The sequence below is a fragment of the Macaca nemestrina genome, chromosome 16 (assembly GCF_043159975.1).
Source record: "Macaca nemestrina isolate mMacNem1 chromosome 16, mMacNem.hap1, whole genome shotgun sequence".
Classification (NCBI taxonomy): Eukaryota; Metazoa; Chordata; class Mammalia; order Primates; family Cercopithecidae; genus Macaca; species Macaca nemestrina.
The window spans coordinates 3,036,489-3,160,472 of NC_092140.1; the positions used below are offsets into that span (position 1 = coordinate 3,036,489).

General features: G+C 43.8%; 1 protein-coding gene and 2 long non-coding RNA genes across 7 annotated transcripts; 1 reads left to right on the top strand and 2 right to left on the bottom strand.

Annotated features, from left to right (window-relative positions):
• Positions 1 to 4,473: 4,473 nt before the first annotated feature.
• LOC139359195 (uncharacterized) lies at positions 4,474 to 28,053 on the bottom strand. Its single transcript, XR_011615096.1, has 2 exons — positions 27,962 to 28,053; positions 4,474 to 5,094 (listed from the first exon to the last, which is right to left on the bottom strand). It is a non-coding gene; the product is annotated as an uncharacterized lncRNA (long non-coding RNA).
• A 22,462-nt stretch (positions 28,054 to 50,515) lies between these two features.
• On the bottom strand, positions 50,516 to 60,338 carry LOC139359044 (uncharacterized). The gene is made up of 3 exons (XR_011614580.1): positions 60,305 to 60,338; positions 52,193 to 52,334; positions 50,516 to 50,748 (listed from the first exon to the last, which is right to left on the bottom strand). It is a non-coding gene; the product is annotated as an uncharacterized lncRNA (long non-coding RNA).
• Positions 60,339 to 60,468: 130 nt separating this feature from the next.
• LOC105485291 (ankyrin repeat domain 10) lies at positions 60,469 to 96,981 on the top strand. Of its 5 annotated transcripts, none has more exons than XR_989466.2 (6): positions 60,471 to 60,829; positions 65,463 to 65,615; positions 69,663 to 69,754; positions 81,584 to 81,677; positions 82,526 to 82,761; positions 91,704 to 91,799. XR_989466.2 is itself a non-coding variant. In XM_011747578.3 (6 exons), exons 1-6 carry the CDS (start codon positions 60,620 to 60,622, stop codon positions 95,882 to 95,884), a joined length of 1,263 nt encoding a protein of 420 aa, XP_011745880.2. In that variant the 5' UTR covers positions 60,481 to 60,619; the 3' UTR covers positions 95,885 to 96,981. The 5 variants fall into 5 exon arrangements, 4 of the variants coding, with proteins under 4 accessions (XP_011745881.1, XP_011745880.2, XP_011745879.2 ...); XM_011747578.3 differs by lacking the exon at positions 81,584 to 81,677 and adding an exon at positions 95,409 to 96,981 and having other exon boundaries at positions 60,481 to 60,829; XM_011747577.3 differs by lacking the exon at positions 81,584 to 81,677 and adding an exon at positions 95,391 to 96,981 and having other exon boundaries at positions 60,485 to 60,829.
• The last annotated feature ends 27,003 nt before the right edge of the window (positions 96,982 to 123,984 follow it).

Consider the following 123,984-nt stretch of genomic DNA (forward strand, 5'->3'; position numbering starts at 1 on the left):
TGTCAAACTCTTGAGATGGTGGCCGATGCCCTCGCTACAGCAAGCCCCTAATGATATGCTCTGCTTTTCTCATCTGGGTCATCTCCATTTACTTCCACAATACTTAAATACATTTTGATGCACATTATCCCACCTGATTCTACACACCCCTGCAAGAAGGGTACAGCAGGCATTCCTTGTGCTTTTGAAGGCTTGAAACTTCCAATTACTCAGCTAAAGCTACGGTGAAAGAGAAAAATGATGCAATGACACTTGCTGAAGGAGGAAAGCAGAATTTACTCAAGGGGCAGTGGCCGCAGGTTCCGGGACTGCTGCCGTGGGTCTCACAGTGGAGGGAGATGAGCTCAGCCCTGATGACAGCACAAGCACTGGGAATTTGTAGCCAAGGAGTAGGGTGGGGTCAGTGGATGGAAAATGAGTAAGCAGAAATCTCAGGGCCACGGGGGATTGTGGCCAAACCCACCTAGCAGGATTCCTGGGGAAGGCAGGAGGGGTGCTTCGATGTCACCTGGGGAGAGTAAAGGCTGAGGAGCCCACTCAGACATCGAGGGTGATTGAGAAGGGAAGATGACCCTACATATTGTAGGGAAAGGTCAGAAACAGTCACCACAGGACAAGCCCATCAAAATTCAGTGGCCCTCACTGAGATTTTACACATTTCAAGGCTTTTATTTTCAGATTCAGATATCATAAAATCAGGCAAATAAAAATCTTTCCAATTTTTGTCCTTCATGCTGATCCTAAATATTCTGAAACAGATCTCAGAGAGTCTACGCGGTCAAAATTGATTTTGCAATAATATTGAGATTTCATTTACGTTAACATGCAATGTGTTTATTATTGCTGTCTTCCAATGAAACAATAAATATTTTTTAAAAGTTCTCAACCTCTGTGTTGAATGTAATAAATATGGCTATGACCTACATAAACAGAAGCTGAGGTCTTTGTTAAGTTCTAAGAGTGTTACAAGTGCCCAGAGATCAAAAAGGTAAAACCACCAGTTGAGGACAAAACTCCCTTTCTCCTTGCCGAAACCACAGGCATGCCTGGATGCGTCTCCCTGCTGTTACCGCTATGAGTGTGTTCACCTGTATTTCAGAATAGACACCTGAGGGCGAGGGTGGTGCTGCATTCTGTGTGCTATCTTGACTGGGCCGCAGGCTACCCCGTATTTAGTCAAACATGACTCTGGGTGTGTCCATGAAGGTGTTTCCGGAAGAGACTAACATTTGAATCTGTGGACTGGGCAAAGCACATGGCCCTCCACAATGCGGGTGGCCTCACCCAACCAGTTCAGGCCTGAATGAGACAAAAAGGCTGCCCCCCGCCCATGCCAGGTCAGAGGGAACGCCTCTCACTGCCTCCGGCTGAACATCGGTCTTGTCCTGCCATTGGACTCAAACTGAAACATCGGCCCTTTCGGGGTCTCAAGCCTGACAGCTTGGCCTGGAATTTACACCGCGAGGGGCTCTCCTGTGTCTCCCGGTTGTCGACTGCAGACCTTGGGCTCGTCAGCCTCCATGATCACGGGAGCTCAGACAGCTTAGATAGCAGGCAACCACAGCAGTATTGATGGCCGTCCCTCCCCCTACATTTTTATTTATTGTATAAATAAAAATAGATACAATTTTTATTTATGATTTAAAATACATTTTAAAAACTAAAAAATGAAAAAAATAATGTTTTTGTCATAAGACATTCTTACTAATATAGTAAGTTTTCTTTTTACAACAGAGAAGAAAGGTAACCTGTCTTGGGCCATTTTGTGTTCTTATAAGAGAATGCCACAGAGTAGATAATTTATAAAGAAAAGAAAATTATTTCTTAAGGTTGTGGAGGCTGGGATGTCCAAGATCAAGGTGCTGGCATCTTGTGAGAACCTTCTTGTTGTGTCCTCCCATAGTGGAAGTTGCAAGGGCAAGAGAGTGTTTGAGAGAGCATAAGAGGAGCCAAACTCACTTCCATAACAAATCCAACCTCTCAATAAGTAACCTCACTCCATAAGACATTACAGCCCTCAGATCTAATCACCTGTTATTAGGCCCCACCTCTCAACACTGTTGCATTGGGGATTAAGTTTCCAACACATGAGCTTTGGGGGATACATACAAACCACAGCAGAACTTATTTTAAAAGAAAATGTAACTGATTCTAAAAGTCAAATACATGGCCTTCTGGTAATTAAAGTGGGATGAAATTTTAGATACTAAGATGGAGGCTTACTAAAATGTATATAAGAATTTTATATGCAATTTTCCAATAAAATTTGGCATTTGTAATATATTTAGACTTGAATACTGTAATGATTTTACTCTCCGACTGCTTATATATTTATTGTTATTCTATTTTCAAAATAAGCTCTGCTAATAAAAGAGCTACATCTTCATAGAATAAGGCAGGAAGGTAGCCTGTCATATTAGGGACAAAGGATATATTTTATGTTAAAAAGCAAACTTCTCTGCCCCACGACTGACCAGAGTGCCCCTCACTAGGAAGGGGCCAGGGTCTGTCCCCGAGATTGGCTAGCACCTCCCAGACTCAGGTGGCCCAGGGGGCTCCCAGGCTTCAGTTTCTGAGATGGAGACAGGGAGCGGAGGGTGGTAGCTGCAGGGCCCTGCTCCTGGGCCCACGGGAAACCGGACCGAGGACCCTGAGTGGCTCTGGCTGGCACCTCAGAGCAGAGCAGGGATGGGGGAGCGGGGGTGGCCTCAGAGCCAGAAGAGCCCAGGACCGGAGCAAGCTCCTGCAGGAGGACATTTGCAGGCCCGGGTGTGTGGCCTGTACCGTTGGGGGTGGGGCCAGAGGCCACCATGGAGAAAGACGAGGTGCTTTAAAAGCAGGCCAGGGCCTGCACCGGGCAAGAGACGGGGCGGCACTGGCCGGGCAGCCCTGCAAGCCTCCGGGCCCGGCTTGGTCCTCCTCGCCGGGAGCCTGCGCTGCGGGTGCAGGGGGCTGGACTGCGGGCGGCCCCTATCTCCAGCAGGCGGGCTCTGCTGCTTCCCACGGTGGAAGCCAGAAAGAAGGACACCTGCACTCCTGCCCCTGGGTCTACTGGAGACCGGCCTGGGGTCCTGCCAACCAGCCGCACCTGCATCCCTGCAGCAGGGCCCCTGCAGTCTCGGCCTCGTTTTCTGGATGAAGACGCGGCACCCCCTGGCCTGGCGCGCCCACCACTGAGAGGAGCTCTCCTTTATGCACAACCCCAGTGTGCAGTCCCCCAAGTCATCCAAGCTTGGCTGATGCTGGCTGTTGGGGCCCTGTCTCCCTAAGGGGCCTGACTGTGCATCCACAATGACGGGGAGTGGGTCCCACGCAGCTCCTCAGAGGCCTCACCCCTTCCCAGCTCCCACCCTCCAGACCCGCAGGCACCCCCCAGGGCCGCACCTCCCGGAAGCCTTCCATAGTCCACAAATCTGACCTAGGTCTTGGTGACTCCTACACTCCAATGGAGTCGTAATCCCTAAAATCGGGGGGAGGCCTTTGGTAGGTTGGTTTCTACCGAGGATTAATCCCTGGAACAACTCTCTGAGTAGAATAAAATAAAAACTGGCTGCATGGTCAATAACCTTGGAACTTTTCTCTTGGACACACACAATAAGCCATAATTTCTAGGAAAACTTGCAGTGGAGAAACCTGTTTCAAATTTCTGATTTTATGAATTTTAAAACTAACGTTAAATTGTTTTTATCCTAAGAATTTCTGGCCTTTGCCGTGGAATCATTTCTGCATGGCCAGGATTCCTGATGGCCCCTTAGTTTTAAAGGGAATCCACACCTAAAGGAGTCAGAGGCGGATTCAGATAACTGAAGCACCGCTCCTGAGGCCTGAGTGGTGGCATTGCCTTTGTTTCTACACCGAAAGTCGCACAAAATCTAATTTATTGGTTTCTAATTATGATTAAATAATTCATATGCTGTACTACATAAAATCAAATCCTGTCAATCCCCACCCCCCTGGCAAATGAACTGTCACTTAATAGACTATTCAAAAAAACAGCCAATGCTCTGAAAGATAATTGCTTTCAATTTTCTAAGTTTTCACTTCTACAGCATAATAAAGACAAACTGATACGACCTGACTTTTTACAGACACAGTTCTCCCCAACATCTGGTCAATAGTATATAAATATTTACAAGGAGACATTAGTTGAAGAAAAAAGAAACCTTCATTATCCAAATCGATTTCTTTCTAATGCTCATCAAAATTTTAAAAATAAAATAATTTGTTAACTTTCCAGTCATTCCTGTTGCCACACTGCTTCAGCTGGTGGTGTCAAGAAATTTAAGTTTAAGGATGTTTTTGTTCCACAACACTCCTACTCCTGTTCTGTACTATTTTAGAAGTTATCTAGAATAGTAAATTAAATATGTAAGTGTAAACCTTGAAAGGAGAGAGAAAAGAATAGATATATGTAAGATACAAAAATTTTCACACTTTACAACCTTGAATACCAAGATAATAAAATGCTCCCTATATTTTCTATGTATTTCAGTTTAATTTAATAATATTGCAAAAAAAGGTTTCTGAAGAGGATACTAAATAATAGCAATGACATTATCACTTTATAAATATACCCTTGCCCTAATTTTTGCTGAACAAACTGTTATTTTAAAGTGACAAATATAAGTTATAACAAGGAGCACTTAAGATTCAGAAGCCTCAGCAAATTGTGGTATCTTTTAGCGATGAAGACTTTTAGAGACAAATGTGAACAGGGCAGCCAGCCTACTTGGCTTAGTGATTTACAAATGCATTCGACTCCGACGTGAGAAACACGCGTGGCTTCTCCCGCAGGCCGCTCCGCTGAAACATGGCGCACTCGTGGGCGGAAGGGCAGGACACCCGCAGGGTGCAGGTCCTGGAGGACGTCGATGGGAATTTCGTGTCTAGCGGTGCAACGAACATCATCGGCAGCTCCCTGCGAGGACCGCGAGCTTCACGTGTGGGAGCTGCGCCGCCCCCTGGTACCCAGAGACACGCGGAGCCTGGGCTCCCTGGCCTTCTAATGCTCGTTAGAGTCTAGCCTGAAGCTAAGAAACCGAAGACTGAGTCAGAGCTGCTCTTCAGTAACACCAAAAACTGCTGCACGATACCCTGAAAAGAAGCAAAAGGAGTGAAATATTGTTGCAGAAAAGAACGACCCACAAAGGTATTCCCTCCACCCTTTATCACCTTTGAGTTGGGTTTGTCTTTCCAGATCAACAGGTCCTTAGTAAACACCCACTACGGAGGGTGTCCAGGGTGCGAGAGCTGCTGGGACCCTGGAGTGCACACGGCCAGTGCACCTGCATTAGGAACAGGTGCCCTTTTACAAGGATAAATTAGCGATGAATACATTTTATTTGAAACTAACAAATAGCTTTTTCACGTTGTTCTTAAGTTCCACAAGAATAAGCAAAGTAACAGATGTTAGAACATTCTATTCTTTTTATTTTGATTGCAGAACTCAGTGCCACACATTTCATCTTTCACATGACTCATGAAAGAGGATTTAGTCCTAGATCCCTCACTGGAAGACAAATCGAGAACATTGGACAGGTCTACATTCCCAGCCATGACCTTAAGGTTCAACACTGTTGGGCGTGAGGCTGCAGCTGCCTTCCTGACATTCAGGAGTCTGTCTACTCAGGTCTCTCCTTAACAATTTTGTTAGCTGCAACTTAATGAAATATTTGAGAATCGCTTTCCTAGAATCACTAATATTCACTAGCCTCACTCTTTGCATGACCTTTAACAGCAAATCCATCTTCCCAAGTTGAGATCATTAACTCAGTGATTTTAGGAGTAACAGGGCCTTGTGCTCTGAATGAATCTATAAGTCTACCTGCCTTCACATTTAACTCTAAAGTTGTATTAAAGCATCACTCAAAAGTAGGCTTTCATTTTCTTGGCCTCATAATCAATTCTCTGTAATTATTTAACATTGCCTTTGTGGTATGAGTGGAAAAAGCACACAACATAAAATGAATGACTGGCACCATTATGTTACTCTACACTTAAATTACCACCTGGAAATCTAGGACCATAACATGGGATCACAACAACCACCACCTTTAGCTACACGGTGCATCATCCTACAGGACTTAAAATTACAAAAATGTCCGTCTTCCCCATGTGCATCCTAGAAAACAGCACAAGACATAAAATTCTATCAAATTTATCAAAATGTATTTTGTCATATAACCAGTTAACACCCTCCATGTCTTTACAGCAGGCCAGCAGCTTATGGGGTGAGCTACAGGGTTCCACAGACTTTGTCTTCCCCATTGTTTCCCCAAAGACAATTCAGAGCATTGCTGTCTTCTCTTGGCTCATGTAAATCTGAAAATTTTTATTCCAGTGCTGTCCCAAAAAAGACAATGTGGAAAAGTCTATCTCCAGGATTAAGATCTATGTATTAGTCTGTTCTCACACAGCTATAAGAACTACTGAGCCTGGGTAATGCATGAAGAAAAGAGGTTTAATTGACCCACAGTTCCACAGGCCTAACAGGAAGCATGCCTGGGAGACCTCAGGAAACTTACGATCATCGCAAAAGGCGAAGGGGAAGTAGTTAGTAAATATTATTTCATTCCACTTAATTGAAACCATCGCTTTACACTGTGGCAGGAGAGAGGGACAGACAGTGAATGGGGATGTGCCACACAATTTTAACCATCAGCTCTGGTGTGAACTCACTCACTATCATGAGAACAGCATGGGGGAAATTCGCCCCCATGATCGAATCACCTCCCACTATGTCCTTCCCCCAGCATTGGGAAATATAATTCAACCTGAGATTTGAGTGGGGACACAGAGCCAAACCATATCAATCCGTTAAGATAGAAACCACCAAAAGAGAGAGGCAGTGAATGAGAGGGAGAATGTTTGTCTTCATTATCATTTTCCTTTAGCCTAAAATGATTTAAGCACCTGGGACACAGAGAACCTGACTCTGAGAAGTGCGAAGTGAGGATGTGGCAAAGGAAACCCTTTCATGCTTGTGCAACAAGACCAGCATTTAGGAAATTGTGGCAGCAAAGAGTTTTCTCCAACTGTAACAAGGACAGACACTGATCGTGTCCAGACTTGGTTTTATGAGAACATGTGCTATAAGAACAAATCTTCAATGAAAATACTGGCTCCTAGCTATAATCAAGCAAATATCTATACATGTCCGTAGATGTACATTTGTACAGAATCGACTTTACTGAAATGTTCTTAGGAAACAGGACTTGAATAGCATTCCTTCAATAATATGTTTAAGCACCTTTCAGTGTCAAGTTTCTGAGTTGAGTGCCAGAGGGAACACAAATTTACCTACCACAGAACCTGTTCTCAGGGAGCTCACCGGAAGACATGGTAAATGAATGAATGAATGCAGTAAGATGAAGGAGGTGATGAATTATGTGTGTCAGCCTGAAATAATAGAAATGATCAGAATCCAGTTTAAAAAGCTTATTCAGGTGAAAAGCTGGGAATGACCATCTGGAAGACAAAGACACCAGAGAAATGGGGTCAGCACTTAGAACTTGAAAGTTGTTTTGCTTTTATATATAGTGTTATTTGAAGAATCGTGAGGTTCATAAATTTGGAAAGGAGAGCTTTATTTCTCATAAAGGGTTGCAGCCTGTAGGCTGGGCATCCTGTAGGCTGGGAAGCATAGCCTCTTTCAGAAGCAGGAAGCAGACACTTCAAGGGAGGGAAGGATAATACAGGATCTTATGTTGAACAGATTGACTAGGTATACATATTCTACAGGTTATAAGAGGAGCTCTGAATATTTACAAAGGGGAGGCATAGGCATGTGTAGTAGAGTAACATATAAGTAACATGTGTCCCACGTTCACTTTGGGGTAGAGACTTATCACTTAAATGTATTATTATAATTAGATCCTATACATCAAAAGGTAAAGCAGACGACCTGAAGGCCCTCATTGTGCAACCTCTTTAAACTGATCAGAACCACTCCATGGTTGGTGGTCTCTTATCAGGAAGGAGTGTTGATCAGTTCTGTCCACCAGACCGGGGTAGTGTCAGGTGGTTGGTTGAAATCAGCAGTCAAGTGAGTCTTTCAAGAGGGCTGGTTTTTGTTTAAACCTTAGGAAAAGAAAGTCTAATGGCAGTTAGCAAAGGAGGGTCCATCATGAGGCCCATCTGACCTCCTGTACTGTCATGGCTGAGAGCTGTTTTTTTTTTTAAAGATTTCTCCAGGGTCCTCTTGGCTAAGAGGGGGTCCGTTTAGTCACGTGGGAGGCTTAGGACTTTAGTTTTTATTTCTCATTAGGCAGAAAACAAAGAAGTTTAGTAGGATTATAACATTTTCTGTGCAAGGCTGGTTTATTAGTTGCAAAAATTTAATCAGTACAGTTTGCTTTTTTCTCCATGTGACACATTTTCTTTTCTTTACGGTTAGTTTTTGTTTCCAATTTAAAAATGTATATTTAACATTTTATTTTAAGCAATGTGATAGCCAAAGTCTTTGTATGAGAAAGGTAAGAAGGATGTTAATCTATAACAAAGATCTGTAGTGAAGAGGGACGGGGTCTTTCTTGTCACTCTTTAGTCATTTGCAGCATTTTACAAAACACTGTAGGTAAGGAAGAAGGCTAATCTATAATCAGAGAAATAAAGATTACAGCTGCCTACATTACAGCTGCCTGTTTGCATGACTCAGATCCCATAATCACATTTCCTTAGGGCTCAAAATATTTCAAAGTTTCAGTAGCTTAGATTTTGAATTACTTATTTTCACATGTGAAGCTAAAGTCTTACAGAAATTCGGAGAAGGAAGCTATGATATTATGAAATACATATAGTTGGTCTTTGCCAGTTTTCCTGGCCTACAACTCCTAAAATCCTTGGAAACTTCAGAGTGCTGTCTTTTTGTTTGCTGATGTTTACTGATAGCTTCAGGGTATGGTTGGCCACCAGAAAGACAAAGGCATAATTACAGGGCTAGGACTTTCAGTCCCACCTCGTAATCTCCAGGGAGGGGAAGAAGCTGGAGGTTATGTTGATCATCAATGGCCAATAGTTTAATCAATCATGCCTACATAATGAAGCTGCCATAAAAACCCACGAGGACAGGGTTCAGAGAGCTTCTAGATGGCTGAGCCTGGGGAGAGTCCTGGAGTGTGATGCCCATGGAGGGCGTGGAAGCTCTGTGTCCTCCCCGATTCCTCACTCTGCATCTCATTATCTGTATCCTTGATGGATGTATCCTTGTAATATCCTGTACAATAAACTGGTAAACACAAGTTGGTGTTTTCCTGAGTTCTGTGTGCCGCTCCAACAAACTGAACCCGAAGAGGGTTCTGGGATCCCCAATTTATAGCCAGTCAGTCAGAAGTTTCAGAGCCTGGACTTGCCACTGGTGTCTGAGGTGGGCCGTCTTGGGGACTGAGCCTCAACCTGTGAGACCTAAGGTTACCTCCAAGCAGATAGTGTTAGAACCGAATTAGAGGGCGCCCAGCTGGCGTCCACTGCTTACCATGTGAGGAAACCAACCCTGCCACATTAGGTCACAGAAGGCTTCTGCGGTGATGGCTGCTGAGATGTGAGAGGAGAGGAAGAACAGGGTTTGAGAGATTTTCCTAAACAGCTGAACACGTGGAGGTGCCTAGAGGGTGGCACGCCCCTCTCCCACGCCCTGTCCTGTGCACCTCTTCAACTGTAGTCTTTGTAACATCCTTTGTAATAAACTAGCAAACATAAGAGTTTTCCTGAGTTCCATGAGCAGCACTAGCAAATTAACCCAAAGAGGAGGCCGTGGGATCCCTGATTTATAGCCGGTCAGTCAGAAGACAGGTGAAACAACCTGGGGCTTGCAATTGGCACCGGAAGTGGGGGCAGTGTTGCGGGACTGAGCCTTCACTCCGTGGGGTCTGACGCTATCTCCGGTAGACTCAGCACTGACTGGGCTGGAGGACTCCCAGCTGGCATCTGCTGTGGAACAGATTGATTGCTTGGTATATGGGGGGAAAAACGCACACATTTGGCCATAGAAGTCTTCTGTGTTGATTGTGGGGTAAGAGCAGAGGAAAAGCAGTCTGTTCTTTCCCCTGCACAAGCCTAAGTCCAAATGGGAACAGTCACTTATTCACTGAACAAATTCTTAGCACCTATCATGAGCCATGCATTGATCTAGGTACTGAGGATACAGCAGTGAACAATTCAGAAACAGCCACTATCCCCCTGGGCACTGTTCCAGTGGGGAGATAGACAAGCCCATAAACAAATGAAGATGAAATTGGATGCATTTGGCACTCCTGGGCAATGAAAAACAGCAAAGGCAAGCTAGAGATAATACAAACGAAGAGGGTGTATGGAGGGAGGCCATTTGAGATTGGGGGATTCACCTAGAAAGGTTGTGAAGAGTATACGTGTGTTTATGTGTCTGTGTGTATATGTATGTGCGTGTATGTGTGTTATATGTGTGGGTGTGTATATATGAGTGTATGTATATGTGAGTATGTGCACACACGCACACAGGGCATGTTAATGATGTCAAGGTCTTATGTTTGATTGCTGTAAATAAAGGCTAGATGGTATCAATTATGTACTGTCAAGCTCCTTTATAAGTAGGCATATGAATACATGTCAAAATTTTGATGACCATAGGGAAGAGATTTCTACATTTATTTTCAATTGCCATGTCTAATCTTTAGAGAACAATTCAAATTATTAAATCATTAATTGATCTTTTAAAAAATGTTTACTTCCTAGGTTTATAGTCACTTTTAAATTTTAAAGAAGTAAACTAATAAATGCTTTGAGGAATAAACAAACTACTGTAATGAGGCTATCACCATTTTAGCATATAATTAAAAGATTTCTGTTAGAAGCCAAAACATTTTTAAACTCAGAATGAATAATCTGAAAGATTATCCTACCACAATCATTGCTCTGTAATTTGCCACTGAACAGGTTAGACTAATTGCATATATGCTTTTTATCTGCTCTTTAAACAGAAGAGCTAGTTTTACAGGCGACATACAAATGTATCTTGACAGTTGGAATGCAGCCATATTTTTATCCATATGAACAATAAGAAAATGTAAACCATTAGAACCTCAGACCATTCAGGTATCTTCAGAGGTTATGAAAGCATTGCTTCATCTAAGGGCAAGGCAACATACAGTCACTCCAGCAGCATACATGAGGAGCTCGGTATGCTTTAGACCATAATTAACCTGTGAGAAATATATAGTTATAGAAGGAAAAGCCAAGGTCAGAATATAATTGCAATATGCTTTTATTTTATTGATGCGTTTTCCATTCAAGTTTCTTTTTCATCATTATATCAAACACAGAAAGAACTGAGAAAAAAGTTAAATATAATTATGTAATAATTTCTCATTAACTGTTGAACAAATGCCAACGACCCCTCGCAAAAAGCAGAAATGAAGAGGGTACTTTTCTTAGGAAGGGAATTAATCTCTAAGAATCAGATCCATTAATACAGACCATAAAAAATTCCAACTTCAATTTGCCAATCATACAGGCAGCTACCAAGAGATTTCTTCAAAGAGAAATCTCCTAGAGAAAATAAAATGGCAACTGGACCAGGGGAATGGGTGAGTTGGTCAGATTCTCTGTATAACAAAGGATAATTTACAAGATAAACTTAAAAATTATAATATTCTAAGATGTATCGTATAAAAATGTCAAGGAAGTAAGATATTTTATATGGTAAACATTTAAATTTTTAAAATTCTTAGCAAAACAATAGAAGAAATAAAATAGCAAGAGTAGCCGGGCTCAGTGGCTCATACCTGTAATCCAAGCACTTTAGGAGGCCGAGGTGGGTGGATCACGAGGTCAGGAGTTCCAGACCAGCCTGGCCAATATGGTGAAATGCCGCCTCTACCAAAAATACAAAAATTAGCTGGGCATGGTGGCACATGCCCATAGTCTCAGCTACTCGGGAGGCTGAGGCAAGAGAATCGCTTGAACACGGGAGGTGGAGATTGCAATGAGCCGAGATCGTGCCACTGCACTCTAGCCTGGGCGACAGAGTGAGACTCCATAGCTAAATAAATACATAAATAGATGAATGAATAAATAGTGAGAGTGCTGAATGAATCCACAGAGATATTCCAAAAAGCAGTAAATGCGTTATTTATAGTTCACTGATCTTCAAATTCAAGGATGTCAATTTTTTAGGGTATGAGAGCAGTTAAGTAAACACTAGAGACAAATGTAAACATTTTCTAACTTGAAAGCAAGAGTGCTTAATTCTACCTTTCCCCTACTTTTTTTACCCCTGTTTGAAGCACTGATCCTTTCTTGCTCTGGTAACTTTGTCTTAAAATCTCACCACCCTCCTATTTACTTAACACTGAATTAGCTTGATCTGTTTGCTTCCATCAGTTCGTAGGGTTCAGAAACAATGTTAGCTACAAAAAGGCATAAGGATATGACTTCTGTAGTTAGTTTAGTAATACATGAGAGAAAATGTGGTTTTCTTACATAATACTGCCTTTTCTTCCAAAAGTAATTAGAATTTTTCCCCCAGATTTTGAAAGTACTTTCCAAATTAATAATTTAGAATAATGCTGAATTTGTATAGCCCTCTATTTTTGCCTGGCTTTGCATTTCAACGTAAATACAAATGTAGGGAATAAAAATATATATATTTTCTCACTCTTTGCTAGGTTTATGCCTGAGGCTCTTATAAGACAGAATAACAAGAAGAAAGCGTGCAAGCATATTTAATATAATTTGTAAGTGACGTGGGAGTCTTCAGAAATAAAGACCCAAAGAAACAGGGAAACGTGTTTTTTATGGTAGGTTTGATGAAGAGTGGACAGTCTTGGGGAATTATGGCTTTCTTGGGAGCGTGATCTAATGGTAGTAACCTGGGAGGCATGGGATGGCTTAGCAAGGCCAGTGTGTTCAGATTATTCTCTGTGTCTCTGTGTCTTCAGAGATAAGAATGTTTCTTTTCTTTGGTTATAGGGTATGTACTTCTTGAATGAGGGTCTCATGACCCGCTTCAGGGTAGAAGGGCAGAGGAAGAGGAGAGAGACCTTTCTGCTTCTGCTGTTTTCTCAAATGTCAAAGTGCCATGCTTTGGGTTATCGTGTCCTGAACCCCATTATGAGACACAAATAAAATATATACATAAAATAAAAGTTGGATATCATTCTCTGCACTATTGCACTAACAGTTCATATCTTTTTTTATATTGAAAAGTAAAATTGCAGATGCTAGACCGAGGCAGCTTTTACTGACACCACACCAGAAATAGCAAAGCCCGGATGCCGTCTGAAAGTTTCTCTTTCATATTGAGGTTGAAAATCAGCCACGCCCAAAGGGAACTGGGCAGGGAGGCAGTGCAGTGCTCAGCCATGGTCGGTATTCAAAGAGCTTCTGGAAGGACGACAGGAGAAAGCCTTCACAAGTGGAGTGAGCTCTGCTGGGCCGTCAACAGAGATACCGAGAAGTCCCTGAGACTGGCAGGAGCCCAATGCAAGGAAGTCCCTAAGGAACAGCTCTAGACAGAGACAACCAAGAGGAGATGCATCCCTTCCAGTGGATCCAACGGGCATTCGCCAACTTCCAGGCAGGAGGAACTGGAGGTCGAGGTGAATTCAGGTTTCAGGTCACTACAAAAAGTGCAGCTCTCACACCAGCACTATGCCCAATTCATGCATCCCTTGTGTTTGCAAAAGCCCAGGTCAAAAAAAAGCCCTGGGTACTGTTCCCACTTGGGCTTCCCTTAACCAGGGCCCATGGACAGAGAGTGTGGCAGGGAGCAGGAAGGTGGGATTGGCAGGAATTTGGGATAAAAAGTAAACTCATGTTTATTTTTGGTAATTTTTATTTGAAATTTAGCTCTTCCTTTAATTATAAATGCAACTGACAAACTACGGTACCCATATCTGTCACCAACAGAAACCACATATTTCACATGTTAAGCTGTTGCAGGTGTTTTGAAATAGCCACTAATCCTTATTTAATGTGTTAATAAAATAAGCCCACATATTACCACAGCACTGATTTGATATTAAGTTTGGAAACACTAGATAGAGCAAAGTTAAGCAGAGTTCTTTCCAAGTGAATTTCTTGGAGCCTGCACTACTGCACAGAGGAGTGTGAGTGTGGAGGGGAGATGAGTGTGTGGAGGTGGAGTGGAAGGAGATAGCACTCTGAACTCAGCCCCCTCTCGTCACCTCAATTTTAGAACAAACTTTGCAGGTCCCCACCTGACCCTGGGGGTGCTGCAGAGAATCAGAGGTTGGGTAGGCTGTGGTCCTCAAGTTTCACTGCACGGCAAACATACCATGGGGCTCTGAGAATCCTCATGCCTACATCAGTCCACATTAAAACTCCTGCAAGGCCCCTAAGGGGCCTTCAGATCTGATGGTTTATAAAGGGCAGTTCCCCTCCACATGCTCACTTGCCTGCCACCATGTAAGATGTGCCTTTGCTCCTCCTTCACATTCCACAATGATTGTGAGGCCTCCCCAGCTATGTGGAACTGTGAGTCCATTAAACTTCATTTTCTTTATAAATTACCCAGTCTTGGGTATTTCCTTATAGCAGTATGAAAATGAGTTAATACACTACCCCACTGGAAATTAAGTTCCAACACATGAATTTTGGAGAGACAGATTCAGACCTAACGTTTCTATCAAGTGAATGGTTACCAACCACACAAATTGCTATTTAAAATGGATTGTACACTTGAGGAAATAAGATATTTCAATCCAAGATACCACCCACATTAGCCATATTGAGGAACAACTAACCTACATAGGAACTGAAAAGATAAAATTCTCAAGTTTTAATTATGTAAAGATCAAACATACAATTATCTTTAACTACTAACTTCCTACGGTAAATACATTATTTTGAGTAAATTGAAGAAAAAATTCACTAAAATTAATCAAGACTAAATAAAAGCTTAGAAATGTAGAGCCTATCAGAAACTCAAAGAGCAGAAAATTGCAAATAAATAAGAGAAAGGCTATAGACATTTTAGAAACAGAAGGTACTCAAATTTTATCCAATGTTCTTTTTAGATTAATGTTACAATGGACAACATACTGAACACTTCCTATTTGTCTGACTCAATCTTCACACATACACAAAATCCTATGAGATAAGCATTACCATAGGCACATCTGGAAGATGCGGAAGGGAAGGCCCAGGGAGGTGAAGGTATTTGTCCAGGATTCAGGAACTAAAGCCAGGAGTCAGACTCAAATCATCTGACTTCAGAACCTAAGCTCTAAACAGCTACTTCACAGAGATAAAGCAGTCAGATGAGTTATAACAAGATAAACTGGTAGGTGGTATAAACCCACTGGCATTGCAATACTAAACATAGCAGGCCCATGGCAAAGAACACAATATGCTTTATGTCAAGAAAGATTAATTTTAACTCTATCAATCATGATGCATTTTTGAAAAATCCCACAAGTGAAACTAGTGAGGCAAACATAGCTGTTGAAGTCAAAGGTGTCACCTGAGCAAAAGCCATTTCCAGATAAAATGATGAGGGATCTTGAACTTTCCAAAGCTCTACCTAAACTCAGATCCTAAGTGTCAGGTTCAGTAATTGTACTGAGAGAGAGAGGACGGAGAAGAGAGGAGAGGAGAGAGAGAGGGAATGCTAATGTAGGAATATTTCGGGAATGTAAGTGAAGAGTATTTAGAAAATCTTTGTACAATTTTTGATACCTTTGTGAAATTCTGAAATTATCCAAATAAGCATTTTAACTAATAAAGTTATGACTTTACAGATGAAGCAAGATTAAGATATTTAATTGAGAATTTGAAGTGCTTATCTTAATATTATATTGAATAGATATGAACATTTATATAGTGGTTTATCGTTAAATAACTGAAACCTGAAAGTTTGTCTTACGTTTTCACATGTGTTAAACAATGTGTTATAAGAGTTCAAATAGTCAAAATGAGAGTGTGCACAATACCAACACACGACCCAGACATCACTGAAGAAGAAGGCTACCTGGGTGTGCTGTGTTCAGGACAAGTGGAAGAGTGCACACAGCTGGGTTAAGGTGATCAATAAAGCAGAGCACACTGCCCAGCATGCAGAAAATGGGCGTGATGGGGGGGAAGGGGATGGGAACAGACCTATGGAGATCACACCTCGCGAGTCTAGGATGAGACTAGAAGCATTTGGACATCAATCAAGATTTTGACATCAATGCTCAGCCAATAATAGTAGTCTCTGAGCTCTCACGGCGTACTCCTCAGAGGGGCATGCAAGGTTGTTTCATTCCCCAGTTGCTCCACAAAAGTGAGTAAAGTTCTATTTCCCGATTCACAGTTGCAGCTCATGTGTCCTGTGGCAAACAACAAGGGAAATTGTCATACAGAGGTGTATGCTACACAAACACAGATACAGTGTGCACTGTAGGGTCGGAAAACATTTTCTCCACCCTCTTTTGTTCAGTGGCTGGAACCTGTGAACACAACTGACAAAAGTCAGATTAACAGGAGAAAAGGCATAGAAATAGTATTAATCTTTTGAATTTTGTGTGCACAAGGGCTTCACAAAAAAAGAAGTAAAAAATAAAAAAAAAGAAGCAGTTAGACTTAAGAGATTACATACCATTTTAACAAAAGGCAATGCATTTCAAATAAGAGACTAGACAAAGGAGAGGGGTTTTAGGCTTCAAGGGGTGATGACTTGTGGGGAAGTGATTAGCAAATATATCAGGGAACTAATGAAAGTAAGGGTTATTTTAGTAAGGTCTTTTTATACTGACACATCTTGGTGCTGGCTCTCCATCTGTGGTGACAAGGGTAGCTCTCTTCATCCTGGTTCAGGAGAGGGAAAAATTCATGTCGTTTTCACAAAGATAAGTTTATGCATTGCTTTTAGGCACAAAAGAAAGGGTAGAGAATTTTTCCTGCATCTGTTGATTCTCAGTTGCCCTCAGCTCAAAACAATCCTTATGCCAAAGAGGGTTTTTTGTGGAGCAGCATGTTCTGGACCCTTCAATACCTTTCCCCTCATGCCTGAAACTCCAGGTTCTTTATCCCTAAATGACTGCATTGGCCTGTTTTTGGCATGAGTTTGATTTTGGAATAAAATTAGTTCTTTGCTCCTCAGTAAAGTGAAGTTGTATGGGTCTTCCTCCCCATTTGCTTAATAGTTTCTTCACCGCAAAGCTTCAGTTCAATGACCATGTCAGCCATCTCCAAGAGCTGAAATTAGATGTACCTGGTAAAAATCAATAGAAAGAAAATCAAAAGTAAAAGGCCAGTGTCTTAGTCTGTTTTTGCTGCTATAATAGAACACTATGGACTAGGTAATTTATACAGAAGAGAGATTTGTTTCTGTCAAGGTCCTGCAGGCTGGAAGGTCCAAGACTGGGGCCACAGGTGGTCAGGGCCTTCTTGCTACATCCTAACACGGCAGAAGGCATCACATGGCGAGGCAGGGTGCAAGACAGAGAGAGAAAGGGGCTGAATTCTCGCGATAACAAACTTACTCCTTTGATAATGGCATTAACTTATTCATGAAGGCAGAGCCTAATTAACTCTTAGAGGTCCCATCTCTTAATACCATCACAATGACAATTAAACTGTAACATGAGTTTTGGAGAGGACATTGAAACCATAGCAACCAGATTATTTTTACAGACTTCTTTGTGTAAGACAAGTTTGCATTGAACTCCTGGACTACCTGGAGACTCCGGAACAGCCTGCATTTCAGTCTCAGGTACACAAAGGCAAAGAAGCAAATTTTATAAGCAGAGATTAATGATGAGACCTATTAAAATGGAGTCACTTGGTCTATTCACTCCAAGAGCTACCGGATTTTCAAAAATAGAAAATTCCAAATCGGTTGTTAAATGTTCAATTTCAAATTGAAAAAAATTCTGCATTTGCAATTATGTCTCAGTTACCTCTCGTTGCCTCCAGTTACCATATTAATTCATTTCAATGTGATTTTAATGCATTGCTTTCTCAATTAGCCAGTAAGATGTATAAGGAAGAATTGGGTAACATAAGTAATGTTTCTCGAAAGATATTAGATGTTTTGTATCTAGTTCTGATGATTGTTCTCTTAGCACTTAATTAGTACTTAAATCTCTTTTTTCTTTTTAAATTTTAAGCTGCATCACAATATGTTTTGTGTATTATATTCGGTTTTGTCAAAACTATTTGTTAACATTTTTATTGAATTTCTTATTTGTATTTAACAAGAAGAGGCCAATACAAAACAAAGCCCAGAAAAATCAAACTGAGTTCAGTTAACACACCAGTACTGATTTGTCTGGGTAAGTCACGGCTTTCTTAGAGTTCTGCAACTGCACGTAACTTGTTTTAATACTGAGTGTATGAGTTCATTTTCACACTGCCGATAAAGACATACCAGAGACTTGGTAATTTATACAGAAAAAGAGGTTTAATGAACTCACAGTTCCACGTGGCTGGAGAGGCCTCACAATCATGGTGGAAGGCAAGGAGGAGCAAGTCCTGTCTTACATGGCTGGTGACAGGCAAAAGGAGAGAGAGCTCATGCAGGGAAACTCCCCCTCATAAAACCATCAGACCTCAAGAGACTTATTCACTACCACAAGAACAGCATGGGAAAGACCTGCCCCCATAATTAAATTACCTCCCACTGAGTCCCTCCCACAACGCGTGGGAATTCAATATGAGATTTTGGTGGGGACACAGCCAAACCGTATCACTGAGCTTCTAAACTTACTGTTGAGAATAAAAGGGAGATGTCAAAGGCTTTTCTTTTATTGCATATAGAAATTTAAAATTAATCTGATTTCCTGTAACAGCAACATGGTAACCTGATCTCAGAAAACATATTCTATGAGAAAACAAGGAAAATAAATGAATGAACAAAGGAAGGAAGTATGTATGAATGTAGGAATGTTTCATGTATGAATGTATGAATGTTTGGATGGACACAGAAAGCTTTTAGGAGATTTTCTTACTCAGGCAAATCTTCCACTGTTGCTTTCCCAGAATGGAGAGCATTCCCAATTTTGCCCTCTTCACTTTTGTCGCTAACACTTAGAATTACTAGTAGAGAGATCTCTGACCACTGAGGTCAAGGTTGATGAGTCCAAGAAGATGTCATGCACTGAAGTGGCCTTGGTCTGGTCAATAGCAGGTCTTCCTAGATAGCATTTGTGGATTCTCCTGGGCAGGAAGGACCATTGGCCACAACCCTACTGTGGCTCTCCATGATGGATCTAGGTCCTTCTGTCTTTTAAAACAGCAGCATAATATCTCTACGATTAATCTGAAAAGCACTAGAACTTTGAGATTCTGACACAGTTAATCACTCCCGGTATCTGTATTCAATATTTTCTAAAGACAAAACTTAAAAAAGACAATTAGGCCGGGCGTGGTGGCTCAAGCCTGTAATCCCAGCGCTTTGGGAGGCCGAGATGGGCGGATCACGAGGTCAGGAGATCGAGACCATCCTGGCTAACACGGTGAAACCCCGTCTCTACTAAAAAAATACAAAAAAATAGCCCGGCATGGTGGCGGGTGCCCGTAGTCCCAGCTACTCAGGAGGCTGAGGCAGGAGAATGGCGTAAACCCGGGAGGCGGAGCTTGCAGTGAGCTGAGATCCGGCCACTGCACTCCAGCCCGGGCGACAGAGCGAGACTCCGTCTCAAAAAAAAAAAAAAAAAAAAAGACAATTATACAGATTACAGAGACCAGAGTAAGAGAAACTTGGAGAAAAAAGAGAAACTTAGAGTGCCAACAACAATATAACATAAACAGACGAGCAAATAATAATGCAATTTCCCAGCTAATAGGATTGCTTAACAGCTGAATACATTCACACGCCTGATTAAACAGTAACAACATACACTTATAAAGAAAGATTGTAAGTTGTAATATGTCTTTTCAAGAAGCAGCATATTAACCACTGTTTATGCTTCTCTAATTACATTCCTTTAAGTTCTTCATTTAGAAAACAGTTTACATTATAATAGCCAGCATCACTTCTGTTTTTAAAACAATTGGTCACATTTACAGTGCCAAATTAAGGATCTACAGGATGTTTTTGTAAGCAAAAACAAGTGCAAATGTGCTTTGAAAATGATGTTTAACTGAGGAGTCTGGTTACATAAAGATGAAGAGTCTAATGATCTCATCTCTTCCCAGTGGTTTGAAACCCTCTATTTTTTCTTATCACATTTTTCGGGAGCAGAGATTTGTTCTACGAACTTAGAAATTCAAAAATATGTGACATTATTACAGAACCTTCTTTGTTCCACCCTCTTTCCTCAACTCCATTTCTTTAGGCCATAGAAAATGAGGCAGCCTACACAACCCAGTCCTCAAACTCTTGCTTAGAACAGGGTATGGGAATGTGAGGAGAAAACAAATATGACTTAAAGAAGATTGGAAGGGGATCAAATAGTCATTCACTGTTTATCATAATAACATCTGAGAGACCTGCCCAAATACAAGCAAGGTGAAAAGAAATACACGGAATAGCACAAACTTATTAAAACAATAGCAATCAAAGAAAAATAATACCAGGCAAAAGGCCAACCAAAACAACAACACAGAGGAAACACAATACAAAAGACAGAGGAAAGTCCTCTCAACTCTTCATGGGATGGAAAAATTGACATATTACAAAAAGCCCAAAGATGAACAAAACACAATATATTGATCAATTTTTCTGTTAACCTAAAACCACTCCAAAAAATAAAATAGTATGTTTAAGAAATTCTGAGGAAAACACAGCCTGAGTCAAGTGTATCATTCCCAATCATTTAGTTGTTAGAATAAAAACTCAATAGACCTGAACTCTCAAGCATCAATGAAGTCACAGATTATAATATCCATGAGCTCATTTTAAGGGAAATGAAAACGTAATAATAAAACATAAAACCTAGCTAATTGAAATTGAATCAAACAAGAATTTCGAGGTGAGAAATAATGTTTAAAGTGGGAAAGTCTTTTCATACCCCCATATCAGCAATTAAAAAATAGAGTCAAAGATCCCTGATGGTCAAGCCATCCTTAGCGTCCTGACCTGGTCTCAGGAGGCACTGTTGTAAGTTCAGGACCACTTCTTTGTCTCTCTCTACCACGGAGCTAAGATTTGAGGGCTGTTCACCCGGGACCCCACTGCTGGCCCAGTTCAAACCAGGTGCCCCACTGTGAGCCCTGGACATAGGAGTCCGTCCAGGGGTGTGATAGGATCCAGGGGAGCCAACCAAAGTGACTCCTTTGGGGTTTTGTCATTTGCTGATGGAGAAAGCTCTAGAAAGTCTAGGAGATCGAGCTGGGAGGATGATAACATGGAAATGCAGCCATGTTCTCCTCTTGTGATGAAAGTCTCACTGCCAGAGAGAGATTGGGGCTGATGCTGGGAAAGAAGGTTTGGGGGAAAGGATGCTGAAACCTGGGTCATCTGTCTCCTGTTCTTTACCACCATGGAACTCTGAGGGTGGGAGAGAGTGGGAGGGGACATGGGGCCATAGGCCTCTGTTCTTCAAGGCTCTGTTCCTCAAGGGGCCTTTAAGAGGTGATTAGACCCTCTGGATCTGTTGGTTCTGGCACTTGCTCTGTAACTCAATGACCTCTCCAGCATCCTTCCACTATGCCTCTTTCCATGGGAGCAGATTTTGTTGGCTTTTAGCCACCGGCACTTAGAGTTCTAATTAGTATCTACCCCTTCAGTCCTCAGGGTCCTCAGGATGGAGGAAGTCACCATAAAAAGCAATGGGAGAGAGGGCATCTGTTACCTTAAGACCACTACCAACCTCCTCCCTCCTTCCCAGTCACAGACTGGATGGAAACTCTGCTCACCCCAGGCAAGATGCCAGCAGCTACCTTCCTGGTCATAATGTCACAGGCCCTGACATTCCACACTGTCCTGGAGACCAAGGCTGGGAAGCTGAAGACTTCTATAAGGTCCTTCTCCCTCAGCTGGAGGGAGCATGGCAGTAAGCCAAGAAGACAGGACCCTCTGCTTTGTCCTCCTGCTGTGCTGCTGGCAGGAAGTGAAGACCTGACCAATAAGAATGAATTCAGATAGAGTCCCAAGTAGATGGTTGGGCAAACAGAAAACCATGGGTCTGAATCAGGTAGATGATAGTCTTTTCTCCCTTGAGTCCTTCTCTGCTGTGGTTTGAATGTGTCCCCTCAAAAATTCAGGTATTGAAACTGATAGTGATAGTATTAAGAGGTGAGAGTTTTAAGAGGTGATTGGTCAAAAGGGTGCTTCCTCATGAATGGGATTAAGGCCCTTATGAAAGAGGCTTTGTGCAGCATTTGGCTCTCTTGCCTTTCACCATGTGAGGACACAGGGTTCCTCTCCTCCAGAGGACTCATCAACAAGGCGCCATCGTGGAAGCTTAGAGCAGCCTTTGCAAGACACCAAACAAGCCAGTGGCTTGATCTTGGACTTCCCAACCTCCAGAACTATGTGACATAAATTTATGTCATTTTTAAATTACCCAGTCTCAGGTATTTTGTTATAGCAGAACAAACAGACTAAGACACCATCCTTCCCTATCTCCCTGAATTTGTTACCCTTGGACATTTATTCCTTGGGCAATGGAGGAATTTAAGAAGTTTTTCTGTTTTTGAAGCCCTTTATAATTTCAGAACTCCATGCATACATTATATATTTTAACCTTTTGTTAATTTATGGAAATGTTCTAACTTGCAGGAAGTCAAGGAAGAATACCATGAACAACCACGTAGTCATCCTTCAGTTTCAATAATTGTGCACGTTTTTCCGTCTTGCTTTTTCTACACACACACACACTTTTGTTGTTATCAGGAATATTTTAGCACTGTCCCAGGTGTCTTATCACTTCATGTAAAATGTTTTCTTGCTAACAGATTAAAGCACTGTTTTTATGTATCCACAATGACATAATCACACTAACAAAATCAACAAAAATCCTTATAGCAGCTAACACTCAGTCCACATTTTAATTTCTCCCCCATCTCTGTCCCTTAGACATACAAAGTCCCTATACAACCATAAACTCTGAGAACTGCATCACACATGGCCTGGGGCCCCCAATGGATCCTCTGATGTAGTTGGGGTAAGAATTCCCTCATAAGGGGTTTATTCAACATTTCTCTCTGGTCTGGCAGTACCCATTTTCCTTCTGAATTCTTTTTAGCACCTATTTTTATTAGTTTTTCTTTTTCAGTGGAAGAGAAAATGGGGATTATGGTAAGAGGAGGGAGGCAGGGAGTTAAGTGAAAAATACGCATTTCGGAAGACACAGCAGCCTGCTTGGCTATCTGATCTGCTAGGTTATTTCCTCGACTTTCAAAAGAAAGGCTTTTCTGGTGTCCGGGAACATGGACAATAGCTATTTTTTCTGGCAACTGAAGATTATTCAATACTTGAGTGATCAGCTCCTTGTGAATGAGGTCTTGACCTTTACTATTAATAAGACCTCGTTCAGTCCAAATTTTCCCAAATGTATAGGCCACTCCAAAGGCATACCTGGAATCTGTATAGATGGTTCCTTCCTGGTTCTGCAAGTACTTTAAGGGTTGACTGAGTGCAAACAGCTCACACATTTGAGCAGACCAACTGTTGGGCAATTTTCCTGATTCTATTTCTTTTTTATTTTTTATTTTTTGAGATCGAGTTTAGCTCTGTCACCCAAGCTAGAGTGCAGTGGCACAATCTCGGATCACTGCAACCTCCACCTCCCGGGTTCAAGTGATTCTCCTGCCTCAGCCTCCTGAATAACTGGGATTACAGGCGCCCACCACCACACCCAGCTAATTTTTGTATTTTTTTAGTAGAGATGGGGTTTCACTGTGTTGGCCAGGCTGGTCTAGAACTCCTGACCTCATGATCCACCCATCTCAGCCTCCCAAAGTGCTGGGATTACAAGCGTGAGCCACCGCGCCCGGCCTTCCAATTCTATTTCCACAAGAGTTTCTCCATCAATCACTGAATACCCATTGTGTCTTTCTCCCTCAATCACGCGGGAGGAACCATCTATGAATAAATGCCATCAGGAAGGGGGTTTCTCCTAGATCTGGTCTAACCTTTGTATGGTAATCAATTAAATCTAAACATGTGTGTTCCCTCCCTAGATTTGGATTCCCTGTTAGGAAACCTGGTGGGTTGAGTGAATTATCAGTGGTCAATGTTAAATCATCCTTTTCTAACGGAATGGCCTCATACTTTAAGATTCTTGAGTCAGTAAGCCATCTCCCTGCTCTCTGGTTTAAGATAGTTCTAGCTTGGTGAGGTATGCTTACTGTCAATTTGCCTCCAAACATTAACTTTCTGCTTTCCTGGACTAGTATTGCTGTAGCCACGATGGACTGGATGCATTGAGGCCATCCACAAGTGACTGGGTCTAAGACCTTTGATAGGAAGGCTACAGGCTGCCAGTGGCCTCCATGTTCTTGAGTCAGCACTCCTAAAGCTACCCTACTGTCCACATTAACACAAAGGTGGAATGGCTTTTCTAGGGAGGGTAAGGCTAAAACAGGGGCAGTTATGAGCCTTTCCTTCAGCTCCTTGACTTGATCAACTTCCTCAGAAGTCCACAGGAGACGGTTAGGCTTCTCCTGGGCAAGTTTTTGATATAACAGTTTACTGTGTAGTGCATATGAGTCAATTCACAAGTGGCAGTATCAGACTAATCCTAAAAATTTCCTGAGTTCTTGTTAGTTTGAGGCAAGGGTAGGGACACGATTCCCTCAATTCATTTAGGCCCTATTCTTTGCTTGCCTACACTTATCAAGTGGCCTAAATATTTAACTTTGAGCTCTACATACTGAAGCTTTCTTTTTGAGACTCATAGCCCCTCAAACTGCAGATGGTTAAGAATATGTGTAGAGAAGTCAGTTACCTTCTCTGTACCTTCACCAGGTATAAGAATGTTATCCACGTACTGAAGAAGGCATATTTGTTCTGGGATGACAACTTTTTTCTAGTCCGTCTCCTGTGGACTTCTGAGGAAGTTGATCAAGTCAAGGAGCTGAAGGAAAGGCTCATAACTGCCCCTGTTTTAGCCTTACCCTCCCTAGAAAAGCCATTCCACCTTTGTGTTAATGTGGACAGTAGGGTAGCTTTAGGAGTGCTGACTCAAGTACTTGGTCTAAAATTTGACCAAAAAGATCAGGGCAGTCTGTGAACCCTTGGGGCAAGACTGTCCATCAATATTGTTGTTTCCGCCCTGAGTGGAGATCCTCCTATTCAAAAGTAAATATATCTCGGCTATTTTCAGCCAGGGGACACACCCAAAAAGCATCCTTCAAATCTATTACAGTAAACCATTGATGATTATATGGAATCTTGCTAAGAATGGTATAAGGACTGGGGACAATGGGGTGGGTAGTCTGGACTATTTGGTTGATAGCTCTAAGGTCCTGTACTAGTAGGTATGACCTATCTGTTTTCTTGACTGGCAGTATTGGAGTGTTATATGGGGACATACAGGGCTTGAGAAGCCTGTCCTTAATAAAGTCTTTGATTATAGGTTTCAACCCCATCCTACCTTCTAGGGGAATAGGATATTGCTTCCTTCTTGTTACTTCTCCTGGGGTTTTTAGCATGATGTGGATCAGAGGGACTTGGAGTTTCCCTCAGTTTCCTTCTTTGGACCAGACATTAGGATTAATACATTTTTCATCTGCAGTGGTGAGTAGGTTTCATGAAGTGAGGAATCCTCTTGGGCTGACTTGTAGACCCATGCCCAATATTAACATTAAACCCTTGCCCAGTAAATTAGTTCCTGCTTCAGGGATTAACAATAACTAAATATGAGCTGAATGATCCTGGTATCTAACTTCTGGGCTTTCTATAATTTTTGCTCTAAATCCTTCCCCTTTTACCCTGGAAACTAAAAGTTCCTCTGAGGAAGAGACAACATTAGACGGGGGGAAACAAACAGAGGAGTCAGCAGCCCCTGAATCGACTAAAAAGGTGATAAGCTCATATTTAGGTCCCACCTCCAAATTTATCAAGGGCTCCTGGTGGGACTCAAGATAAAAGAGACAGCCCCTGACCTCACTATCTTCCTCAGAAGACATGAGTGGAAGGGCTTCTTTCTCCTTTCTTAGCTCAGGACATCCTCCCTTGAAGTGGCCAGTTCTTCCACAGCTATAGCACCTATCTTGTCCTTCCTTCCTCTTAGTTCTGGGATTCTTTAATCCTGCTCCCCCATACTCTTTAGGGGGCCTGGCAGATGAGGACCTCGATCCTCCAGATGGAGGCTGGGGTCATTTAAAAGAGGATTCGGACCCTTTATAGTTTCTGGCTCCCTGGAAACTCTGTCTAGAAGTACCTGGGTTTGGAGCCATCTGTTGGAAGGTGGAAAACATAAGTTTTGTCTTTTGTTTCTGTTTTTCTTCATCCCTTTTCACATATACTTTCTGAGCTTCCCTGAGGAGCTCATTTAGCAGACGGTCTTTCCAATTGTCTATCCTTTGTAACTTTTTTGAAATGTCTGGCCAACTTTTAGTGACAAATTGGAGCTTCAACATTCCTTGCCCAAACGGATCACCCAAATTGAGGCCTGCATATTGCCTCATTTGCTCCCTCAGTCTGTCTAGGAATCTCATAGGCCCTTCATTCTTTTTCTGTTGTATATCAAATGCTTTAGAAAGATTTTGGGTTCGGGGTACTGATTCCCAAATTCCTTTTATTATCATCTCCCTTAGATGCTGCATATTTTCCCGGTGACCTGCATTGTTATTGTCCCACCAGGGGTCTCGGGCAGGGAATTTCTGGTCCGCGGTAGGAAAGTTTTTTCACCAGGAGGGTGCTCACATTCCTAAACTACCATAGCAACCCTACAAATCATAGTCCTTTCTTCCCCTGAAAAGAGGATGCCCAAGATGGACATTAACTCGACCTAAGTGTATAACTGAGGTCCTAAGTATTGGTTGGTTTGGTCTGCCACTCCATAAGGGTCATCTAGTAGTGGTTTAAGCTCCTTTTAAAAATTCTGGACTTCTGAACTGGTTAAGGGAGTATTTACAAAGCTAATGGCCCTCCCCCCGCTTATGGTATCTCTTTCAAAGGGAAGAGGGTCAGGGTTGACCTCTTAGGTACAGAGGGAAATGGGAAATTCTGAATATCTTTTTTACATTGTTCTACCTCACACTGGAGTCCTTTTAGACAGGGGAATTTAGATTTGGAAGGGAACAGGCTGGTGGGACAGTAATTCCCAAGATTCAGGGTTATAAGGAGGAGGGATAGCATGAGTAGAGGGGAAATTTGGAAAGGGATCTGAGGTGGCAATGGCTGTCTGAGGGAAAAGACTGAGGACACTGAATGGAGGAAGATAGTCTAGGGGATCCCATGCACTGGAGTCTTTAGGCATGAGAGCTGGCTCCTCTGACTTTTCATTTTGGTGTGCTAGATTGGGTTCTTCCCTATTTGTTTTTAAGGGAAAAAGGAGGGCAGGTCCTTGCCTCCAACAAAGGGCATAGCCTAGTTTTTCTTGAGACACTGAACTTTTATCATTAACATATCAGATTAGAAGCTGACACATTACATCTTCATTCAAACCAAACTTTGGCCAGAAGATTGAGGGTTTGAGGATGAGTCCCTGAGTCCAAATAAAACAGCATTTTATCATTTGTTGCTTTTTCCTATGTTTAGTCCTTTCATTATCCTTCCAGTATTTTAGCATGAGACCTAGGGGGCTATCTGGGGGGATATCTTTGTTACCATCTTTATCCCTCTTGCTCCCTGTCTTGCTTGGGGTATTTCCCCCAAGCAGCCTGATGGTTTTGGGGTAAAGTTCAAGGTTCAATTTCCCTTACTGGAAATTTCTCGCCTTTTGGGGGGAGGCTCAACTTTCCCCACTGGAAATCTCTTGCCTTTTGGGGTGAGGTTCAATTTCCCCCACCAGAAATGACTTGCCTTTTCTACTACTGGAGGTTTCTGTGAGGTTCAATCCCCTCCCACAATGGGGATGTCTCTTCTCTTTTTAACCTCTAAGCCACCCCAACCAAGGAGTACTTCACCACCCCCTCATGGCTTTCTTACCTTGGTCCCGACCACCAAGGAAATACTTTACCGGCTCCCTTGGTATCTTTTCCTTGGTCCATGCACAGACTTGCATGGCTGTTATGGAGGATCCTTTAAGCTAGGTTGCTGGCCAGTTTCTGTCCATGTTGCTGAGAGCTCGGGTTATTGTTCTCACTGGGTGGGTCTTGATTTCTCACCCCTGAGGCCACCACAGTGGGGCGGGGTACACGTCCTCACAAGAGAGAACCAGAGACCACCCTCGGAGGGGAATGTAATCCCGGACAAGCCCCCAAATTGTTATAAGTAAAGTTTTGGTGCCGCAAAAGAAATAGCACTTGAATACAAAATTTTCTTTTTAATTCTCAGCAAGGCAAGGGTGCACCCTTACAGATGGAGTAATGGTGAGTACACATCTGGACAAGGGAGGGAAAGGGGTTCTTATTCCTCATGCACGTGGTCCCTACTGCTTTGTCACTCCCCCATTGGCTAGGGTTAGACCGCATAGGTTAACTAATTCCGATTGAGTAATTTAAAGAGAGTGACAGAGTGAGTGATTTGGTGGTAAAAATGGTTATGAAATGAGTCAAGGTGGAGAATGAGTCAGGGTGGAGAATGAGTCAGGGTAGAGTAAGTAATCAGAATGAGTCACGGTGGAAAATGAGTCATGGTGGAGTAGGTAATCAGAAAAGGTTGCTTTACAAGGAAGTTAAGTTTAAAAGTAGAAGGCAAATAATTGAACACACTCTCATATTAATTCTTTGAAGAGAAATTTGTAATTCATATTTAACATCATGATTATACGGCATGCGGCATCTTAAAACTGTGAGGCTGAAGTCAGAGGTGACAGAGGAAGGATATGGCAAAGCCACTCCACTTGACAATGCACTTTAAAAACCACACTGATGATATAAAACCCAAATATTTTACCGCACATGCTTATTGGCTGATTTGCACAATACTTCCATTATAATTATGGGACAGACACAAAATGAAAAGAATATTTTTAACAAAGCACTTGCACGATGCAGCCATACCCGTTCTTAATGATCATTAATGTCTTATCCAAAGAGAACTGTACTTTGTTCGTTTCATTTACTGAAGGTCAGTATACTGGAAGCAATTGTCATCACATCTCAGACCTTTTTGCATATTTTTCCACATTGTTCTGAGCCTGCATGTGCGCAGACGAGTCGATTGGTATGCAGATTGTCTGTCATTAAAGCCATTTGGAAATCAGCTTCGTCACTGGTTTAGTGTTGAAACTTCACATCCTAGAAGACACCACTGGAAAGCTCTGTGCACTCAGAAAGGGAAGGTGCGTGGCCCTGCTGAGCCCAACCTCAGGGCTGGAGGAAGAGGCTGACCTTGACCTTGAGCCTAAGCAATGCCCCAGGACACTGAGACACCACACCTCCAATAAAGAAAAACCATGAATGGCAGAAGGAAGAAACCATTGTGTGGGGGCTAACAAGGAGAAAGAAGTGCTCAGAACCACCACTCACTGTCAGGGTCACTCAGCAGGGTCAGCTCCTGTCAGCCAGGCAGTCAAGGTTACAGGTCAGGAGGCCACAGGTCCTGTGAATAATCCACATTCCAGACATCAGCATTTCACCCACATGACTCCACCTCTTACCTGCAAATGGGACCACCCTGAAATCACTTTGCTTATGAAGGAGGAGAAAGGGGGGTGGCCCATCTCTCTGAGTCCTGCCCCTCCAAAAACAGAGCCATGAAGCCAGGTCTTCATGATGGAGCCATAGCATTGCATACTGTTTTCCCATTTCCCTAGAACATGTTTCTAAGCTTCCAGGTGTTACCAGAAAGGGGTCCCAATCCAGAGCCCACAAGAGAGTTCTTGGATCTCACACAAGAAAGAATTTGAGGCAAATCCATAGAGTAAAGTGAAAGCAAGTTTATTAGGAATGTGAAGGAATAAAAGAATGGCTATTCCATAGACTGGGCAGCCCCAAGGGCTGCTGGTTGCCCATATAATCAAGAAATGGTTATTTCTTGATTATATGCTAAACAAGGGGTGGATTATTCATGCCTCTCCTTTTTAGACCATATATGGTAACTTTCTTATCTTGGCATGGCATTCGTGAACTGTCATGGCGCTGGTGGGAGTGTAGCAGTAAGGATGACCAGAGGTCACACTCATCGCCATCTTTGTTTTGGTGGATTTTGGCCATCTTCTTTACTACAACCTGTTTTATCAGCAATGCGTTTATGACCTGGATCTTGTGCCAACCTCTTATCTCATCCTGTGACTTAGAATTTTTAACCTACTGGGAATGCACTCCTGCAGGTCTCAGCCTTATTTTACCAAGCCCTTACTCAAGATGGAGTTACTCTGGTTCAAACACCTCTGACATTTCCCTCCCTCTCTTTTATAGGAGAACCCTTAATCCCAAGGGTTGTAGAGGGTTGAAGACCATCTTTTGTAACTTTTTTAGGCTGAATAGGGGCAATGATATTCCTGCCTAACTATTGAGTTTCTTGCATTCAGGGTGGAGAGAAGTTTAGTTAGAAAGCACTGGTGTGGCAAGGGCCATTCATAACTTTTGAGTTCCAGCAAAAGGTGATATCTGGAAGATAAGTGTTTAATTTAAGAAAACATTTGGTAAACTTATTCTGCTTTTTACACAAAGAGTATGACGGCAATATATTTTACAACAGTAAAGCAAAATAAGTAAAATTATCCCAAGTAAACTAAATTAGAAGGCTTTTTATGAACTGGGCAATTGTTGAAACTGAGTTGATATGGGGTTGGTAGCTGATTTTAGTACATGCCCAAAATTAGAATATTGATTTAGACTTTTATATTACCCATCCCTCTTGTTTCTTCTGAGCAGCAGTCAGAGATCACTGGTTGGTTCACAAGAATAAGAAAAGTTAGTGTAAATTGCAGGAAAAAACTTAAAAACAACTGATGAGACTAGAATTTAATAACAGGTATACCACAGTTCTTGAAACATAATGTTTTTTCTCTCCAGTCTCCCCATTTTTACCAAAGACAAATTGTGGTATGACTGATTTTCTTTATTATACTAGGCCTGATTATTTGTATAAAGTGCAGCAAGAATAATTATTTTTCACACAGGCTTTCAAAATTGGCTTTGATGGAATTTTGTTCTATAGAAGGAATCTCAGTTAAGACTTTTTTTTTTTTGGCAGAGTTCAGACATGGGTTTGTATCCTCAAATATCTATATGAGTTCGGTGAATTTTTTTCTTTTTTCTTTTTTTTTTTTTGAGACGGAGTCTCGCTATGTCACCCAGGGTGGAGTGCAGTGGCCGGATCTCAGCTCACTGCAAGCTCCGCCTCCCGGGTTTTTATGCCATTCTCCTGCCTCAGCCTCCCGAGTAGCCGGGACTACAGGCGCCCACCACCTCGCCCGGCTAGTTTTTTGTATTTTTTAGTAGAGACGGGGTTTCACCGTGTTAGCCAGGATGGTCTCGAACTCCTGACCTCGTGATCCGCCCGTCTCGGCCTCCCAAAGTACTGGGATTACAGGCTTGAGCCACCGCGCCCGGCCGGGTGAATTTTTTTCTTTTGAGGTTTTAAGATAACTTGGAACTCCTGGGCCTGTCAGAAAGTGACATTTTTTACTTACCACAGATCAGGAACCCTGCACAGGGACTATGTAGACAAGGTGTGAGGCCAGTTTTACCAAGGGGATTTTTCTTTTCTTTTTTTTTTTTTTTGAGACAGAGTCTCGCTCTGTCGCCCAGGCTGGAGTGCAGTGGCTGGATCTCAGCTCACTGCAAGCTCCGCCTCCCGGCTTCACGCCATTCTCCTGCCTCAGCCTCCAGAGTAGCAGGGACTACAGGCGTCCGCCACCACGCCCAGCTAGTTTTTTGTATTTTTTTTAGTAGAGATGGGGTTTCACCGTGTTAGCCAGGATGGTCTCGATCTCCTGACTTCGTGATCTGCCCATCTCGGCCTCCCAAAGTGCTGGGATTACAGGCTTGAGCCACCGCGCCCGGCCTCTTTTCTTTTAAGACAAAAGTCTTGCTCTGTTGACCAGGCTGGTGTGCAGTGGCAAAATCTTGGCTCACTGAAGCCTCCACCTCCCAGGTTCAAGTGATTCTCATGCCCCAAGTAGCTGAGATTACAGGCACATGCCACCATATCCAACTAATTTTTGTATTTTTAGTAGAAACAGGGTTTCACCATGTTGGCCAGGCTAGTCTCGAACTCTTGACCTCATGTGATTTGCCCGCCTTGGCCTCCCAAAGTACTGGGGCTACAGGCATGAGCCACTGCACCTGGCCCCCAAGGAGTTTTTATTGGCTCTATAAGTTAAGCTTGATTCCTTAAAGGAAAGCACATCATTCCAGTGAAAGCCTTGGTAAAATAACCAGTTTCTTTAATTGTGCCCTGTTGCAAAAGAAATCAGATTTTTATTGCACTTATGCAAATAACTGTATTACCATAAGAATACTTACAAATAGTTTCCAAATTCTGGAGAAATCAGGCAGAGAGAGACAAATATTCTTCAGCTTTTGTTCACAGGAGTAGACTTAATTGTTAAAAGTTGTAAATAGCTTAAAAGAAAAGTTTCCTTGACTCTGAAAAACAAAACAAGGGATAAAAGACTACTTTAGACTTCTATTAGTTCAGTCCATGCATTTAACTCTGGTTTGATATTTATGAACATTTTAGCTGTCTGTGAGTCCTGAAAATTTTTTTCCTCTGTTCTAATGTTACAATATCCAAAGTTATTTGAAACCTGCATTTAAGTGTATCTGTTAAAGTCCTATAGTTGATTATACAACAACCTTTTGAAGGGGATTAACCCAAGACAATCGTTTGCGGATGGCAAAGTCTTAGGGCAGCCATGGTCAAAACTACAACTGACAAATATTTTACCTCTGCGTCACACAATAACTTAACATAACAATTATAATTATTACTGATAATGTACACAAAGTCCTATTCGAATTATAGGAGTTCCCCATAATTTTGGAACACATACCAATATTTAGTGCATGTAAGATTTTTCATTTGCCGGTTTTTTAATTTGATTACTGGCTGCAGTGTGGAGCCCTTGGAGGAAAGGACCAGGAAAACATGCAGTTTCTACAGCCTAACAAGTAGGCACAGCTGGAAGACAGAACAAATCCCCCAAAATTAAAGGTCCCATTTTTATATCAGATTTTTGGATTCTAAAAAGAGAGAATTAGCCCATTCTGTGATTAACCTATCCTGCATGGGAGTCTTATCTCTTCGTGTGTGTGTTAGGGGAGATATTTCCATAACTTTTAGATGGCCAAGAGTGTGCTTCTCTGATCCACATGTGCAAAGAGCATCATATCCCCCCATAACTGCCATTAGCCATTTATAAAATTACATTTTTTACCCAGTTATTATACACCAAAGCTTTTTTATGACGTGAAGTAATTTTTGATACCCCCAAAAGTCATAAATGTCAGATAACACAATGCAAAATAGAATAGAGCCTTAGATTTTGAGAGGGACGTATCCATTCTTAATTCCTGGGGTTTTATGAGAAAAACAGAGAATTTTTCCAAAACGGTGTTTGCGGTACCTCCTCTGTTTTTCCCAAGGAGTTCCAGGTGGTTAGAAATTGAACATCTGCTTTTAATTAAGATGACTTTTAACCACAGAGCTCTTTTTTTTTTTTCTTTTCTTTCTTTCTTTTTTTTTTTTTTTTTCTTTTGAGATGGCATTTTGCTCTTGTTGCCCAGGCTGGAGTGCAATGGCGTGATCTCAGCTCGCCACAACCTCTGCCTCCTGGGTTCAAGAATTCTCCTGCCTCAGCCTCCTGAGTAGCTGCGACTACAGACGTGTGCCACCACACCCAGCTAATTTTGTACTTTTAGTAGAGACAGGGGCTTCACCATATTGGTCAGGCTGGTCTTGAACTCCTGACCTCAGATGATCTGCCTGCCGCAGCCTCCCAAAGTGCTGGGATTACAGGCATGAGCCACCATGCCCAGCTGAGCTCTTAAAAAAAAAAAAAAAACTTTTAAATTCCTTATTACCCAACTTTAGCCAGGCCAAACAGTCAATATTTCTGGCTTTTGAAATTTACCAAAGGTAAACACCCCAGGAGCTTAGAGAAAGGAAAATTTAAAACCATTTGTGGAGGGGAAGAGAATTAACAAATGTTTACACAGATATTAAACCAGAAAGGACTTATTTTTTAAGGCAGGAATTGATCCCTGAACCTGGGCCGCCACTGTGAAGAGACAAAGCCTTAGCTACTGACCTACAGCCTTGGGCAGTCTCCATTGCTCTTCCGAAAAGGAGCTCAGAGCAGCTGATTTTGAGCTTGTAAAGGCTTTTAACTGAGATGATTTTTAGGGCTAACTGACATGAACTCCAAAATTCCTGTTCTCCACATGACAGAGACCAAGAGAAAGTACCGCCACATGATTACAAGAACAAGATCCCAAGGACATGAAACAAGATGAGAGGAAAACATTATTCAGTGTTTTTTCCTCAGGAACCTGCAGCAAAGTTTGTTACTGACCAGTCTGCAAGGCCATTTTGAACAGCAGGCTTATGGCGTCCTAAGCCTGCATTCTATCCTAAGGTACCCCACTTTATGACAGAACAATAGAGAAAGATACACAAAGCACACCAGATTTACTACAGCTTAAGACTAGCCTTACAAATCCCTTTTCCTATTAATCAAAACTTTACAGAAGAGGTAAACTGATTTTTACCATTCATTCAATGGGCACAGAGAGAGAGAGTAGCTTGCAGAGAGAGAGAGAGAGGACAGAAGTCCGACTGGTAAGAAATCCTTTCCCTTTTGCTGGCATGCCAGGTTTCTGTGTTCCCTTTCCCTGAATGGCCCTACTGATCTGGCTCGCTACTCCACAGCCCTGGGGGCAAAGCCGCAACACAAAGGAAAATTATCTTTTTCTGTTCTGGCCAGAGCAAAATACGTGTGACGAAACACGGACATTAGCGTCTCTGCTTAGCACTCAATATCAAACTGGCAAAGCTCAAGCTTCCCCCGGTTGGGCCCCATCACTTTTAATCCAACCTCCAACCGGGAGTTTCAACTTGTGGTCTCTGCCCAAGACGTTCGCCCTGAGTAATACAAAAGATAAGAAAGGAAAAGGAGAGAGAGAAAAATCATCGCCTACGGCAGGGTGGGGAAGGTGAAGAGCTCAGGGAGGCCAGAGAAATACCCACCCAGTGTAGGGACACTGAAAAGTTCAGGCAGCCACTTGTCAGTAGCAAAGGGATCTTTTCCAGCAGTCCCATCAGCTCTCGAGTTTCCCCCATTAGTGAGCAAAAAGCCCCCCGTGTCCCATGATTCTGTACATGCATAATTCTGTCACCCATAGCCATCAGCAAAGAGTGCAAGGCAGATTAATCCAAAGAGAATAGCAGTTAACATCTCTTCGTGCCAAACACGTTCTTAGCTGAGAGGGACTTTACTGAGAAGGGCCTCTCACCCCCTAAACCTTAGGAAGAACTCTAACCCTCCTAAGTTGGGCCTTGAACCCAAGTTTGGTCAAGCTTTCTTGCCTTTTATTAGGAGGTGCCTTTAACCCACTGTGTCTTAGGAGAGACTCTAACTCCCCTAAGTTGGGCCTCTAACCCAATCCCATCCTTCACCCGGGTAAATGCAACCGACTTACCCAAGGTCAGCCAATCGGTGTGCAGTCTATTTCCTTTGGGTTGGGGGTCTCCTTAGTAACATCTCTTCCACGGTTCACCAGAAAGATTTTACCAGAAAGTGGTCCCAATCTAGACCCCAAGGGAGCGTGCTTGGATCTCACGCAAGAAAGAATTCAAGGCAAATCCATAAAGTGAAAGTAAGTTTATTAGGTAAGTACAGGAATAAAAGAATAGCTATTCTACAGACAAAGTAGCCCCAAGGGCTGCTGGTTACCCATTTTTATGGTTATTTATTGATGATATGCTAAACAAGGGGTGGATTATTCATGCCTCCCCTTTTTAGACCATACAGGGTAACTTCCTGACATTGCCATCGCATTTAGAAACTGTCATGGTGCTGGTTGGAATGTAGCAGTGAGGATGTCCAGAGGTCACACTTGCCATGTTGGTTTTGGTGGGTTTTGGTCATCTTCTTTACTGCAACCTGTTTTATCAGCAAGCTCTTTATGATCTGTATCTTGTGCTAACCTCCTGCCTCATCCTGTGACTTAGAATGTCTAACCTCCTGGGAAAGCACTCCAGCAGGTCTCAGCCTTATTTTACCAAGCCCCTACTCAAGATGGAGTGGCTCTGGTTCAAACGCCTCTGACAGAGGTGCATGCATTGTGGGAGCTGTCACGAAGGAGGTCAAAGTGTTGCTTTCACAAAAGGAGATGTGCCCTCTTACTTTGCTTACCTCAAAACAGCTGGGTGAGCCTAGACATCCTTGGGACCAGGACATTGTCTCGGCCTCTCAAGGGGTGATTCCAGGGACAAGGAGGGCAGGTTCAGCTCAGAGCTCCTGGGCAATCATCCTCCATCCTCACAGCCACCCCGGGGATGAACATTTCCCCCCATTTTCCAGACAAGATGCCCAAATCCCAAAGAACTTTCCCAGGGTCGTCTCTCATGGCCTGCAGGAGGGACTGGAACTCAGGCAGGGCTCTGTCAGGCCTCTGAGCTGAAGCTAAGCCATTGTAACCCCTGCGACCTGCACGTATACATCCAGATGCCCTGCAGGAGCCAAGAAGTCTGGAGCAGCTGAGAAACCACAAAAGAAGTGAAACAGCCAGTTTCTGCCTTAACTGATTAACCAACCTTATGACATTCCACCATTATGATTTGTTCCTGCCCTACCCTAACTGATCAGTCGACCCTGTGAGATCAGTCGACCCTGTGACATTCTTCTCCTGGACAATGGATCTCATGATTTCCCCACCATGCACCTTGTGACCCCTCCCCTGCTGACAACAGATACCCACCTTCAACTGTAACTTTCCACTGCCTACCCGAGTCCTATAAAGCTGCCCCTCTCCTATCTTCTTTCGCTGACTCTCTTTTCGGACTCAGCCCACTTGCATCCAAGTGAATAAACAGCCTTGTTGCTTACACAAAGCCTGTTCAGGTGGTCTTCGATAAAGACACGCCTGACAGGCTCTTTCCTCTAGAGGGGGCTGGTGGGCACCCGCAAAACCATATCCATTCAAAGAGAAGCAAATGCAAATTCAACGAACATTGTTAAACTATAGGGCTTTTATTTACCCCTAGGTTCAAGTTCTGGCCTGCCGTCAAGTTTGTCAAGTTTTTAAAAATATGGATGACGATATGGCCACAGTATTTGGTAAGGAAGCCCCTCCTATCAACCTCTGGCCTGTATACGAAGGGGGCTGGATGGTTGTCTGTGGCTTTTTCCAAGATAACCTGGTACAAGCTGTGGACAGTGGAGGGAACTGATTGGTTTGAGGCTAGAATCACCTTCCCATGGCCCATAGATTTAGTGCTGACATCTAAGAGTCAAACTCAAGAAAGTAAGGAAGACAGAATTTTAGACCATTACACCTAAGAAGTGCCTGGGAGCCAAAGTGACGTCCGAGGACCCGCGGCATCTGCATCACCTGGGAGCTTGTTAGAAACGCCCAGCGGCAAGCCGGGCCCAGCCCTCCAGCACCAGCGCCACATTCAACCTGATGCCGCTGATTCCTTGCACCTGAGACGCCCCGTGGCTGAGCCGTCCCCTCCTCCACTGCCTCAGCCCTACGAGCCCCCTGAGAAGATGGTGGAAACCACGGACCGCCTGGCCTCACCCCGGGGATGCAGACCATGCTGATTTGGCTGGACCTGGTGCCTCTGTGCTTCTCTAGAGTTCTGCAGGTAATGCTAAAATACAGCCGCTGTGTTTCTATTGGACGGCTGGGCCAGGGCCACTCAACAGAAACACAGCGCAACCCACAGATGTGCTTTTCATTGTCTAGCGGCCACATTAAAAAGACATAGATGATGGCCGGGCGCGGTGGCTCAAGCCTGTAATCCCAGCACTTTGGGAGGCCGAGACGGGCGGATCACGAGGTCAGGAGATCGAGACCATCCTGGCTAACACGGTGAAACCCCGTCTCTACTAAAAAATACAAAAAACTAGCCGGGCGAGGTGACGGGTGCCTGTAGTCCCAGCTACTCGGGAGGCTGAGGCAGGAGAATGGCGTGAATCCGGGAGGCGGAGCTTGCAGTGAGCCGAGATCTGGCCACTGCACTCCAGCCTGGGCGACAGAGCCAGACTCCGTCTCAAAAAAAAAAAAAAAAAAAAAAAAAAAAAAAAAAGACATAGATGAGGCCAAAGTGGGCAGATCACGAGGTTCAGAAATGGAGACCGTCCTGGCCAACATGGTGAAACCCCTGTCTCTACTAAAAATACAAAAATTAGCTGGGCGTGGTGATGTGTGCCTGTAATCTCAGCTACTTGAGAGGCTGAGGCAGGAGAATCCCTTGAACCCGGGAGGCAGAGGTTGCGGTGGGCCGAGATTGCGGCATTGCACTCCCACCTGGCAACAGAGCGAGACTCTGTCTCAAAAAAAAAAAAAAAAAAGACACAGATGAAACTCACTGTAATAACATTTTATTTCGTGTGATGATTTCAACATGTGATCAGTGTAAAATCATTACTGAGATGCTTCAGTCTTTCCATCATGCTGGATCTCCACAGTTTGATGTGTCCTTTGCACTTCACGGCCATTTCCGTGTGGACAGCCACACTCCAGTGTGTGAACGTGTGGCCAGTGCCCGCAGTTCTGGTCTGACCTCTCATTTTACATGTGGGGAAACTGAGGCCTAGGGCGCTGGGACTCAGAGCACGCGGTCCTTACCCCCACTCACATCGATGCCCTTGGGAAGCAGTCAGCTTCCAGGACCTCTCTGCCAGCGTCGCCTGTGCAGTGGGGTCAGGAGTAGGGGCTGGGGGCCACCTTCCACCCGGCCGGGCCTGGGACTGCGGCTGCGGAGGCTGCATGGCCTCGAACAGGGGCTCCCATGGGAACGCAGGGGCCCCCAGGTGCTGGGCCCCTTTCCAGGAGCTGCTGCTGTCAGAAGTCAGGCTTTGCTCCATTTCCACGTCTGGGTGGGAGAGTCTGGGAAAAGCTCTGCCTGCCAGCGTTCTGATGGGTTACGTGGATGGATGAGTGAGTGCCCCCGTGAATGAATAGACGTTCTCATTCTCGCTTCTGCCGCCCCGTCCGCTTTCCTGGTACTCAGTGGAACTGCCCCAGGTGGGAGTTAGGCTCCCCAAGGTCAAGGAATGGCTGTGACTGGACTCACTTTCCTGGTGAATCTGGCGGTTGCCAGATTCTGAGAGTTTTAGTCCTGAGACCAGCACCTGCTCCAGCCAGTGGCTCAGTCACCACCGACGAAACAGCGGCCTCAGGAAAGGACTCAGGAAGAGGAAAGACTGGCTGGAGTTTCTGATCGTTTTCCTGGGTCCTGACCAACTAAACCTAGAAGGAGGTGGCAGCTCCTACCCCCATCTGCACCCCCAAATTTCCTCTAGGTAGAAAGCTGAAAGCGTTGACGTGAGAATTCAAATCCCCATGGACGTCAGCAAAGCCCACCCAGGCAGGCCAGGCCCAGACTGTCTGTCCAGAGCTTGCCCCGGCAGGGGAGTCGCCACCATCACCTGCAATTTCAGAGCCTCCGAGTCAGGCAGGGGATGAGGCCTCACTAGGGCAAGAGAAGCCCAGGTCCCAGGCAGGCTTTGGCCAGGGGCGCTCGGGGCGGCTCATCAGACAGGCGGCGGGTGTTGGTGAGGGAGCGTGTGTGGATTTCTCTGGTCGGCTCTGAGTTAGAAGCGAGGACAAAAGCCAGAGGAGCTGTCGGTGATGAATGCACTCCTGGCCCTCTGGAGCTGGCTGGCACAGGGGTTGTGGTTTGGCTGCCTGAGTTATTACTAGAGGAGCTCTGATTTCCTGCAATTTGACTGTGGAGCAGGCCAGCCCCCTGGACGGGCTGCTGCAGATGTGATCAGCTCTGTTTCAACGGATGCGCTCGTCATTGTTTGTATTTTAGCCTCTCCTCTCTCAAAAAATTCAACCATCAGCAATTAGACATGGTTTTAAAACCTTGTTCCACCTGCTAGCTTCATCTCTACCTAAAGCATTTTTCTATCCCTGACCAATCTCCCCGTGGGTGGGGAGGCCTGTGGAAGGGTCCAGGCAACCTGTCACTGTGGGCAGCTCACCGTGGGTTGGCTCGGCCTCCCGCCTCTCCTTGGCCCCCAGACCTGTGGCTGCTCTCCGAGCAGGAGCGCGCCTCCCGGCAGCTGGGCCTCTATCCACCCATCTCAAGGACTCCCAGGGTGTCTGCAGCTTGAGGAGTTTGGGTCCCCAGGAGGCCACTCCCAGCTTCGGCCATGGAGTGGACTGGTTCACACTGGGCCAGGTCACGGACTGTGGGTGCAGTTGTTAGAGATGAAGAGTTGCAGAGAAAGCCCATCCTCATGGACAGGAGTGACTCCCAGTAACGATGGGGTAACTGAAGCCAGAATTGGCCAGGAAGTTCAGACAGTGCCCCAGGAGGACCCACTTCTTTTTTTTTTTTTTTTTTTTTTTTTTGAGACGGAGTCTCACTCTGTCGCCCAGGCTGGAGTGCAGTGGCCAGACCTCAGCTCCCTGCAAGTTCCACCTCCCGTTCACGCCATTCTCCTGCCTCAGCCTCCTGAGTAGCTGGGACTACAGGTGCCACATCGCCCAGCTAGTTTTTTGTATTTTTTAGTAGAGACGGGGTTTCACCATGTTAGCCAGGATGGTCTCGATCTCCTGGCCTTGTGATCCACCCGTCTCGGCCTCCCAAAGTGCTGGGATTACAGGCTTGAGCCACTGTGCCCGGCCGAGGACCCACTTCTTAGCTAGTCAGCTGAATCCTGTCCTCTGCCTGTCCCCATCTGCCCTGGGGACCCATCTGCCCTTGGTGGGTGTTCTGTTACTGCTGACCTGCTGTGCCTGCTCACAGCTATAGAATCCTGACTCCTGGACATGGCTGGCTGGAGTGGGACAGAGACCAGGGACCAAGGCTGGGCCATCCTTGGCACCCCAGCACCTGGGCAGTGTCTGGTTCAGATGAGTGCCCAGTAAATGCTTGCCATTCAAATGCGTATCCACTCTTCTCCAAGACCCCTATCTCACTGGACACCATGACTGTTTAGGAACTTGGAATTCCTAAGATTGGTGCTTCTGTCCAATCACTGGCCAAGGTCTCCTCAAGGTGGAGGCCAGTGTTGCCAGGGCAGTGCCCCAGCTGAGACCACAGCCGGCCCCAGTGGACAGAGTGGGTCCTGAGTGGTAGCACCCAGCCCCTTGGCTGGGATCTTGGGGCACCTGAAGCTAAGAGGGAGGTGGCGCCGCCTCTGGTCTGGCAGTTCCACAACACGAGGGCACGTCCCTGAGGTTGTCCTGGCCTCTCCTCAAGCTCATGCCTCATGATCAAGGATGGTATCCACAGCGCCAGACACCTCATCCACTCCCAGGGCAGGAGGTGGGGGTGCAGGCCTGGACACTGGTTCCCCTTTTATCAGGAGGAGCAAATTCCTCACAGAGCTGGTGGACTCTTGCCGACCTTACAGGGCTGTAGCCCACTCGGCTGCAGGGGCCTCACTGGGGGCACACATTGCCAAAACCCAGCGGCGGGAGCGAGGCAGAGGGAGAGTGCGGCTGCTGGACGAGACACCGAGAGCCCAGGACGAAGCATTTTTCTCAGGCGTGTTGGTGGCATCTTCATTTCCAGTGGCATTTTCAGCCTCTTCCCCTTTACCCTCGCATTCCGCATGAGCTGGTCCTGGGGTGACCAGACGCCCGCTTTGCCTGGGACTGAGGAGCTCCTCATTGAGGGACTTTCTGTGCTAAACCCAGAGGGCCCAGCAAACCAGGACCCACTGCCCAGGCCAGCACTGCAGCCTGGCCTGGAGACTGTGCTGCAGAGACAGCGGTGATTGTCAGGTGCTGCAACACCTGGCCATGGCCCAGGCTTCGTGCTGAGCGCCTCCTGCATACACTGCTTTACTGGACCCTCAGAAAAGCCCACAGGCAAATACAAACCCCTGTTTTACAGACAGAAAACCGAAGGTCAGAGCCGTGAGGACGCTTGTCCAAGATCACATTCTGGTGGGAGCAGAGCCCGTGTGATTTTTCTGGGTCTGTCAGACACAAAGCTCAGGGCTCTCATGGTAAAAGCTCCCCAGGAGGACTCATAGGGACGTAAAAGAAGAAAATGAGGCCGCGTTGACGCAGAGATCAGGAGCGACGTTCGCTCACACGTGGAGGGCAGCTTCGGGAGAGCCTCAGGGATGGGACAGAGGGACCCAGGGCAGGAAGGAGACTTAGGACCACATGTGGGCCAAGCGTCCAGCCTTGTACCTTTGGGGGGCAATGTTCAGTGTCCAAAACATCCCCGTGGTCTCAGTTTTTCTGAAGTTATTGAGGGAGGCAGCAGCCTGCCCACCCAGAGAAGGTTCTTTCCAAAGTCAAGTCCCACATCCCCTGGGGTCCCGGAGTTCCTGTTTCCCATTCACTGTGTGCACAGATGACCTTGGGGGACAGGAGCACAAGGGCCAGCCCTGCAGGGCCAGCTCTAACGTGCTCTTGCGTGCTTCTCCCAAGATGAAATTCTAGTCCAGGAGATTTTGGATCTGAATAAAACAACATGGACCGAAATGCCAAGCACAGCATCGATATTGTCAACAATACATAAGGAAAACCGCGAGCACACCCCTTTCTAACCCGCTAATTGCACTGATTCCTGGAGCTCTGTGCTATTGAGTACATGACCTACTATTTGAGCATTAAGACCAGCTATTTCCGGGGCAAGGGCACATGGAGATGTGAACAATATGGTGTCTAAAACCATTTCTACAGCTTCCCGAGACAGAGGAAGTCAACCCTAGACTGGCAGAGATAATTCCCTTTACTCTGGGATCTCTGGAGTGCAGGTTCAGGCACGTTCTCGCCCTTGGGAGCCACTGCAGAAACGCAGGGCACAGGAACGTGAGAACCCTGCACTAACCAGCAGTTTCCAGTTCCTCCCACACACGCCCACGCTCTCACTTCATGCTCACCTAAGGCTTCTGAGAGAGCAGGGCGGTTGTCATTACCCCATTTGACAGAAGGTAAGACCAAGGTCTAGCAAATGACTTGCCCAAGGCCACACAGTGAGTCATGAACAAACACAAAGAATGTGCCTTCACATGGGCAAAGACATATGCAAGTAAATAGAACACCACGTTTAGAACCAAGACAGAGTACTGAATCCACAGTTGCCAAGGAGAGAACTGGGAATCAGAAATCCCCACGCAGTGCATGAAAATTATTCAGCAGCAGGAAAGTTCAGCCCTCTCTCGAAATCTTGCGTCCAGATGTAAATTCCAGTTCCTAGGATTGGTTCACCTGCCATCTGCCAAGGTCCACACTGCTGGTTCAAGGGAGTCAGAGGACACCTGACTCTGTTTACACATTCACTTGCCAACGCACACATCCCAATAGAGCTTGCAAATCATATTAGCATCCCATCCCTACATTTTAAAATAAAGCATGGGCCAAAAATATTTATACCTGTGTAATCACGAAAACTTTTCCCCATTTTTTCCACGGTCTTCATCAAAGAAGTCCATATTAAAGAGGATTATGACAACAGCACTTCTCAGAAATATCAGAAAAAGCAACCCTCTTCTGGGAATACAGGCAGACTTTCCTTTGATTGTAATTTCAGCCTTGCAATTACGCCTGCCCAAGTCCAGCTGTAACGGAAGAGGCATGAGGCAGGCAGACGCAGGCAGAAACATCTCCTTTGTGAAGGATAAACCCTTGGTGGGTGAACGTGCCTGCTGCCCCCCGTTGGGCAGATCTCCCGGTCTCTGTCAGGACTGAGGGACCCCTAGCACCCCCCACCTCCTGCCGTGGGGCCAACCCTGGAAAAACCACAGCCCAGGGAAGCACAGCAGAAATGTCTCATGGGCAGGCAGATGTCAAGACAGGGAGGCAGGCACTGCCACAATGCCTGGCCCCCTCTCCCAAAGCTTCAGCTAAGTTACTTCTCCTTCCCAGGGCAGGTGCAGAGAAAGTCAGAGTGTCCCTGGAGGGTTCCCTCAGGAGCAAGGAAAAGCCTCCCTCCAACAGATGAGTTTGCTGCAAAAAATACAAGTGTGCAAAGGCTCAGAAGGTGAGGCACTTAGACTCCATAGGGTGTGAAATATCTCCTCTTTACCCTAAAGATTTAAATCCAGAAAGGACATCAGTGTATAGCCAGAACACATGTGCAGGATGTCCGTCGTATACCCCACACTCAGCACCAGGTCACAGCTCCCGAGCCTAGTCATGCTCCAGGCACCAGGGAGGAGAGCTTACTAAATACACATCCCTGGGTCAAGCATCTCTGTTAGAGCCCAGGAATCTGCATCCCAACCCATTCCCCAAACAGTCCCCCAGTGGGACAGCCTCCAGAGCTGGGAAGGATTGAACTGGAGATTTTCTGGGCTTATGTAAGAATAAGATTCTATTTAAACCTACCATTCTTAATATCTCTGAATTTTTCCCACTCATTGGCTTGTGCAAATTGCCTGATGGTTATCGGTTAAATATCACTGGGCATCTTCTTGCCAGTGGGCCCCATGGCAGGCTAAGTCACAGGCGAGTCTACAGGAGGGACCTCAGGATCCAGCTCTGTGAGTCAGACCCATGAACACACTGAAGGAATGAGAGGAAATAAGAACAGACTGAGGCCCTGAGGCCGAGGCTAAGAGGGAGGCAAGGGGGGAAGGTCTGAGTCTGGGGAAGTGGTGGAGGAAGAGGGGACAGCATAAGGCACACCTTGCTGTCAGAGAAGCCACGGAGAAAGAGCCCTCCAGGGCCCCGGGGCCACAGCCACCCTCCGAGGGCACGGTGCTCATGAGGGCAGCCCAGGAAGTCAACCCACATCGTCCTGAGCCTCCACCATGTCGTTGCTGCCTCCTCTGCTCAGCCCTAGAGGCCGCTTCAAGGCCTCCAGGTGGAGCCTCCCTCCCTACGCAATTCCTGAACTCAAGACAGCACCAGACTCCTTTGAGCCCCAAATGCTACACTCTAGTGTAAATGAATCAATTGAATTGAATTGTTTTGCTCCTAACCACCAAGCCAAGACCAGCTGCATTAGGGACTGAGAGAAAAGAAAGGTAAGTGATGAGTTTGGGATGATGGGGAGGGCCAGTCTAGAAGAGGACGTGGGGACACACAGAGGCTAACATGACAGCCTGGTAGACTGGGGAGAGGGAAGGCGTGGTGCCTAGAGATACCAAGCAAAGGGAGGACAGGGGAGATTGGAGAGGAGGCTCCCCACACAGGGTCTGTGGTGAGGAACAGATACTCGGTGACATGGTGTTTCAGTCTGTTCTCGCGCTGCTATAAGGACATACCTGAGACTGGGTAATTTATGAAAGAAAGAGGTTCAACTGACTCACAGTTCTTCAGGGCTGGGGAGGCCTCAGGAAACTTACAATCATGGTGAAAGGGGAAGCAAACACGTCCTTCTTCACATGATTGCAGGAAGATGTGCTGAGCAAAAGGGGGAAAAGCCCCTTATAAAACCATCAGATCTCGTGAGAACTCACTCACTCTCATGAGAACAGAAGCAAAGACCTTCTGAGCTTCCCTCAGTAATTCCTCAATCGGTTTCTCATTCCATCCATCAGTGTTTTGTAGTTTCTTAGTAATTTTACTATCAGGCCAGCTTTTAGTTACAAAATTAGCCTTTAAAACGCCTTGCCCTACTGGGTCCTCTGGATCTAATCCTGAGTATTTTTTCATTTGATCCCAGAGCCTCTGCAGAAATGCAGAGGCAGTCTCCTCTTTTTCTTGTTGAATCTCAAATGCTTTCAGGGCATTTTGTGTCCTAGGAATGGACTCTTTAATCCCCCTGATTAGTTCCCTAAGGTCTTGCATTTGGGCCTGATCCCTGGGGTCATTGTTATCCCATCTGAGATTCGCATTTGGGAATTTCTGCTCACCCGGCAGGACTCCTGGCCCGGGATGATACTGTCTCACCCAAATGGTCATGGCTGCCCTTCTCATTATTGCCCTCTCTTCTTCAGTAAACAGGATATTTGTGATAAACATTATCTTAGCCCAAGTATAAAAATTGGGTCCTAAAAATTGATTTAGCTGTTCTTCTAATCCAAGGGAATCTTCTAAAAGTGGCCTCATTTCCTTTTTAAAATTCCTAACCTCAGTACTTGTTAAAGGCACGCTCGTAAATCCAACTTCTCCCAGTCCCATAGGGCCTTCTTTAAGAGGAAACATGTTGGACATCTCCTATTTAGAGCGAATAGGGAAATTCTTAACGTTCTTCTTACATTGCTGTAATTCTTTGCTTAAGTTCAGATAAGGATTTAAGGGAGCAGTGGGTTTAGTTTCCTCATGGCCCCCAGATTTCTCTTCCTCCAGCCTTCCTGTTGTCCCCTGATCTCACTGTTCCTTATTTTGTGAGATGTATGGTGGGCGCGAGGGGAGGGTGCCCAAGTGTGTTAGGGCATCCCAGGGCTTTTTATCGGGTGAGGGCTCTTTACTATGCTCTTTTTCTTTTTCTTTGAGGGGAGCATGGGGGCTAATTCCCTGACCCAACAGATAGCATAACCTGTCTTTTCTTGTGAGGATAAGGTTTTATTATTCACATGTAGAATTAAACCTTGGCACACCCAATCCTCATCTGAGCCAAACTTAGGCCAAAAGACCAAAGGCTTACGAATGGGATCTTTGGGCTCAATAAGACAGCGATACTTTATCATCTTTTGCTTTTCCTTGTCCCTGGTTTGAGGGTTATACCTGCAAACCTGCAGCATTCTCCCCAATGGACTATCTGTGGGAATGTCAAAGGGAACCTCCTTAGTTCTCTGTTTCCTTTGTTCCCTAGGCCTAGAATTCCTGTTTCCTATTTTCAGTTAGTCTCTGTGTCTTTTCCCTCGCTATGCAGCCCCTGCTACAAGAGCTTTCTTGCACACCCTGAGAATTGCTTCGTCTGTCTCTGGCTGTTTCCCTTTGCGAGAGAACAGAACCACAGATTGGGACTCCACACTTGCTTTTTATTTAAGATACGTCTCAGTCACACACACTTGACCTCCAAAAATGCCCCACCACCAAGGCAATACTTACAGTCCGATTTTCCGACCTTGGCTAGTGCAAAAGGTTGCCTGGTTTCTGAGATGCCTGCTTTTTTCCCCGTGTCATCTCCACTGCCTCCTGGATAACAGTCTTGGGTTTGTCTGTGACTTCTGTGGGGAGCTGCTATCCCCAGACAGAGTGGGCCACCTAAAGTGGGTGGGACCTGTCTCCCCTCTAGGCTGGAGTCCCACTCCATGCAAGCACAGGTGTCCCAGATGAGCCCCCAGGTTGTGAGAAACAAACTCAACCCTTCAAACCTAAAGAATGGACTTAGAGACACAGGGAGCAGCAGAAGTGAGACTTTTAATGACAGTCTTGCAAGATCGAGGGTCTGGTGGACAGGCACACTCAGCACGGTTACCACAAGCAATTTATCCCCTAGTGTGCAGGTCCTTCCCCTGATTCCTCATAAGATGAGTACTATGGGGTCACAGTCTTCCCAGATGTTGCCTATTGGTCATTGGGTAGGGGCTTTTAGGTATATTTTTTAGGGTCACCTCACTACATTCTGTTGCAGCCCACAATGCATTGCAGTTATAGTTAGCTCAGGGGCTTTTTAAATATTTGACCTATGACCTAGGTAGGCAAGCTGGTAAGAATAGATAAAGCGAGCTATTTTGGAGGCTAATAAACTTTTATTCTAGACTAAACTTCTTTGGTTCAGGTGAGGGCAACTAAAGGGCCACAGCAAGCAGGCGCTGGCTATCAAAGCAGAGGCCTTATGTAGTGTGTTCTTCAGTAGTTTGCAGATCCAAGCCTATTCAAGGCACTTTGTCTTGGAAATGGACCACCACATACATTATTTCCTTCAATACCTATTAGGACAGCTAAATTAAAATACAGTGATAACACCAAATACTGGTCAGGAGGCAGAGAAGCTGGACCTCTCATGCATTGCTGGTGGGAATGTAAAATCGCACAGACACTTCGGAAAATTATTTGGCCATGTCTTATCAAATGAAGCACACAAATACCATACAACCCAGCAGTCACACTCTTAGGCATTTATCTCATAGAAATAAAAATTTATATTCACACCAAAATCGGTACACAGATATTCAGAGTGCTTTTATTCATAATTGTAACAACCTAGAAATAACCCCAAAATGTTCAACTTTGATATATCCATACAACGAAATACTACTCACCAGTGAAAAAGTAACAATCTATGATACCAACAATCTGGGTAGATCTCAAAGGCAATTGTGTTCAGTAAAAAAATCACAGGGGCATTACTCTCAGTGGAAAAAGCCCACCTTAAGAGGTTATATACTGTGTGATTTCTACAACATTCTCAAAATGAAAAACCAACAGAGATGGAAAACAGATTGTAGTTTCCAGGAGCCGGGGACTGGGAGTTGGGGTGCAAATATAAAGGGGTATCATAGCCTGGGAAACATGGTGAAACTCCATCTCTACAAAAAAAAAAAAAAAAGAAAAGAAAAGAAACAGTATTCTCCTAGCAGAAGAAACAAAACAACTAGTTATGTGATTTATTGATAGATGAGATACACATTAGTCTCCAATATCGCAGTGCCAAAAGTTCTCTAGAGGGACAGAATGAATAGGATAGATGCTCATATAAAAGGGAGTTTATTAAGGAGTACTGACTCACACCATCGCAAGGTGAGGTCCCACAATAGGCCATCTGCAAGCTGAGGAGCAGGGAAGCCAGTCCAAGTCCCAAAGCTGAAGAATTTGGAGTCCGATATTCGAGGGCAGGAAGCATCCAGCACGGGGGAAAGACGGAGGCCAGAAGACTAAACCCGTCTACTCTTTCCATGTTCTCCCGGAGCCTGCTTTTATTCTGGCCACACGGCAGCTGATTAGACGGTGCCCACCCAGATCAAGGGTGGGTCTGCCTCTCCCGGTTCACTGATTCAAATGTTAATCTCCTTCGGTAACACCCTCACAGACACACCCAGGATCAATATTTTCCATCCTTCAATCCAATCAAGTTGACACTTAAGTATCACAGCCACCCAATAAAAATAAAATTTGAGATATATATGTTATTTAAACCTTTTCCCTAACCACACACCAAGAAAAGAGAAACAGGTGAAATTAATTTGAATAATATATTTTCCTTAACCCAGTGTATCCTAAGTATTATCAATTTATTATATCAACATATTTACACTTTTTTTTTTTTTTTTTTTGAGACGGAGTCTCGCTCTGTCGCCCAGGCTGGAGTGCAGTGGCCGGATCTCAGCTCACTACAAGCTCCGCCTCCCGGGTTCACGCCATTCTCCTGCCTCAGCCTCCCGAGTAGCTGGGACTACAGGCGCCCGCCACCTCGCCCGGCTAGTTTTTTGTATTTTTTTAGTAGAGACAGGGTTTCACCGTGTTATTAGCCAGGATGGTCTCGATCTCCTGACCTCGTGATCTGCCCGACTCAGCCTCCCAAAGTGCTGGGATTACAGGCTTGAGCTACCGCGCCCGGCCCTATATTTACACATATTAACATACATTCAACATTTAATATCATTAATGAGCTGTTTCATATTCCTTCACTTTTACTAAGCCTGGGAAGTTCAGTGTGTGTTTTACAGCACATCTCAATGGGGCACTAAAGTTTCACTGAGAACAGTGGAACCTTACTTAGATTTTAGACCATTACATTTGAAAGAGTTCCACGCACAGATCTAAGTTGTTCCAAACCTACTTAAGAATTTTCCAATAAGTGAATCAGGCTTCAGTTTTTAAGTTCACATTTAAATAAGTTAAAATTAAATAAAATTTAAAATTTAGTTCCTCAGTCTCACAGGCCACATTTCAAGCGCTCTAAAGCACCCTGTGGCCAGCAGTTGCTACAGACCACACAGCTTTCTACTGTCCCTTACAAGCAATTGAAAGAGATTTGCAAGTGTTACAGGAAAGGGGTCCCGAACTCCAAGAGAGGGTTCTTGGATCTCCTGCAGGAAAGAATTCAGGGCAAGTCCCTAAAGTGAAACCACGGTTTTTAAGAAAGTAGAGAAATAAAAGAACTGCTACTCCATAGACAGAGCAGCCCTGAGGGCTGCTGGTTGCCCATTTTTACAGCTATTTCTTGATTATATGCTAAACAAGGGGTGGATTATACATGCCTCCCCTTTTTAGACCATATAGGGTAACTTCCTGACGTTGTCATGGCATCTGTAAACAGTCACCGCACTGGTGGGAGTGTAGTAGTGAGGACCACCAGAGGTCACTCTCATCACTATCTTGGTTTTGGTGGGTTTTAGCTGGCTTCTTTACTGCAACCTGTTTTATCAGCAAGGTCATGACCTGTATCTTGTGCCAGCCTCCTATCTCATCCTGTGACTTGGAATGCTTTAACCACCTGGGAATGCAGCCCAATAGGTCTCAGCCTCATTTTACCCAGTCCCTATTCAAGATGGAGTTACCCTGGTTCACACGCCTCTGACACAAGGGCAGTTTTGACTGGGAAACAAGCAGCAAATGATTTGAATTTGTCACTCAATCCCTAAAGGCACAACTCCACTGTAAATTTAGTTTTACCTAAATTTATTCGTTAAAGCATTTAGTTAAATTCTGAGTATCCGCTGTGAAGGAGGCCTTGTCTCTCTGGGCCATCCATTCAAGGGGGCCAGGACAGTTAGTGAGAAATCAGATCATTCCAGAGGTATATGCTGGGGAGAAAGCAAAGCAGGCGTTGCAGAAGACGACTCGGGCTGGGGTTCAGGCCATACCGTTCCTCCGAGACGACATTTGAGGGGAGGCCTGAAAAACAAGGAATCAGCATTGTGAGTCTCAGGTGACAGCATTCCCAGCAGATGGAGCCCAGTCCAGGAACAGGAAGCCCGAGGCCTGCATAACCCCAGTGAGGGCAAGAGAGAGCAGTAGAAGGCTGGGCCAGAGGGGCTGCAGGTGCCCAACAGGGCACCAAGTCTCTATGCCGTTTGGATTTTGTTCCAAGTTCAATGAAAAGGCATAGGAAGGTTTTAAGCTGGCGCTATTATTAGATTCATATCGTAAAAAGATCCTCTGCCTGCTGGACAGGAAAAGCCAAGAGGCTACCGTGTCAGTTGAAGTGAAAGAGAATGGGTCAGGGAGATAGGAGGGGAGAAAGAAAGAGGCACGTGGACTTGAGATATATTTGGAGGTAGAACCCACTTGCAGGTGGTTTGCACGTGGCAGTTGGGAAGGTTTTGACCTGCAGGTGCTGGACTCAAAGCCCCTGGATAGGTGGTGGTGTTATTTACAGAGTTAAGAGAACACTATGTATGTGTGGGATGGGCAGCAGGTGTGGGGAGGGTGACTCAAGAATTTCATTTGGGGCATGAGTAGAGATGCCCCTCAGAGATCCAAATAGAGGTATTTACTAAGCCATGGGATTTGAGTCTGGAGCTCAGAGGTCAGGTCTAGACACATAAATTTAGAAATCACCAGCATGTAAGTAGTGTTTGGAGGTGTGGGATTAAATGACATTGCTTAGGAAGAAAATACAGAAAATGGAGGATTGAGGACCCAGTCCTGGGGTCTTTAAACATTTGGGGGTCCAGCAAGAGAGTTGATGTGTCATGGAAGCCAGGACAGAGTGTTTCAAAAAGGAGCTAATGGTCAACTTGTTGCGTGTTCCAGCAAGATAAAGCCAGATAAGAATAGAGAATTGACCATTTGGTTTGGTAGATTTGAAGGACTATGATGAACTTCCCTGGCTATCCCTGGGAGTGTTGGGGGCTGATGTCCAGTTGGAAAGGGTTGAGGAGGGCCTGGGAGACAATGGCTGCAGACAATTCTTTGAAAGGGCAGAGGAGAGATGGGCAGGAGCTAGAACAGAGTATGATGAGAGCGTGTGCTTATTTTAAGGTAGAGAACCACTGTAAGTGGTTGCAGCAGCTTTGCCTGGTGAGGGGACTAATCCATTCAGTAGGGCAGAGAAATTACTGATTTCTGAGCATCTTGCTTATTGGACATTTAAATCTCTTTCTGGTAAATTGCCTGTCAATATCCTTTGCCCCTGTTGTTCCTCTCTCTCTTCTTGATTTGTAGAAGTTCTTTTTATATGCTGAATAAGAATGCTCTACAGTCACGCCCTTCATATAACCTTTTGGTCAATGGCAGGCTGCATATACAATAGTGGTCCCATGATCTGATAATACTATTAATATATTTTGACTGTACCTTTCCTATGTTTATGTATGTTAAATATGCAAATACTTACCGTTACGTCACAATTGCCTGCAGTATTCTGTATGGGAACATGCTGTACATGTTTGTAGCCTAGGAGAAACAAGCTGCACCATCTAGCCTTGGTGTGTGACAGGGCTGTACCATCCAAGTTCGTGGGGACGCACTCCAAGATGCTGAAATGAGGAAATAGCCTAATGGTGCATTTCTTAGAACGTAACCCTGCTGTTAAGCAAGGCATGACTGTATGTGTTAAATGAATTGCAAACAATTTCCCTTGTTCTGTAGCTTGTCTTTTGCTTTGAAAGAAGTTATGTTATTAATTAATAACAATTGAAAGACATTATTATATTATTACTTATAACATAGGCAAGTTTGGACATTTCTATGGCTGTGCTTTATGTGTCTTGTTGAGAAATCCTCCACCCCCCTAAGGTCATAAAGATGTTCTGCTATGTTTTCTTCTAAATCTTTTTCCATTTTACTTTCACATTGAAGTCTAATCCATGTGGAACAGATTTTTGAGTGTGTTTGAACTCTAATTGTTCCTCTGTCCTTGCCCACTACTCCTTGGAGTCAGGCTGGAGTGAAGCAGTGGGAAGGCACATCCAGGTAAACAGAAGCAACTCTGGGTTTGTGGCCCTGGTTATTCTCTGTGGAGTGACACATCCTTGCCAGCACACCGAACCTGCAGTAAGTGTGGATCAAAGTCACAGGCTGAGGGCTGCTGAACATTGGAGAATGAAGAGGAAACAGCCATCCTACAGGGATGAACTCCCCACGGCCAGAGGTCAGAATGCTGCAGCCTCGGCAGCCTGTGTAGAGGACAGTGCCAGGTGAAGCAGTACCCCGGGGGCACTGGGTCCAAGGAGCAGGGCACAGGAGCCCAACAGGCACTGGGGACGCTCTCAACAGCTGGCCTGCACTCAGTGGTGCCAGTTTCTGACAACAAAGCCCCTAGCAGCCATTACCACTGCAATTTAGCCTTCATGAAAATGCAAAACGAACAAAAAAAATTCTAATAGCAATACCTAGTATCAGAAAGAATCGGGAACTGGGATTTTGGTGAATTGCTGTTGGCAGTGTAAATTCATAAAGGCACTTGGGAGAACAATTAGTACCCAGCATCTTCCTGGTCTAGAGATCCTTCCACACCCAAAAGTTCACCTGACCCTCACAATGACCTTTACCTGGACAGGAAAATTCTTGTCTTCCTTTAATAAATGAGGAAACTAAGGCAGGGCAGGGAGGAAACCCTTCCTCCAGCAGAAGAACCCCCTGTGCAATGTTGTTTGCAATATTCTTTTCAACCCAGCCTTCAGAAACAGGGAAAAGAAAAAGAAGGCTGTCACCACGAGAAACTGAACTGTCCCAGTAGTCGCCCACGGGCTCTGCACCGGGGCCGGAGCTGTGCTGTTTTCTTGTTTCCATCCCTGCTTCTGGCCGCTCCCTAAAACACTTGGTTAGCCAAGCTTATAGAGTCAGCGCTCAAGTTTGGAAGAGCCAGGAGGGATGCGGAAGGTTTTAGGCGCTACAGGAAAAAGGGAGACAATCAAACGTTTTTCTGCTAGGCAGAGCCCACACTGTGACACCAGTGATTTGATCTCTGGCTCCCCACGCCCTGGTGCTTCTGCATGGCTGGGACTGTTCTGCAGTCACTGTCTTAGGCTGTGAGGTGTAAGTGGTTTTAAGGTGACATCCACTTCCTCTTATAATGAGACGGGTGGATTATTTTATCCTAGGTCATGAAGATTCCTATCAGGGTAAATGCTTTTGTTTTTAGAATGGTCTTAAGGAATAAATACAATAATGGCAATTTCAGGAAGGGTGAGGAAGATGTAAATCCCTTGAGTCACACAAGGTACCAGGGCCTGGTCCAGCCGGGAGCGGGTCAGTGGGCCCTGCCTCGAGGCTGGGCGCTCGGCTGGTGGAGGAGAGCATGTGTGGGGGGTGGGAGGGCACCAGCACCGCTCCCAGGAAGATTGGCAGAAGCCATTTTAATAACAGCAGTGACTCACTAGGGACTTTCCTCTATGGTAGCCACATGAGGAAGTTAAGGAATCGGTTGAAAACATTTTCAAGGACTGTATGGTTGCTAAATTAAAGGTCAAGATGTCAGCAAACCACCTGGGGTCATCCTCCCCCAGCAGCTCCTCCAGCGGCTCGCTCTTTCTTTGGGGGGCAGGGACCAGCGGGTAGCCTGTTTCCTTTTCCTTCCTCCAACACCCTCGCCCATCTATCCCTCCCCACTCCACAGTCAGTCTCCCGCAGACAGGCCTGCCCTTGCTTCTGAGTGGAGCTGCGGACTTTTCCTTTTTTTTTTTAAATGGGTAATCGCCTTTGCTAACTTAAAGTGATTTTGCTAATCACTTTTTTAACAAGACAAAAGCAAGACACAGGATGATTAGTAAGATTCTAGAATCTTCGCATTCTTTATATTCAAGATCCCTGGTCCACGGTGCTTTCTCCCTTTCTGAAGGGAGCTATCAACTGATTAGAAGCTCAGTCTTCCATTTCAATTTCATGCCATTCAGGACATAGGCATTAAGGACTTCCTATGGGCTGGGCACTGTCCTACTTCCTACGTTCGAGGGATACAGTAATGATGGAGAGAGAGAGAGACAGACAGAGATCCGTCTGTGACACTGCTCAGCAGAACACGGAGCATCAGCCAGAAGTATTTAATATTTTCAGAGCAGTCTCTTCTACCTGCTTAAGGGGCTCACCAAGAGCTCCCCTCCAGAGCAGAGAGGGAGCAGCTGGAAAGACAACTGTTGGTTTCCACACCTAAAGCCCCCAGAAGCAAATCTCCGGTATGTTTCTAATCACAAGAGTATATGAATAGGGGGATGTAGTCTCAGGCACGCCTCTCTACTGTCAGGATTTTTTTAAAAATCAATCTCTTTCATGATTAGAAATAAGAGTAACATTTACTTGTCTGGTTTTTAAATTGTTTCATTTGGAGGTGACAGGAAATCCTGTGAGGGTAAATGCTTTTCTTTCTAGAACGTTCTTAAGGAATAAACACAATAATGGCAATTTCAGGAAGGGTGAGGAAGATATCAATCCCTTGAGTCACACCAGGTACCAGGGCCTGGTCCAGCCAGGAGCGGGTCAGTGGCTGGGCACCCGGCTGGAGGAGAGAGCATGGCAGGGCCACCAGCACCCCTCCCAGGAAGATCGGCAGAAGCCATTTTAATAACTCGCTAGGGACTCACTAGGGACTTTCCTCTATGGTACCCACATGGGGAAATTAAGGAATCAGTTGAAAACATTTTCAAGGCTAGACACCTGGATCCTCCCGGGCCTGCCTGCAGGGGACGGAAGCTCCTGTCTTAACATGGGAAACAGCTTTGGAAAGGGAAGTGAACAGCACCGGAGAAGCCAGTGCACAGAGGCACCCAGGGGGTGGCTGGGGCCTCCACACCTCGGGCGAGAGAGATGGAACCCAGTAAGGACCAGCGTGTTATTTCCCGGAGCCGGACGGCTTCACAACAGAAATGTGTTGTCCTGCAGCCCCGCCAGCTGGAAGGCCCAGATGGAGGTGTCAGCCGTGCTGGTTCCTGCTGGGGCTGTGAGAGAAGGATCTGCTCCAGGCCTCTCCATGGCTTCTCGTGATTTGCCCTTGGGGTTCCTTGGCTTGTAGAAGCACCACCCCCATCTCTGCCTCCATCTTCACATGGTTGTCTTCTCCCGTGTCTGTGTTCAAATGTCCCCCATCCCATTTGTTTTGTTTTGTTTTGTTTTTTGAGATGGAGTTTTGTTCTTGTGGCCCAGGCTGGAGTGCAATGGCCTGATCTCGGCTCACCGCAACCTCCGCCTCCCGGGTTCAAGCGATTCTCCTGCCCCAGCCTTCCGAGTAGCTGGGATTACAGGCATGTGCCAGCACACCAGGCTAATTTTTTTTTTTGTAGAGACGTGTTTTTCTATGCTGGTCAGGCTGGTCTCAAACTCGTGACCTCAGGTGATCCACCCACCTCAGCCTCCAAAGTGCTGGGATTACAGGCATGACGAATGTCCCCTTTTCATAAGGACACCAGTCATATGGGATTGGGGGCCCACCCTACTTCAGTGTGACCTCATGTCAACTATTTATATCTGCAGTGACCGTATTTCCAAACAAGGCCACATTCTTAGTTCTGGGGGTTAGAACTTCAACACATAAATTTGGGGGGGACACAATTCAACCCAGATCAGAGGGAGTGGACTCTGGGACAGGGCAGGGAGCAGTCTTCCAGGCAGAGGTAGCCCTAGTGTCAAGGACGTGCTCTGGACAGCCCTGGGCAGTGACATAACAAGAAGTCCAAAGACAGGCAGTCGGCCCTGGCTGTAAGGACATCACCCAGCCAAGGGTCTGATCTGGGACTTTGCTTGCTGGGAGCATTTTCCCAGGTGTGGTCTGAAAACCTCAAATGGCAGAAGCCAATTTGGAAGGTCCACAGAACAAACTCTATTTTGATATCTATTTGTTTAAATGAGTAGGGAGAAAATGTAACTAGCACCACAAAGTAATGTTTTATTAATGAGAGGATATGAATGAAGTAGCTAAGTTTTAAAAAGGTGAACCAGTTTTAAGAAAAAAATATCAATCCTATGTAGATATAAAAGTCCACATAGGGCCAGGAGCCGTAGCTCACACCTATAATCCCAGTGCTTTGGGCTTTGGGAGGCCAAGGCAGGAGGATCTCTTGAGCCCAGGAGGTCAAGGGTGCAGTGAGCCATGACTGTACCACTGTACTCCAGCCTGGGTGACAGAGTGAGATCTTGTCTCAAAAACAAAAACGAAAAAACAACAACCCACATGCAGATGGTATCTGAACAAGTTTTGGAAACTGTTCTTGCATCCATTTTTAAGCAGATTTGCCCTCTCAAAAGATGGATCTGCCAGCGTAGTGGATGTGGATAGGAATCGAGAAGGGGCCAAGGAGAAAACAGCAAGGCTTGGAGGCCCACGTTGAGTCCTGAAGGTGTCATCACAGTGGGCTCCCTGACCTCCATCCTCACAGCCAAGCTGCAAGTCTGACCCGGGTCCCCCCACTCCTCCACCCCAAGTCATCACTCCCTCCCTTAAATGGCACAACAAAACCCCTCATTGGTTCCCAAATGTTTTGAAATTAAAAAGCCACTCCTTAGCATGGCATGCTTAGTATGGAACATCAGCTGGGGCTTGCCTTCCTCTCCAACTCCACGTCCCTCAGGGCGTACTGCTCTGGTGTAATAACGACGCTCGAGATGCCCATCAATGTCTGTCACACGTATGGACACTGTATCACTGTGCCATTCACACAACAGAGCCCTGCCCCATTTCTACAATTGCTCACACAATACAATCCTTTTTTGAAAAAAAAAAAAAAGAAAGAAATTCCAATCTAAAGGCAATCTTAATATGTTTTGAGTTTTCCTGTTTTCTTTCACAGATTTGGATCGTATCTTCAAATGCCTAAGTTGGCTTGTGTATGTTGCTTCATCAGATGAAAAAGATGTTATGACTCTACTCTTTTCTTCTCTTTGGAGCTTTTTAAAAATGAGAGTCCCAAAGGAAATCTGAGATTGGTAATGATTATGTTACAGGAAAGGGGTCCCAATTCAGACCCCAGGAGAGGGAGGGTTCTCGGATCTCACTCAAGAAGGAATTGAGAGTGAGGCCACAGAGTAAAGTGAAAGTAAGTTTATTAGGAAAGTAAAGGAATAAAACAATGACTCCTCCTTAGTGCAGCCCGAGTGCCTTGGTTGCCCATTTTTATGGTTATTTCTTGATTATATGCTAAACAAGGGGTGGATTATTCATGCCTCCCCTTTTTAGACCATATAGGGTAACTTCCTGATGTTGCCATGGCATTTGTAAACTGTTAAGGCGCTGGTGGGAGCCTAGCAGTGAGGATGATCAGAGGTCACTCTTGTGGCCATCTTGGTTTTGGTGGGTTTTAGCTGGCTTCTTTACTGCAATCTGTTTTATCAGCAACGTCTTCATGACCTGTATCTTGTGCTGACCTCTTACCTCATCCTGTGACTTAGAATGCCTCAACCCTCTGGGAACGCATCCCAGTAGGTCTCAGCCTCATTCTACCCAGCCCCATTTAAGATGGAGTTGTTCTAGTTCGAATGCATCTGACAATTATAAGAGTTGGGAAAACCTGGGTGACCAACCATTTAGACCACTGGCATTGGGAATAGTCAGTAGACACCATCCTATCCACAATCCTCCTGCCACAGTTACAAGATCTGTCCTGGGGATTCATCACCATGTATATATGTCAGTCTACTCCAGTAGAGCTACATAAATATGTATACAGTCGAAATAATCTTTAAAAAAAACCCAGTCATCTGAAGCCAGGAAAGACGTACACTAAGTATCCCATCACTACAACCTATTTTATCTTCCTAGCCTTTAAGACTCGATGCAAAATAAATTCCAAAGTTAAAAAAAATCTAACAGTGGGTTGGAACCTAGGTCTGGATAGTATTCCAAGCTCTGCTGCAGGCATGCAGTTTGCCCTCGGGCAAACTGGCTGTGTTTCACCATTCCCAGAATGCAGCCCAGCCAGTAATCCCTCCCTTTCAGTATATGGAGAACAAGATACACTCATGTCCCTTTGCAGAATGGGACGCCTCTTTCCTAAGAAAGATTGAAATCATTATCGGGGGATATATTTTAAAGAGATTAGATTAAAATAAACATGACATGTGAAAAGAAAAATGATTAAGTTCTAGAGTAAACAAAACCTGAAATGAGTTTATAGTCTATTCTCACCCTTTTGGTCCAAACAAAAAAGTATTGCTCGATTATTTTTTCCAGCCTCACTAATAGATTACAAACTCCTTGAGAGAAGATAGATTCTGTGTGTCATACTTTCCATTCATTAGCAATTGCTCACTGAACTGAAATATTTGCTACTTCCTCACTAGAGTGCTTCTCAATGTGTTTCATTCAGCATTGTACTCAACAAATGTTTGCTGTATGAAGAAACGTCTGTGTTGAGTAGTTACACCACTAGTTAACAATTTCCCTTTGTTAAATATTAGGTTTCTATTTTTTGTTTTACTAACCAATGCTGCAATATGCCTTCTCGTGCATCAGTGTTTCCCTATACATCTAATTGCCTTGTTAAAGTTCAATTTCTGTGACGTAGAATTTTGCAAAAAGGAAGGAAATTTACACAGCGGAAAACTATATATACAAATGAAACAAAATACATGATTTTAAAACACCGCATATTTAGAAGGAAAGGAAATATTCATAAACATTGCGGTTATTCCTCAATAATGAAATCACTGATGCTTTCACAATCAGAATAAAATTACATATGTAAAAAAGTCCATGATACTGTCATTCGAAACAGGGAATTTAGTATTCCCTTACAGTTACACAGTTCTCAACAAGCCTTTTATTTTTTGCTCTGTCTGGTCTTCTGGCTCATCTCTTAAAGCTGCAAAAGTATAGTGTAGCCCACTGCACTTCGTTCCGAGGAAGGCGTCCCTCAGACAAAACCGAGGACTCTGTCCTGCTCTGTAAGGAACTAGGACTTGTAGATTCTCAGATTTTAATGCGAAGCCCTGCTCTCCGTAGGCGCTCCATAAATTTTAACCGGACATCTTCACCGCGCTCTACCGGGCCTCGGGGAGACCCGTGGCTCCCACCTGCTCTGGGCGCGTGCCCGCCGAGCCTCAACCTGCGCCCCGGGCAGCCGGGACTCCCCGCCCAGACCGGCTCCCACGCTGGAGACATCACGGTCCGCACCCGGGGCGCAGCCGAGACCCACAGCACGGGCGGCCACCGGCCCCGCTGAGACCAATGCCTGGCCGCTCTACGCTCCCGAGCCCCCACACAGCCAGCCCCGTGACCTCAGAGCCCCGGAAGCCGCCGTAAGCAGCGGCCCAGCCAGGCCCCGCCCCCTGTACCAGAGCTCCAAGCGTTGATTCTAAACAGGCCCCGCCCCCGGCCGCCTCAGGCGTGGACCCAAGCCAGGCCCCGCCCTCTGTCTGCCTACTCCAGGCCCCGCCGCTCCAGGCCCCGCCCCCTGCCCGGACGCTTCAGCCGTCCCCTGGCCCAACCCCCTGCCCCGCTGCTTCCAGGCCTCCTCTGGTCCAGGTCCCGCCCCCTACCCGGCTACTCCAGGCATCCTCTGGGCCAGACCCCGCCCCCTACCAGCCGCTTCGGACGTCCGCAGCTCCAGGCGTCCTCCGGCCCAAGAACCGCCTCCTGCCCGGCCGCTCCAGAGGTCCGCGGCTCCAGGCCCCGCCCCCTGCCCGGCTGCACAAGGCGTCCTCTGGCCAGGCCCCGCCCCCAACCCGGCCGCTCCAGGCCCCGCCCCGCCCCCTCTGTGCGCGCTCCGCTCGGCAGCCTGTGGGACGCGACCGCGGCGCCAGTCTCGTTCCTTTGTGCTTCGGCGGCGGCGGCTTCTCGAGTCCTCTCCGACGCGTCCTCTCGGCTAGACAGCCCCGCGCTCTCCAGTGACGGACCATGTCGGCGGCGGGAGCGGGCGCGGGCGTGGAGGCGGGCTTCTCCAGCGAGGAGCTGCTCTCGCTCCGCTTCCCGCTGCACCGCGCCTGCCGCGACGGGGACCTGGCCACGCTCTGCTCGCTGCTGCAGCAGACGCCGCACGCCCACCTGACCTCTGAGGACTCCTTCTATGGCTGGACGCCCGTACACTGGGCCGCGCACTTCGGCAAGGTGGGCGCGAACGCTTTAAGGCGCCATTTTCCGCGGCTGTCCAGTGGGGGTCGGTGAAAGCGGGTCTGAGGTGCGGAGGGCGCGGGGCGTGCCGGGATCGCGGGGCGGAAGCGGGGTCGGCGGCGCCTGTGCCTCACGGGGCCTAAGGCGCCTGTGCGGCAGCACTCGCCGTCAGGGGCCGCGGCGGGGCAGCCGGGGGGCGCGGGGCGTGCCGGGAGCGCTGGGCGGAAGCGGGGTCGGCGGCGCCTGCGCCCCGAGGGGCCTAGAGCGCATGTGCGGCGGCGCAGTGTAAGCAAGTTTCTAACAAGGCGGGCTCCAGGAGTCCCGGCGCCTGTCGGCCGGAGCCTGTGCGCGCGCGATGGCGCGGGGCCCTCCAGGCCGGGCGGGTGGCGCGGGCGACTTCGCAGAGCCGGGTATCATGCCGCGTAGTCGCTGCGGCGGCTTACGGGGAGCCGAGGCGGGGTCGGAGGCGTCTTTCGCCCTCGCGGTGCCGGAAAGAGGCGCGCGGGGAATGCCCGGGCGCGGTCGACGTTCTGGTTCGGCACACCCTCGCCGGGAGCCAAGGGGCGCGCTGCGGACGAGCTCAGCCGAGGACCGAGCTCCCCGGCGGGATTGGAAAGCTCGGGCAGCTGTGTGGGATGGAGGCCGGCTCTCCAGCTTCTGGGTTTGCCTTAAAGCTCGTAACTGGCCCCGCTTCAGGAAAATTAGTGACGGCTGTGTTTATCTGGGATCTAAATTACTGCAGAAGTGGTTAAATTAAGCAGAATTCTCTTCCCGTGGAGGCTTTACGTTCCCCTCTTTTTTTAAACTGAAAATTGTGAGGGAACACAGTGCTGCTTTAAGGTTTTAAAACATAGCTACAGTTTCCTCCTCTGTGAAGTCGCTGGGGTACTTGCTCAGAGAAATCTTAAAATGAGATTTCACCGTCCTTTTCAGAAGTGGCTGGTTTTAATGATTTTTTTAATGATTAATATTTTTAATTCACTAAAATTCAGGAATATTTATAGTGTTTTTCTCGTAAATGATGAGATGGGGTTAAATGGTTTTGCAGAAATATGTGGGAGATAATGTGAAATAAGTTATTTTAAGAAGGCCTGGCCCTGGTAATGTCGTTACCAGCTGACAAAGTTGCGCTTTACCTTGCTGCCCCTGGTGCTACATTCACAACGCAGTTGTATCTTTTGGGAAGCAGTTTCTGATTCTCCTTTTAAAGTGGAAAAGTCACTTTTCTTTCAACAAAAGAAATGAGAAGGAGTTTTGACTATCGGGGTGGGACAAGCAAGTTAATCCACCCTCAAGGGCTGTTAGGTTCCTATGGCACTGTCTCCGAAGTTGTGCAACCGTAGTACCAGCTGGAGGAAACAGGTGCCCAGGGGAAATGAGTTTCTTAACAAACAAAAGTAAAAAAGCCGCCTCCCTGCGCTTCTGCCTGAGGCCTTAAATAGATTTCCCGAGGTAGTCAGTAATCTGAGGATTTCCTCTCTCCAGAGTGTCTCTTCTTTTTTTTTTTTTTTTTGAGACGGAGTCTCCCTCTGTCGCCCAGGCTGGAGTGCAGTGGCCGGATCTCAGCTCACTGCAAGCTCCGCCTCCCGGGTTCACGCCATTCTCCTGCCTCAGCCTCCCGAGTAGCTGGGACTACAGGCGCCGCCACCTCGCCCGGCTAGTTTTTTTTTTTTTGTATTTTTAGTAGAGACGGTTTCACCATGTTAGCCAGGATGGTCTCGATCTCCTGACCTTGTGATCCGCCCGTCTCCCAAAGTGCTGGGATTACAGGCGTGAGCCACCGCGCCCGGCCTCAGAGTGTCTCTTGCTGTGGTTTATTTTTACACTAAACTTTAGGATTCCGTGCTTGCTATCCTGGTTGAGAATGACACATTACTGGGTGACAGTCAACAACGATCTGTAGAATGCTTAAAGCTTCATTACAGATGGTCACTTACAAAATTTAACCCAATGGCGCCGCCACTTGTCTCTGGGGATTAAAATAGCCATAACTGCTTTAAAATGGTAACTTTTAAGGTGTATTTTATCACAATTTTTATAAAAACACCAACTGAAATCACTTTTCAAAAGTCTGCTTCCATGGAACTTTGAGTAGTAGCTTTACCTTGGTCATCAAATGTTATAACAAGCAGTTACTTCATTGTTTCCAGCTGTCTGAATCATAGGGCTGTTTGGTCTTAGATACCGAAGGGGCCTTAGAAAGCCCCTGTCCGGGGTCCAAACATTCCCTTCTGAGAAGAAGCTGTTAGGACAGAAGTCAGGCCAGGACTCGGGGCTGCCGCTTGCGAAGTCTAGGCTTCCTCCCCAGCCCTGCAAACGGCTGCCCTCTTACACAGGTTTCAGGCTCCTGTGCTTAGAAATGTGCCAGTGCTGCACAAGATCCCTAACCGCTGCTAAGACTCGTTTGTTTCCAGAGGACTAAACGGGTTGTTTAAAATCTCTGTTGTACTTTTTATGATACCATATTGAACACTATCTTTCCGGAATAACAAATTCAGGTTTCTAAACTAAACCCAAGGGTAACGGGTTTAAGCCCAGCGAGCCCTCAGTGGATGATTTTTGGTACGCCAAGTGATTTTCATCCGTTTTATTTTCATTGGATTTGAGACTTGTTCATCTCATCGCTAGTTAATACTTCTATTTTCACCCAGTAAATTAATAAAGGCAATAAATAAAAATAGACGGCCGGGTGCGGTGGCTCACGCCTGTAATCCCAGCACTTTGGGAGGCCGAGGCGGGTGGATCACGCGGTCAGGAGATGGAGACCATCCTGGCTAACACGGTGAAACCCCGACTCTACTAAAAGTACAAAAAACTAGCCGGGCGAGGTGGCGGGCGCCTGTAGTCCCAGCTACTCGGGAGGCTGAGGCAGGAGAATGGCGTGAACCCGGGAGGCGGAGCTTGCAGTGAGCCGAGATCGCGCCACTGCGCTCCAGCCTGGGCCACAGAGCGAGACTCCGTCTCAAAAAAAAAAAAAAAAGAGAGAGAGACATCAGCCTGTACTCCCAGGTCCAAGTTGGTTGAAGAGGGTGTTTTGAGTCTGTGTACCCTTCATCTCACAGGAGTGTGTATTGAAAGCCTGACAGTGCTTAGAGAGATGGAAAAGGAAACCTTGAGGTGGGATGGGAGAGTGTCAGGTGATTTTGCTTCAGGTGAGGTCTCTCCTCTTCAAGAGACTTGCTTGCGGTCAGGCATAGCTTGTTCCCTAACTGCATTGTGATTGGAGTGAGGGAAAACGAGCCAGTGTAGGATCAGAGAAGGTGGGTTGAACAATTGCTTGGCACATGGTAGGCACTTGCTAAATTTGTTGAATGTGGTGAATTATTTTAGCCAGAGGCTATCATAGTATTGGTGCCTGGCCACAAAGTCTTAACTTGCCAGTGTTAGTCACCCACTAGGTGTGCTGCTCACTTATGCTGTAGGCTTTTTTTGGGGGGGTTTTAAAATACAAATCATTTGAAAAGAGTAAAAAAATGTGGAGAATGGGGTCTCAATTGAGTAATCAATGAGTATTCAGTGCTGGCTTGTGTAAAAGTGCACAGTTGTGCACACTATAGAAAATAGTGTTTGACTATGAGGAGTTTACTGTGGCTACACAAAGTTTGTGGGGTTTTTCGTTGTGTTTTGTTTTTTTGAGACAGGGTCTTGCCCTGTTGCCCAAGCTGGAGTGCAGCAGCGTGATCTCTGCTCACTGGAACCCCCACCTCCCAGGATCAAGCGATTCTCCTGCCTCAGCCTTCTGAGTAGCTGGGATTATAGGCATGCACTACGCGCCCAGCTAATTTTTTGTAATTTTGTATTTTTGAAACGCCAACATGGGGTTTCACAGTGTTGGCCAGGCAGATCTTGAACCCCTGACCTCAGGTGATCCATCCGCCTTGGCCTTCCAAAGTGCTGGGATTACAGGCTTGAGTCACTGCGCCCGGCATTACACAAAGTGTTGTTTGAGATGGAGACTTGCTCTGTCGCCCAGGTTGGAGTGCAGTGGCGTGATCTCAGCTCCCTGCAAACCTCCGCCTTCTGGGTTCAAGCAATTCTCCTGTCTCAGCCTCCCAAGTAGCTGGGATTACAGGTGCCCGCCACCACGCCCGGGTAATTTTTTTGTATTTTTAGTAGAGACGTGGTTTCACCATGTTGGCCAGGCTGGTTTCGAATTCCTGACCTCAAGTGATCCACCTGCCTTGGCCTCCCAAAGTGCTAGGATTACAGGCATGAGCCACCGCTCCCGGCCTACACAAAGTTTTTTAACCCACCAATCCCTTTAACATTTTTGTTTAGAATAGTCTGTGCAACATACATTTTTGTTGGAAGTCTTGGAACAGCGCAGTCTAATATTTTCTGATTTTGGCTTATTGTAGGGAAACCAAAATATTTAAATCTGTGTAGTATTATTAGTCTTTTTGCATTTTTCTATTTCTATCTTCCATATTTTTCATAAGGACAAGGGAAAATGTTATTTTAAATGCTCTTTAAAATTTGCACGGCATTGGGAAAGAGTGACTTCATTTGATCTATTAAAAAACTGGTAACACTGCCATTTGTCACCATTATCGAATTTAGATTATTCCTGTAATATTGAATGGTGTACTGACATGTCTGTGTGTTTTCATTACCCCTCTTGTTTTCGAAGTTGGAGTGCTTAGTGCAGCTGGTGAGAGCTGGAGCCACACTCAACGTCTCTACCACGCGGTACGCGCAGACGCCAGCCCACATTGCGGCCTTTGGGGGACATCCTCAGTGCCTGGTCTGGCTGATTCAAGCAGGAGCCAACATTAACAAACCGGTAAGAGTGGTGGTGATGGACTTTTGCTTTTGCTTTTGGTTTGTGCAGTTATAATTATACATGGTATTGCTTTAAATGGAGGCCTTAATTAGTGATATCTTTACCTGAGGGCAAACTGGAGTTTATGTTTCTTCACTTGTTTGTGAAGGATAATAGACCCTTTCCATAGGAATGCTTTCTGTTCATAGAGTGCTTTCACCTGTTGTGTGATAAACTGATCCAGGGTGATGTGCCCAAGGTTATAGCTTGTAATTAAAGGAGCCTGGCCTTAAGCCCAGGTTTCCTGGCTTTCTACTCAGAGCTGCCTTAGCCTCATTTCCACAGATAATTATAAAAACACTTTCATCCTAGAAAAAGCATGACTGTTAAGTCAGCTCCAAAGTGAGCTTTAGATACAAGTTGATGCCTTGATGCAGATAAGTAGCTAAGTATCATTTACTAAGTCGGAAGAGTAAGTGACTTGAGGACTTGGTATTTAAGATTAAGCATACAAACAGGAACATAATCATGCCAAATTTTTTCATGGTGTGTTTTCGGTATCAGTTCACCTAAACCATACACCCGAGCATTCAGCTTGTTGGGTACTTGGTTGTGTAAGACAAGCAGCATCTGATAACCATCAGGTTGTCTGACTGGGAGCAGTTCCTGGAATCAGTGTCCTTTGCTGAAGATGGATTAGTCCTTAGACTAATTTATAATTTTCTTCTCTTAAGACTCTGGGAGCTGTTTTTTATGCCTCTTTTACTCCTATTTTTAAATGCTTTATAGTCATCACGGTCTTGTATGCAAAGTCGTCTTTGTATTTTTCTGTCTTTCCCAAAATTCAGTCCTTGATTATAACCAGGTATAAGGTTGTTGCTAGTCCCTCTCCTAAAAACTCAGCTGCCCATCTAAGCAGTAATTGAGAAAGAAGATGTGTTTAGCCATGATTTAAAACAAGGATCAATGGGAAAGTGGGGTAAGTGATAAGAAGGCAGTTTGTCGCCTTAAGAGATACGAAGTGTAAAAAACAATGTAAGGGAAAGTGGCCAAGAGTTTAGGCCTGTTTGTTACTAAACTGAAACTTGGGATGTGGGACAACTCTTAAGGTTATGCTGCCACTTCCCTCCTTCCATCTCTGCATGTATGCCTTTACATAATGTATATTTCTCTGCTGCTCTGTTGCTTGTATTCATAAATTCAAGAGTTATGAATTAACCTACTCTATACCCTTACGTGCTGGGCATCGCCTTGTTTTTTTCCTTCTTCCCTACCTCTGTCCCCTGGTAGAAAGGGCAGTGTGGGCTTGATTCCTTGGGCAAGTCATTAACTTGATTTGTGGCTCAATCTCCTTATCAGTAAAATACGGTGAATAATTCCATGAATGGCAGTAATTAGTATGGAATTTGTATAATTTTTGTATGTTAATTTTCATGAAATTGTTACATAGCATCTTATTTAGAAAGGACTAGAGAAATTGTCTAACACTGCTTTCCAGACCTTTTTAAATGGAGAAGCCCCCTTTTCAAAGTGTCTTATGGCAGTTCAGTATTTTCGGTAGATAAAGGGAGTAGGGCAGAAAGTGTGCCGCTGTGTCCCCCACCTTCCTCTCAGATGCCTCTAGATAACACAGATAACACCTTCTGGAAACCTGTACCACACTCTGCTTCTTCCCAGGCAGGATCCTAAAATCTTTTTCTTTGCAGCCCTCCCTGTCTACTCTGGGTAGACATTTCCAAGTCCTCACATGTGCCTAGGGCATATCATTTGGCATTGTTAAGCATCCTGGAATTTCTCCTTAGTGGGTCTTAGGTAGTTGTGGTCTGCTAGTATGTGGAGTTTACATCCGAATCTCAGGCATCATCTCACTGTATTATGTAGTGGGTGAATTTCGGCACCCAGTGACTCTTGAGGACACAATAGCCCTTTTGTTAGCTCCCCACCCTGCCTACCTGCTGACTCATCTCCAGGCAGATGGTTTCTCATTTCTTATAGAAACTCAGGAGGCCAGATCCAGGTCTTCTTTGTTGTTTGTATCCATTTAATTTTTTGAGCCTGTTGATGCAGTGTTTTAAGACAATTTCTAGTCTGTTAATCTTTTGGAGTGTTAGCTACTAACAGTTCTAAGTTCATTTTCCTCAAGGTTAATACCACAGACTTTTTTGGCAATCTGTAAGGTGAGCCTGTGAGATTACCAAAGCTCATATGCTGCCTGGAGGCCCATGTTCTCGGTTTCCCCAAGAGGAAATGAAGTCAGCTTTCCTGTGATTTTGTTTTTAGTGAATCTATATTGACTAGCCTTGGTGTGTAATTAGCAAACATTCTCTTTCATATGCCTCTTATAGAATTTTGCTGGCATTTGATGTTATCTTTAATTTTTCATGTCTAGATTAGAAATGAAATTTTTCTTTATGAAAACCCAGGGTGCCCAGCCTGTCTTGAGCATTCTGGCACTGCTCCCAGTTCCCTGTATCACTCAATTTGCCGTGGCTGTGATGTGACTGGGCTGAGCTGGAGGCCCGGGCACCTTCACCTGGCTCTTTGCTGGAAGTATCTTTTCTCTTGGCTACCTTCTCTCAAGGTGCCCGGGCTTTTCTTTAGTGTTTGCTCTGCCCTTAAAGATTGTCCCTGAAGAGCTTGGTAGTTTTGCTTTTTCTTTGTCATCTGTTAATATCCCACCATGACAGACCCTTACTTTTTTGTCTTGTTCCAAGGATAACTTTAAAGACCTTTTTTTCTTTTTTAGCTTTTTTCTTTTTTGGCAAAACTGTATCTAAGTCTCAGCTCCAGTTTTCCTGGGAATGTTTTTATGTAATTTTTATTTGTCTTTATTTTGTACTGCTTCTCTCCCCTCCCCACCTCTCTTTTGGGGAGGTTAGGGTTAGGTTTTCGCTTTTTAAGAAATCCATGTTGGCTGGATAGTTTATAGCTGCATGGTTTTCTGTGTTTCTGTCTTCAAAAATGGATTTTTCTGTTTAGAGCTTTACATTGCTCTATATTCTCTTTAGACCTTTGTTTAAATAAATGTGCACACTTTTCCCTCCACCAAGCACTCGAGCCTTTCATACTCTTATTTTTCTGTGAATTAATCTACCGCTGTTTTTTTAACTTTGGGTGGCCCTCACCTCATGTTTTTTCCTGTGAGTACGCGTTGGTGAAGGAGCTTAGCTATTTACTGAGTTTAGGAATGAACTGTTTTCTAAGTGACCCACAATTACTGCACTTCTTTTTATCTTGGTCTCTTAATTGTGTGGTAGTCTGCCCAGTTCAGCTTCCAGTGAGGTTTCTGTGTGAGTATTCAACAGGTGTTGCTGTGGAGCCCCCCAGGATTTCCCAGTCTTCATTTTCCACCAGAAATCACTTTCTTTTCTTGATTGCTGTGTCTGATTGCCTTTCCTCTCTCTTGCTTAGCTGATAGCCTGTGAAGATGGTCTTTCACATTGTTTCATTCATGCAACGTAGACCTGGGTTGGCTGCTGATGTTCCCAGTGGCTTTCCTGGGTCTGCTCGCCTTCCTCTGCTTCTGTGTGTGCTTCACCTCCCCTCCGCCCCAGGGGCGGAAGTGCATTTTCTGAAGCAGGAATTGAAGCTTGGTTTGCTTTGCCTTTGTGTTCTTTTCCCTTTCCTCTAATAAATACTGAAAATAGACTGGGAATATCTACTAACTATTCCCTCTAGTAAATATTGAAAATAGATCAATCATTGAACCTTAAGCCATCTTGACTAAGTTGTGGTCCCACTTCAAGTTCAAAGCAGAAGATTTATGATCGACATTGATGATGTTGACTCGGGTTGGCCTTGGGGTAGGCATAGGGGAAAGTGGGTAGCTGAGACCATACGTCAGCTCTTACGTGCCATTTCTTGGCCTCGATGACTATTTTAATGTGTGTGTGGTTGGTTGGTTTGGTTACTTATTCTGGGTTTATATAAAATACACATGGGCTAAGATCTGCTAACATCCAGCATAAAGTGATTTATAAATCACTGTTGAGAGCATTCACGCTGTCACTACTGGAGAGGCCCCAAGATACTTGGTCATTGACCAAATTTTGCTTTTTGTTGTTTCAGGATTGTGAGGGTGAAACTCCCATTCACAAGGCAGCTCGCTCTGGGAGCCTAGAATGCATCAGTGCCCTTGTGGCGAATGGGGCTCACGTCGAGTAAGTGTTTTTCGTTTATTCTTTCCAGCTGAAGATGTAGTCGAGGATGTTTTGTTTAAAGGTAGTACCTAAGCAGCAAAAATCCTAGAACTTTGTTTTCAAAATTAGTAATGTAATTTTGCCTTTTAGAACAGTTGGTGTTAGTGAGGAAAATTGTGTGGATTAAATTGATCTCTAGAGGAGGGGGTTTGATTTCACAGCAGCCTCAATATTCTTGCCGAGAGAGTGTATTTGAACTGAAAGAACAGTTAACTATTTAGATTTGGAACTTGGCATCATTACTTTGCCACCATTACTTTGCCACTAACTAGTTGTGTCACTGTGGTCTTTAAACTTTTCTTTGCCAAGTTTTGATTTCAAAACAAGAAGCTTGGATTGGATTAAAATATCTTTTCAGGCCTCTCTGGCTCAAAAGTTTCTGAAGAAAATTCACTTTTCTTTGTTTTGATTTCCACATCTTAGCAGATGTGAGAAAGTTATGTTTTAAAGCCTATTATAACTTAATGGTTGATAGTTCCTTGTAAAATAGGATTATTTCATTAAAGACCTCAAGCTTGCTGTAAGCTTCTGGTACTGGTGGCATTATTTTAAAATATCTTTTGTTTTAGCCCAGCTTACATCAGTTAGCTTATTTATGCTTTGATAGGACAATCTTAATGTTTACGTATATTCTTTTAGAAGTGAGATCTTATATGCAAATCATTAGCTAGCCATGGCATTATACATTTAACTATTAAATTTATTTGTATTAACTTTTTCTTAAAGATTTATATTATAAAAATTTTTCTTCTGCAGTTCACAGCATTAACAAAATGGATGCGGTTTTCACCCTTAAATATTGAGTGTAAGCTATAGAGCCATAATAACCAAAATAACTGATATCAGCTTTTTTGTTTTACCTTAAATGTTACGAATAATTCATAAAGATTAATTATAAACCTCATTATTCTAATCAGAAATGTGAACATTTAGACTTTGGAGGAAATAAAACACACAAAACTAGTTTAACCCTTTGGTTTCCATTTCATTGCTTTGACTCTGTATTATAGTAAATATTGAAAATAGATCCTAGACAGCAAAACCATACAGGTTCATGCACAACATGTGTAGGTACCAGAGGCTGTCAATCATCTGTGAATATCTTAGCTTCTGTTTTGTTAAGTTTATTGGCAAGATTCGCCATTAGTTTGGGCTGTGATCCTTATATAGTGATTTAGTATTATAAACATGGCCTCTATTTACTGTTACATTGCAGGGACTCTCGCGACTTCATGTATAGTTGTGACTAAAGGTAATGTTGAAACAATTGATAGTATGTTTTATACAAAAGTAGAACATTGAGATGATTCTCAGTGGATTGCTTTAAAGCAAAGGTGCATTTTTCTTAGCTGTAGTTAGATTAAAAACTCATCTTTAATTTTAATAACAGAAGCTTTCATTATAAAATACGGAGTCATATGATTAAATTGCTTGTCATTTATTGAAACAGTGGATAATTAGAAGGTGATATTTTAATGACTTACTTTCTAAATAATACTCTAATTGGTCCTGAACATTTTATTACAAAGGTGTTATATTCATTTTATGGATAGCTTAATCTTTTTAGCCAATAAATATCACAATGTCCTTTTTTCAGTAGGTGTCTTTTTAAAAAATGAGAATCTTTTATTTACAATTCTGTCCTTGGTTACAGGGCCCTCAAGTGTCTCTTTTCCACCAGGTGTGGCTGAGATGGGCTCAGGTGCCAGTCTGTTTTTCCTTCTCAGTATAAGAGCCACCCCTCAAGACCCTGCATTATGGTGACTTCCCTGGACTGAGCTTTCATATTTTTTTTTTACAAGAAATATTTAGCCTGAGCTACCTAGCCAAAAACAATTCTCAAAGTTATAAGCCTTTGGCCTGGAGATAGAGCACAAGTAATCATTATTCATTGCTATTGTATATGTGGTTATTTCATTTTAACATCTAGATAAAATGTCACTTTTGTCAGTAAGTTAATTTGTAAGTTGCTTCTTGATTTCTGCACATTTTTATACTTTACCCCATTTAGTCCACCAACGTGTAACAGTTTGAATCTCCAAAATAATGGTACTAGGTCTATTTTATTCCCTGTAATGCTGCTTATATGGTAAAGTGTAGTCCTAGCAAATCATAACCATTTCTTTTTTTAAGACGTTCAAGGAGCATAGAATTATTTAAAGTTACTTATTTTTTTTTTTCATTCAGAATGGACCAGATTATTAACTCTTCATATTACATGCTATAATATTTAGGAGATAACATAAATTTTTCCTTGTCCTGTGAATAGATTAAAAGCTGCCTTATATCAGTATTATTAAATTAATTTGCTCTTAATTCCTGCTTTGCTTTTTATATATCTGCTACATAAAGTGCCCAAAGTCTTCAATTGTTGTGCTTTTTTGGACATCAGGTACATAATTATAAGGGCAAGTACACTAAGTGTCTGTGGCTAGAACGGTTTGTTATATAACTTACTTGTTAATGTAGGTTGCATCTGTAAGATAACGCATTTCAGCTGCTGTGCATCGTATTAAATTTTCTAGCACCACACGTGAGTATGTTAATGGACTTTCTTTTTCTTTTCTTATTTTAAATCTTGAGTTTTGGTGCCAAGTTTTCTGTGTGTGAGGCTGTTTCTGGCTTATATGTTGGTCATTATTATTTACCATTGTTTAAATCTAAAAATTAAAATGCACAGGATTAAATCTAACTTGTGACCAAACTCAATGTTTGTATACTTTAAAGGACCTAAATCTCTGGTGTGTGGAGTTTTCAGCAAGTACGTGAAGTTGTCACCATCCTTAATCTTGCTTATATAGTAGTTCCATTTTTCCACCACAGCCAGTATTTGAGTGCTGCTTGCTTGATATTCAGGTTTTGACTGGAAGAAGAGGATATATTACAAAAAGATTGTCATCTCATTTTTCTTTTGGACGATGGAACAAGTAACAGTATAACATTAAGTCTTAATGTGATTTTGGAAAAAGACTTGAAAACTTACTATCTGCTGATAATTAAAATCTTTTCACTACTAACATTGTAAATAGCAGAATTCGAGCCTTGGATTAGCTGTACTTTTAGTAATTTGGTACCAATTAATTTTGGCTAATTCGTCTTTATTTTCTTGAGATAACTTGGAGGATGTTTCCATATCAACCAGCTAGTAAAATAGCTTTATACCACTGAGTAGAAATAAAGAGATTCAGAATGAAACCAGCATTCGTTGCATCTCAGGCAGATTTGTAGATGCATTTTAATACTACATTATACGGATGCCAGTGTTTAATGGCAAAGTCTCAGAACTTTTCTATAGGAGAAGATTTCTTTGGAAGCCATTTATTCTGTGGTAACCAGAGCTTCAGCTGGGCTACCTGTATTTTAACTTAATTATTTTTATCTTAACTGGGATCATTAGATAGCTTGAGAAGCATCAATAGCCTTATATAAGCAAATTCAGTGACTAACTCTAGAAAAGTCTCTCCTGCCTAGTTTAGAAAGTAGGCACAGTTGGCTATAATAACAAAAGCCTAGAATGTGATATTAGTAGACTATTTTAATGCCACGAAAACTGCTTCACTTTTAGACATTTTAATTAAAATGGAATTGTCTTAGTTTGGATCATAATTGACCATTTATGACCCACCTTTGTTTACCATAGAGCCCGGTCTAGAAATCAGATTTTCATTAGGGCAAATACAGGTGATGAGCATATTTAATACTAGTGTTAAATTCATTTGTGACTTTTGCCCTTGGCAAAATGTAACCTAGATTTACTTTTAGCCGTTCATTTTGAAATTTGTGGTTTATTTTCATTTGTTCATTTTTTTTGCCTGTCAGAATAATATTTTAGTTACAAAATCTACCAGAATTATGACTCTGAATTCATATTTTCTGATTTTAGGTCCTCTGAATTCTGGTCATCCTCACATCCTACTTTTTGCTTCTGTGTTTTTGTTTTTTTTTTTTTAAAGAGACAGTCTCACTCTGTCGTCCAGGCTAAAGTACAGTGGCATGATTATAGTTCACTGCAACTTCAAACTCCTGGGCTCCAGTGATCCTCCTGCCTCCGATTCTTAAGTAGCCAGGACTACAGGCACATACCACCATGCCCAACTAATTTTTAAAAATGTTTTGTAGAGATGGGGGTCTTGCTATGTTACCCAGGCTGGTCTCAAACTCCTGGGCTCAAGCAGTCCTTCCACCTTGGCCTCCCAGAGCACTGGGTTTACAGATGTGAGCCACTGTGCAGCAGCCTCCTTTTATCTAGTTGTCACCACAGCACACTTGTCTGGTCTTGGCTATTTTCTGGTTGTTAAAGTATTTCAGGATGGAGGAATCTCTTCCTGAGATAGCTGTTAAGTTCTGCCTGCTAGACAGGGACAGTAAGTGGGTTGATACCATTCCAGACTTAAGAAATTAAGTTTAGAATTTTGATTGTTTTTCACAGCAGCTTGATTAAAATACAGATAAAATTTCTTTACTGCTTTTGTAGATAGTGCTTTCAAATAAAACCAATGATTTCTAAATCCAAATGTCTTTTTCCCTTGCTAAATTATAGCAGGAGCATGCTAAATATTTCATCAAACTCCTGGAATGATGGTTTTACATTTTAATGTATGCAAACATAATTGTGGTTCAATTGCAGTGTAAAACTATCCTCCGTAACTTTGAACTTGAAAACTTGGCACCAAATTTATTTAGGTAGAAACTCTTTAAAATAGTTTCTTCCTGTTATTAACTGAAGGATATATTTAAGAAAGTCTTCATAATTAAATAAGATTTTGGATACCAAAGGGTTAAAAATACACGTGTTTCTTTTGCTGAAGATATCTTAGATGTTTGCTAATGTTTTGTCTGTACAAATGGACAATTTAGTAATGTTTTTTATCTTTTTTTAATGATTCCATGTATTTGCTTATTTCCATCTAGGAATAGTTACTAATGTATTTGAGATACAGCATACCAAATTTTAAAGTAACCAGAATCGTGAGTTGATGGCTTTTAGTCCATACTGTTAAACTTATGTTGAAATATTGACATATTTAAATTGGCTTCATGCTAAAAAAATTACCAAAGGTAATTTAAAAGGCAGTGTTTTAGAGCAATAGCTCATGGTCAAGGTGGTCACATGACAATGGCTTAAGCTCAGTCAGTGTGCTTCTGCACATTATGTGTGTCTATGTATTTTTAATCCAAATGTTGCCTGCAAATATGTGATCCCTTATTATTTAAGTTTCCTGTATTATGAACCATTGCCCGTTTTAAATCACACAGAAGATTCTGAATCTGTAAAAACTACACATGTCAATGTTTTACAGCTACGTAATTCGAATTGACTTGATTTTTTCAAGTAATCCTAGAAAGGGGGAGCATTCCATATAGAAACTGCTGAAACTGCCACAGGTGCTTCTCCGAAAACCTTACAGTTGTGGCATTGAATGTTCAGTATCGCTTCCTTTCTGCACACGAGGCATACTGTTGAGGTATTTGTTGCGGTGATTGGTTTTAACGCTAATCTAGGAATTCAGATAGAGATGCTTTAGATTTGCATGCTTTGCTTACCTAATTTATGATATCTACCTTTCTATTTGTAAACTAACAATAGCTAAGTTGAGATCAGAATTTTAACAGAAATATTATTTATATAAAAATTGTTATCTTTTATTGTCACATGGCATTAACAATAAGAAAACATCCTGGAGGTGATGTGACAACTTGGATTCTAAAAATTAAACTTCAGGTATTTCCTGATCCGTGGTTTTTCAAAATTAAAACAAAGTCGTTCTCATCAGAATGGCTTCTCCTTTGTTCTGGAATTGTGGCACTATAAGTGGAAACTGGTGGGACCCTGGCTGGCTTCAGAGTAGAACCTGATTTTTAAAGTTCTTTGGGGGAGAATTCTTAGATACAAATTTTAGTGAAAGTTCTTTTGGGGAGAGTTCTCAGATATCAATTTGAGTGTTTGAAGAGACAAGGTCTTCCTGTGTTGCCTAGGCTGGTCTCAAACTTCTGGCCTCAAGTGATCCTCCTGCCTCTGTCTCCCAAAGCGCCAGGATTATAGGGTTGAGCCACTGTCCTTGGCCTAGAGGTAATAAATTTTAATATTCTATTCAGAATAAGAAAATATAGCATATCAGCATTTGTGTCTTTAGTAAAGTTAATGCCGGTTTGATTTGTTTTTGTCAGTTATTTAACAGAACATGTAATTCACAGTAAAGATGATTCCGTTTTGTCCCACATTTTAATATTCCTGTTTTGAAAGAATAGTAGAGAGCATATGGGTGGCCTGCTCAGTGACTGCTTTTCCTAGTCTTGGTGAATGTTACAGGGAGAGAATTTATAGATAAAAGCACAGCCATCATAGTTTCCACAATAAATTGCAGCACATTTAGCTTGCTAGCCTAAAAATCTGATCATGCTGAGTTTCTTTTAAAGAAAGTTAATTTTAGAACTTCAAACTAGAACCAGTTTGAACCGCAAGTTGACCGTTGTCTGAGTTTTAAAAATCTCTTCCCATTTTCAAAGATTTTTCAAATGGATGTTGGAGAGGACCAGGGAGGACAAGGCTATAGCTGTAGAACGACAGACTCCTATTTTCAGAAATGAACAGACACGCATTTTAGGTCAGGCACAGCCCATGTATCCAGCTGCATCAAACTGGGAGTGCTCAGTTCAAAAGTGCGTGTTTTGAAGATTTCATCTGAAAATAATGTGTACACCTTCATTACCACCAGTTTGCATTCAAAATCGTTTTTTGAGTCTTTTTAAACTCTTTCTTCTGGGTACTTTAATTTTCCCTTTGGAATAGTGTGCGTAAACACAGTCCAGATGAACTTTTGTCTTTACTACTGATACCTCACTTGAGGTTGACAGGAGTGGCCAGCAGTTAGTGCCTATGGTCACGTAATACACTAAGTCGGTACCTGTGGAGTGAAAATCCGGTCTCCATAAAAAACTTAAAAACAATGGCTGGGCGCAGTGGCTCTTGCCTGTAATCCCAGCACTTTGGGAGGCTGAGGTGGGTGGATCACCTGAGGTCAGGAGTTCAAGACCAGCCTGGCCAACATGGTGAAACCCTGTCTCTACTAAAAATATAAAAAATTGGCCGGGTGTGGTGGTGGGCGCTTGTAATCCCCGCTACTTGGGAGGCTGAGGCAGGAGAACCTCTTGAACCCAGGAGGTGGAGGTTGCGGTGAGCCGAGATCACACCATTGCATGCCAGCCTGGGCAACAAGAGTGAAACTCCGTCTCAAAAAAAAAAAAAAAAAAAAAAACCCAGAAAAACTAGTTGGGCATGGTGGTGGTACCTGTGGTCCCAGCTTCAGGAGGCTGAGGTGGGAGGAGCACCTGAGCCCGCGAGGTAGAGGAGGCTACAGTGAGCTGTGATTGCACCAGTGCACTCCAGCTTGGGTGACGGGAATGAGACCCTGTTTAAAACAGACAAAAAACCTGTGGAGTGAAGGGTAAAGGATGGAGTATTTAAAAAGTACTATGACAGAACAAAGTACTAGAAGTACTAGGTTTGAGTGTAGATAGAAACACAGAACCTGTAAATCAAGTGTTTCATTTATGTGTCCAACTCTTGCTGAATTTTAGCAATTAAAACATGAAAATTGAAATATTGCTTAACAAATAGGAAAGCACATATGAACATAGAATTTAAAGACCTGAACCTCTTTTATGATCTTTAATGATTATTTGCTCTAATCTTTGACTTGGAAACCCAAATTATTTTCAGTCTAACGTATTTGAAATTTAACTATTAAAAAAGTTTGAGGAACTCAGACTTTGAAGTTAGGGCTCCCTTTTTCCAGATAAAGCACATTGCCTGGTTTATTGCAAGGCACTTAGAACATGTAACCAAAAACACTCAATTTAGGAATAGGAATGATTGTTTCACAGCTAAGTGCTCTCTCAGGGTCTTTTTTTTTACACCCCTCTCAAGTTTACCTTTATATATTTTTCTTGTTCAATATTTTGTGACAGATTTGGCAACTTTTAAAAAGTTTTATTTGAGTTGAATAGTGCATAAAATTAATAGATGTTTTCAGAAAATCCATTATTAAGAGTAGAGGAATATTAAGAGGAGAAATATTATTCTAAAGAGAATCAAAACCACAATGAGAGACCGTCTCATCCCCGTTAGAATGACAGTTATGAAAAAGACAGTAACAAATGCTGATGAGAATGCAGAGACAAAGGAACGTTTAAACACTGTTAGTGGGAATGTAGACTTGTACAGCCATTGTGGAGAACAGTATGGAGGTTCCTGAACACACTAAAAATAGAACTACCATATGATTCAGCAGTCTTACTACTGGGTATATATCCAAAAGAAAATTCATATACTGAGACATCTGCACCTGCCATGCTCATTCCAGCACTGTTCACAATAGCCAAGATTTGGAATCAACCTAAGTGTCTGTCAGCACATGAACAGTGGTATGTGTACCCAGTGGAATACTATTGAACCATTAAAAAAACAAAATTTTGTAATTCTCAGCAAGATGTATGAGCTTAGAAGACATTATGTTAGGTAAGCCAGGCACAGAAAGATAAATACGCCATGTACTGTACTTACGTGGAAGGTAAAAAAGATCTCATAGAAGTAGAGAGTGGCTCATGCCTCTAATCTCGGTGCTTTAGGAGTCTGAGGTGGGAGGATCACTTGAGGCCTGGAGTTTGAGACCAGCCTGAGCAACATCTCTTTCAAAATTAAAAGAAAAAAAAGTAGCCAGGCATGGTGGCACATGCCTGTATACCTAGCTACTTGGGAGGCTGAGGCTAAGGAGGATCCCTTAGCCCAGGAGTTCCAGGCTGCAGTGAACTATGATTGTGCCACTGCACTCCAGCTGGGGCAACAGGGAGATACTCTGTCTCTTTAAAAAAGAGTGGTTACTAGATGGAAAGAGTAAATTCTAGTAGTGTTACCTTGCCCTGTAGGGTGACTAGTTAACGGTAATTTTTTATTTTTATTTTTTATATAGCTAATTCAATACAAATGAAAAGTGTTTGAGGTGATGCATATGCTATTTTGTTTTTTTAATCCCTGTATGTTGTATTGGAATTTACAGTGTACCCCATAATAACAGAGGAATATTTACAGTATCTATTTGGTTAAATGTTATTCAGCAGTTCTGGCCTGCTGCCTTTTTTTGTATGACCTGTGGGCCAAGAATGGTTTTTACATTTTTAAATAGTTGAGCAAAAATCAATAGAATAATATTTTCTAGTATATAAAATTAGATGAAATTTCAATTTTAGTGTTCATAAATAAAGCTTTATGAGAGCATAGCCATGCTTAATTGTCTTGAGGCTGCTTTCAGCCTACAACAAAAGAATTGAGTAGAACTGAGAATGTATGGTCTTCAAAGTCTAAAATAATTACTACATAGTCCTTTTTAGAAAAGTGCCTTCTGGAAGATGATACTTAATGATCATTTCAGGCCAGTTTCTATAATGTGCACTACACAGTTGAGCGACCACTTGCAAGGTTTTTAATGTGAGCAGGGATAGTGGAGGTGATGAATGTAGGTAAGGAGAGGAAATGAGAATGAAGACTTTCAGGGGCAAGAGATGGTGGTGTCGTTTTGTGTTGTGTTCCTGAGTCAGGTACCAACAGATTTCCTCAGAGAAGAATATAAATGCTATCAAGTTAAACTGTATGTTGTATACATTCAGCCCTTGGTAACAAGGGAAATGATGAGTTGAAATGTTCTTGTACCTCACTAGCAGAGAAAGGGTGCTGGATATTTCTGTTTCTGATAATGCTGCATAGATAGTAGAGCTCTACTTAAATGTAGAGCAAAATTACAGTCTCCTCTAATTCCTCCAATTACCGTGTATCCTAGATTCTGATACCTGTCCAATACAATTTCTAGAACTTTTTGATCTCCCCATCATGTCTGCCTTCTAGTGCCCCAAAATTATGTGAGCTGCTAGAAGTTGTTTGACCTGTGATTGTTCTTGCTTCCTTGGTCCTTATACACGAGTAGAGTATATAGCATGAGTGGGCCATAATCCATCTTTTGAGCTCTTTGAGTAAAGTAGGTTTTGAGATAATACCTAAGACCCCATGGAAATTTGGTTGGTCTAAGTAGAGGACAAGCACATGTTTAACTACTTTTGGTAGGGGAAAAAGTGAAGTGGGAGAGCTTACCAGTGCTATCTGTGTGTAGGCTAACACTCTCAAACTTCACAGTCTCCAGGAATCTCCATATGTTGGCACTATTTTGTTGATTATTTTTCTTTAAGGTTATATTTCTTTGGAAGATCAGTAAACTTGCTGTTTTAACCCAAATTCAGTGTAGTCTTCAGCTTCTGAATAAGGAATAAAAGTATTGAATGTGCTTTGGATGTTCTTTTAACAACTTCAGAATGTTGGCATGCCCGTTGAGCATCTAAACTTCCCTCAGCGAATTGGTGTTTATTTAGAGATAGAGTCTCACTCTTGTCGCCCAGGCTGGAGTGCAGTGGTGTGATCTCGGCCCACTGCAGCCTCTGCCTGCCAGGTTCAAGCGATTCTCCTGCCTCAGCCTCCCGAGTCGCAGGGACCATAGGCATGTGCCACCACAACACTCAGCTAATTTTTTGTATTTTTAGTAGAGATGGGGTTTCACCATGTAAGCCAAGCTGGCCTCAAAGCTCCTGACCTCAGGTGATCCACCCGCCTTGGCCTCCCAAAGTGCTGGGATTACAGGCGTGAGCCACCACGCCCAGCATGGTATTTATGATTCTAAGTGCCATTTCAAAAATCTGTTTGCTCTTTTTTATCCTCTGGTCCACTAAAGAGTAATCTTTACTGTGGGGTTTGTTTCATATTTTTATTTGTTCTAATACTAAGTAGTAGCTTCTCATGTCTCTATTTCTTGATTTTGGAGAGCAAGTCTGTGCTTATCTGTAGAAATAATCAGTTTATAAACGTATGTTCTCCTTGAAGAGTTTTTGAATTTTCATGTGGAAACTTATTTTTCTGTTCACATTCTTGACAGAGTAGACCCTCCCAGGTCATCTGCACTTCTGATATCTTTTGAAAGTGAAATAACACCATTAATAAAAAGTTCAGCTATATGATTAAGCTGTCACTTAATATTAGTATATTTTCTATTTCAATAACAAGGTGATCTGATTTTGTACAAAGTGTAATTAATGTAATTCAGTCTGCCCAAACTTTGGTGCTTCCTTTTCATTGAATTCATATATCAAAATAAAAATATGCAATACTAGAAAATACGGCCGTTCATAGCCATGAAGTCTTACTGGCTAATAAAAATACCGACTTTAGTCTCTAATCATCCTGCACATAGCTGCCTGACATTTTTAAGAATTTTGTTGGTTTCTGAGATTCTCAATTCTCTTATACCTGATCAAATAGGATTTGGGTCTTTTTTCAAAATGTGTAATACATTTATGCTTTAAAAAGTAGAGACACGTTTAGTGAGTGTCCATGCCCACTTTTCATTTCTGAGGTCAGAGCTTTATGATGTCCAGAAATAACGAATACAAGAGTATTGTTCTTATAAATAAGAAAATATTATTTGTCCCTAATTCTGTAGTTTTCACTCTCAAATGCAGGGTTTGTTTTTGTTTTTGTTTTGTTTTTTTTTTGCATTAACAGTAACCCCAAGAAAAGCATCAGGGTTCTGGATTGGTTGTTTGAGAGACACAGCACAAGGCCTTTATTTCATCATGCTTTTGCTGTGGATGTAGTGTAGCTTGTTGAACAGGTATGGAAGGTGATTTTGCTGTTAAGTACTTCTCCAGTTTGTTTATCAACCTGCAGCTAACAGGATGTCTGCTTTTTTACAGGTTTATTTCACAGAGCAGTGTACATTCTTGTCTTCCAGGGGAACTTCAACATGGAGTTACCTTTGATCCCTCAGTTTTAATTCAGTGTCTAAAGGTTTACAAGTTCAACTTACTCTATTTTATTCAGCTCTTTCACTTATTCTGCCATCACTTCCTACTTTAATCTGAGTTTTAGCTACTGTAGAAATCCCAGACCTTTCCTTTTTAGTACTATTAGCCAGGTAAAACTTTGGTTCTTGTGAGTGATAAGGATGAGTTTTTAGGACAGTATTCAAAGCCTTTTTAAAGGAACCAACTACTCAAATGCTCTAGAATGCCAAAAATGTAATACTCTTGCAAGTTTTTCCAAGCAAGGCCAAAACAATCAAAATCTGACAGAAAAACACAGCTTTTCAGCTCTGGAGTCTGGTGATACTTCAATGTCAGGACATCCTTCTAAACTTCCACTTACAGTGTCACATGTACGCATAAAGGCTGGCCTGTTGGTAAGCCATTACTTTTATTTTTAGGAAGACAGTTATGAATGCCATGGACAATTTCAGTACATGTTTGTTTGTTATGATTTTATTCACGCTAAAGGAATGGGTTATTAAAATTAAGTGCAGATAATATATAATTCAGTTTCAAGTCTGAAGTTAGCATAAATTTAGATTCTTCAGACTAAATTTAAACATAAAACATGATTTTGAGAAGTTAAATAGGAAGATGCCTTTTTAAAACGTTTAGCATATTTATTTTATCTCCCAAATCTTGCTTAGAAATCAAATGTGTATAAGAGAAGTTAGTTACAGAGCTAGATTGATTAACTACTTCTTTAATGAAGATTTGCTATGAATTTGTTTACTCTTTCATACCACCCTCAGATAGCTAGTCAGTTCAGCAGGAGCAGAGACCAAGTGAGCACGCGGACGGGGTGTAATTCAGTGTTTTTGTGTTGTACAGCCTGAGGAATGCCAGTGGCCTGACAGCAGCAGACATTGCACAAACCCAGGGTTTCCAAGAGTGTGCCCAGTTTCTCTTGAACCTCCAGAATTGTCATCTGAACCATTTCTATAACAATGGCATCTTAAATGGGGGTCATCAGAATGTATTTCCTAATCATATTAGTGTGGGAACAAATCGAAAGAGATGCTTGGAAGACTCAGAAGCCTTTGGAGTAAAGAAAGCTAGAACTGAAGGTGAGACCACTTTGTGGGTGGGAAGAGCACACTTATTTTTCCTTTCTTTAATATGTTTTCTTTTTATGGCTGAACGCACCTTCGAGATGAGACCTTCACTTCAGGTGGTAATGTGCCTGGTGGATTGTGCGGTGACGGTGGAGATTTCTCCTGTACTGCCACTGCGAAGATGGGACACTTAACAAAAGGGGATGTGAGGGAAATACAGCCCAAGCGTAAATGTCTGTGTGGAACTTTTTGAGCACCCATGTTTACCTGCCGTGAATTAGATTTTTTAATCTGTTGTATCTGTTCGAAATATATCTATTAAAGAAAATCTGCCACTGTGCCTGATTTTTTTTATTTTTTATAATTTGTTTCTTGTAAATGTTCCTGGGCTTATAAAAATTGCTGATGGTCTGGCAGTAAAACATTTTCACATTCGGGAAGGTAAATGTTTTCTGTACTATTTCTGTACTATGATTTGACCTCAGCTGGTCTCTGTACCCCACATGGTAATACGTGTTCATTTATCACAGCAAGATCTGGTGTATAATTTGATCTTGAGGATTTAAGTCCCTAAGGTAAGTTATTTTCATTGTAAGTATTTTTCCACCCTTTTTTAAAAAGATAGTCTTGCTCTGTGACCCAGGCTGGAGCGCAATGGTGTAATCTCAGCTCACTGCAATCTCCGCCTCCCGGGTTAAAGCAATTCTCCTGTCTCGCCTCCCAAGTAGCTGGGATTACAGGTGCATGCTATCACGCTGGGCTAATTTGTATTTTAAGGTATGTTTGAGTTTGCAAATAAGCAGCCAACCAATCACTCTTGAAGTTGAAAACATCTCCCTTTCCTATAGGAAAATCATCTGTATCTATAAGATGTCTTAGGCCAGTTGTCATGGCTCATACCTGTAATCCCAGCACTTGGGAGGCTGAGGCAGAAGGATTATTTGAACTCAGGAGTTTGAGACCAGCCTGGGCAACATAGTGAGACCATGTCTCTTTAAAAAAAAAAAAAGTCTTAATAAGGTAAATGTGACAGCTTGGCAGGCGTATTTAGTGGACATGGAAAGGGAGAGGTGGGAGTGTAAAGTAATGAACCAGATTGTGAGCTCAGATTTGCTGAGGATAAGCAGTTTTGCCTGTTGGTTTTAAAAAAAATCAACTGTACAAGTTATAGCATAAGAAAAACTGAGTGACTATCAGTTAAGCACTTAAAAATATAGAGGTCTTGGTTAACTTTAAATTTCATGAACCAATATCATCTTTTCTACCTTATTTTAATGAGTGTGTCCAAGTGAAACATTTTTTTCCCTGTAAAGTTGATAAAATGTCAGTATTATGTACTTCACAACTATTTAAATCTTGTCACCATAAAAATTCCTGTGATAAGACTTTTTGTAGTAATGTATAAACTTAACAGTTTTATAAAATTCAAGATTTTTATGAGTTAAGCATTTCCAGAAAGATGCTAAAATCATAAGCATGACATGAAGATCTGCGTAAAATTCAAAATGGTCTTTTTTAATGGTGATGTATTCAGCATTGTCATTTATTTGTACCATGTTTTAACATATTTTTTCTAATGTATTTTCAAAGCCTTTTAAAGAGCATCCACTTTTTTAAAAAATCCTTTGTAATTTCCTTTAAAGCCTGGTTAATATTGTAGAGTGGCCTTGTGCCCTCATGCACGAATTGTACATGTCTGTCCGTGTATGTCACTGTATAGTCCAAATGTCCTTGAAAAATGATTTATGCTTCATTTTCTTATTGCTGATAAATCTTAAATTCTGTTTAGTATTTTTAAAAAGAGATCACTTAACATGCTAATTGGACTCAAAATGCACCTAGAAGAGTTTGTAAAACTAGTCTCAGGGTTTCTAAGGTCAGTTGAATTGGCCAGTACCACGTTGCTTAATTACCCTGAAAAGCATTTCTGAGGATTCCTTGTTTCCTAATCCTCGATAACTGCATACATTTGGTTTTAAGAGTCCTGCTGATTTCCGGGGATTTAATTTTCTTCCTTTAGAAGGAGGATTTGTTTTGGTTGACCAGTGATTAGAAGTTCACATTTTGCACATTAAACTCGCCATGCGGCCTTCCCAGACCATACATTCCTGGTCCTAAGCCTGAGGGTGCTAATTTAGACACACACAGGGTTGGAGCCAGCACTTCTGCTTCAGTGTTGCAGGTAATCCGCAGACCTAACAGGTTGAGCCACTGTTCCAGGTACACAGGACATGACTGATGTTTCTGTGATTATCACAGTAGAAATATTTCAGCCAACATGCACATTACTTTAAAGCCGCTCATCTCTGGTTTTCCTAATTTGTATACTGACTGTGACTTGGCTGATTTCCTGGAACTTCTAATGGTTCTGTCTTTTATGTAGTTGACAGTCCTTCGATTTGCCCCGCACGTCACGAGAGTGTGTTGTGTATATTTCTTTATTTTGTGTGTGTGTGAGTAGAGATGCGCATCTTCAGCTTACCCACACTCCCACCACTCTCTTCCCTGTGGGAAAAGGTGATTTCCCCCCTTTACATTGCATACTGAATGTGGTATGTTAGGTATTGGGAATCATTCTTGATCATTGAAACAGGATTTTTTTTCTCCCAATTACCTGAGTGTTCTGCATGAAATTGTTCTTGGTTTCAATAGATACATAATTATTTCCATTATTTGGCCAGTTTTTTAGTTTTGAATTAAAGATACATTGCTTTAGTTTTAATTGTAATTCCTGGCATCTTGTTTTGATTTTGTTTAAATGTGTGTGTTTTAAGTTTTGCTTAATCTGAATTACTAGGTTTTTGGTTCTCATGCCAGAGTTAACAAAAAAAAAAAAAAAAAAAAAGATAAATTGTTTTTTCCTCATTTAACACATGCATACAAAATACTTTGAGTAACTTCACATATAAAAATATTTAGAAGAGTTTAAGCTGGGTTTTTTGTTTTGTTTGGCTTTAAAAACAAGTTACAGGTGCCAGGGATAATATCGTGGCTGCATAACTTTTACCAATAAAACGTAGTCTGTTCCGTTTTCCTAGAATTTAAGAGTTAACAAATATTGAGGCTGTTAGTGTGGAATTTATATTTACAAAAGTAATTACTTTAGAAAGTTTTCTCTCTTAAGGAGATCCCTGTAAAATTCACTCTTAAAAAAAAAAAAAGCCAAAACACTTGTCTGAATGTTAACCACTCTTCCCCACAAAAAGTAGTATCTCTGCTTTTAGTAAACTACCTTCAAGTATTTTAAATTGGAGGAATTTTCTTTTGGAAACTGATCTAAAAGATCTCAAGTGAAGAATAAAGACTTGGCCTTTCGTATTGCTTGAACATTACCTGTCTTGGAAGTTATGCTACAAGAAGTCAGACTTTAACTTTCATAAAGTTATTTGCATCTGTATCAAATGCAGTTTAGTCAGAACATATAATAGGTGTAGACATGAACTCTGGAGGGTGAAATACAATCCACAGTTACTTAAGCAGTTTGTTTTGATGGAAAGTATCTTGGGATAATACTTTACCCAGTGTGGGATTTCGTTCATTTTAGATGGCGCAAGGAAGTATCAGTCTTTAAATTTTTGTTTTCTGTTTATCAGTCATTTGCTCTGATGGTATGACGCATGGGCGTCGGGATTCCAGCTGCACTGTATAAAACTGAGTTCAGGTTTGCTAGTGTTATTGGTTAATCTTCAGGAATAACCCAATGCAATTATTTTTATATGTACTCCTTGGAAACTTGTCAAGTTTTTCAGTGATCCTGGTTAGAAAAGAATGCCAGTCCCTTCCATGAGTGAAAACTTCATTTTGCTGATTGATAATTGTTTTGGATGGAGCTCAAGAGTTGTGGGGAAGAAGTGGGGGAACACAGTGTGAGTTTAAAAACTGACCCAATAACTTCAATTTCACAATTGGGACAACATTTGCCCCAGAAGTAGGCTGTGGTGACAGCAGATCTCAAGCGTTAAACTGACTTAACAGCTCGGTTTTAATCACAGGCATATTATTGATTGTAGAATCTCATTCATACTGTGAAGGTATTGAATATAAAAACACCTTACAGAAAGAAATATCTACAACCTGATGATATAGAGGTAAAGTTACTGGTGGAAAGTGTTAACACTTTCCCAGAATGGATTTAACCTGGATAAAGGATCTCTGCCTTTTGTCCTTAACTGTTCGTGTTGAACAGGGTTAAAGACTATTGGTAAAGGAGGGCAGATATGACTGGCTGGTTTGTTAAATGATAGATGGTAATTGCTTGAAACTTGAGAGGAAATAAAATGCCTCCCAGGGGTAAATTTGTAATTTAGTTCCTTGTAGTTTAGTTACATATTAGAGCACTGTAACTGCTGACATCCTTACTGTTTTCAAATTTGCAGTAATTTGTTTACAAAAATTTGGCCAGGATGATAGAACACACCTACCTAATTGTGTTCAAGTAAGGAATGATTGTTTTTTGTTGATCCCTGAAGATGTGACGTCTTGAAATACAGTCTGAATTACTTCCAGTCCAGACAGTGTCTGCGTTTTCCACTGTTAAAAGTCTCCATTTGAGCAAACTTAACGGGCCTGAGTTGTCCTCAGCACAGTTGTGGACACCCCAGTGGGAAGCAAAACCAAGACTGGCACACTTGATCACAAGCTGCTTTTGTATTTGAGCCAAACCTCCAGTCCGCCCTAGTCTGTCCAGAGCGCTCACTGCCTTCCTCTGTCCTTGGTTGCTGCTGCTTCCTGCTGCCTGGAGTCATCCCAGCCCTCTGCACTGCTGGAATCTGGGCCCTGGTCGGTCCCACAAAAGGTCACCTTGTAATAGAAAAACATTTTGGTTTTAACAGGACCTTAAAAAGTTGAGTAAAATGTGCTCTACAGCAGAACAAACAGTAGTTCCAGGTAATGACTGGTGGGAAACCGGGAAGGCAAAGCATCTTTCCTTGCTGCTTTAATGAGAGGACATTGAGGCTTCCCCAGTGGAAGCAACAGCAGGATGCACTCAGTTCAGTGGAAAGGCCACAGGCGGGAGGGGTCCTGGGCCTTTTGGCCACCATTCAAGGGTTGTGGGTCAACACCTGGGACCCACACAGCACCTAGAAGCACAGTAAAAGGTAGATTACAAGTCTAGGTCATGTTCTCAAGCTTCACCTAAGTTCATTGTGTGAAACTACTTGGCAGTTTTTGACTTGTAACATGTCTCCTGCTTTAGTCTTGGGAAATATAACCAGTATGGCTCGGGTCTTGGGAGTAATGTCCTGTTGGCTGATTGGAGCCCCTATATCCCAAAATATGACTGTTCATAGAGTGCCTTTTTTTTTTTTTTTAATGTAAGATTAAAGTTATGATCAGGCATTTTTCCTAAACCTTAGATGTATCTGCAGGCATGCCTGTCAGTTACAGTCCTGTTTCCCTGTGTGTCGGTATGAGTGGTGCCCCCGCAGTGTCTTCACCTGGCCAGCACTCCCACAAGCCTCTGTAGTGGCACGACCTTGATGTCCAGGTGCGTTACTTCTGTAATGCGGCAGACCTTCCCGAACTTGAAACTAAGACTTTTTTCATGGTTTCAAGCTGCTGGATCCTGAATAGCTCATAGTTGCAGTTACTGGGAACTGCCTTTAGGGGTTTTGTGTAACCCCCAAATTTCAGATGAAAATACAAATGCAGACTGTTTAGTTGCCCTGGGCATCAGCCCCAAGTGGAGCATCTCTGTGTGTCCCCCAGGGTCAGGAATGTGGGTTTCTCAGGCAGAGGCATGCTCTACTGGCTTTAGTTCTCACTTAGGAGGTCAGGCAGTGACCACACCTGGACATGGCTGTATTTGTGAGCAGGGAGGCTGGAGGTTTTGAGCTAGTCCTAGGTAGGTTTCCATCCTGAACATTGTGTCTCAGGTGTACTAGAAGCCTGTCTTCCCAACAGACACCTGCTTTTACAGTCAAGTAAAGACCCTTTGTAAAAAGTGGTCTTGCTAACATTTTCAGAAATAATCATTGTTTAAGAGTCAATAGGAAGATAGGAAAGGATAGTGCTTCCTGAGTAAGCTGATGACCTTGGAAGACATGTTTTTCTGAAATTGTACAGGCCACCTTTCTCAAATGCAAGATGTAATTGATTCGTTCAGCAGTGGCAACAGGTGTGTGGGAGCAAATGCCACAGTTGGCAGGGTCTTGGTTGTGGGAGGAAATGGGTCCAAATCCAATGTTCTTCAAATTTTGAGAGGCCAGTTTCAATTTCATGGCTTACAGCATAAAGAGAAAATTGCAGGCTTAGTATCTGTAGCAGCCAATTGAGAACTTATGTATAGCTACTAGGAATGAAGGCGGCACTCATGAAACAGCATTACCCAAGGCTCTGGGACAGCTGGTTGTGGGAACTACACTGTATAGAGAGGCCATATCTATGGAGATAGAATGAAATTCTAGGGTGTCTGTTGGCATGATTCCCACAATCGGAATCTTGCTTGGTAAAAGATGGAAGCCTTTCATTCTTACCCTGTTTTGTTAGAGAAACCATCTGCATTAATAAAAGATGCGGCTACTCAATGGAGCAGTTTCTGAGAGGTCCCTGGCCGCTGTGAGCCTTCTAGTTACAGGATGAATTGCTGGGAGCTAGTGCTTTGCCCGCTTTCTTTTCCCTGGGCTGCCCTTGGCGCGGCTCTAACGGCCGCCTAGTGGCGCCTCCTGCACCTGCACCTGGCACGGCCAGGCCTGCCTGGATGGTTGTGATTCCTCGGGTTGTATTACAGGCTGTGCCGGCTACTGATCGTTTGTTTTTGTTTACCTTGTGTTTTTGTTTCTCCTGGCTAGTGAGTGGGCTTCATCTGTTGATGTGAGTACTATGCTAGGTACTGGACCTAGTGAAGAAGACAAACACCCCAGCTTTCGTGAAGCTCTTCTCTGTTGGGGTTTTCTAACCTGCTTTTCAGAGGTGTGAAATTGCAGGCAACCCCTAGTTGTCACTTTATCTGGGGAACATTGGCATCTGAATGCCAATTGAGTGTGTAGGTATTTTAAGCTGTCTGCATTGTATTCCCATCAAAGTCCACCCTTTTGTGCAAACCGTGTTTGTGGTTGGCTTTGCAGGATTGCAGCCTGTGGGAGGAGCGAACGCTGACCTGCTCTTGGCTGCAGGTTCTCCGTGTATGCATGCCATGAAGGCTCCTGGAGGTTGGGACGACTTTCGCACACTTGGGAGATCTGCTCTTCCACCACCCCACGATCCCTTTTTTTTTTTTTTTTTTTTAAGATGGAGTCTCACTCTGTCACGAGGCTGGAGTACAGTGGCATGATCTCAGCTCACTGCAACCTCCGCCTCCCGGGTTCTAGTGATTCTCCTGCCTCAGCCTACCAAGTAGCTGCGACTACAGGCACTCGCCACCACACCCGGCTAATTTTTGTATTTTTAGTAGAGACGGGGTTTCAGCATGTTGGCCAGGATGGTCTTGATTGCTTGACCTCGTGATCCACCTGCCTCGGCCTCCCAAAATGCTGGGATTACAGGCATGAGCCACCACGCCCAGCCCTTTTTTTTTTCTTTTTTTCAAAAGATGCCCTGCTTACACACTGATCTCTTAAAAGTGCATGCCTGAGTCACAGTGAAAGTGGAGCCTGGCCTGTGGGAGATTTTTTAAAGCTTTGAGTAAGGACTAAAATCCACCATTTAATGCCTCTGGTTTTAAAGCACCTGTATTTTAAGAAGGCTTTTGGCCTCCTACCTATTCAGACTTCTGACTACCCCCAATCCCCCCAGCTACACAAATCACACTGCTCTGTTTCTCTCCCAGATACTAATTCAGAAATCGGGTTTCTCATCCTGTACATTAGCATCTTTGTAGAATAATCCAGATCTAGTATATACAGTATAATCAAAAATGAGTTGTGTGCCTCTAAAATTAGAGCTAATTCAAGCTGCAAAGTTCCGTTCTCCCTATTTTTAAATGTTTATAGGAAAGAGGTATTTAGCACTGAAAGTTGTTATTTGTGGTGTGTATTCTTTGGCCCAGAAATAATTCTAAGTATCTGAGTTAACCAGAAATACACACAAAAATGCATTTATGAGTATGTTAATTGTGGTGTTCATGATAGGAAAGAAAAGGGCTAAGCAGCCCAGACAGCTGCAGGGAATTGGGTTAGGTGAATCGTAATACAGTCATAGGGCAGAGGAGAGATTGTTTTGAAATTAACTGATACAACATTTATGCCATGGTAAATGAATAAAGCAACGTGTAACAGTGATTTGTTAGAATCCTTTTTGTTTAAAACACATTTTTAAACACTAGAAGCCGTTCAGACACGTGGAGCTGCTTGTAAGAAGTGAGTCTTGCTAGGATTCGGAGGCGGAGGTGCTTGTGCAGAATGTATCACATGGGGCATTCGCATCTCCACAGTGCAGAGGATGGTAATCTTGTAAGTGAAGTGCCCATGTAGCTTTAACTTCACATTTCTAACTCTTTCTGTATTTTGGTGCTCAGATCAAATGCCACTCTGGGATAGTGCTGACAGACTAGTCTTGAGTCTCTCAGCCTTTACATTATTTTTTTGTTAATGGAAATAGTGGATTTTTTAAAAATCAGGATTGTTTTAATTGTATGTTAATTTAAGAATTGTCTTAGTATTTTTGTTTGTTTTTAAAGTCTACTGAATTTGAAAATGGAGTTTAGAATTGTTTCCAGGTTATATAACCACTTTATGTCCTCTAAATGGCCAGAAAATTAGAATTTTTGCCATCAAGTAAATCTATAATAGGTATCTGAAATTCCATGACTTTAAAACACTGCACATGTCAATAGATTTTTTGATTGTGGAAAAGTTTTTCAGTCATGTGCTAAGCTCATTAGTGACCTGTCCATTTTTTTTTAATGTGATTGTTTAAAGTGTTCAGTGCCCACACAAAATAATGTAAACTGTGTGTCTGAACACGTATCTTGTTACAGACAAAGGAATCTGAAACAGTCTTTGTTTTCTGTGCAGCTCAAAGCTTGGATTCTGCCGGGCCACTCATGAATGGCGACACAGAAGACGATGCTGACAAAATGCACGTTGATAGGGAGTTTGCTGTTGTAACAGGTGGGAGTGGACAGTTTCCTGTTAGCTGCAACAACAATCCAATGGTCGAAGACACCAAACAGCAGGAGAGTGGTTCTGTTGGACCAAAAGAAATAGAAATATATACTGTGTCAGCAATGCAGACCCCGTGTCGTTGCAAGAATCAGTATGCGTATTATTTCTAACATGAGTTTTTCTCAGATGTTTTGCACTGTGCTGTCCAGTGTCTTTTTAAAAATGTTACACTATAATTTGCATATCTTGGGCAAGTTTGTAGATACAAGGATCAGTGTTTTGGGTATATTCTATGAACATGAAAAATGTAAGTGCAATCTTTCTATTCTGATTTGAAGCTGTTGCTTAATGTGCCTTGCTTATTTTTAATGAGGTTTGCATTTTTAATTTTCTGACATATGGCCTTTGGGTGAATATACCGAACATGCTACGGTTAATATTTTCAAACCAATATACCGCAAAGAGGACGACTAGCAGTAAACACTGAGAATTAGTCAGTGTGGTTCTGACTCCACCCGGTCACTCCAGCATGGAATCTTTTACCCAGGACTTGGTTGCTTTGGTTTCTGTGGTCTTCATTCTGAGTCTGTTAAAATGGTAAACACTGTGTTTCACAACACACATTTTATACATTAATGTTTTTAGTATATTAAAACAGTATTCCTATTTCCAATTTTTAAAAGGCAGAAGAAGCTCAGTTCTTATAGCATTTAGAGTATCTAAAATGATTTGTCCATTTAGCTATTGCTTTTTTTCTGCTGCTCTTTTATTCAGGTAACTACAAAAACATTTTTAGCCATTCTCTTAACATGTAAATATATTTAGAAGTAGATTTTTTTTTGAGTTTATTATGTCTTTATGCAAAATTCATAACTGGGGATGAAAAAAAAAAGAGTATGTATTTTGTTCCCAAACCCACATGAAAAAATCATTTCTGTTCACTAAAGTTACAAGAAAATGTGTTCATCTTTCTGAAAACTACAGAATTGCTGGGGTCACCTTTTTCCCAGTAGAGAAATTCAGATCAGTTAGTATATTTAAAATAATAGGTTTTCTGTAGTCTGGGACTATTTGACCTTAGGTAAAGATCCATAACAAAACTCAAATCCTGCGTTTTTTAAAAATGACCTTGCTACCTGCTTTTGAATTGGCAGAAGTGGCCACCCTTTATTCATCAGACATTACTTCTTTGTTAAACTATATCCAAGCTGGAACGTACTTTTGAAAAACCCAGCCCATCCCATTTACCAGATGCCAAGTACATACACCCCGTGTTTCCCGTCATTTGATTTATGACACTCTGACTGAATAAACAATGTGTTAAATCACTAGAGATTACTCGAGGTTTCCCTTATGGGACATGGCACTCCACGTCCACTAGAAGCTTGAGGGAGCTGCCTCCATAGTCCTTTGAGAATCAGACCAAAGGCTGCTCTCCTTTAAACACTTAAGTTCAAATTTTTGTTTGGCTAAAATTATTTCCAAAGAATACATTTTTGAACAACTATGTACAGCTATCTTTGCATTTTAAATGCCCCTAGTTTGAGACTCAGGGGAGGGTCAAGTGTCCTCACCCCTGGAAAGGACTCGGGTAGTAGGGTGCTTGCTTCTAAATCCCGATTTTCTCTATGGGATTGGCTGGAAGGGAAGTAGGATCTTGTCTGAAACCTCATCCCCAGCATTGTGTTTGGATGTTCGTGGGATCCGGGGGCTGGCCAGGCAGACAGTGAGAAGGGAAGTGCGGGTCTTGGCCGGCAGCTGGGAGCAGAGGAAGGGAGAGCGTTGGAGGTTGTGATGTGTGTGCTGTGCCTCGGTGGGTCTGAGGTGCCCGCTGTTTTATGCTGTTTTATTAGATTCTCTGTAACAACATGAGCTTACCAACCAGCCTTGATTTGGAGATTAAATAATAGAACAGATTTAGTTTAACTGGGCACTGAAGTAAAATTCTACTTACTTTATTCTTAGTAAAAACTATACATACAATAAACAACTGTCAGGGTTGCCATCATATTTGAGTTTTGTCACCTAGGAAAACATTGTTTATACTTTGTTTTTGAAAAAAATCGTATGAATTTCCCCTGGAAATAACTTGTTTTATTTCTGTTTTTATTTTCTATTTAGTCCTTGAAACACATGTTTTCTAGTCTAGGATTTTAGCCAAATAGAAAAGCTATCACTTAATTTGGGGGAAAAAAATCTGTTGACCTATGAAGAATTTATAGCAATTATTAAACTATGTTGCTTAAATATCCAAAAACTGGACAATTAATGGAATATTTAGATAATGTTTCCATTCACTGAACAAGCCGTGATCCTTTATTGGCAGGAAGACTTGCAGGACGTATCAGAAAGCTCTGTCAGAGGTACGCAGGCGGTGAGATGGAGGGAAGCCCTCCGTGGGAAGAGTCGCGCAGTGTGTGACGTGTTAGGGTAATCGGATGTGTTTAAGCTGCGTCCTTATTCTAAAAGTTATTAGAACTGAGCTCTTCTAGATTTAATATCATGCTTTGCTTTGGTAGTGAAGAACATTGAGATAAAATCTAGTATTACCAAGTTAGAGATAATTTTAGATCATCCCTTATACTGTTACGTGAATTGTTGTGAACATGAATATTACTGATTCTCAAGTTCCAGTATACAGAAGAATGACTTGTCGTTGCCTGTCCTGGTGTGCCCAGATGTTCCGTGATGGACTCTTTATCCCATAAGACATCTCCCTCTTGATAGATGTCTGTATATGCAGATTAAACTATCAACATTTTTTCCAGCAAAGGTGGTTTTTGAAAGTAACCTAATGAAACCCTGGCTGCCATGGTCATTTTAATTGCTGGACTGAGAAGAAGCGACTACATGTTGTGCTGTTGGCCCAGGCCTGCAAGCGTGAGGACTGTTGGCCGTTACAGTTCCTCGCTGTGGTTGCCGGTTTCTCTGTATCCTGCCAGTGCTCTCATGTGGCATTTGGCAGAAGTACTACGTAGATTTCTGTGCTCCTGAAAAAAAATAAAAATAAAAACTTAGGGGTTCCTTTTAATAGCCCTGATTTGAGGCTCAGGGGAAGGGTCAACAGTCCCTACCTGATTTATGAGATTTTTTAAAAACCTCATGTGATGCTGTTGTACATAGTTCAAAGAGCTTCCTTAATTCGCTTAATTTACCTTTTTTTCCATTTTCGCTTGAGAACTAGAGAAGTTTGTGTTCTATTGGAACCCTCTGTAGAACACTTTACACTCAGTTCTGATGGACCTTTTCAGGGGCGATTTTTAAACCACTCTCGAAAGTAGTCTTAAAATGAGAGCACTTTATCGATGGCTTTTCAGGACTGTGTTGGTATTTTTCATGCAGTGTATTTGTCAGCTTACATGTTTCAGTTGAGCTACCCGATGCTACTGACATGCATGTGATTTTCCTATCTTACCAGGCAAATACTACTGTTAACGTTTTAATATTAAGTCTACTTATGCACATTCATTTTACTTTGAAAAAAGAACTGGTTTAAAAGGGAAAAAAAACCCAAAAACTAAAATTCTTTAAAATTGTAATGGCAATGAAGCATTTTATAGTTTCTCCTCTCTCACTGGTTCTGAATTTTGGTGACAGGTGTATTTCTTAATGCAGATATGAAAAACAGTAGCTCCGTATCGAATACATTGACAAATGGATGTGTCATCAATGGACATTTGGACTTCCCCTCCACGACCCCGCTCAGTGGGATGGAAAGCAGGAATGGCCAGTGCTTGACAGGATCTAACGGAATTAGCAGTGGATTAGCCCCAGGACAGCCGTTTCCAAGTAGCCAGGGTTCTCTCTGCATTAGTGGGACTGAGGAGCCAGAGAAGACCCTGAGAGCTAACCCTGAGTTGTGCGGTTCTCTGCACCTGAACGGGAGTCCAAGTAGCTGTATAGCCAGTAGGCCTTCCTGGGTGGAAGACATTGGGGATAACCTGTACTACGGACACTACCACGGGTTTGGGGACACTGCCGAAAGCATCCCGGAACTGAACAGTGTGGTCGAGCATTCCAAGTCTGTGAAGGTGCAGGAGCGGTACGACAGTGCCGTGCTGGGCACCATGCACCTGCACCACGGCTCCTAGAGACACTGGCCTGCCTCTTGGAAATGCAGGAGTCCTTCCTGGTAGCCAGCTCAGAACACCGATGTAGCAGCAATTTGAACGAATGTCACAACTTGTACTATTTTTTTTTTATACTTTAACTTTCTGAAAAAGTAAACTTCGACAAGTTCCCAGCGACTGCTTGTTTGTGCATGAGTAGGGCTTACTAAGTGCATAGATGTTTCTACAGTGAGGTGTCCTTTTTATAAGATGTACTTTTGGAGTTTTTCTGATGCCAGTCTCAACATTGTCTTTTTAATACTGTCACCAGATATTGCCGTTTTTCCTTTTGTTAAAACATTATATGATCAAGATAAATTGGGGCGGTAAATGAGGTGCCTGGTAATTTATCTCTTTGCACATGGGCATCATTTTAAAAAGCTTGCTTCCACTGTTTTCTGTAGAATTTGACACAACACAACTATTTCCCTATGCAAGGTACAGCCTTACAAAGATTTCTGCAGTGATTTGTGTGAAGAAGAGAACGTTTGTCTTTTTCAGTGAAGCTTTGCAGATCACCATGTGGTTGAAGGTTTTAGTTGTAGACGGTGGTCCCTCCTTGGTGGAGATCACTGCCTTGGGCTTCATGAAAGCAGGCCCAGCCTGGGGCTGCGTTCTGATTCACTGTTTTTAATTCCACATTTCCTACTTGGTCTCTGGAAATTTTACCACACGTAACAGATTCCTTTATATGTAGTGGAAGTTACTATTTGTAGGAACTGTCAGGTCAAAGTATTTAACTGACTTTTGACATGTATTTTCTTTTTTCCTTGTTTTTGTTTTTTGGGGTTTTCCGCTTTAAGATATATACCACTATGTATATCCAGTTAACTGAGAGAATTTTTACTCTCTTCATAAAACTGCATTAAGTTTTTGATTTTGTAGAAATTAGCTTTGGTCTAGGCAACTAGTGGTTATACTGTGCAAATATTGTAATGAATTTTTACTTTTTTGATTTTTGTAATAAAAATTGGTGCAGATAGAGAAAATGTCAAACGAACAAACCAGTGTTCTAAGAGTGTTACTAACATTTTGTTTTGAAACTGTCCTTCACAAATTGAATAAAAAACTCTCACACACTCAGTTTGTCCCTGGGGTTTCTCTCCGGGCTTGGGGGCCAGCAGGGTGTGGATACCTGTGGAAGGAATGGGAAGTGAGGAGGAGTTGACTATTGTTTCCTTTTGCTTATAAGATTTTACTTGACTCTTCATAGGGTGTTTTTTCCCATTTTTGAGTTTCTACTCTAGTTTTATGGGCCCTGTTGGTGCTGAGCCTCTGTGGAGGAAGGATGAATTGCATGTCAGTTCAGCATCATGCCTGGGTGCTTATTTTCATAAAAGACAACAACCATCATGTTCTAAACTTCTTTGGTTTTAGCAAGTGTTCATTAATGTAAGCCTTTTAGGAATATGAATTACAGTTCTAAATAGCACCAAAATAGCCATTCTGGCATGCCTACCTATGTTATTTAAAACATTCAATACATCATGCATATTCTTGTAAAAACTTAATAGACCACAATGAGAGAGCATTACGCTTTGGTAGTTTTGCAAAAATTACAGTGAGAACAGGAGGAGAATGCATAGTGCTGTCCAGGCCACCGCCCCCATCCTATGGCAGACACTAGTAACCAAGCTTACAACTGAGATTTGGCCTCAGACTGATCCAAGAAGCCACCCAAACTACTGAGTTTTTAAGAGATGAAACTTGATGCCGTCCCGTTTGGACTGTTTTCTAAGGTATTGCAGATATTCTATAGTGAGTTAATTTGCTGAAAAACGTTAAGTGAATCTCTGAAAACACACTAAACATACTTTTGATTAGTCTTGAATTTTTGGACAGAATATGACTGCTTAGGAACAAAAATATTGCACAGAACCTAAAGTAGGGCAACATCCACACTTGAGTGGATGACTGAAGTAGTTTGTCATATTCTAGTTTAGAGTCATTTACACTAGTATATTCAGTTCTTATTTAGCGATACATAAGGAAATGGTGATGATGGAATTAATACTATGCCTGGAATTTGCTTCAAAATATAAAAATATGAGTGGAGCCCATGCTCCCTGGTGAGTGGAGACAAGGATCAAACACAGTTGGTGCGAGCTGATGTTAAAGCTGGGTAGTGGGTATGTAGAGGTGCATTAGTCTGTCTACTTTGTATTTATTTGAGACAAGTGTTTTTGGGGTATTTTTAGGACTTGAAAGAAAAATGCTGTATTAAAAAATATGGTTGTCATTTTAACATTGAGAATAAGTTTAGGTTTTTCTGTGTCCACCAGAATTGACGTTTATACTGAAAGAATAGCTCCCTGAGTCTTAGCCTTTTTGGCCTGAAGATACTTTCCCATGCATGCATTCATTTGTTCTAGTAGAAACAATTGGAATATGAAATAAAACCCATTTACAGTGACACCCGAACCATAGCATACCTAGGAAATTATCTTAAGATGTTCAAGACCTCTACACTGAAAACTATAAAACATTACTCGGAGATAGAATACCTAAATAAATTTTTGGTTGAAGTATGTGGAGAAAATCTGGCCTTACACAGATAGGTAATTGCAAAAAGGGATATTTGACTCATCTTTGCAGTTAATTGTGAGTGCTTGATGCCACGCCCAAACTCTGTAGTGGTCGTGGGGCAGAAGAATAGGAAGTTAGGGTAACCAAGCGCTAAGGCATAAGCAAAAGAACAGCAGGTACAGCCAGTTCTAGGCGAGATGAGGCAGCACTCAGGCCACAGTCTCCTACCTGTGATAAGACAGTCTCTGCTTCAGCCTGATTGGTTGCAAGCCAATCTGTCATAGGATGCAGCCAATTGGAGGCCTCTAAAGGGCACCTAGGGGTGTGTGTTACCAAATTCTTTAGCTTAGTGACTCTTGAGCCTGGCTCAAGTTGGCTCCCATTCTGTGGAGTGTACTTTTGCTACAATAAATCTGCGCTTTTTTTTGCTTCTTTCGTTGTTTCCTTCTTTTATTGCTTTGTGTGTTTATTCAACTGCACCAGGAACTTGGACAACTCGCAGTCAAGACCTTCCGTCCAGTAACAGTAGTTTCTTAAAGGCCAGTTGCAATGTTGAATCAGGACCCACATCAGTGAGCTTCTTGTATCAGGTTGCAGTAGAGTCCATCTATCTTTCACTTAGAAAGGACCTTTAACCCATGCGTAATTTTGTAACTTTATGCATTATTTGCTTGGGAAAGATCTTTTAACTGACTTCTGCAAGTCTTTCAAGTGTTGAAACTTTCATTAATATGAAAACATTGATCACCGGCCAGGCGCAGTGGCTCATGCCTGTAATCCCAGCACTTTGGGAGGCCGAGGCGGGCGGATCATGAGGTCAGGAGATCGAGACCATCCTGGCTAACACGGTGAAACCCCATTTCTACTAAAAATAAAAAAAAAAATAGCTGGGTGTGGTGGCACGCACCTGTAATCCCAGCTACTTGGGAGGCTGAGGCAGGAGAATCACTTGAACCCGGGAGGCAGAGGTTGCAGTAAGCCGAGATCACGCCACTGCACTCCAAACTGGGTGACAGAGCAAGACTCCATCTCTAAAAATAAATAAAACATTGATCACCAATAATCTCAGGAAAGTCAAAAGTTGGAAATTGTCAAGCACATGGTACTGGATATAAGTTTTACAACATTCTGACTTACGCTGAAAAACTCAAATTTTATCACTGGACACAAATACTGTCAGTTTTCCTTGAAGTAGAAGGTTCACTGGGTTAATTTGTTTTTGGTTTTTTTTTTAAGTGGAGGCAGGGTCTCACTCTGTCGCACAAGCTGGAGTGCAGTGATGTGATTTTGGCTCCTTGCAGCCTTGACCTCTTGGGCTCAAGGGATCCTCCTGACTCAGCCTTGAAGGTAGCTGGGACTACAGTAGTGCACCGCCATGCCCAGCTAATTTTTTTTTTTTTTTTTTTTTGACATGGGGTCTCACTATTTTACCCAGGCTGTCTCGAACTCCTGACCTCAAGCAATCCTCCCACCTTGGCCTCCTAAAGTGCAGGGATTACAGGCTTGAGCCACTGCATTATAACCTTATTTTTTTAAAAAATCACATAGCTTGTCAATCATTATTTCAAACGAAAATGACGTTTCTGAAAAAGCGACTGGATACACTTATCGCACAATCAGCCAGAGATGTGCTTTTCCTGGAGACAACCGTACACAACAAATCCTTTACGCACACTTTCTTTACATCACACAGAATGCGTGCTGTCAAAATTTACTCATTTTTGCTGCATTGAGGGCATTCTTAAATGAAATTGACTTTTTTTCTTTTTTTGACTGCACAGCAGTGAAGAATATAAAGGTGACCAGGTCGGGGCCGTTTTTGCTAAGGTGCTAGTAGCTTTACCCACAGTTTCTTTTGAACCCTCACAGTGCAGATGTCAACACTGAAAAAGGCAAGTCACATCTTGGTAATGAGACCGTTTTGATCTTGGGGACCCCCTGAAATGGGGTCCTGGGGACCCCGGGGTTCTGCAGGCCACAGTGAGAGAAGTGCTGGAATGTTTCGAATGATGAGATCTAAGCAACTAGTGATAAATACTGGAAAATGTAGACTGGGTATTCATTGAATTACGCTTTTTGACTTTTCCATAGGTTGGGTTTTTGGGGTTTTATTAAGGACGAGAAAAAGGTAGAATAATTTCGAGACAGAACGTGGGAAACATTGAAGAGTTTCCCGGAAAAAGGCGAGTCAAGAAACAGGCAGCGGGTGGAAGGGGAGGAGCCATCGGGAGGGCGGGAACCGGGGGAGGGGCGCAGGTGCCGGTGGAGGGGGCTGAGCCGGGCGGTTCCAGCGCGGCTCTGCTTGGGGGAACCGCAGCCGGGGTTGGGGCGAATGGGGGGTCCCGGGGCAGTGGGAGGGTAGTGGGGGCTGCAGCCAGGGAGACCCTGAGCGTGCGAGTGTGTGATGATGCGTATCAGTGTGTGCAAATGCATGAGTGAGCATGAGGATGTGTGTCCGTGTATGAATGTGAGTGTGCCAATGTGTGCAAGGACTGTGGGGGTTTGAGAGTGTCAGTGTGGGAATGTGGGGGGAATGTGGAGGGAAGTGTGTCGGGAATGTGTGAGTGTGCAGATGCGTGTATGGGAATGTGAAGGGAAGTGTGAGTGTTGTGAGTGGGAACCTGGTGTGTGTGAATGTGTGAATGTTTATATGTGAATGTACGTGATGTGTGTGGATGTGGATGTGGTGCACGTGTGAATGCTGATTTGTGTGACGTGTGCGCAGATGTGTATGTGTGATGCATGTGGATGTGTGTAAATGTGTGTGGCTGCTGTTCATGTGTAAATGCTGTGTGTGACGTTTATGAATGCATGTGTGCAGATGTGAATGTTTTATATGTGTGGCTGGTGTGCATGAGTGGTTGTAGTGAGACTTGTGTTATATGTGTGCACGTGTGAACATGTGTGTGATGTGCATGTGTGGATGTGAATGCTGCATGTGGGTGTTGTGTCGAGGTGTGGGCATGTGTGCGAGTGTGACGTGTATCTGTGGATGTGTGTGAACGCAGGTATGTGAATGTGTGACTTGTGTATGTGTGGATAAACGTGTGTGCGTGGGTGAATGTTATGTGTGTGACATGTGGGTGTGGATGTGTGAATGTATGCACTTGTGTTAATGTGTGACTTGTACATGTGTGGATGAATGTGCATGTGTGAATGTGACTTGTGTGGGTATGGATGTATGCACTTGTGTGAATGTCGTGTGACTTGTACATGTGTGGATGAATGTGTGTGCGTGTGTGAACGTGTGACTTGTGTGGGTGTGAATGTATGCATGTGTGTGAATGTTATGTGTGTGATGCGCAGATCTGGAGAATGGATGGAAGAGCAGGCGCTTGGGGAGAGGGGAGGATCAGAAGCCATGGGGAAGGGTGGAGGGAGAGGCCGTGGGGGTGGGGAGAGGCAGAGAGGCCATCAGGGAGGGGAGGCCAGGGTGGGGGGCACCTGCACACCATGAAGAGGCCCCTGAGGGCAGCTCGGCCTCCTGTTGGGGGGCAGGAGGGAAGGACCAGGGTGGGCTCTGGCGGGAAGGCCCAGGCAGTGCAGAATCATGGGGCTCAGGGGCCCTGCTGGGGCCCGCTCAGGAGCCTAGGGGCCTTAGGTCTCAGGAGATGGGCAGGGGAGATGGGGCCGGAAAGGGGCCATGAGGACAGAATGGGTTCGGAATCGGAGTCTGCCGGGCAGGAGTCGCTGGGAAGGTGGGCATCTCAAGCCCTGGAGAAGCTTCCACTCCGCGGAAAGAGGAGAGGACTGCAGCTCCTGGGTGTCTGGGGCAGGACGTGGATGGGGTCACATTTTTCTCTGTTGGGAATAGCATGTGCGAGGCGTCCGCTCGGGCTTTGAAGGTTGCAGGGTGGGGAAGGGAGGCCGGTGAAGCGCTGAAACCATCCCTGAGGGACTCTGAGTGACCACTTTGTGGTCAATCCACAGGGAGAGCTGAGGAGGAGGCGGAGGCCCCACAGGTGAGGGCCAGGTGAAAAGTCCTACAGCTGCTGCGTGGCTGAGCCTCGTGGGCGGGCAGGCAGGGAAGGGGTGGCTAGAGGGAGGGGTGCCATGGGTCCCCCAATTCTCTGGGCATTCAGCAGAAAAACCGGCAGGGCTAAGCCAGGGAAGCTGAACTAGAAGTTTCTAACCTGCACAAGCAGAGCCACACAGGTCAAGAGGACTCTGGGAGGTCCCAGGGCTCCGGGAAGTGCAGGCTTGGGAAAGGGGTCTCCACCGGGAGTTCAGGCCTCATCCCAGTAATGGTCACAGCCCCCGCATGACCAAGCGCCCCAGCACCTGGGCAGGCCCACAGTGCAGCAAAGAGGGGTGTGTGCCTCTTCCGCAAGGTCTGGCAGAGGCTGGGGGGTGGGTACCCGCCCAGTACCTGTGCTGAAAGGTCACCTCGAAGGGGTCCCCGGGACATGACCAGGGCTGCAGAGTCCCCAAGGTTAGAGCTGGTCAGTGCAGCACGGGGCATCCCCCTCAAAACACAGCACTGACAGCAGCAGCAGAGCATTCAGCTTTGAGGCAGGACATCCCACCCGGGGAGAAGCCCCTTCCTCGGGCTCACGTTCTCGTGAGATCGTAGTGCAGTGTCAGCCAGGGCTGCAGTCTCATCTGAAAGCTCCCCTGGAGCCTCTGCATCCAAGCTCATGCCCATGGCTGGTGACCGGACCCAGTTCCCTCCTGCTCCCCCAGGTCACTGAACTGAGGGCCTGAGTTCTTTGATGGTTATTGGCCTAAGGCCACCCCAGCTCCATGCAGGGGAGGGCAAGGGCCTCTCCACCAGGCACCCTGAAGAGTGCTCACCCACGGCAGGTAGAGGCAGGAGGGCTGGGGAAGGGCAGAGGACACATCGGGTGTTTCATTTTATTGCCTTTTTTGTTTTCAAACAGAAGATCTGAAGCCAGTTTTCTTAAGAACATTCAGCAAGTTTTCTTAAGAACAAAAAAAAAAAGACAAACTAGAACAGTCTGCTTGGCTTATCTTGGCCTCACCTTAACCCTCCCTGTCCTGCCATCTTTCTATGGCTCCCCTCTGCCAGGTGCCCCCTGAACTTTCAGATTCCAGGACAGTTTGAGAACTACTTCGATTTTTCTGTTTTCCCATTTATGAAGGCCACTGTGCTCTCACCAGGGAATTTAATTACAAGGTTTTTAGAAACAAAAATTGCAATTCAGATGCATCAGTGAATCAGTCCTATTCCCTGTCTGCTAAAGGATGTCTTTTCATTACCGTCATCTACTGTAGGGCTTTTCTGACAGTTCATATAATTCAAGATAATTGAAGCCAACTTTGCAAGCAAAACGACAGGAATCACTACATGAAACAGCACATTAAGTCTCTGATTCATAACAACGGCACTATTTCCTTAGTGGTTTTAAAATTCTCTCGGCTGGGCGTAGTGGCTCACGCCTGTAATCCCAGCACTTTGGGAGCCTAGGATGGGCAGATTGTTTGAGCTCAGGGGTTCAAGACCAGCCTGGGCAACAACGTGAGACCTTGTCTCTACAAAAAATACAAAAATTAGCTGGGCTTGGTGGCGCATGCCTGTAGTCCCGGCTACTTGGGAGACTGAGGTGTGTCAATTGAGAAAAATGACAAGACAAGTCTCAATCATTTTAGGAGGTTTATTTGCCAAAGTTGAGGACGAACACCCGGGAAACAGTCTGTACCTTTCTCCGAAGATGATTTTGAGGGCTCCAAATTTAAAGGGGAAAGGGTGGGATAATGACAAGTACACAATTTTCATGTAAGAGGCAGGTAGAGAAAAATAGTCACGCCTTTGGCTCATTGAATCTGCATTATTTTTACACAAGATAACGTCTTATTTAGGGACCAAAAGGGGAGGCAGGTTTGCACGACCCAGTTCCCAGCTTGACTTTTCCCTCTGGCTTGAGTTTGGGGGCCCGAGATTTATTTTCCCTTCACAGGTGGGAGGACGGTGTAAGCCTGGGAGGCAGGGCTGCAGGGAGCCGAGATCGTGCCACTGCACTCCAGCCTGGGTGACAGAGTGAGATCCTGTCTCAAACAAAACAAAACAAAACAAAAAACCTCTCTCTGGGCGAGGGAGGGACTGTGAAAGCAACCGAGGAAACAGGCAGCTTTCATTCCCAGCAGCGTGGGATCCTCGCCCAAGGCCGGGAAAACACAGGAGTGAAACGACAGCTATAGAAGTACACTCCACAGGCTGCACAAAAAGAACAAAAACAGTGCTACACACACCAGTAAGCAACGGCACTGGCATGCTCCACCTCCTGTGGGCAGCCTGGGGATGAGGTCATTTTCCAAAACAGGGAGCTGGTCAGCATTTTCCATGCCCAGGGCAAGTTCCCCTTGATGGGCAGCGCCTAACGACCAGCGCTGAGTCAGTCTAGGAGCAGAAAGACTGGAAACCCTGGAGCAGGAGCCACGTCAGCGTGACTCAAGCAATGGCAAGTTTTCACAGCAACAACATGAAACGCCCAACAGGGTGATGACTATGGGAGGAAGACGGACCGGAACCTGGATAGTGCGTGCACTGCACACCCTCCTGGTTAACAGCCCCACGCCCCGAGAGCTGTTCTTTACACAAATTTCTTCTGTTAAAGCAGCTCGTGTGGCTTCTGCAGCCTGGTGGAGCCAACACGTGCCTGTCACGGAGGTGAGGAGTGGGTGCCCACCAGCATTTCATGCTGACCTTCCAGAAACACGGTGTCCCTCAGAGGCTTCAGCCTGCAGGACAGAGCCACCCCTGGTCGTTCTGTTGGAATTTCGGCGTTCCTGTCTTTTAGGCGACATCCGCCAAGCGCAGTTTGTGTGAAGAAACGCATTTTGTCGTGTCTGCCGGAGCCCAGCGCGGCTGCTGTGCACTGCGGGAGTGGGCTTGTCCAGTCTTCAAACACAGGGACAGAATGTGCCCATCTCATGTTAAGACGTGAATAATAGTAGAAATTTCTGTTACAGGAGAACTCTCTGCATTATCCTCACCATTTTCCTGTAAGAGTAAAACTTCTAAAAAATTTTTATGAGCACACTAATTCCTCACTTAAGGTCATCATTAGGTTCTTGGAAACGGCAACTTTCAACAAAAGGACAGACAGCAGGTGCTCAAATAGCATTCTTTCCTTCAACATCATTTCATCCTAAGGAGAAAAAATGGATTTTGTTACATGTCCTTTCATTTAAGGCTGCACTTTCCAAGAACCTACTGATGACATCAAGTAAGGACCTACTGCACCTTACAAGTTGCTGGCATTTGCAGAGTGCACCCCAGGTGGGCCTGGAATTGACCTAAGGTGGAGGAGAGCAGGTGTGCTGCTCCGTCCTGGCTGTGTGGCTCCGTCCTGTGGACTGATGCGGGTGGACAGTCAAGAATGCTTTCAGGAGAATGTGGGTGGCCTGCCAATGGGACCTATTCCAGAGGTCTGAGAAGAAACTGTCGTTTAACCTAGAATCCTACGAGGAATCAAACTAGCTTTGACATGAAAAGGAAAAAGAATGACGACTCTGAATAGGTAGAGACTCAGAACAATTCTTACCCACTCATCGTTTAGGAAAAATTCTTACAGCATGTGCTTCACCAGGGTCACCAATTGTCCCAATTTGCTTGGGACTGAGGATTTGTTTTTGTTTGTTTGTTTGTTTTGAGACAGAGCCTCTCTCTCTGTTACCCAAGCTGGAGTGCAATGGTGCGATTTTGGCTCACTACAACCTCCATCTTCCGGGTTCAAGTGATTCTCCTGTCTCAGCCTCCCTGAGTAGCAGGGATTACAGGCACCCACCACCATGCTGGCTAATTTTTCAATATTTAGTAGAGATGGGGTTTCACCATGTTGGCCAGGCTGGTCTCGAACTGCTGACCTCAGATGATCCACCTGCCTCAGCCTCCCAAAGTGCTGTGATTACAGGCATGAATCACCATGCCCAGCCTACTCAGGGGGTTGTATGGACATGGGACTTTTAATGCTAACACTAGCATAGCCTCTGTCAGACTGAGATGATGGTCACTCTTTAGCCAAACATCGCCACCACTGTCCCCCAACATCCACAACAGCAACAGTTTGAGTAAAGACGCAAGTACCACCTGCGGTCCAAATACTTGAGTGTGTTAACGGTGCGTTGGGTGCACACGGTGGTACCCAGAGTCTCCAATTAGCTCCTCGTGAGCTGGGTGGGGCATGCAGGGGAGGAGGCAGAGCTTCCTGCCTGTCTGGGGAGGCTGTGGGCTCCACCTCTGCAGACTTTGGGAGGAAACCAGTGTTCACACACTTGTAGTAATGCACGTGTAGTTTAGGGTTTCTTTGGAACTCAGCTGTGGACAAAGCACAGAACTCAGTTGTCTCTGTAGAAAAGGGTGGCCTGTCACCCGGTACCAGCTGAGGGGAGTGCGGTGGTGAGAGCACCTGGTGGTGGCCGAGAGGAGGCACGGAGCAGAGTCAGGGTCCCCTCACGGAGTGAGTGCAGAAGACAGAACCACAGAGGCAGCCGTAATGACATTACTTCATTTGGGGTTAAATTAGGGTGCACATCACACAAAATCCCCAAACCACAGGGAATGAAATGGAAGTTGTTTCTCTCTCGTTCTCTCTCATAAAACAAGTCTGAAAGCTGCAGTGTCATCAGATCCACGGCCCCGCATCTCTGCCACACCCCACCATGCACCTCCACTCCTCCCAGCCTGTGGCTTCCAGAGCTCCAGGAACTCGGGAGAAACAAAGACACTGGGATCTTCTGCCATGGAAGCAGAGAGGAACGCTGGGGAAACACAAGGGCACTTGCTGCCACAAGTGCCTCCTGGAAGACCAAAACCCAATGCCATGACTGCCTCCCTCCAGCAGCGCCAGCATGAGTGAGCCAGATCCCCACCTTTGATCATCAAGGCTGAGAGGTAATATCTGAGGTCGACAGATCAAGAACTAGAGATAAAAGCAAACCACGCTGGTGGTAAAGAGGAGGAATGACCGTAAGGTGCCTCTGAAAAGTGGGACTGCGGGGAACCTCCTCTTGGTTTCTGGTTGCACGTGTGAATTTGTTGAAAACTGAACATATTAAGATGTGAGCTTAGGAGTTGGCAGCCTGCAGCATGGGGAGGTGTGGGAAGTGGACAGTCTCAGGCCAGGTTGGGCTGGAAAGTGGTGCCACCTCGACAACAGTAGGTGAACATCTACCCCCAGTGACGACATTCAGACCTTCACCCAGCATCCACTTCCAGGGGAGATTTTCACAGAAATATTCACGAGTGCACACAAAATATACAAAGGATGATGAGGGTTGAACATTGTTATGACAAAACATGGGAAGCAACTTAAATGCCATCCGTGGGAAACGGTCTACTGGTGGAACTGTGGGGCTGTGGGACACTGTGGGTGGGTGAGAAATGGAGAAGCGTCTCCAAGCATCAGCAGGATAAGACGGCTCTATCTGTTTTCAAAGGAGAAAAAGAGCAAGCCCCAAGCTGTGCATTTATACAGGGACATGAGTGCATCCATCTGTAATGCGTCTGTCACCCCACACCAGGAGGGTTTAACTCTGCATGGGGAGAGGGTGAAGAAGGGTTTTCACCTGGTGCTAGACTGTCTGGGTTCAAATCCTGCTCCTACTTAGTGCTGTGCATTTGGGCAAAATACCTAAACCTCTCTGTGCCTTCCTTTCCACCTCCCTGAAGCAGGGTCTGTGACAATGCCCACTCCTCATTCATAAGATGGTGGTGAGGATTAAATGAGCTGATGCCCTCACAAGGTGTTTGTCCACCAGTGATATGGTTTGGCTGTGTCCCCACCCAAATCTCGTCTTGAATTGTAATCCTCCTAATTCCCACGTGTCGAGGGAGGGACCCCGTGGGAGGTGATTGGATCATGGGGGTGGTTTCCCCCATGCTGTCCTCATGATACTGGGTTCTCATGAGATCCGATGATTTTATAAGGCAGCTTTCCCTGCTCTTGCACGCTCTCTCTTGCCTGCCGCCATGTAAGATGTGCCTTTTCCCTTTCCACCATGATTGTAAGTTTCCTGAGGCCTCCCCAGTCATACAGAACTGTGAATCCATTACATCTCTTTCCTTTATAAACTGCTCTGTCTTATAGCAGTGTGCGAATGAACTAATACAGTAAATTGGTACTGCAGAGAGTAGAGTACTGCTATAAAGATACCCGAAATGTGGAAGCAACTTTGGAACTGGATAATAGACAAAGATTGGAACAATTTGGAGGGCTCAGGAAAACGACAGGAAAATGTGGGGAAGTTTGGAACATCCTAGAGACTTGTTGAATGGTTTTGACCAAAATGCTGATAGTGATGTGGACGATGAAGTCCAGGCTGCGGTGGTCTCAGATGGAGATGAGGAACTTCTTGAGAACAGGAGTGAAGTTCTCTCTTGCTATGCTTTAGCAGAGACTGGTGGCATTTTGTCCCTGTCCTAAGATCTGTGGAACTTTGAATGTGACAGAGATGACCTGAAATTGGAACATATGTTTACAAAGAAGCAGAGCATTAACGTTTGGAAAATTTGCAGCCTGACAATATGATAGAAGAGAAAAACCCATTTTCTGGGCAGAAGTCCAAGCTGGCTGCAGATATTTGCATAAGTAATGAGGAGCCAAGTGTTAATCACCAAGACAATGGGGAAAATGTCTCCAGGGTATGTCAGAGGACTTTGCAGCAGCCCCTCTTATCACAGGAATGGAGGCCTAGGAGGGAAAAATGGTTTCATGGGCCAAATCTAGGGCCCCACTGCTCTGTGCAGCCTCTGGACTTGACACCTTCTGTCCCAGCTGCTGCCACTCCAACTCCAGTAGTCGCTAAAAGGTGTCACATACAGCTTAAGCTGTTGCTTCAGCAGGTGCAAGCCCCAAGCCTGCACAGAATTCAAGAATTGAGGTTTGGGAACCTCTGTCTAGATTTCAGAAGAAGTATGGAAACAGCTGGATGTCTAGGCAAAAGTTTGCTGCAGGGGTGGAACCTTCATGGAGAACCCGTTAGGGTGGTGAGGAAGGGAAATATGGGGCTGGAGCCCCCATAGCAGAGTACACACTGGGTCACTGCCTAGTGGAGCTGTAAGAAGAGGGCCACCATCCTCCAGACCCCAGAATGGTATACCCACTGACAGCTTGCACTGTGGCCTGGAAAAGCTGCAGACACTCAACGCCAGTCCATGAAAGCAGCCAGAAGGGGGGCTGTACTTTACAAAGCCACAGAAGCAGAGCTGCCCAAGACCATGGGAACCCACCTTTTTCATAAGTGTGACCTGGGCCGGGCGCGGTGGCTCAAGCCTGTAATCCCAGCACTTTGGGAGGCTGAGACGGGCGGATCAGGAGGTCAGGAGATCGAGACCATCCTGGCTAACACGGTGAAACCCCATCTCTACTAAAAAATACAAAAAAAAAAACTAGCCGGGCGAGGTGGCGGGCACCTGTAGTCCCAGCTACTCGGGAGGCTGAGGCAGGAGAATGGCGGGAACCCGGGAGGCGGAGCTTGCAGTGAGCTGAGATCCGGCCACAGCACTCCAGCCTGGGCGACAGAGCGAGACTCTGTCTCAAAAAAAAAAAAAAAAAAAAAAAAAAAGTGTGACCTGAATGTGAGACATGGAGTCAAAGGAGATTATTTTGGAGCTTTAAGATTTAATGATTGCCTCACTGGATTTTGGACTTACAAGGGGCCTGTAGCCCCTTTGTTTGGCCACTTTCTCCCATTTGAAATGGAATAATTTACCAAATGCCTGTACCCCCATTGTATCTTGGAAGTAACTAACTTGGTTTTGATTTTACAGGCTCATAGGTGGAAGGGACTTGCCTTGTCTCAGATGAGAATTTGGACTTGGACTTTTGAGTTAAGACTTTGGAGGATGGTTGGAAGGGCATTATTGTGTTTTGAAATGTGAAGACATGAGATTGGGGAGGGGCCATGGGCAGAATGATAATGGTTTGGCTGTTTTTCCACCCAAATCTCATGTTGAATTGTAATCCCCATAATCCCCACATGTCGAGGGAGGGACCTGGTGGGAGGCGACTGGATCATGGGGGTAGTTTCCCCCATATTGTTCTCATACTAATGAGTTCTCACAAGAGCTAATGGTTTTATAAGGCATTTTTCCCTGCTCTTTTTTGCTCTCTCTCGCCTGACGCCCTGTAAGACATGCCTCTTCCCCTTCTGCCATAATTGTAAGTTCCTTGAGGCCTCCCCAGCCATGCAGAACCATGAGTCAATTAAACCTCTTTTCTTTATAAATTACTCCGTCTCAGGTAGTATCTTTATAGCGGTGTGAGAGCAGACTAATACAATCAGCTTCTATGTTGTTGGCAGTTTTACCATGAGCATGGATTCCTGTATTCCTTCTGAAATTTTCTTTAAAAGTTTCAGCTTATATAGAAAGTATATTTGACACTCACAATCCTTCCCAGCCATAAAAGACAGTGGGGTGTGAGTGTGTGGGGTGGGAGGCAGCAGTGGCAGCCCAGTGACAACAGCAGTGTATGCCGGGAACAGCTCAGCAGCAGGGCAGGTCAGGGCTGACCTGAATTGCCAGGCTCGCTACACCGAGTGATTTGGTTTGCAAATAAATATTATTTGTTTCTGTTTTAATGTGTAAATAGAGCACCTGAATTACCCAGTAATGTAACTCTGAAAATGCTAAATTTCTACCTGACTTTATGCCTAGGAGAAACAGTCTGGGAGCTGAGGACCACTCACCCTACAGGGGTTGCAGCAGAAGGAAGGGCAGGCACAGACATTGTAGGGCCCCACTGAACAAGGGTGCTCTGGCCATAGCACTGCCCCGTGTCAAAAGCAGGAGAGAGGTTCTGACAAGCACTGCTCACAGCGTTATTTGATCCCAATGCTTTCTATCAAAGATGAACTGAAAAATATTCATTTTGTCAAAAATATTTTATCTTCCTATCATTATACGGAGTACTCCACATTAAAGAAAAAAGCCAGGTATGTGATACCGCCGCTGCTATGGCCACTTGGAGAGGAGATGCTGCCCACCAGGCCTGCGTGTGTGACGACGGGTGGACTCAGGTCACAGCAGGAAATGGGAGTGGGCCTGCGGGGTTAGACTGGATCTGCAGGCATGGGCCTGAGCTCAGGGTTCCCAATACATAAAAATAGGCCCAATAATGAATGCAAATGTGCAGACACAAACATTCACACACACAATGGGGCACATGCACACATGTGCCTTCCAGAACATTCCTTCCAGAGGCACAGACCTTGACCCTGACTCAGAGCAAACACCAGAGAAACTCAAGTTGCGACCTTGACCCAGGAACTGGGAGCCTGTGCCAGGGTTGGAAAGGTTAAAAGCGTCTGGGGAGCGTCCCAGCAGCAGGAGACCGAAGAGACCTAACCGTGGTGCTCCCTGCCTTCTGAACCAGGTTCTTTCTTTCATTTTTATTAACTTTTATTTTAGGTTCAGGGGTACATGTGCAGGTTTGTTATACAGGTAAACTCATGTCACAGGGGTTTGTTGTACATATTATTTCATCACCCAGGTATTCAGCACAGTATACAATAGTCCTCTTTTCTGCTTCTCTCCCTCCCCCCACCCTCCTCCCTCAACTAGACCTCAGTGCCTGTTCTTCCCTTCGTTGTGTTCATGAGTTCTCATCATTTAGCTCTCACTTATAAGTGAGAACATGTGGTATTTGGTTTTCTGTTCCTGCGTTCGTTTCCCAAGGATAATGGCCTCCAGCTCCATCCATGTTCCCACAAAAGACATGATTCCTTCTTTTTTATGGCTGCAATAATGTCCTTTACAGTGAACCAGATTCTTCGCTGCAAGGGTTATCTAATATCAACCCCATTCAATGAGTAAAATCTTTGGGAGGATTCACTATCGTTAATTTTGTTCTCGGTATAATTTGTGCTATTGGTTTATTGTTCATGTGTAAAACTGGAAAAAATATTCTTCAATCCAATCATGATCAGTGCCAAGCTATGATTGCTATGGCTCATTTAAATCAGAGAAAAGGGGGAGATGTAGGGAGACCCCCTGAAACTATTGCTATGGAATAAAAGATGAAATGCTCCTGATTATTGTAAATACAAAATTGCATGCAGGATTGTGTAAAAACAATGCCAGGTTGGGCTGCCAGAATGAGCCGACAGCACGAGATGTGCTTCCCCCTGCAGAGAGCCTGTGAATGGACGTGCAGTCAGGGAGGTTTCACATCACCAAGATTCCTATCCCAGAAAAGCAGATGTTCATCGCTCTGGGAATGGAATGCAACCCTTGTGGAGAGCCTATAAACGGACGCATGGTGGGGGGGCACCTGTCCATATGGATAAGATAGGGCTATAAATGCCCTCATCTTGCCACAGCTCTTCCAGACCTCTTTAGGGTTAAGGCATACTCCCTTCTGAGAATTTCTGGTCTAACCGGTTGTCCAGCTTCACCTCCTATTTCTATGGATTGTTTGTAACCAGCTTTTGCTGCAACTGTTACTGCTGATTAATATCTTGCTAATCACAGGTTATGGAAAGACTGTGTTTCTGTTTTAAGGCTCTGTTAGAAATTACTGATGCACACCCTATACTGTAAATTCTTATCTCTGTATATTGTACTTCTGCATACGGATGTTATGTTAAAGAATTACTTCATCCCCATCTGACCATCTCACCTCATAATCAAAGGACCCCGAATTCCTCACTAACCTACCCCCACCCTCACCCTCACTAAACTTAATAGTAAATGCTAGTATATCCAGTGCACTGGTGGCATTGTGGGACCAGGAGGTGGTGACCCCCCTGGGCCCAGCTTTCACTATTTGTGTGTGTCTATTATTTCTTGACCTGTCAATCCACCTGGGAACAAAGAAAGAACCCTGTTGCATTGCGGGATGCTGGCCAGATCCCTCAATAGAGGACATTATTGTGACACCTGGAGACATGTGAGTAAAGCCTGTAGGTGGGTGGGGTGGTGGTCAGGACAGCTGTCATGCATGGTGCCCAGGGGTGACTATGGAGGAGTGTGTCCTTGTTTCTCAGAATCACACCCCAAACTTTTGGGGCATGATAGAGCAGGAACTTCAGATTGTTTGGGAAAGAAAAATGTGTAAAGCCAGATCAAAATGAATAAACCAGAAGCTGACCAATGAAAAGGGGAAATTTATATATAGTGTTATCAGAAATCGGTAGAGAACGGATTAAATATCATGACTTAGCATTGGGGGAAATAAGTTTTAAATCACTACCTCACACCATGCTCCAAGGTATATTCCACATGGAATAAAAAAATGAATGTCACAAGCTAGACCAAGGGCTAATGTCCTTCCACATATAGAGAATATTTTAAAAATTAATCAGAAAGCCTATCAAATCCCAAAGGCATTTTTGCAGAAATAGAAAAATCCATCCTAAAATTCATATGAAATTTCAAGGGACATTGAATTGCCAAAACAATCTTGAAGAAGAACAAAGTTGGAGGCCTCACACTTTTGGACTTCAAAACGTATTACAAAGCTAAAGTAATTTTCAAAATATGGTATTGGCATAAAGATATACCTATAGACAAATGGAATAAAATACACAGCCAAGAAATAAACCCTTGCATATATGGACACATGATTTTCAACAAGGGTGCCAAGATCATTCAATAAGGGAAAAGACTGTCTTGCCATCAAGTGATGTTGAGAAAATTGGACATTCACATGCAAAAGAATGAAGTTGGACCTTTACCTTCCACCACATACAAATAGTACTTAATATTAATTACCATATATGTATACATTTAATTATAGTTTAGCTCTTATTGTTATTTTGTAAGATTTAGCTCTTACTAAATGTAACACTAAAACTATAAAACTCTTAAAACACACTTCAACAACTTCATGACATTGCAGTTGGCAGTAATTTATTGAATATGACACTGAAAGCACAGGCAACAGAGGAAATGAGATAAAATTGACCACAGCAAAATTTAAACCTGTGCACCAAGGGACACAGCCATCAAAGGCAACTCATGGCATGCAAGAAAATATGTGCGAATCAGATACCTGATAAAGGGTTGATATCCAGAATAAGCAAAGAACTCCCACAACTCAACAACAACAAAACATTTAAAAATGGGCAAAGGACTTAAATACACATTTCTTCAAGGAACATTTACAAATGGCCAATAAGCACACGAAAAGATGCTCAACATCACTAATCATCAGGGAAATGTAAATCAAAACCACAGTGAGACACCATCTCACACCCATTAGGATGCCCACCATAAAAGATGATTCGAGTTGAAGGACATGGATATTTTCTCTCACCACAATGAATTAAACTAGAAATAAGTAATAAAAAGACACTTGAAAAATCCTCATGTATTTTAAGTAAGATATATACATCTAAATAACCCATGCGCTACAGACGATAACATGGTGGAAATTTAAAAGTATTTTGAACTAAATGATAATAAAAGTACTACATTTCAGCAGCTTTTAGCTTATAGTTAAAGCCTTGCATGAAGGAAAGTATGAAGATAGAAATATGTATTATGGAGTAAAAAAGCCTAAATAAACTGAGTATGCATTTTAAGAAGTTAGAAAATAAAAATAGAAGAAATTAATGAAATAGGAAATAAATGTATAATAGAGAAGATCAATGAAACCATTACTTGGCTCTTTGAAATAACTAAAAAATTTAAACATCCATTGGTGAGACTGATCAATGAAAAGAGGGAAGATATAAAAATTTCAAGACTGTAAAAGGTCATACTGAATCTTTCTTATTAAAACGATAAGAGGATATTGTAAACATTTTTAATCAACAAACTTGAAATTTTAGATAGACAAATTCCTTTAAGAAATACAAGTTTTCAAAATATACACAAGAAAGAAATCTGTATAGTCCTAATTCTAAATTTACTGTCTGAAGATGCAATGTAAAACCTTCCCACAAAGAAATCTTTAATCCCAAATGAATTTGCCTGTAAATTCTTGTAAACATCTAACAATAAAATGGCAAACACAAATTCTTACAGAGAATAAGTAAAGAAGGAGCACTCCATATTTATTTTATGAAACCAAAACAGCATCGATGCCAAAACGTGACATTCCAGGAAAGGAAAACTGCAAGCCAACTGTGTTAGGCCGGTTTGGCATCACTGGAAAGAAGTACCGCCAGGTGCGGTGGCTCACGCCTGTAATCCCAGCACTTTGGGAGGCCGAGGCGGGCGGATCACGAGGTCAGGAGATCGAGACCATCCTGGCTAACACGGTGAAACCCCGTCTCTACTAAAAAATACAAAAAACTAGCCGGGCGAGGTGGCGGGCGCCTGTAGTCCCAGCTACTCGGGAGGCTGAGGCGGGAGAATGGCATGAACCCGGGAGGCGGAGCTTGCAGTGAGCTGAGATCCGGCCACTGCACTCCAGCCTGGGCGACAGAGCAAGACTCCGTCTCAAAAAAAAAAAAAAGAACAAAACACATAAATACCTAAGACTGGGTAGTTTACAGAGAAACAGGTTTATTTAACTGGCTCCTGGTCCTGCGGGCTGTAAGGAAGCTTGGCTCCAGCATCTGCTCCGTTTCTGGGAGGCCCCAGGGCGCTTTCACTCAAGGCCGAAGGTGAAGCGGGAGCAGGCACGTCACTCATTGAGAACAGGAGCGAGAAAGAGAGGGAGACGGAAGGTGCCACACACTTTTAAACAAGCAGATCTCGGGAGAACTGATTCACCATCTTAAGCGTGCACCAAGGGGATGATGCTCAACTACTCCTGAGAAATCCACCCTGTGATCCAATCACCTGCCACCGACCCCACCTCCAACACAGGGGATTACATCTCAACATGAGATTCGGCAGCACAAACATCCAAACCACACCACTAACTACTCATGAGCCTAGATGTAAACCACGAGCACGTCAGGTTTATTCCAGGAATACAAGATGGGTTAACGTTTGGAAATTAACCAGTATAATCCATCACGTTAACAAGAAAGAAAAAAGAAAAGTCATCTGATTATCTTAATCCGCGCAGAAAAGTGTTTAATAAATACACATTTGTAATATAAAAATACGAAACTTTCTTATCCAAATTAAGGGAAACTACAAGACAGAGCGAGACTCCATCTCAAAGAAAAAAAAAAAGAACAAGAAAACTATATATATATAAAAGCAATCGGAAATCAAATGTTAAGCAAGAAACCTGTTTTAAAAACGTATCTTCCCCTTGCCTGTGGGCTCCGCAGTTCCGAGGCGCCCTCGTTACTCCCTGGTTTCTTTCCCGAGCCTCCCCAGTGTCTCCTGTAGCCAGAATAATGCCCCCCACCCATGTCCACAACCTAATCCCCAAAACCTCGCCTGGCAGCAGGGACTTGGTAGACTGAGGGAGCTGGGGACCTGGGGGTGATAGAGCAGCAGGGACTTGGCAGACTGAGGGAGCTGGGGACCTGGGGGTGGGAGATTCTCCTGGGTGATGGGGCAGGCCTCCTGGAATCACGGGTGGGAGGCGGGAGGGTCGGAGGTCAGAGCGACTGAGGCCAGGTCCTAGGCCTGCGGCACCCGCTTAGAAGCTGGAAGAGGCAGGGACAAGGATTCTCTTCGGGAGCCCTGCGGACAGGCTCTGGCCTCTGACCCCCGGAGCTCTGAGATGATAAATCTGTGCTGCTTTAAGTCTGCACAGTTGTGTCATAGCGACCCAGGAAACCAGCACAGGCCTCCTTGGGGCTTCGCCCCGTAGCTGCCAGGCACTGAGCCCCACTGGAATGCAGCCTGGTTTGGACGCGGTTTCGTGGGCTGACCTTAGCGCCCCATCTAGAAGTCAACTGTATTCGCATTGCCTCCGAGTCCCCATCACTCCTCCCCAGCACTGATGTCTCACTCCCATGTGTGGGCGACAGGACGGCAAATACGACCTATTTTTAAACCATTTTCTCCCATCCCCCATGCGAATCTGGCCTCATGGACCGTTTCTGAGGTATACCATGGCAATCCTTAAATGAGGCCTCATGGCTGGTGTGAACACTCTACTGTAAGACATTCTTTTGGAATGGAGCTGTTTTCTTACTTTCATATTCAGATTGTTCATGACCTGTTTGTGGAAAGACAAGTGAGTTTTGTATACCGACATCGTGTCCTGCAATCCAGCTACACTCATGCATTCTAGGCGCTTTTTGTGGATTTCTTAGGGTTTTCTACATATGGGATCAAATCATCAGAAAATAAAGAACATTTTATTTATTATTCTTTTGAAATTTGGTTACATCTATTTCTTTATTTAGCCTTATTGCGCTGGCTAGACCCTCCAATACAGTGTTAACTAGGAGTGTCGAGAGAGAACATCCAACTCCTGTTCCTGGTCTTACAGAGCACACACTCAGTCTTTAATCATTAAGGATGAAGTCAGCTGTAAGCTTTTCATAGTTGTCCTTTACCATTTGTTTTTATTTGGTTAAGGATGTTCTTTTTCACTCCTAGTTTTTGAGAGGTTTTTTTTTCTTTTATCATGAATAGTTCTTTAGTTTGTCCAAAAATGCTCTTTCTCTACCTATTGAGATGAATGTAAATAGAATGTGGTTTTTGTCCTTTATTCTGTAAATATGGTATACAAGGGAATTGAAGTTTGCATGTTCATTCAGTCTTGTAGTCCTGGAATAACATTAGATCATGTTCATCTTTTTTATGTTTTCTGGATTTGGTTTCTAACATTTTGTTAAGAATTTCTGTATCTATGTTCAAGAGGGATACTAGTCTATAGTTTTCTTTTCTTGTATATTTTTCTTGTATATTTCTTTTCTTGTATATGTTTGGTATCAGGATAATACTAGCTTCATAGAATGAGTTGGGACTTATTTCCTCCTCTTCTCTTTTCTGGAAGATGTTGTGTAGAATCTGTGTTGATTTTTCCTTAAATATTTGGTAGAATTGTCCAGAGAAGCCATCTGGACCTGGAGACTTCTTTAAGTTTGATTGTAGCAGTGTGGGGATAAAATTAAAATTTAATTTTCTTAATATTTATAGGGCTATTAAAAACAAATTTTACATGGTGTGAGTTTTGGCAGTTTGCATCTTTTTAAGAAAAATTCTGACCCACTTCTCCTAAGTTGTCACATTTATGTATGTAGAGTTGATCACACACTTCCCTAATGTCCCTTTGATGTCCACATGGCCTGTGGTGATGTCTGTTTTATTCCTGATACTGGTCATTTGTGTCTTCTCTTTTTTTTTCTGTGTCAGTCTTGCTAGAAGTTTATCAGTTGCATTGATCTTTTCAAAGAACAAGCTTTCTTTCATTGCTTGTATTTATTGTTTTACTGTTTTCAATTTCACAGATTTCTCTTTTCTTCATATTTTCTTTTTTCTCTTTGCTTTGAGTTTATTTTGTTCTTCTTTGTCTGGGTTCTCGAGGTGGTAGCTTAGATTACTGATTTCAGATCCTCTTTTCTAATGTGTACATTTAGTGACTTCAATTTACCTCTCATGGTGCTGTGTCCCATAAATTTGGATATGCTGTATTTTCATTTTTATAAGGTTTATTATATGACTTTTGATGATTTCCAGAGCATTAAAATGGTTGTTTTTCACAGTTTTGTCCAATTTTATAGTAGCTTTTTGGAGGAACAATCTGTTAACCCTCACTCTGTCATTTCAGAAGTGAATCTCCCAACTTTTATTGAACATAACTGTAATCATAGTATACCAGTAACCTGGAATACTGATGAATTTTTAAAATTTATTTTATAAACATTTTCTTGTGTTATAGTGTCATCTTCATTAAATTATGGAAATGGCTGATTAATGTTTTATCCACTGGGTAGATGGTTGGCTTACCATTTCCCTACTCTTGGACATACAGCTAATTTCACATTTTTGCTTTTATCACTGTACTCATTTCCTTCCCCACCTTCAGCACTGCGTGGTTTCCCTCTGCACTGTTGGCCTCCCGGCTGCTCCTCCAGCTCCAGAGCCATGGTCCCTGCACAGGGTGCTGGTCCTGCTCCCAGCCCCGTGGCTGAGTGTCCAGTGTGGTTTCTTGTTCTTCCCATCCTGCTGAGCGCACACCTGAGTTCCAAGCAGCCTCAAGATACAGAAAGGCAGGTGGTGCGGCCAGGAGAAGCAGGCACTGAGCAATGGGAAAAGAGATCAGAGGGCGGCCAGCGGCTGGCCCCCTCCATTTTCAGGGCCTGTGGTGCTCTGGGGCGTGGCTTCTTGCAGCCCTCACACCAAGTGGATGCACGTGTGGTGTGAGCTGCAGGGTGCACAGGGCTGTGTCACTCCACATGGCCTCCTCCTCTCCCTGCCTGCAGCCCTACACCCTCACCCTTGCTGCCCCAGGTCTGTGCCTCCCAAATAAGGCATAGTCTCTGTTTTCAAGGGAACCCAAGCAAGGAGGTCCAGTACCAAAAGAAAACATTTCTACTGAATGAATAGGCACGTACAGAGTTGAAAGGACTCAGAAAATCCTTTGCTACTTTTCCCCTTGAGGCACCAGCCCACTGGGGCATCTGGTCTACCTTCCTCTTCTCCCATGTTTTTCAATCCCTGTGGTTCCCCGCACCTCCCACCCCCAACATTTTTTTTTTTCGGTCGTCTCCCAGGATCTTTTGTGCTCTTCTCATACTTGGTTCATGACAGAGACTCTCAGCCAACAGTTTTCTTTCTTGAAGGAGGAGGGCTTCAAGTTCTCCAGTATATGGCATAGGAGGGGAAGAAGAACACGCTCCCACAGGAATGAGATAGCCGGGAAAGGAGTGAATCTTATTGTCAGCCGCAGTGTGTTGTTTCACTAGTAGAGTCTCCGTTGTTTTCTCTCTTTTACAAAAGACCCCATTGTATTATACGCTTTTGGAATGGCCCAGATACCTTGTAGAGGGGTGGATACGTGTTCTGCCTCAAAGGCAAGGGGGGGCAGATGAGACACTTTCTTAGTGCATAAACAATGAAACAGTTTATATCTTTGAACGTGTGGCTTTTTCCATATTTGGTATCAGCTCCGTAAGACAGAACCCCAGAGGTAATATGACTACATTATAATGTAGGAATATTTCCAAGCCCTTTGACACACAAACTGATTTAATCTCCAGAAGGAAGATAACATTTAAATTCTGGCACACTCATTTTGTGTGTGTGTATGTGTCAGGAGGAGGGATTGGGAACCGAGGAGTGGGGGAGGCGATCTGGATGCAACCTGTAGAAGGCTGTGATCAGCTAAGGCTACTTTTGTTCTCACAGGCTCTCTAGAAAGGTGACAACAAATTCTTCCTTTCTCAGAGGCTAGTGCCTCAAGGGGAAAAGTAGCAAAGGATTTTCTGAGTCCTTTCAACTCTGGACGTGCCTATTCGTTCAGTAGAAATGTTTTCTTTTGGTACTGGACCTCCTTGCTTGGGTTCCCTTGAAAACAGAGGCAAGGATGAAAGTGGTTATGCCTTATTTGGCATGGCACAAATATCCTGCCATGCACCTGGTTGGTGTTTGTTATTGGAAATTAAGTGATCCAGGTAATGTGCAACTGCAAATATTTAAGTCTTAAAAAGAGACTGAGAGCTCCTCATGCCTCCCCAAACACATAAGGGTTCATCTATCATATACATATATATATATATATATATATCTGCAAGTCATAAAATAAATCTCTTTTAAAAGACTCTAAAAACTGGCAGAGATAGGGGGAAACAAGAGGACAGAAAAATTAGTATATCATAGGAAGTCCAAGACCAGACGGGTGCCAAAAGTAATTTTGTTCCAGGAGGACAGAGTCAAGGACAAGACCTGTGAGCAGAGGTGTCACTCTCATGATCAAGGATGCTGCCCAGAAAGCCTCGGGGAAACTGCAGTTTCTCTGATTTGCCCAAAATGCCCACCGTGATCTGGTCCACCCTTAATTTCATCATTTTATTCAAATTGCCTCAGATCTCAATCCTGGAAACCAACGTTAATTGGCCCATGGAATGTGTGAGGATTTTAAAGGCTGGAATGGTGATCTTTAAAGCATTAGTGGCTATTTTTGAAACTACCAAGGGAACAACTCATTTAACCTTGAAAGAGGCAGCTCATGGAAAAGAAATTAGAAACACACTAAAAGTGAAATTAAAATGCAATTGATGTCCAACCAGCAGCTTTCCTGATGCGACACATGCTGTCCTACGGTAAGTCTCATGCTCTGCTGCCCCACCCAGCTTTTAATTTCTGTGCTTAGAGAATAGGAACATTTTTTAAACCTTATTTAACTTACGAAATGTGACAAGAATGTGTTTCTGCCAAAATCAGGAGAGTGCCCTTAACATGATGAGACAACTTGATTGATCAATCTACATAATCAATAAAAATTTGCAAATTAAGAAAAAAAAGAATTGTCATTTGTACCCGTCAGACTTGATCAAAATTAAAAGATCAAGTAACAGATCAGGTAACAGCCTCAAATACAGACTTTCCAGAATCAGTTTCTTAAAACTTTAATACTTCTTATCGAGCAAAATATTTTCAACAGAACTGAAACAAGGGCTTGAACAGAATTTTAAGCCAGCCTCAGTACAGGGAACCTTCACTGGCAGTATTTTTATATGCTTATTGGCCATCTGAATTATTTTTCTATGACTTGCTTGTATGGTCTGTCTAGCTTTATGCCAAACTGTCTTTATTGATCTGTGGTTGCTTTCCTAAGCTACTGATATGGTTAGGCTTTGTGTCCCCACCCAAATCTCACCTTGAATTGTAATTCTCATAATCCCCGCATGTCAAGGGAGAGACCAGGTGGAGGTGACTGATCATGGGACGGTTCCCCATGCTGTTCTTGTGATAGTGAGTGAGCTCCCAATGAGATGACAGTTTTATAAGGAGCTCTTCCCCTTTGCTCGGCACTTCTCCTTCCTGCCGCCCTGTGAAGAAGGGGCCTTGCTCCCCTTTCCCTCCGCCATGATTGCAAGTTTCCTGAGGCCTCCCCAGCCATGCTTAACTGTGAGTCAATTAAACCTCTTCCTTTATAAGTCACCCAGTCCAGGCAGTTCTTTATAGACTGATACAGCTACCAATCATGGCTTACATGTGGCATGTATTCTCACCTTTTTGTCCCTTGCTTTTAACTTTGTTCTAGTGTCAACCTGTACGTTTTTGTCTCAGGTAGTCAAATCTGTCCCCATCTTCTTTGTGGTTTCTGAACTTAATTTCCTATATAAAATTGCTTTCCTGACCACAAAATTTCAAAATATGCTGCTACATATTCTTTATTCATTTGTGACTTGTTTTATGTCAAGTTCTGTTTTTTTTTTTTTTTTTTTTGAGACTGAGTTTCGCTCTTTCACGCAAGCTAGAGTGCTATGGCATGATCTTGGCTCACTGCAACCTCTGTCTTCTGGTTTCAAGTGATTCTCCTGCCTCAGCCTCCCGAGTAGCTACGATTATAGGCGCCCACCACCACACCCAACTAATTTTTGTATTTTTAGTAGAGCTGGTGTTTCACCACATTGACCAGGCTGGTCCTCGAACTCCTGACCTCGTGATCCACCCACCTCAGCCTCCCAAGTGCTGGGATTACAGGCATGAGCCACAGCACCTGGCCATATCAAGTTCTTAATCCATTTAGAATTATCTTTGCATGTGGTATGAAGGAAGCATCAACTTTCATTTTCTTCTACATATATAGGCACTGCCCCAAAAATATTTATTGAATGGCTTCTTCACACTCTGAAACACCTCCTTTACCATGTACTGAATTCTGTGTGTGCTTGGGCAGGCCACTCGGTTCTGCTGTGTTCCTCTGGGTATTTGACTATGTTTGTGCCAGCTTCCTACTCTTTTTTGTCTAGAACGTTCTTGGTATTCTTACACATTTATTTTTCCTGCTGAACATTGGAACTAAGTGATCATGCTACCCAAAAGCTCTCCTTGGAGCTTCAAATTAGAACTGATCCCAGTACTTTGGAGGCCGAGGCAGGAGGATCGCTTGAGCCAGGAGTTCGAGATCAGCCTGGGCAACATAGGGAGATTCCCATCTCTACAAATGACAAATTATTTTCAAAAGGAGCCAGGCATTGTGATGTGTACCTGTAGTCCCAGCTACTTGGAGGCTGAGGCTGGAGGATGGCTTGAGCCTGGGAGGTCAAGGCTGCAGTGAGCTGTGACTGTGCCACCGCACTCCAGCCTGGGCAACAGAGCAAGACCCTGCTCAAAAAAACCTGCATCATATCTCTATATTAATTTAAGAAGAACTGTTAATTTTTATGAAAATGTCTTCAATATTAAGAACTGGAAATTTGGAAAATGTCTATTATAAGAAAACAAAGTACCCCTCCCCACATGCATGCACACACACACACACACACACACACACACACACACCCCATCCTATTTAAACCCTGAGCATTTGTGCATTTGTTTCCCGATTAGTCAGATTCTGAGGGAGGGATGTTAAAGTTCCCCACGATTGTATTTTAACAAGTTCTCCTTGCATTTTTGGTGTTTTTGTTTGTGTATGTGGTTTGGTGCATGCAAGTTCTTGGTGGTTTACTTTTTTAGTTGATTATTCTTTTTAACTTTGCAAAACATCCCTTCCCTAGTGACACTTGTGGATGTCACATTGGTCCCCCAGGATCCCTGCCCCTGCTGTCTGCCCAAAGAGGCTGACCTGCACCCTGGGGGGCTTTGCACCTCGGCCCACAAATTGTAGAGAGGC

What these genes read in the sequence shown, in the direction of transcription:
- LOC105485291 (XM_011747577.3), top strand. Translation starts at nt 60,620, where the DNA reads ATGTCGGCGGCGGGAGCGGGCGCGGGCGTGGAGGCGGGCTTCTCCAGC. An exon ending in AAAGAAAGCTAGAACTGAAG is followed by an intron (nt 82,762 to 91,703) that starts GTGAGACCACTT and finishes TTTTCTGTGCAG; the next exon opens with CTCAAAGCTTGGATTCTGCC. An exon ending in GGAGTTTGCTGTTGTAACAG is followed by an intron (nt 91,800 to 95,390) that starts GTGGGAGTGGAC and finishes TTTTGGTGACAG; the next exon opens with GTGTATTTCTTAATGCAGAT.